The 142,809-nt window shown below is 44.2% G+C and overlaps 5 protein-coding genes across 8 annotated transcripts; 2 read left to right on the top strand and 3 right to left on the bottom strand.

Annotated features, from left to right (window-relative positions):
* Nucleotides 1–40,280: 40,280 nt before the first annotated feature.
* Nucleotides 40,281–71,303, bottom strand: TTLL6 (tubulin tyrosine ligase like 6). 2 transcript variants are annotated; one of them, XM_043503318.1, is made up of 16 exons: nucleotides 71,207–71,303; nucleotides 64,406–64,636; nucleotides 60,308–60,348; nucleotides 59,238–59,356; nucleotides 58,990–59,120; nucleotides 58,079–58,235; nucleotides 56,500–56,643; nucleotides 55,879–55,964; nucleotides 52,218–52,443; nucleotides 50,201–50,382; nucleotides 47,781–47,969; nucleotides 47,214–47,370; nucleotides 46,126–46,428; nucleotides 42,840–43,203; nucleotides 42,311–42,524; nucleotides 40,281–40,742 (listed from the first exon to the last, which is right to left on the bottom strand). In XM_043503318.1, the coding sequence occupies exons 4-16, from the start codon at nucleotides 59,256–59,258 to the stop codon at nucleotides 40,727–40,729; spliced, it is 2,190 nt and encodes a 729-aa protein (XP_043359253.1). In that variant the 5' UTR covers nucleotides 59,259–59,356; nucleotides 60,308–60,348; nucleotides 64,406–64,636; nucleotides 71,207–71,303; the 3' UTR covers nucleotides 40,281–40,726. The 2 variants fall into 2 exon arrangements, with proteins under 2 accessions (XP_043359253.1, XP_043359252.1); XM_043503317.1 differs by having other exon boundaries at nucleotides 60,308–60,345.
* Nucleotides 71,304–82,720: 11,417 nt separating this feature from the next.
* CALCOCO2 (calcium binding and coiled-coil domain 2) lies at nucleotides 82,721–104,679 on the bottom strand. 2 transcript variants are annotated; one of them, XM_043503319.1, is made up of 14 exons: nucleotides 104,544–104,627; nucleotides 96,963–97,151; nucleotides 96,187–96,289; nucleotides 95,451–95,584; nucleotides 92,734–92,859; nucleotides 92,493–92,651; nucleotides 91,356–91,483; nucleotides 90,738–90,828; nucleotides 89,433–89,555; nucleotides 88,527–88,571; nucleotides 86,948–87,043; nucleotides 85,573–85,714; nucleotides 84,855–84,883; nucleotides 82,721–84,363 (listed from the first exon to the last, which is right to left on the bottom strand). In XM_043503319.1, exons 2-14 carry the CDS (start codon nucleotides 97,140–97,142, stop codon nucleotides 84,193–84,195), a joined length of 1,527 nt encoding a protein of 508 aa, XP_043359254.1. In that variant the 5' UTR covers nucleotides 97,143–97,151; nucleotides 104,544–104,627; the 3' UTR covers nucleotides 82,721–84,192. The 2 variants fall into 2 exon arrangements, with proteins under 2 accessions (XP_043359254.1, XP_038241570.1); XM_038385642.1 differs by lacking the exon at nucleotides 88,527–88,571 and having other exon boundaries at nucleotides 104,544–104,679.
* Nucleotides 104,680–108,316: 3,637 nt separating this feature from the next.
* On the top strand, nucleotides 108,317–112,320 carry ATP5MC1 (ATP synthase membrane subunit c locus 1). The gene is made up of 5 exons (XM_038385582.2): nucleotides 108,317–108,561; nucleotides 109,718–109,766; nucleotides 110,596–110,673; nucleotides 111,085–111,260; nucleotides 112,094–112,320. Exons 1-5 carry the CDS (start codon nucleotides 108,332–108,334, stop codon nucleotides 112,206–112,208), a joined length of 648 nt encoding a protein of 215 aa, XP_038241510.2. The 5' UTR covers nucleotides 108,317–108,331; the 3' UTR covers nucleotides 112,209–112,320.
* A 4,604-nt stretch (nucleotides 112,321–116,924) lies between these two features.
* On the top strand, nucleotides 116,925–131,822 carry UBE2Z (ubiquitin conjugating enzyme E2 Z). Its single transcript, XM_038386024.2, has 7 exons — nucleotides 116,925–117,426; nucleotides 120,113–120,185; nucleotides 122,684–122,871; nucleotides 125,270–125,381; nucleotides 126,306–126,418; nucleotides 127,132–127,222; nucleotides 129,565–131,822. The coding sequence occupies exons 1-7, from the start codon at nucleotides 117,080–117,082 to the stop codon at nucleotides 129,733–129,735; spliced, it is 1,095 nt and encodes a 364-aa protein (XP_038241952.1). The 5' UTR covers nucleotides 116,925–117,079; the 3' UTR covers nucleotides 129,736–131,822.
* SNF8 (SNF8 subunit of ESCRT-II) lies at nucleotides 130,578–142,096 on the bottom strand. Of its 2 annotated transcripts, XM_038385526.2 has the most exons (8): nucleotides 141,951–142,096; nucleotides 141,107–141,157; nucleotides 136,751–136,889; nucleotides 135,813–135,917; nucleotides 134,620–134,692; nucleotides 133,369–133,510; nucleotides 133,012–133,086; nucleotides 130,578–132,313 (listed from the first exon to the last, which is right to left on the bottom strand). In XM_038385526.2, the coding sequence occupies exons 1-8, from the start codon at nucleotides 142,002–142,004 to the stop codon at nucleotides 132,185–132,187; spliced, it is 768 nt and encodes a 255-aa protein (XP_038241454.1). In that variant the 5' UTR covers nucleotides 142,005–142,096; the 3' UTR covers nucleotides 130,578–132,184. The 2 variants fall into 2 exon arrangements, with proteins under 2 accessions (XP_038241454.1, XP_043359279.1); XM_043503344.1 differs by lacking the exons at nucleotides 141,107–141,157; nucleotides 141,951–142,096 and adding an exon at nucleotides 140,857–140,907.
* Between the last annotated feature and the right edge of the window lie 713 nt (nucleotides 142,097–142,809).

Raw genomic sequence — 142,809 nt, 5'->3', positions numbered from 1 at the left:
AAGCCCTGGAACAGCAGGTGGAGTAAAGAAAGATTCAGTTTGTAAAGTATATAGAGAAATAGTCTAAAACTAGATCAGGGCATTCAATTCCCCCCCCCCCCAAGTCGCTGCTAATCTAATTTAAACTCATTTTAGGCATGAATGGAGGGGGGGTGTTGGTGGGGAGTGGGGGGGAGACGAACGAGCAAATTAATTAATTTACTCTAAAGTTTTTGCACTTCAGAAGACCTATTTATAGCGTGGTCTAATGATACAGCACTGAATAAATCGTTTCATTGATTTTTAAAAATCGCTTTCAAGAAGGGGAAGATTCACGCCACACCACAGGTGATTCCTATTGGATAATTCCCCAGCTACCAGTAGGAACTGATGAGCTCAAGGCAATAAGGAGACATGGCCCAATGCACTGATTTGAGGGCTCTATTTCCATTAGTCTCATGCAAAATGGCAGGTGCGTGGACCCTATTCGACATTTTATTTTTGCTGTTGAAAACATGCATCCGACATTCAAGGGGATTCATCTGAAGTCGGTGGGAGATTTGCATGCCAGGAGGTGGCGCATGGTGTATGTTTGGGGGCGCTACTAACAGCCCCGGGGTGGGAGGGCGGAAGACGGCTTTGGGTGAACTCTTGGCCCCCTTGAAGTCAGTGACTAACTCTCATTCACCTCACTACCCCAGGGTTTCAGTGCCTGGAGACTCCAGTTCCAGTCCCACTCTATAGCAGAGGATCAACTTGTCTCTCTGTCCCTTGGTTTTTTTCCATTGGTAGAATGAGGGTGGTGGTCCTTTCCTACTTCCCAGAGATGTTTTGAGGCTAAATCCCTTAATAAGTCAGCTTTTCAGGGCATGGGCTGTTCTTGTTCTGTGTTTGTACAGTGCTTAGGACAACGCCCTGGCCCTAGAGAGGACCAGAGTAATAATACATGATGGCGAGGTGCTGCGTAGTACTTGTGCTCGGACTGAGTAGATACCTATCCCTGTGTGAAAAGGCAGCTGGGATGGCACTTACTGCAAGGTACAGTAGGATCCATGCACAGATCCAACGTGCCCCTTCCTGAGCAGTCACCTCACAAGGGTTCTGGGGTGACAAAAAAGTCAAGTTTCAGCCCAACGGGCCAGCCAATTGTATATCCCTATTTGGAAGATAACATGCTATCTTGTGCGCTCCTGAATATAGCAATGCTTAGCTTTTCATCCACAGATCCCACAGCCCTGTACAAAGGAAGCACTATTAGCCTCACATTACCACTGGCAAAAATGAGGCAGAAAGCCTAAGTGGCTTCCCCAAGGTCACACAGTAGGTCAGTGGCAGAGCTAAGAATAAAGTCCAGCTCTTCCACCAAGGACCAAGTTGCCTCCCCATATGGTGCAGCCCCGAAGAGCCCCTTTTTGGAGCTCTCTTTCTGACAGGGACTTTGCACAATCCTGGATGGGGCGGGAGATGGACTGACAGAGGTTGTCTTGATCCTAGAGTCCTTGCACAATAGAGAAGCAAATGTGAGCAGGCGCTGTGTGGTACAGTCCTCCCCCGTGGAACAAAGTCTCAGATTCCTTCTTAGCCTGCAAGTGTGGCAGAGTATAACTGTGTCTGAGGAGACATAGCCCCAAGCAGGATTCTCAGGGGTAGACCCTGGTTCCTACTCTATTACTTCTCTGGTGGTTCAAAGGGGATGGAAAGTTGGCTGGCGATTCCTCTTACATGGGGGAATTCCCAGGTAGTATAAAGGTGTTGTAGCCAGTTCTATGTCCCCTATTCCTGCTCTCTCTCTCCCCCCTCCCCTCCCCAAGTCATACAAAACACTGTGGCCCTGTGGCCAGGGCACTTTGAGTTATGGTGATCCTGAGCTGGAGGAACAGCTCCTAGGGGGAATAACTTACAGCAGCCCTGAGGCAGCTCTAAGTTGCATAGTGGAGCCAAAGTGACTCCCCACTTGCCCACAGGATAGAGGGAGCAAAATGGTGGTGCGATGCCATCTGGATCCTACCCCTGGTCCTACACTGAGCAAAGAAACCTGAGGAGGATCTGACACTCAGCAGATAAGTGAGAGACTTTTCTATGCTCTCTCCTCTTTTGCCTTACTTCTGGTACTGAGAAGATGTAACTCAGTGGCCATGCGACAGCAGTGTCATTAGTACAGGACTGGGCTCACATGTGCTTATTGTTTACCTCACACTTAAAAGTGCTGCACTCCACACATATACTACACAGGGTCATGCCCATAATTGGTCTTTGCCTTTTCCATCTAACTTTTCTATGATTTTCAGTTAACACAGAGTTCCAAATGCAAGATCCATCATCTTAGCTTCTTGGAGAGATCTGTTCACAAAGATACTGTTCTCTCATGCAAACGAGACCTGTGGCAGATGTAACAGGGCAAATTATCTTCATTGAAGACCAGATTCTGCCATGCTTCCTTACACAGAGTCATGCCTTACTTCCAGAAAAGTCCCATTGGTATCAGTGTCCCTACTTGTGGAGTAAGTTATTACTCAATGTGATTAAAGGCATCTCTGGCCTAAAGTAAATGATCCCAGTACAGCTCCATTCTGCTCACAAACATTAGAAGCAATGAGCATGATCCTAGCAGAATTGGGTCCTTGTGGCTCAATCTTAGATTGCTGATGTCAATGGGAAGTTTGCCATTGATGTAAATGGCAGCAGGATGGAGCTAATCGTTTGTAGATCCTTTGGGGCAGAGGCCTGTCTTCTGACACATCTGCAAAACACCATAGACACGTATGGTACTATATACATAACCTCAAATGAAACAACTGTTCTCTATAGGTGTGTCACAGGGTGCACTCCCTGCTTAGCAGCACATCCTCCTGGCCATTTGGGGGATTAGGTCTGGCTCGGCATTGCACCATCCCCCCTGTGGGTGTCTCTCCCATCATCCTCTCACTGGCTGCCACTCAAGGAGCTCCCTCTTCATGACTTGGCCCTCCAGCCAGGTCAGCATATGTTTCTCCTTTTGAGGGCGGGGGTGGAACGTATCGAAGTCCCTCCCCACAAAATGGCAGTCTTCCCTTTACTGCTCCAGTTGTGCCACTCCTCCAGTGGCCAGGTCCACCTTCTACTCCAGGTCCTGGCTCAGGGGCCCTCTCATCTGCAGCCAAGGTCTGACCTACCCCATACTTTGCTGCTTTTCCCCTGAGCCTTGCCTGCCTCTCTGACTCTCCCTCATCTCTGGTTTCCCAAAGCCAAACTCCCACTCCTCCCAGGGCATAACCATAGGCTACATGCCTCTAACCCCAGACACACCTTCCTTCTCCCAGGGAGTAACTGCAGCTTATTTCCCTGCCTGCTGTTACCAGCTTTCCGGCTTAATTAAATCCCTGCTCCCTGTCTTCTCCAGGTGCAGCCCGGGCAGTTAATTGGCCATCTTAACCCCTCTAGGCCTTGAGTGGGGTAGACACCGCATTACAAGGTGTTTCAGATCTCCCAGCGCAGGAGTGGTGGAAGGACATGACTGAATGGAAATGACATACACAAAAAGAGAGATGGGCAGCAGCGCTCTGTTGGATGGTTTATTTCTCAATCAACCTAAAGGCATGTCACGCTCTCCATTCCTTAGCTGAGGCATGTACATGGCACATCACAGGTAAAAATTCAGGTTACGATATGCCTTTTACTTCCCTTCTGAAATGTGTCACAAAATCCTAGAACCCTAACAACAACAATATGGCAGTCTATAAAGGCCATCATATATGTAGAATTGTCTAGCTCTGTGCAGTTTATGGCTGTAGCAGGCATGGATTGGACATGAAAAGTGGGGTAAAACTGTATAACTGTTTTATGGGCAATTAGAACTCTGTGATTCCAGACAAATGTTGTTTATTTCTCACATATCGTTTCATAAGAGGATCTCATATCTAGTAAAGAAATGCCCAAGAAATCCATCCTGGATTGTACTAGCAGAATGTGCCAGATGGTTAGACCAATGATCCATGAGAAGAGACCCATGCATGGACATTAGTATAGGGTTGAACAATGACTGCCTTAGGCAGAGGCACAAATCCAAAACCCCCACCCACCTCCAGATCCAGCAATCAGGCAAAACAAATGGAGCCAAATATGATGCAAAGTGTGCTGCCCTGATGGCACACAGACATGCACATTTTCCCCAGTGATTTGCTGTTTTTTTCTTCTCACACACAGAGAAGAATCAAGCCTGAAGGATTTACCACATAATGAACTTTAAAATGATTAGTATAGAAAATATTGTTACAGTCATTGACCATTCTCTCTTGCAGAATCAGAGAAATGAGAGAGTGCAAAAGCTAGTGTGGAATCTATTTTGGCAATGTGCTGAGAAACAATGGTGGTGGCCATGGTATAAATGAGTAGATAGATATTATTGATATAACAGTAGCACTTTCAAGCACAATAGCTTACTCCCCCTCTATGTGCTTCTGGAGTTTAGATGTGGACAAGAAGGGGCCTATCGTACAACTACACACATGGACACATGTACAGTTGCTAGTGTGGACATAGCCAAAGGGTATGTCTACAAAGCAAAGAAAAACTCGCAGCTGGCAGGGTCCTTGAGCCCAGGCTCCAACCCACACCTGGAAGTCTACACAGCAATGAAACAGCCCAGCAGCCTGAGTCTCATGAGCCCGAATTGGCTGGCATGGGCCATCACTGGGTTTTTCATTGCTGTTAGACATACCCTTAGAAACCCTTAGAAACCTCAGCTGGTATTGGGGGACCTTTGTGCTAGGTATGCATAGTAGGAGACAGTCCTTGCCCCAAAGAGGTTAACATCTAAAGATGTGAAGTGAAAGAAAGGCAATGCCCTGGTCCTCAAAGGTATTTACGTCCCCTAAATCCTACTGATTTCAGTTCCTTTGAGGACCTGGGCTAAAGTGATTTGCTCAAGATCACAGAGCATGTTGGTGGCAGAGCAATAGCACAGCCTAGTTGAACCTAGGTAGGTAGGTAGGTAGCTTTGTTCCCAACAGTACATTTTATAGTTCCTCTCCCAGGATAGTTTTAAATGCCCTAACTGAGAGCATTTCCACCACTTCTCTTGGGAAATTATTCCACAGCCTAACTGACCTCACTATAATAATATTTTGCCCAATATCCAGTTTAAATCTTCTGCTTCTGAATAGCTTCCTTCTGTTACCCTAAATAATTCCTTACATTCCTTGTTGTTTCATCAGTCCATCCAATATTTGTAGATGTCTATTGCTGGTCTTTAATCACCCTGCTATGTATTCAGGGTTACCGTGTACCTTTAGGCATTACCCTGAGCAAGGCATGATGTCTGAGCTGCACTCTCTCAGGGGAAGCCCTGAGAGATGTTGTGACTCAAAGACACTGCTAGCATGCACAGTTCTCTCCTTGGTTTCCCCTTGCTCCAAGTGAGAGAGGGTGATCATTTACTGTTGGCCTAGAGCAGCAGCAAATTATGACATCCCCTCACCTCCTGAAGCCCCCTGAGCTATGCTGGCTGGCACACGGAAGGGACAGAGTCAAGCTGTGCCCATTCTCTGATGCTCCTTGCCCACCTGCTTCAAGAAGGGACTGAGCAGATGCACAGTGTGTCCAGACCTATGGAGCAGACAGGTAGCCCATGCAGGGGACTTCTTCCTTCACCTCGCAGGCATACAGTCCAAGTCTCCATCTAGCCCTCAATGTCATTAATATGTTTCTATGTCATTTTTCTCCAGCGGCCCGATTATTTCTGCTACTCTTTTCTCCACTCCCTCCACCCCACTAACTCTATAACTTTCTGGTAAGGAGATGCTCAGCACTGAATGCAATGTCCCTGGAGTAAGTACAGGTGTATAAAAAGGTAGTTTTACACCTGACTTCAACGAGAGCAGAGTTAAGTCAACGGTGAGCACTTCTGAAAATGTATCAAAATAGCTATTCCAAAATAATTACTCTGGAATAGTTATTTTAGTACAAACCTCCATGTTGTGGACATGCTTATTCCAGAATAATCATATAACAGCCATCTCTCCTTCATCATCAATCTTCATCAAATACAATATACAGGAATAGATCCTGACCTATGCTTTGATCCCTTTGGGCTGCAGAAACATGGCAAAGGGACCATAAAAAGCTACTCTAAATGTGGATCTTTAGATACCATAACAATGGTGTAGCAGCTCTAGGCAGCCATTCACAGCTCTTCTAGTGCAGGGGCATATCAGGAGATATACAATAAGAATATGGACTACCTTATCGCCTAAGTCAGTCACTTAATTTGGTTTCTGCTTCCTGACTGGATGATGGAAACTTTTTAAATAGGGGGAGAGCCAAAATAGAACACTGGGAATAACAAATTCTTTCCAGTTTGGATTCCATTCTTTTCATTTCCATTCTTTCCAGTTTGAATTTTCAGATTAATCTAATCGTTTATGTTATGTTATGTAATTTTCTAAATATTTTCAGGAGTAACTGGCAGTTGTCTAAATAGCCATTACCGCAAATAGGAGTAATGAATAATACAACCCCATGAGTTACAGTGAAAAATGTAGCAAAAACATGCATGAATCATTAGCTATTTTACTATTCAACCAGCTCTAATGTAATACTGTTTTCTAAATAAATACGTGAACCGTCAAGTAGTGTTATTACATTAGAAACACAAATCTTCAAATTCCAGATCCTTTTTTTTCCAGCAAGGCAATCCCAGTTGCCTGTTTCATTCCTTTGAGAAAGACATTGCAAAATTCCTTCCAACTAACAAGAAATTCTGGCACAAAGTCAACAGTCCTGAAACACATGTTGTAACTCAGCATCTGACATAGTACAGAAGCTTTTAGAGGAGGGGAAAATGTCCTTTGGAGACATGGTGAAAATAACATGAAAACACATGGCATCAAAACTGTGCACAGGGAGTGCCTAGTCAAAGCCAATTGAAATAGTGGGGAAAAGCCTGTTGATTTCAGTGGGCTTTGGATGAGGCCCATAGATCCCAATGCATATACCTTGCCATTAGACTTGACTTTGGAAACTGAATGGAGCAATGGAAGATAGTGATAACTCTGTTGATACAAAATCCATGATCCTACTATCAATTTCAGAAGACTCCCTCCCCCCCACTATGTAACAACTGCCTTTGCCACAAACAAATCACAATTTTCTCAGGAGTAAAATCCAGTGGCAGCTTTCATCAACCCACTGATAATGCAGAACCTCACTCAATTCACAACCGTACTGCTAACATGTGTGACTGCTGATTAGGCCTTGTCCAAACCTCACTGCAGTCAAAGGAAAGGCTCAATTTGACCTCAAGGAGTGTTGGATCAGGGTTTTGCAGTTCAGAGCCACAGCATACTCGTCTGATGGGCTACTTTTCAGCCATCTCCTGAAAGGAACTGAACTGCAACAACTGCTGTTAACTTTAACAAGGAGTTGAGGCTGCTCAGAAGCTGTCAGGATCCTGGCCGTATCTCCTAAAGGAAGGAAAGGAGCCACAAAACAAAACAAAAAAAGTGATACATTAACAAACAATAATAAATAATCCCAAATTGACTATTTGTATTGCATTAGCTTGAAAGTGTAAATTCACTGTCGCTGCCTGTATGCACAGTGCAATGTGTATTTTCCACCGAATGCATCCGATGAAGTGAGCTGTAGCTCACGAAAGCTTATGCTCTAATAAATTTGTTAGTCTCTAAGGTGCCACAAGTCCTCCTTTTCTTTTTTGCGAATACAGACTAACACGGCTGCTACTCTGAAACCTGTGCAATGTTTGTGGCGAATTCTCAGCAAAAGGGAATTTGCATTTAGGCTGTGTGTGTGTGTGTGTGTGTGTGTGTGTGTGTGTGTGTGTGTGTGTGTGTGTGTGTGTGTGTGTGTGTAAAAATATTACTGTGTTGTGACATAATTCAGCTTTATAGATGGTTGTACAAGCCTGGTATTTGTTCTGTCCTTCTGGCAATAAATGTCATGGTTTAAATATATAATAATTATTCCAAATCTGATTGATATTATTGGAGAATAGATAGACAGAAACACACTTCTCAAACAAAATTACTAGCATTATGAAATTGTATCCAAATCTTAATTATGTCAGATTATCAGTAATATTTTATACTCAATGTATTTTTTTAATTATGAGAATTTTATAATGTTAACTGGTTTTACCATGGGCAACCGTTGAAATAGAATTAGGGACCTTTAAATTGAAGGTCGTTTAAAGAAAATAAATAGCACATATTTCAACCTATGGAAGAAGAAACTGGATAGGTAGCGAAAGCTCGGTCTGTGTTGCTTTTTGGGAAGTGGCATCGTTCGGAGAGTTTGAAAAGTACTTTCCTGTTTAGTTTCCCCTCGTATGTGAAAGAAAATCATACGCCAGACTTTTTACAGACGCGTGGATTTTGATAGTGTTGCAATTAATAATAAAAGTGCCGAATAAATTGGACTATTTTCTCTCCATAAAGCGCTGCTTTAGGTATTTCCTTACTGTCGAAGGGTCAGGAATACCAGGCACGAGGAGGGTATTTTTGTCTTCAGCACTTTGTAATCTTTTCTGCTTTAACTTTTAAAAAAAAACAGCTCCGACTGGCCCCCTTGGTAAAACGCGAAAGGAGACTTCTGATGATCAATCTGAACCCAAACCAACCTCAGGAGACGCTGCAGCGCGAGTATCAAATCAGCACATTTCGGAGACCGCATAAGATGCTAAGAAAGAAAAGAATAATCTGGAGACGATCACTTGTTAACACATATTCTTAACTTGGCACTAACACAAACAGCCCGATTCTGGGACCTGTGCCCCTTGTGGGCTCGATCTGGACTCAGTGGGACCTTTCCCATGGATTTAAGATGGGAACAGATGTAGGCCTCTTAATGGACTGTTTCCCACGCTCTTGACTGGTTCTTACTCTTTTGACGCCAGCGGGAGTTTTTGCCCAGGATCGGACTCTCCAATTATTTAATTACAGACCAGAAACAGCGAGCAGCTCGTTCATCACCTGATGAGGGGACCCCGTTTCACTGCACACGGTCATGTTTCTTTATTCTTTTAATTACAAGAGGATGTCATTGAAATTAATGATGTGCCCGGATCGACTTGTTGTCAATTTCACTCCACCGCCGCCCCTGATGGAGTCTGCAGATGACAGAGGATCAAACACATATTTTAGGAACAGTGCACAGGATTGCTTAGCAAAGGCAAAGAAATCCATTTAATACAATTTTCTCCATCTCTTCTTTTTATCCTGTCTGTGTGCCGGCTGTAAAAAAGTTACGCCTGAACACGGTGTGCTGAAAAGCTTTGTGAGTATTACATGAAAGTAGAAATCTACCAGTCGCTCAAATTCAAACGAATGGGCTCATCTTGCTTTCATTGAATTCCAGTGACAAACCTTAACAGGAGTAGGATCTGCTCCGGTTACTTTAATGCCTTCCCCTTCTACCTCTTGCAAAACAGGAGACAGGTTTAATTTAATTCCAACTGAAACTCACTGTAAAAAGAATGTCGTCTTTTCACCTGCCCTTTGAGAGTTTATGTCCCAACATATCCTATGATGTCAATAATTAAGTAGTCAAAAAGTCCATCCTTTTCCGAAATGGCTAGAATGGCTTTGATCTATTGATTCTGTTATTTTATAATCAAAATCAACTGAAGACCAAAGTGGCTTGAAAGGAGAGATTTAAGAATCAAAAAAATTGGATCCAAAATTGATTGGTCAACTTTCTCTTATTAGTTTTCACCTATTACTTGCATCTGCTTTTTTCCTTCTGATCAGTGTTTTTTCATACTATGTAATGATCGAATGCAACTTTCCTTGACAGCTAATTTGGTGGTTTAACTTCATTCTAGTGTCAAACTTCTGCAGCTCCTCCTAACTTTGGCCTTTATCGTCAATACAATTTTGATCTTTGTACTGGATCGAAACTGAGTAGATTCCGTTTTTCTTGTCGCTCGTGTTTCATATCAGATCTGGAAAGGGTAGGATTTTTCCTCTTTTCATGCTGAACTCGGGGCTGAAATTAGAAAGGCGTGAAGCCAAATTTTTGTGTCTCGCTGTGCTAAAAGCAATCTGCACTGTGACACTCTGCGACGTGCATTGATTGGAATAATTCCAATCATATTTTCCTCTCTGTGCCACGAGAGGAGATCAGTACAAATCTCTCTGAGCCCCAGTAAAGTGTGGCTGGAGCTCTGGACTTCAACAGCTTTAGACTGAGCTGAAGAATTGCTGAACCCCACTATAGGGGACTCCATCTTTGAGATCTCTCATTAGTATCTTTTATCTGCCAAGCCTCACAGGGCCTGATCCAAAGTCTACTGAAAACAATAGGAGTCTTTCCATTGACTACAATGGCTCATGGAGAGACTAGAATTATTGAATGCACTGGATGTGTATCTTGCACATAACCTTCAAAGCAGAGAATTGAACAAAACCTGTAGGATTAGAATAAAGGTATTTACTTATAATTCAGATTTATTCGGGCATAAGCTTTCGTGGGTAAAAAACCCACTTCTTCAGATGCGTCTGAAGAAGTGGGTTTTTTACCCACGAAAGCTTATGCCCAAATAAATCTGTGAGTCTTGAAGGTGCCACCGGACTCCGTGTTGTTTTTGTGGGTACAGACTAACACGGCTACCCCTTGATACTTATAATTCATACACCATTGGTGGTGGGTACCGTTCTGAGGCACTTACAATATAAAATCGAATGGAGTTTCAATATAAACTCTGCTCAGATAAGAAACGCTGTTGTTTTTTTCTGCTACAAGTTAATACAGTTTGTTCATCTTTAATGCAAGCAAAATGAAATCAGTGCTGGTGTTGTTACAGTCGCTTTCCCCTTCCCCTTTAGCTGTATTTTACAAAGTAATTAAATGAATCTGCAAAGGGAGGAGGGAATTCTTATTCAAATGCCAAAATATTCACGCGTGGGAAAGACACTGTGATCGTGAATTTGGTTTTAGGCAGAGAATCCACTTTCTGGGTGTCTTCCAATCTGGAGGTCCATTATTTAGCATCCAAACTGATAGACAAACGTTTAGCTCAGTTATATTAGGCGCTTTGGGCGAGGATGGATCTGAATGAGACTTATGTCCCACAAATGCTCAAAAACTGGGTGTGTTTTTACCTTGCCGCCCTGCAAAGCTAGTATCAAGCGAGATCCATGAAACTCCAGAAGTCGACTCAGAAGAGTCAGAACCCATCATTCAACCCTTGCAATGGCGCGACCTACTGCAGGTTGAGCTAAAGATGGATTTCCTAGACGTGACTGGTGAGTTTAAATCAGACCCCATGAACATGACCCAAACCCATTGACGTCAATGGGTGTCTTTCCACTGCTTAAAGCAGCTTTTGATCAGCCCCTGTTAGCTCGAGGGTTTGTGCTTTATGTCTAAAGGGGGGAAATAAGCATGCACTAAATTCCAACTTGAAATAGTGACGAATAACAAGGAAAGAAACGGGTGTTTGTCGAAGCATTACTGATGAGTTGACTGGAAATGAGCCCCTTCCCAGTCTTTGACAATCTGGGCTTTGGGAAGTGAATTTGAAAACAAGCTGTTTAATTTGGCTTATTTCAGAGGGAAACACACCCAATTTTGGAGCCAACCTGTGCTGAATTACACAAATATTAAAATACAGTGCTCAGGGAAACAAATCTAATATCTCAGCTGGCTTGATTCTTTCATCTGCGAGCCAAATTCTGCTCTCAATTATTCCTAGTGCAAATTCGGAGTGGCTCCCTTTACATCTGTGTAACCAACAGCCCCCTCATTAATTTCAGGTGAAGATCAGTTTCAAAGGTAAAAATGACATTTTATGCAGGTGGAAGAACAGAGGGCCGCTTCATTGCACATGTTAAACTGAAATTCAAATATTTCACGATGCACGATCCTTTTCTGCAAATTCCAGCCAGCTCGTAACTTTATCCGCCACAATATATTACAGACGCCTGTAACGCACAATCTGCTTCGCACAGGCTTATTGGATTCTTTTTAATTGCGTTAAAACACTGGGATTGGAGTTTTTTCCTGGACTGTGTTCATTTTGGGCACTCTGTTGTCTAGTGTTTGGGGAGGGGGACGGGCTGAGAATCGGGACTGATGGGTTCAGTTCATAAATCCGCCATAGTTTTTCTCGGTGATTTTAGCCTGGTCACTTCCCCTCCCTTGTGCCTCAGTTTCCCCAGTTCTATACTGGAATCAAGTACCTTCCAGTGGTGCCTAGAGGCATTTTTTGTTCATGTCTGTTGCGAGGTATTTTTTTTTAAATTAAAATAAGAAAAGGTTTATTGCCTGGTACATTTTGAAGGAAATCCTTAGATACTGATAACGGGCTGGTGAACCAGAACATTCTGTGCTCAGACTCCAGGCATCTCTTCACCACAACTCTGTGACTTGAATAGCTTGTATCTCTTCCCCTCAACAGCACAGCCCGTGGAGGGGGAATATCTAATAAAAATCTAAATATTAAGGATCATATTTTTTTTCAAAAGCGCCTATCTCAGCGCAAGTCTCAGTGGAAGTCAATGGGATTTCTTTCTCTAAGACACTTCCAACCCGTGTGGATTTTTAATTCCCCCGAATTTATGGCAATGCATTTATTGATGCACAAACATCCCATGTGGATTTTACAGTCATCTTCGTGAGTTTGAATTTATGTGACGGCCTTCATGCAGAGCTCTAATGAATTTTATTTATTTCTATTAAGAGAAACAAGGGAATCTGCCCATACTCCTTATCCACTCAAATGTCGCCTCCCCCCGCCCCAACACCAGCCCGGCCTAGGAAGAGGGAGAATGATAAGCGTTGCAACTTTTGACATCTATATATGATATTTTTTTTCCAATAAAGAAATATGGAAACATGCATTCAGTTCGGTTAAGGCATATGAAACGTATGGGGATTCGCTTAGGCAGTGGGCAGACCAGCCTAAACTATATAGCAAGAATATATAGGTTGTGATTCAATACTGATTCTTGTATCAAGTTAGGAGGCGGCACGCAGGGAGATTTTTTGACACCCCCTTCCCACCCCCCGCCGGTAGTCTAGGAGACAAATTAGCCCTAGGGATCCATGAACTACCACTATCCCCCTTTAACTCCCTTGCACTTCAAGATAAACCCGAAGAATAATGTTTTAGAAGCACTTCCCCTTGGAAAATAAAAACGAAAAGCAAACTGTCGGGCTCAAAGGAGGTTTTAGTGTATTTACGGGTCCTTTTAAAATCGGCTTGTGCAAACATCGCAGGTATACAGCGATCCGGGGAAAGAATGTTTCAAAGGTCAAAGGTAGACTGCTGAACAGTCCTGAAAGTAACACACCCATCCTGTGTTTGCTGGGGAAGGGATGGCGATCAATTGCGCCTAAGGAATAAGACTGGGTGTCCGTCCCCCCTCTTTCTTTCCCCAGCGGTATCCCATTTCTTGGAGAATAAGGGCGCTACTTAGGTCTGAAATCCAGGAAGGGACCCGGGAGTCCAGTTTAAAGCCTGAAGGGTTAACCCTGCCTGGAGTGGTCCTTCGCTTCCATGCTGCAAAGGTGGAGTGGAATGGGCAAAACGGTCTTGAGAAGGGCCTGGTGGTTCGCGGAGCCCCATCCGAGCAAGCTGGGGAAGGCAGAGAGAAGTTCTCCCGGTGCAAAGCCAGCCCTTGGGGGGCAGGGGAGGGTCCTCAGGCCCAACAGAGCATAGACAAGAGAGGCCAGAAACGGGGGAAGGACATTTGTTATGAGATAGATTTCTGGCCTGGGTTGCAAACTCCTCTGCCTTTTGGTCCCCGACGGGCTTCATGCCATGGAGTCTGCGCCCCTATGTTGGTTGGCCGGGATTCAGAAATTAGCGAATTAGCGAATTCCTTCCTGTGGAGATTCCCCCACCCCTGCTACACACATTCTTAGGAGACCAGCCTAAAGAAACCCGGGGGGGGGGGGATTTTTGGCAAGCCGCACTGGGACACCCACAAAACTGCCCCCACCCACGTTACACGCACAATGCTTCCACAAAGCCTCGTCGTAAACAGCTTTTGTCCAGGACACAGGGCTTGGTTTTGCAACAAAACTCCAACTGAACAGCGGGGCGAGGGGGGAGGGAAGTTTTGCATCATGTAGAGACTGCAGGATCCGGCCCTTCTGAGCTCATCGTTTCCTCTTTCTTATGACAAGTCTATTGAGTTTATCGGGAGTTTTACCGGCAATGGGGACTTCAGGATCGGGCCCTGTCGTGCTTCTCAACCGAATCCAGATTTCGCTGTGCTGTGGTTGGTGAAAGCGACATTCTGACGTGTTTCCTGTTCCAAAATAGCCACGCATATGCTCGTTTTTGCTCCCCTTTTCTGTAACGCTGGTCCTTATGCAGGGCCGTGGATTTATCTAGCTTTAAAATCTCAAGCTACAAGATCTTTCGGACAGATCAGTTTTCTTTTCTCATGCCCTGAAGGGACCCAATGCTCATTTCATCCTTTACTTTTTTGTTAAGGCCAACTTTTTCCTGGGTTTGTGATTCTTAGAAAAGCTCGTCTCCCTCCGCTTTAAGGGATGCAATAAACATAAAAATGGTCCAGCCATCCCTAAGGAACTGAGCAGCCGGACAACATGCTTATACTGTATTTTATTCACACTCTAGGAGACTCGCCCTGTTTTCGCTTTGACTTTGTGTAGGGGAAAGATTCTGGAGAGTTTCAGCAGCGTCCATATTCTTCCAGCCTTTATTTCTCCCTTAATTATCGATCACAGGTAATTAACAAGACAACTACCAATCTCTTGACCATTTCAAATCTCTGACAAGAGCCTCCTTTTATTGAGGGAAATAGATCAGGAAATTATTCTTGCTCCTCTATAGACACAACAGCCTTAAGGAGAGAAGAAGTTGCATTTAACTGTTAATTGGAAACATAGCTTGAAAGTATTGTTTTTAATTAAAAAGTCAAAATACTTGCAATCTAAATGCGACACCGAGGGCTCTAATGATCTTATGAAGGTTCATTAACTCCTCACACAGCCCTAAAATACCCTCTTAAATTAATTACTTTAATTCTTCATCACGTTGAGCTTCCGAGGCGGCTAATTTCAGAATCTTGCGGTTTGTAGAGAGAGAAAACATATTAGTGCCCAGTGGATTAATATATCCAATATAGTATATTGTAACGTAGTTTTATGTGGTGTGGGATTCATGTAAGCTTTACATTGCAAATTGTGTCTTAATACCGAAGGGGAAGGTGTCTGCTAAATAAGGACTTGCTGCTCGCCTGGATTTCCAGGGGAGTTTTATTCAATGAAAGTAACATGTGTCCCAGTTTTGCATTTTGTTTAGCTAATGTTGGCTCAAAGCCGCGTAATTAACGGATACCGAATTTGCAAATAGAGCGGCGGTTTTAACCATGTGCTTACATCGCCGGTGGATTGCAGAATTCACCGTTTCTCAGTTCATTGTTTATCAAGAATGCTACAACTTTCAGTCCTCCCCGGACAGTAAGAGGCTTGCATGGAAGAAATCCTGGATGAATGGTCTTGAATGGCAAGAATCCCATTGATTTAAATAGGGCCAGGATTTCACTCCGGGATCCTGGTTCCATTAAAGTCTACGGGAGCTTTGCCATTAATTTCACTGGAAGTAGCGCGATCGGGCCATATCTGACCTCCAAAAGAAACTCGAGGGGAGCTCCCAGACTGCTTGACAGGGGATTTTGTTGACCCCAACTTTCAGAAACTACAAAAAAGGACAATCCTGAGAAATGGAACACCTGCGTCTTGTCCCTTGTTAGGCAGCATGGTGAGAGGGTTGTTGTGAGAGTCCATTGAGATTATCAGCTCGTTCTCGGCGCTTCACAGTTAATATATAAAATAAAATATTGACAACTCACTCAAATAAATATATTAATATTCATAACAAAACAAATAACACCATTAACAATCCAAACAACAATAACTGATAACAATAACAACACAAACAACACCAACCGCACCACAAACAACTGATAACATTGACAACATATACGGCAATGGCAACACAAACAACAGCAATCACAATACAAGCAACTGATAACACTGACAACATATACAGCAATAACAACACAAACAACATCAATCACAATACAAGCAACTGATAACACTGACAACATGTACAGCAATAACAACAGCAACCACAATACAAACAACTGATAACACCAACAGCATATACAATGGCAACACAAACAACAGCAACCACAACACAGACAACGGATAACCATGACAACAACACAAAGGCCAGTACTAGGATGGTCTGTATTCCCCAAAACACCTGTCCTATAAATAGAAGTTTTCTTTTTCTTGTGTTTTGGAAACCATTGTATATCATCATATGACATTCCTATGATTGTCCTGGGGGGCGAAATCCTCTACAGATTGTGGGGGTAACATTTCTGAACAAACTATTCCATCTCACCCATATATTACTCGCTTCAGCACTGGCTGCTCTTTCAACTTCATGAACCACTCCACCAGTCTGACTGAATACCTGGAGGTTTGGAAGGGGGGGAGATAGGTGACAGCTAAGAGTTCAGATCTGGAGGCTTCCTGACTTTATGAGCGGTCTCATGATATGGTCTAGGCCATAAATTGGAGCTGTGACTGGGGAACGCAGAAGATCTGGGCTCTCTTGCTGGGCCTGCTATGTGATCATGGGCTCCCCATGAGAACTCCCCAATCTGTTTGTATCCATCTGTTGCCTCTTTATCTTATACTTAGATTGTGAGTCTCTTGGGGTGAGGAGTTCTGGGTTTGTCCTGCACCTAGCAACATTGAGTCCAGGCCCATGACTGGAGCTCAGAGACTAGGGTAATAACAACAGAACGTGAGCTGTTGGAGCAGGGACTGTCAATGTGTATGTAAGAAGCATCTGGTTTGGGGCTTATAGGTGCTACCATAACAATAATCATTATTTTGGAAGACAATGTTTAAAACAAGAGACTGAATCAGCAGACCCCCAAATAGGCTAATGACTTGCTTGTTGTGTGGTGTCAGACAAGTCTGTCACTTCTCCCAGCCTTATTTTCCTCCTCTGTAAAATGAGGATGTTCATACCAACGCATCCTAGTAAATGGATTTGAGATCCTCCAATCAAATACCGCTATGTAAGGGCAAACTGCTGTATTTATTAATAATGAATTGTTATTCTTTCTTTTCTATCTGCATGGCACCCCAGAATAAGCTAATCAGGTCAGTACTTGGATGGGGAATGTCCGAAGAGATGGGAGGGGAAGGACTGAAGGCAATCCTACTGATGATAAAGGAGCTCTTTCCTTTTCACTACTGAACTCAGGGTCCAAGATGGAGGCAGGGCATGTTGTGCCATTGGAAGGTGGCATGTAAAATCCAGGTCTTGACATCTAGTACCTATTAAAGATCTCGTGCCACTTTTGGCATGAGCCTCAATGACCTGGACCTAGTTAAGTGCTAGTCTGGATAACTGCATTCTACCCTTCTACTTTCCCCTTCAGTGTTAGAGTGATATGGGATTATTATTCTTCACTTCCTGTCCTAATCCGTAGTGTTGCTGCAGGCACTTTAAGCAGTTGTTGCATTCCATCTCACTGCCATTCATTGGTGGTTAAAGTGATCTAGAGTTTATAAACACAGGTTTCAGAGTAGCAGCCGTGTTAGTCTGTATTCGCAAAAAGAAAAGGAGTACTTGTGGCACCTTAGAGACTAACAAATTTATTAGAGCATAAGCTTTCGTGAGCTACAGCTCACTTCATCGGATGCATCCGATGAAGTGAGCTGTAGCTCACGAAAGCTTATGCTCTAATAAATTTGTTAGTCTCTAAGGTGCCACAAGTACTCCTTTTCTTTTAGAGTTTATAAAAAGAACCTGGCATTAAACAACCAAAACCATGGGCATGATAAACAGCCTCCTTAGGCCTCGGATACCAAGGATACTGGAGTTAAGACTGAGGTGAATTGACAGAGCATACAGGTTCCAGGACTGCATTCACAGGGTGCTCTGGGTCTGGCTCAGATGGAGTAAACAGAGCTATGCAAGGTTGGAAGGAAAAGGGTAATGCTCTTCAAGGCTGGGTAGCACTGATGGAGTTGGATAAAGCTTGCAAGTGGGCTTCTGATCCGGAAATAGCCCAGGTCTATAGCAGAAGCAAGATCACAGACAAAATGTACCCCGGGGCAATTGACTCTAAAGGACTGCAGAGTGGTTTTAAAAAAAATCAGTGTGGAGGTCATAATACAAGAAGTCCAACACAGAGCCAAAATTCATAGTGACTACAATAGTCCAGGTCTAAATTGCAAAGGAGGAGATCATCCCCACTGGGCAGCCTATGTAAATTCAATAGAACTTTCCTTGGTGAAGGCTGGCAACAGACTTGTTTGCAGTATAGAAATTTTTTCTTGGTAACAACAGATTATTGATATTGCAGATCTTCTCCTTGAGCCTCTTCCTAATGGGACCCTGTGCTCCCTTACCTCACCTACATCCATGGAGAGGGGTTATCAGGGCTCTTTAGGGCTTCATGTGGGGAAGCTTTTGCTGTGGTTTGAGGTCTCTTTCCATGCCCATTCATCAGAAGAGTGGCTATTCTTCAACCAAAAAACTTCAAAAACAGACTCCAAAGAGAGACTGCTGAATTGGAATTAATTTGCAAACTGGATACAATTAACTTAGGCTTGAATAGAGACTGGGAGTGGATGGGTCATTACACAAAGTAAAACTATTTCCCCATGTTATTTCTTCCCCACCCCACCCCCCACTGTTCCTCAGACGTTCTTGTCAACTGCTGGAAATGGCCCACCTTGATTATCACCACAGAAGGTTTTCTTCCTCCCCCCCCCTTCCTGCTGTTAATAGCTCATCTTAAGTGATCACTCTCCTTACAGTGTGTATGATAAAACCCATTGTTTCATGTTCTCTGTGTGTGTATATAAATCTCCCCACTGTATTTTCTACCGAATGCATTGGGTGGAGTGAGCTGTAGGTCACGAAAGCTTATGCTCAAATAAATTTGTTAGTCTCTAAGGTGCCACAAGTCCTCCTTTTCTTTTTGCGAATACAGACTAACATGGCTGCTACTCTGAAACCATTCATCTCAGATCACCCATATAAGGATGTCAGTCTAGATGATCATAGTGGTTCCTTCTGGCCTTAACATCTATGAATCTCAGCCTTCAGAAGGGCAGTATGATTCCCTAGATTGGGTGTGGGGTGCTTGGTTCTGTTCCTAGCTCTGCCCTGCCATGTGACCTTATCACGTCATTTCCTTTGTACCTCCTCCCATACTTTGTCTATATTTATGTAGGTTGGAGCCTGATCTAGATTGGAGCTTCTAGGGGCCACTGTCCTCCCGAAAAACATAATAAAAATACTTATTTAAAATCATGTATTTTCCCAGAAGTCTTCACAATTTGAGTTAATCTCAGATCCAGCCTTTCCCCTTGTTTATGTTGTCCTGGTGTCTGATTTTACTATATTTTAAAAATCTATTGTTTATTATAATTGTGCTTTTATTTTTTCTGACATTCCCAAAGCAAGGAACTTTACAAATAAAGACAGGAAAAAAATTGTCAAATGTATATGCCTAAAGATAGACCTACAAATCCTAATCTATGCACTTAAATACTTGGCTTAATTTTCAGAAGTTTACCATTGACTTCAATGGGAGCTGCAAGCCTTTGCATCTTTGAACATCAGACCACTTATTTAGAGGACTAAATATAGATTTAGGAAGCAACTTTTTAATGGTATTTAGGGGCCTAAACATGCAGATACACACCTGAGCACAGACCCAGAATGGTATTTAGGCTCCTAACTTCCCTTGATTTCAACAGGAGTTAGGCACTACCTTTTGACAAAGTCAGTTTAAATTTTTGGCTACAATTGTTATACATGGTAATGGATTAATTCTGAAGGTATATTGGACAAGTGCTTTTCAGTTCTAGGAATAAAGTTGCTTATACCTGTACTGTGTTGTCATTAATCAATCACAAGTATTACTTCTCGAGCTGCTTGGTGCTGGATCAAGTAATACCAAGAAGGAATTTATTAATTCAATTAACTGGATACGTGTCCACAAGAAATACAGGTTTAGAGTGCATTAATTTGGTTTATTTAATTCATTGGATATTTGTGTAGGAGAAAACCTTTATGCTCTGACACTAATTATACGGGGTTTAAACACAATCTGTCCTGCTCATGTTAAGTCCGAGTTAACTTTAGCACGTCTCTTTTATTTATTTTTTCCCCAAAATCAATTTTGCTAGCACCGCTCCTGGTCTAGGGTACACGGGGCTGACGCCATAAATAGCAATCCTGCTCCCGTTTGACAGGGATTGGAATTTCCCGTCGACTGCGATGGTAGCTCGGTGATGAGCCAGAATTCCCTGCTGGAAAACGTGCAGACCGCTGCAGAAAGCCAGTGGTGGCAATCGAATTGAAAGTGCGATTCGTTTAGACAGCAGTGAAATCAAAAAGGTCCAGGGGCTGACTCGGAACAAGCCAGGTGAGTTGTGACATAATTGCAATTTAAAATAAACACAGAGATACTTTCCTTCCCCCAGCCCCCACCCCCCCATTCTATGCACATTGCAAGGAGCCCTCATTTGCTGAACTGGAATGATCTGTGAGTCAAGTAGGGTTTCTCTTATTTCGCTCCCTCTGAACAATGATCACGATGTACAAGAGTGGTGTTGTGTTATGAATTGTGAAATTCGATCCATTTGCCAGTAAAAGAACCTGACAGACTTCCAGTCCCCCCACTTCTCCTCTCCCCCATATGTACACACGGACTTTGAAGGCAACAGAAAGGAGAATGGGATTTTCATTCGATCTTATTCCTTTGCACGATATGTAGATGGCATGACTGGCAACACTGTATGGTATTTCAGCGGCATGATTGTATGTTAGCAGTGCAGTGACGTGGCCTCAAGGGCTTATTCTGAAGCCTTCACTTCGGTTCTGGTTTCATTGCCTATGAATTATTCTAGATTTTGGCTGCCCACAGTTCCCTTCCTTTATTGTGCGGATTTCAGCAGTCAGAGTCCTTGCTCCTCGGTGGATCATGCTTCTGGTTTAAATCCTTGGGCAGGGGGCAGATCCCTGACAATTTACACCCAGCGAAGGATCTGCCGCCTGTAATTGAGAATATGGTGTAAGATTATAGGCAAAACTCCCAGTCAAACGAATTGGCCGGTTGCCGAATGGAATCTCTAGTCAGTCTCATTTCAGTAGACAGACAAAGTGGGCGAGATAATATCTTTTATTGGACCAGCTTCTTTTGGCGAGAGAGACAAGCAACACTGTATGGTATCATTTCAATGTCCTTTTCAGAGCAAGCCTGCTTCCTACAAAGAAAAAAACTGATACCATTAAATAAGATTTAAAAAAAAAGAAGACCAAAACACTTGTAATGATTAAAGCAGATCATATCAAATTAATTCCCCAGAAATTCATTTGGGGGGAAAGACTCAGAGATTTCTGTCTCCTGTTTGTAACACTGCTAACTTTTCCTGACCACCGTCAACAAAATGAAACTATACTGTATCCCACCCAGTTAAAGGAATCTCAGCAAAATCCGATGAATAATTGGATCTCTACATTTTCATGTCCTAAAACGTGTCTCTTCTGGATTCTCTCTCCATGAATATTAGGTTTATCCTTAAGATTCGTTCTTTTATTTTGGTCTCTATGTAGTTCTGCAAGTTAATGCATTCTCTCTCTGGGCCTGCTCCAAAGCACATTTCAAGTCAAAGGGATACTTTTAAGGAAGTTTCGGAGCAATTCACTATCATCGGAAAATATTTGCTTCCCCTCGGATATTGAAAGTTAATATTTTTCAGAGCTGGGAATCTACAGAAAACTTTATAACTGGAAACGAGAGGAAAACAGAAAGGAAATATATATTTTAAAAGCATCTATTCTTGGTCACATTTCTGACGACACTGAGCAGTTTTGTATTTGTCTGGATTTACCGGTATTTTATTGATAACATAATTTTTTTTCTCTGTAATATGTGAGGAGAAGCTGACATTATTAACTCCATTTTTTACCAGTCTATGGAGGCATAATTATTCTCATGATAGGCTTTAAGTGGGTCATTACGTTTTCTGACCTAGAACTAGCTGTAGGTTTTCTGCAATCAGGATGTGATAGTTCTTATTCTGGACAATGAAGCCAGTTCGCTTTTTCATTGTGCAATCTGGCACATTATTGATTTTCAAGAAGTTGCAAATACGGGGAAAGCACAGAAGCTTTCCTACTGCAAAGTCGAACATCGTTTGGCTGTTTTAATTCGTGGTCACTGCAGCCGGTCAATGAATAGCGGATCCTGGCTATACTCTGCACTGAAAATATTCATACTTCCCTTTTTTACAACCGTATGAAAATGTCTCTCTTCTAATATTCAAATTGCAAGAAAGCATGAGACTGACCTCACCACGGCTTAGTTACGGCAGCAAAATGCAATAAACCCTACTGTAAAGGCTGAATAGCCTGTAAAAGCTACAAGGTGAAATCCAGAGCGTCAGGCTACAACGAACTCCCTAGTCGAGAACCAGGCAATTCTCCAAACAGGAGCAAGAAAATAGCTGCCTGATCTTAGCTGTTGCCTTGCCGGTCAGGGTGTCCAAATTTAGGGTTAGATCTATCATTTCGCAAAATTCCCTAATCATTTTAATGGAAAGTTCTCTTTACGAAATGATGGAACAATATGATCTAGTTCTTGGAATAGATAGATAGATAGATAGATATAGATATCGGGGTGTGTATGGAGATAGATAGATAGATAGATAGATAGATAGATATTGGGGTGTGTATGGGGATAGATAGATAGATAGATAGATAGATAGATATTGGGGTGTGTATGGGGATAGATAGATAGATAGATATTGTATAGAGATAGATTAGATTAGATATCGGGGTGTGTATGGGGAATAGATAGATAGATAGATAGATGATATCGGGGTGTGTATGGAGATAGATAGATAGATAGATGATATCGGGGTGTGTATGGGGATAGATAGATAGATAGATAGATAGATAGATAGATATTGGGGTGTGTATGGGGATAGATAGATAGATAGATAGATAGATAGATAGATAGATAGATAGATATTGGGGTGTGTATGGGGATAGATAAATTAGATATTGGGGTGCGTGTGAAGATCATTCAAATTATGAGTGCAAATGATATATAGTGACTAATGAGTGTCTGCGAGTATGTAAGGAAACAAAATAAAATGAAGCTCGGCGCTTGTCGGCGTGCTCGGGAGGGATGCAAGCGCCAAGAGGCGCGGCGGGAGCCAGGTCGCGGGCTGTCCGTTCTCTCGTTCGTTTGCTCTTTGAAAGCGGCGATTTTCTTCCCCGCAAGTTTTGTTTGTGAGGATTTTAAAGCCCCGCAGTAAATGCCTGGGCGCGTGTCAGGTTGGGATGAGGGGCGGAAGGGGTGAAACCCGCAGCAAAACCCTTCATCGAAAGAGGCAGCTGTTTTAAATTTGCCCTAAAGCCGGTAGCATCCCACTCCCGTCTCCGAACGACACAAGGGCACGCACGGGCTGGGGGAGAACCGGGGGAAAGGCCTTTCCTGCCTGAAAGCGCTACATAGCCGCTATATATGATCAAAATGATCATCATTTAAACTGAGCTCCACACGAGGAAGCCCCCCTCTGCTTTGGGATACTCCTGGCAGCTTTGGAGCTGGGTCCGATCATGCTTGCCCGACTCACTTGGAGGAAGTCCCAGGGGAAGTCAAAGGGACTTTCACTGTGAGTGAAGCAAGCAGGATCTGGAGGGTCTTTTCATTATTGATCCACTGACTCGATCCTGCTCCCCAAGGCAACACGTCGGAGTCCCCCAAAACACCCCCTTTAGGACCCGAATACCTTTCTCCGCCTGCTGCTCCCTTGAAAATCAGGGGCGATCTTTTCCCCTTCTTCGTGGAGAAAAGATAGAGCCCGGATGCTCAAATATGTCACCTTTATGCCCTGCAGGGAAAAGCGAGAGGGGACAGGATCAGCTATACAGAGCGCTAGGCGCTGTCCCTAAAATAACGACCGGTTAAGCAATGCCCACAGCATGTATTTAGTAGGGGAAACGAACAGTCCGATGCACCCAAAGCGAAGGCCGAGCTGAGGCGCACAAGGGGGCCATCGACACCAGGGGCGTATTTCTAATTCCCCTTCCTTTCCAAACCGGTTGTAAGACAAACTTGCCCGGGCCGCAGGTTGGGCGAACACCGGATTACGGAGTACCGGAGGGTCACCTCCCCCCCGATTTCTGTCAAAGCGAGTTTCCAGCTCAGCTGCTCTTAGCCTTCTCCCTTATCCCTTTCCCCAGAAGGGTTTCCTCTGTTCTTCAAATCCCAGCAGGTCACAGCCAGTGGACTGACCCCACAGAAGAGAAAACTCAACTCTTTCCCCAATGAATCATTCATCCCCCTTATGAAACCTTAATAGAAATGCAGTAACGCCTCTTGCTGGAATATTTCCTCGTTCCCAGTTTATGGTCCTTTAGTTCCGAACTTCAAGGAGATCGGGCGAGTTTCTCCTAAGATATGAAACAAAATCTTTTTCTTTTAAATTAAAAAAAAAAAACAGCCAGGGTGCAAAAACCAACTGGAGAAGACGTGGAAATACAGCGTGCTCTGTTTTTGGGGCAGCTGTATGCAGAGTGCTGGTGGTGGGGCTTTAATTTTATTTAGAATGTGTTACTTCTATAACGTAACCCATTCCCTCTCCTTTCTGGTGGGGCAATACAATGTCAGTTTGCTGAATCACAGACAATCGGGCGGTGTAATTATGCATGGTCATTTCTTACACAAGTGATCCTGTCTCCTCCTCATCCTTCTAGGTGCCTGTACATTGAGTGGAGTGAAAGAAAGAAAGAAAGAAAGAAAGAAAGAAAGAAAGAAAGAAAGAAAGAAAGAATATTGGTATCTAAAAGTGTTTGCAATTATGGCCCATTTCTCCCTTTTTCAATTTAGAATTCAAATATTGCCTCAACCACACTATTAGTGAAATAACATCCAATTTTTACCCTAAAATTCCCCACTGAATAATACTCACCATTATTTATATTTACTCTCTTATCATAAGGATTATTGAAAAATATATTTTTCACACTTTTATCACCTGGGTCTCTTTTGATTCATTGAATGACATTTAGTGAAATCTATATATTTAACACCAGCTTTAGCACTTTTTTTTAAATATATGATAGATTGTAAAATGCCTAAAAATCAATAGCATAAAAAAAATCAATATGCCTTAAAAATCTCATTAGAAGTGTCTGTTAATTTAGGGTCAGATTTTCAAAGTAGCTCCAATTCAGAGGCATGGCCCTGTTCTCAGAGGCAAAGCTCCCATTAGCTTTAATGGCTCCCAATCAGGTCAAAATGTTCAGCACCCACAAATGGGAGCTTATTTACAGAAGTGCTCAGCACCCAATCTGTAGGACTTTTGTACAATCTGACCCTGATTGTGGATGCAGAGATCTTTTGAAAATATGGCCCTAAATGCCTGATACAATGTCCATTATAATCCATGGAAAAAAGAAAAGGAGTACTTGTGGCACCTTAGAGACTAACAAATTTATTAGAGCATAAGCTTTCGTGAGCTACAGCTCACTTCATCGGATGCATCCGATGAAGTGAGCTGTAGCTCACGAAAGCTTATGCTCTAATAAATTTGTTAGTCTCTAAGGTGCCACAAGTACTCCTTTTCTTTTTGCTAATACAGACTAACACGGCTGCTACTCTGAAATCCATGGAAAGACTCCCATTGACTTTAAGAGGTTTTAGACCAGGCCTTTTCCAGCCAATGCTTGGCTAATACTAATAGCTACATGTACCCAAAAACAACATGTGCAGATTGTGTGACCTTCAGCCCATCTCTTTGTGTAGAGGCCTTTATTACACAGTCTTGTGTATGCACAGGATGGCACTATTGACTCAAAACCACAAGATGACCAAGGAATATCATCATCCCCATTTTACATATGGGGCAACCTTGGCTCAGAGATGTGCCACGGTCACTCAACAGGTCAGTGGCAGAGCTGAGACTAGAACCCAGCTGTCCTGAATCCCCAGCCCAGCCATCTCTCCAGGAGGGCACATTACTTTATTATGTTTTGTCTCCGGTTAACAAGGCTTTTGTTCATTAGTTTGATGGAGAGGGGGCATCTCCAAGTTGGCTGATTTATATATAGCCAATAAGAGTGCCTTGTTCCTCTTTAGTCTCTTCCCTCACTTGTTGGTCTCTGCTCTTGAACAAAGGCCCATTCCCTGAGGCAGCCCCCTGCCTCCTTCCCTTGCTATCCACCACATAAGCAGAGAACAGATTTGTAAATGAAGCAAACTCAACTGACAATAGCTTCAACTGCATTTTTCTGAATGAGCAATAGCACTGCATCCTCAGCATGGATCCTCTACCCCTGGCTGGTTCTGCTGTTCACCGAAGGCTGCAATGCATCGGTGGGTGGTAGTGCCTGACCAGAGGAAATGGCCTGGCAAATTTCCATCATCTCAAAACCTAATTTTCTTTCTCATCTTGGCACAGTCCTTGTTGCTGAGATATGCAATATTTCTGGTATATCTAGATGGCTAGTCTATCTTCCAATAACCTCCCCAATCTCCTGCCCCAACTGAAGCCGTGGTGTGGGCTGGCACCATCCTTTTAAAAAAAACTCCAGGGCATATGTGACTGGTGTCTCATTGCACATTGTGTACAGTTGATTTAGACCAGTTGTTCTCAACCCATGGCCCACAGGCTGCTTGCTGCCCAGTCAGCGCACAGCTGTGGCCCATGTGACATCCTCAGGGCCATACAGGTAGTATATATATTGTGTGGATGTGACTCACATAACACAAAGGGAGCTGCATATGTGGCCCATAATGGTAAATAGGTTGAGAACCACTGATGTAGACTCAGAGACTTTAAGACCAGAAGGGTCCATCATGATCATCTAATCTGACCTCCTGTATATTGCAGGCCACAGAACCTTACCCACCCGCTTCTGTAGTAGACCCATAACACCTCTGGCTGAGTTACTGAAGTCCTCAAACCACGATTTAAAGACTTCAAGTTACAGAGAATCCAACATTTACACTAGTTTAAACCTTCAAGTGACCCATTGTCCATGCTGCAGGGGAAGGCAAACACACACACACACTCACCCCTACACACACAGGGTCTCTACCAGCAGGACCCCGGAGAAAATTCCTTCTCGACCCCAAATATGGGGGAATGCTGAGTAGAGGTCTCTGCAGGTGCTGTCCCTGGATATTGTCATCCTTGTGTCTATGTCCCTGCAACAAGGGGAGTGTGTCCTGAGTACCTTCCCCTAACACCAAGAACTGTGATCTGCATCCCCTGGGCTCATAGGCAGATCGACAGTTACTTACCACAATGTGAGTGTGATGTTGAATGGACCCTGGATGCTGCCAGCATCACATGCGTTTTAAGGTGGTCATGGATTTTTATTTGAAATGTATCAATTTGTGGTGAAGGACCCTTAGCTGATGCATATTCCTTTTTCAGTAGTGTTTCTCTAGCACAGGTGTTTGCAAACTGTGGGTTGTGACCCCTCAAGGAGGTCGCAAGGTGGTTACATGGGGGTCATGAGCTGTCAGGTCCATGGGGCTGGCTGCCCTGAGCCCCCAGTAAATTAAATTCACACAGACACCATTTTTAATTTATATGGGGGGGGGTCACGCTCAGAGGCTTGCTGTGTGAAAGGGGTCACCGTACAAAGTTTGAAAACCATTGCTCTAGCAGTTCCTCTGGGTAGGAACAATGTGACTGATGTGATGAACTGGTCGTACTCATCCAAGCAGTGTGTGCATTTCTGACAGCTTGCATGTTTCCCAGGTCTGGGTATGTGCTTTGTGTGACCCAGCAATCACCCAAGAGGCCCTGGTTGGCCTTTTGTTGAGTGGTAGGGTCCAAGAGCATTGCAGGAAGATTTCTATATTTTGAAACAGGTAGGCACAGAAGTAGCTGGGTACAATAACCTAATGTGACAGCTGCCTTTGGAAAATCCCTGATGCTGAACACTCAGATAGTTTCAGAGTGTGGAAGCCACTGAGATGGACAGATAGCAGGACAAAAATATCCAGAACCCTTGACTTTCCATTATTGCTTTAAAAATTCCCCCAATTTTAAAAACATCCAAAACTGTGCTCAGTCTCAAGCTTTCCCACAATAGTACATTAGTTCCCACTGATCCATTCATAATAAAAAGCCCTACCCCTGCTTTTTGCAGGTGGGATGGGGGGCGGGGAGCACTGACTTCTTTTAAGTAATGGGAGAAGTTCAGATATTAGGGTGATGAGAGTCATTAGATAGACAGGTATTAGTACATGGTGAAGCTAGATAGCTAAATTAGGATGTTTGCACTATGGTAATAAATAGTAATAGTAATAAATACTTCACAATTCACAGGATTGAGTGAGGACACAACTGCATGGAAACTGTACAAAATGTGAGCAACATTTTGCAATGCAGCTTGCTTTTCAATGCAGCAAAAGGCATGTCGCCCCCTTTTTATTTTCCTGATTATTAGTATGGCATGTAACAGTTGGAGAACCAGCCAGCTTGCAATACGACTTTCACTTTCCTGAGGCAGAAGTTTTATTGAGTCCACTCTTTGGACTTGGGATAAATAATTGATAATAATGGAAGACACCTGCCCCATCAAAGGACAGACTCCAGCCCACATGTCATTTGGTTTCCAAAGGATACCAATAAAAATATTTACCAGTTCCTACACCACAACAATAACAGGATAATGGCTACAAATGTAGACCCCAGTCTTGCAAGCTGCTCCATGCCCATAGCTCCGTGCATCCACCAAAGCAGACTGCAAGGTCGGGGCTATATTTTTGCCTAAGGATGTATGATGACCATCAGTAAACACCAGATGTTCCCAAGTACCTTAGTAGCTGCCACAAAACCTAAGTCACGTTTCCAACCTTGGAGAATTTTCACGTTGAAGGCACATGGAGCAAGAGATTTGTATTTTATTATTCAAAAAAGAAATCTATCTGGCTAGTAATTTTCCCTCCATGTAACCATGAGCTATCTGTTCGGAGGCCCTTTTTGTTTTCGTAGGTATGTATGTGTCAATTGAATTGCACCATACGGAGATGCATGTGTAACACCGACAGACCCCGCTCGTCAGCGGATGGGATTGAATTTGGGACCTTTGGAGCTAAACGCATGGCCCTTAGCTAAAGCTGTAGAGCAGACTCATTAATCTCTCTCTATGTGGTCTCGGTGCCACTAGATGGGACAGAATACCACACCCAGGAGCTGTGTGGGTTATACAACCTGTAGTTTCACTGTTATGTATTTGTTTAATGTCCATCATGCGTCAGTCAGAAAATGGGCTAAGCACAGTTGGTAGGCAGATGGTACCTGATAAACAAAGCCCTTCCAATGTTACCATGGGGCACGTTTCATGTTGACCAGTCACTTATCACAAAAGGCCAAGCAAGAGCTGTCATCATTTATGAAACCCAGTACCAACAAATGCTGATTGCCGGTCCTAAGTGGGTGCTGAGTGATGCTGCTACCCAGATGCCTTCATTTGATCACACATTTCTGAGTCCCGCCTCCAAGCATTAAAAGGTCAGGTGCTCTATCGTCATTGGACCCATCAATGGCTCTGATCTTCCATTTATTACTAAACCATGATTTTATTACTTCTGAGATTGTTGCTTAGTGAAGAAGATTTAGAGTTGCTGGTAAATGCCTTTGTTTCCTCCTGACGGGGTTACTGTAATCCTTTATTCTCTGGAGCTCTCACTCATATTTTTTCTATAGAACACAGCATCTTCCAACTGCAGTGCAGTGGTTTTCACCCTCTGTTTCTGTTTGTCAAAAGCTGGGCATGGGGGAGGGGATGGATAACTTGATGATGACCTGTTCTCTTCATTCCTTCTGAAGCACCTGGCATTGAACACTGTGGGAAGATAGGAGACTAGGCTAGATGGACCATTGATCTGACCCAGTAGGGCCGTTCTTATCCTCCTTATAGGCAAATGTCTGAGCAGGATGGTGCCTCCTCTAACAGATCCAGTGCAATTTTGTAACGAGTTTAATGATCCTTTAAGGATGGGGGTGGGGGAAGGTTAAAGCATCAAAATCAGTTAGGCACCAAAGCCTCACAACAACCTGGCTTGAGCATTAGCTACAACTGGGTAAAAAAAAAAGTGCCTTCTGAGTGGTTCACAGTCAAGCTGAAAGGGCATAACAAGTGGGGTCCCGCAGGGATCAGTTTTAGGTCTGGTTCTGTTCAGTATCTTCATCAATGATTTAGATAATGGCATGGAAAGTACACTTATAAAGTTTGTGGATGATACCAAGCTGGGAGGGGTTGCAAGTGCTTTGGAGGATAGGATTAAAATTCAAAATGATCTGGACAAACTGGAGAAATGGTCTGAAGTCAATAGGATGAAATTCAATAAGGACAAATGGAAAGTACTCCACTTAGGAAGGAACAATCAGTTGCACACATACAAAATGGGAAATGACTGCCTAAGAAGGAGTACTGCAGAAAGGGATGGGGGGGAATAGTGGATCATAAGATAAATATGAGTCAAAACTGTTGCAAAAAAGGCAAACATCATTCTGGGATGTATTAGCAGGAGTGTTGTAAGCAAAACAAGAGAAGTAATTCTTCCACTCTACTCCACGCTGATTAGGCCTCAACTGAAAGGAAAGATGTGGACAAATTGGAGAAAGTCCAGAGAAGAGCAACAAAAATGATTTAAAGTCTAGAAAACATGACCTATGAGGGAAGATTGAAAAAATTGGGTTTGTTTAGTCTGGGAAAGAGAAGACTGAGAGGGGACATGATAGAAGTTCTTTCAATACATAAAAGGTTGTTACAAGGAGGAGGGAGAAAAATTGTACTTCTTAACCTCTGAGGACAGGACAAGAAGCAATGGGCTTAAACTGTAGCAAGGGCAGTTTAGGTTGGACATTAGGAAAAGCTTCCTAACTGTCAGGGTGGTGAAGCACTGGAATAAATTGCCTAGGGAGGTTGTGGAATCTCCATCATTGGAGATTTTTAAGAGCAGGTTAGACAAACACCTGTCGGGGATGGTCTAGATAATACTTAGTCCTGCCATGAGTGCAGGGGACTGGACTAGATGACCTCGTGAGGTCCCTTCGAGTCCTAAGATTCTGTGATTCCCTAGAAATGTACATCAAGTTAGTTATCTCAATGTAAAAATGCACCTATTTTGCAGTGAAGACTAGCCAGGGTCAACTGTGAACAGGTTTAAGTTAAGCCATAAGAAGCCATTCAACAGGGAAAAAAAGAAAACCTCATAGCAAAGATGTAATTTCATGTGAGTGCTCAACTCCAGGGGGTGAGCCAAGAGCTGACCCTTTTTTCCTAGTAAAGACAAGACTTTAAACTGGTTTAAGAGCATCCACACTGAAATTTAAACCAGGTTAACTATATTGATTTAAAAAATAGTTAAATTAAACCCATGTAGACAAGGCCTAAACATCATTTCCTACCAAGGCAGTGTGCTCACATTAATCATTTATATATAGTTACACCAGTGCAAACTTTCCCTAGTCTAGACAAGGCCTCAGAGTGTGTAACTGATAGCATATAAACATTGCTCATGATCTCTCTTATCTTGCCCAGCTCACTTATTGGTATAATTCATCAGCTAGAAGATATTGTAAGAACATGGCAGCTAATAAATGTCACTACAACACACACACACACACACACACACACACACACATACATATTGATGGAGTGAAAACAAAAAACAATAAAACTGCTCTGGTGAATGGCCAGAACCAGGCAATAGTCATACATGGCAAGACTTAAAAGCCTTTTGAGGCAGAGAAGTTTATAGGAATTGCTCCCAAAACACACACATCTAAGGGAGCGGCACAATGGAGGTTTGGTTTATCACCAGGGGAGCCACTTTATACAAGAGAAATCAAGGAGTTGGGGGCTGATTTCCAAGGCAATGGTGGGAGAACTGGGCCATTTTGGCCAATGCAGTTCGCAGCTCCTTAGCCCAGAACCCAAGCGGTGCAAGGGGATGGATGGAGATTGCCCTCTGGGCTTTAAAAGGGCAGGGGCAGGACCCCCCTCCCCTTGTTATAAATGCTTTTTCCTGGAAAATCCACTCTGCGGTGCCAGCTTGGCCAACCCTCCCACGACCCCAAACCGTACTGACTCGGACCTTGCAGGAGATTCAAACTGGAAGTGGCACCAGCTTCTCCTGGCACCAGTTTTAAGGGGAGATCACTTGAAAGGAAAGAAGCACGTTTATTCCATTCCGGATTCCATAGCTGGGAAACTGACCAGGACTGACTCCCATGTGTGTGAACAGGAAGATTCTAAACTCCCTTTTCTGTTGCAGCTGATTCCTCTGCTCGCCCTTAGCTGAAGGGCAGCCTCAAAACTTCATTTCCTTTTTGATTAACCTTCCGATCAAGTAATTTAAAGGGAAGGGATTCTGCCCAGTGACACTAATTTCACCCACATTCATTTCACAGTGTTGTAAAAAACAATTATGTCCCTCGTCCCCTTCAGAACATTAAACTTTGTTCAAAAACCATTAGGTCTAGTGAGATGAAACTGATGCAGCTTGTTAGAGCAGAAACTTATTGAAAATGTGCTCTGCAGCCAGACAACTGGATGGTACCTTTTCTTTTTCTTTTTTTTTTTTTTTCCAGTATGAACTTGGCTGATTCTCCTCAAGTTAAATAAAAGGGGCAGTTAACAGTCTCTCATCGTCAGGTTTTTAAAGAGACCAGTTCTCATTTTAAATGAAGCTAAATGAAGCTAATTCTAGCTAAATGAAGTAGCTTGATTTTCAGCAGTACTCAGAACCTGCCATAGGGATCTGTTTTAGTGATTCTCATCTAGCCAAACTTTCAATAGAGCTCAGGGCAGATTTTGAAGTGTTCAGCATCCCCACTGGAGGCAGATTAACAAGAATGCTCCATTTAGGTGCCTCAATAAAATCCAAGGTGCTTAGCTCCCAACACCTCCCCATCATGGCCTGATTTTCAGAAGATTTCAGCTCCCAGCCTATTGAATTCTCCTGAAAATCTGGCCCACTAGGCAGCTGGCAACAACAGGAGCTGCTGTTTGGTGGGCTTTTTAAACATCTAACCATTTTATTCAGGTGCCTAAATGGGAGGTGAGCACTTTTAAAGTCACTCTGATTTCTTATCAGTGATCCTGGACAACAAAGACCCAGACAGTGGTGCTGAACCAACTGAGAAAGGTTTGGCCCAGAAGCTGCCTCTCCCAGTTGCAGAGGCTGATCTGGTTCACAGAGACAGGACTGCTTTCAACCGGGAACAACTGGTGACACTGGAGCAGGAATATTCCAAGGACAACTACCGGGAGGTACAAAGTGCCTGGTGCTCTGAATCTGCCTGACTGCACCATCAAGGTAAACTGTTGTCCCTGGGATGCTCTGAGACAGGAATGGTCTGGCTAAGGCCCTAGAGAGGAAAAGATATGGGATCTCATGTCTTGTCCAGGAGCCAGTATGAGCTGATGTCACTTCTAAGGGACAACCTTGTTTGTTAATTGATTAAATCCCATGACATGGGCATTTCAGAGCAGGACCCAAATCAAAGTGGGAGCTGATCTAAGGGATTACCTAATACTAGAAGACTACAGAGATCCGGGTTCTATTCCTCACTCTGTTCATGACTGGTGTGATGTTGAGCAAGTCACTTAGGCCCAGATCCTCAAAGATATTATAGGTACCTAACTTCTATTGATTTTAGTGATAGTTAGGTGCCTAAATACCTTTGAGGATCTAGGCCCACCTCTCTATCCATCATAAGGTGCATTTTATTGAGGGTCCCTTCCCCCATGACAGCTATTTCCTGCTCCATGCTTCAGTTTCTCCACCTGTAAAATTTATAGCAATTCTTGTTTACCTCCTTAGTGGCATAGCAGGGGCTGAGTTATTTATGTTTACAAAGTGATTTGGATGGAAAGTGCTTCAGAAGTGCAAAGCCTGATCATTTTCTTCACACAGGTTTGGTTCCAGAACCGAAGGATAAAGGATAAAAGGAAGAGAGACTCCCTGCCTTGGCCTCCATTCTTGGGCCCTGTTTTATATAGGTACATGAGCCAGACCTCCTGTATTTCATACCCTCTACCGTCTCAGATGCTTGTTTCTGCTAAACCCAGCGTTGTGAGTTCAATCCCTGAGGGGGCCATTTAGGGAGCTGGGGCAAAAATTGGGGATTGTTCCTGCTTTGAGCAGGGGGTTGGACTAGGTGACCTCCTGAGGTCCCTTCCAACCCTGATAGTCTATGATCTTCCCAACATTTTTAAGGACCTTGGATAACCTCAGATCTTTTTCTCCACCATTCCTGAGGCCTGATGTCCACTCCAATTTCAGATATCCCCCTCTTTACCAGTCCCCAGGAGCTCACCCTACCATCTGTTTTTGCACTGAGAGTCAAGATATTGGAAAGGATGAAGAAAGCAACTCAGGGTTGCAATGACCCTCATCTCCACCTCTCTCTTCTTGCAATAGGATGACAAACTCCATGTATGGGGAAAAGAAGGGTGGGGAGGAAAGGCAGTTCCAGGCACAGGTATTCTATTCTACATTTTTTATACAGGAACTAGGAAAGACTCAGGGTAGCAAAATTACATTGAATCAGGCTGTATTAAAAAATTTAAAAAGGTTAATGTTTTCGGTGGGCTCTGTATTGGAGGTTTTTTTCCTTGACATTCATACCCTGTCATCTGTCTGACAACCAGCCTGAACAGCTGTAACTCCACCTGCTTTAACATTTGATTGATGGCATAGACCAGATTCATCCTTGGTGCAATGCTGCTGAGGTCAGTGGAATTACAGCAGCAGTGACACATTTATCTCAGTCTGATTTAACCATAGTAGACAATTATTTAATGTTTACAAAAAACACACCAAAAAAGTTTGTGTGTGGGTGGATTTCTTTGATTTTTCAGTGCCTAAAAGCTGTCCCCTCCTCATTGCATTGGAGACCGTATTGGCTCAGAATGGATCACAAGTTAAAATAGGAATTTTAGATCCAAGACAGAAAACTAGGAATGTCAAAGGACGCTTTCAAAGGCATAAATGTGAGGTGGGGGGGGGGTAAACCCAGATCCCCAATGGCATTTACATGCCTAAACTCCCAATCTGGGTTAATTCCTATTGATGTTCAATGCAGGCTTTGATCCTTTTAAAAACACTGTTTTTAGAGATGTATTGTTTTACATTGTAAAATCATATAGTGCAATATATTGGGGTGGACAGGTGAGGAGGGGCAATAAGAGGCTAGTGAACTTTTGTATAGCTATTATGTAGACAATGTAATTTTCCTGGTTTTCAGATATTAAATAAGCTATACATTTGAAATGCATGAGAATTCAGTCACTTGTGAACAAATCTGACATCAGTGAGTTTCTCTCCTGCATGTGATTTACCGATCGTAGAATGATAGAATAGTAGAATATCAGGGTTGGAAGTGACCTCAGGATGTCATCTAGTCCAACCCACTGCTCAAAGCAGGACCAACACCAACTAAATCATCCCAGCCAGGGCTTTGTCAAGCCTGATCTTAAAAACTTCAAAGGAAGGAGATTCCACCACCTCCCTAGGTAACGCATTCCAGTGCTTCACCACCCTCCTAGTGAAAAAGTTTTTCCTAATGTCCAACCTAAACCTCCCCCAGGGCAACCTGAGACCATTACTCCTTGTTTTGTCATCTGCTATCAATGAGAACAGTCTAGATCCATCCTCTTTGGAACCCCGACAGGTAGTTGAAATCAGCTATCAAATCCCCCCTCATTCTTCTCTTCCACAGACTAAACAATCCCAGTTCCCTCAGCCTCTCCTCATAAGTCATGTGTTCCAGTCCCCTAATCATTTTTGTTGCCCTCCGCCAGACGCTTTCCAATTTTTTCATATCCTTCTTATAGTGTGGGCCCAAAACTGGACACAGTACTCCAGATGAGGCCTCACCAATGTCGAATAGAGGGGAACGATCACATCCCTCGATCTGCTGGCAATGCTCCAAAAATGCCATTGGCCTTCTTGGCAACAAGGGCACACTGTTGACACATATCCAGCTTCTTGTCCACTGTAATCCCTAGGTCCTTTTCTGCAGAACTGCTGTCTAGCCATTTGGTCCCTAGTCTGTAGCAGTGCATGGGATTCTTCCATCCTAAGTGCAGGACTTTGCACTTGTCCTTGTTGAACCTCATCAGATTTCTTTTGGCCCAATCCTCTAAATTGTCTAGGTCCCTCTGGATCCTATCCCTACCCTCCAGGGTATCTACCTCTCCTCCCAGTTTAGTGTCATCTGCAAACTTGCTGAGAGTGCAGTCCACGCCATCCTCCAGATCATTAATGAATGATGTTGGAGAGTATAAGAGGAATTAATACTAAAGGCTGAGAACATCTTCATTTTGTGAAGACAGCTTCCCTACTTGAGCTGCTGAAGAGCATTCACAGTTGAAAAACTTCCCCATCCCTTGACTCAGACACTGATGAGCCTTTGCGTCTCAAGAGCAAAATCTTGAGGATCCCACGTTGCCTGCCTTGTCCTTATCTGGGGCCCTACAGACTGCTGTGCATTCTGGACCTAAGCCAGCAGAGTACTTCAGCACATGCTCAGATTCAACCTGTTCACTCATGTGTTTGGGGGCTTTGCTGATTTAAGAAGACCGCTCATCAGTTCAACAGATTATGCTCTTATCCCAAATCTTTCATGATAATGGTCATCAGGTTAACGCTCTTCTCTGAGAGCTATTTCTTTCCCTACATGCATGATAAAAAAAAAAGAGAGGCAATTCTTGCAATCTTGAAAGCATCTTAAAAGATAGTGGGGTGTGTGCATAGTTCAAGGAGTGGGGAATAAGATAGTTGTGCTTTTCATTAGGAACAGAACGGAAGGCAGACATGGGTAGGCAGACCAGTTAGTTAATTGGCCATATAGGCCTAAATAAGATTAATAAACTTGTCTCTAAACACAAAATAAGGGGTGGCATGTCATCACAAATCCATATATCAACAGTGAACCAGCAGATGAAGGAAAGAGACTTAGCAAGCCATCCTTTAATGAGTACAGATGGAAAAAAATGCCAAAAGCACTGCTGACCGAGCAGGTACCACCTACAAGCTTTCTCAGTATGACATGCAGTTACAGGCTTAAAATAAAAATGCTGCATTTTATACATTTTTTGCTGTGTAACCTTTGTCACCAAATGCATCTCCCTGAACTTGATTTTTCAACTGCAAATATTCCTTTCTCTGTCTCCATTGGCTAGTTAACAGAAGGACTGATGTATTTTTGTCATTTCCCAGGTTCATTTTAGTTAGGTAATGGCAATAAGTGTTTTTGAGAGGGTGTTTCAAGAGTATTTTAATGTCCAACAATTAAAGAAAGGTGCATTTATTACCTAAGCCAAGCATGACTTAGCTTTATGTCACTCCTAAAAGAATTTTTCCATTGTTCTCAAAAGCTAATCAAATCTAATTCATTGCAAAATAGTTAAAGATGTGGCAGCCCTAAATCTATGTTTCTAATATGCCCCTGTTAGTAGCTTTTAGAGCTGAACATCTATCTGTTGCTAATGATCAGAGTTGGTTAAATCATTGAGAAAAAATTCACACCATTTATCTGTTGACAAATGATGGGGAAAAGTCACAAATAATTATCTGATAAATATGATTCAACAGCTCTGTTTAAAATGGTTTCACAGCTTGGAACATATAGTCTTGGGGTTTTGTACTGATAATTTAATGGTGAATTAGAGGCTTTTGTAAAAACAAATTAAAAATTATTTCATATCCCAAATAAGAGAGGTAAATCCATGCTAAAATCATGACAATTGTCACAAAAAATCATATGTTTGCTGGATTGAGACCCTAAGTGCTGTTTGTAGGGGAAATCTGGAATCAAACTCATAACTTGCCAAGGAAATGTGATTTCCAAATATCTTGTTTTAAAATGTATTTAATTTGTCCATTTCAAGCCCACAGATAGTCTCTGGATGGTATGTGATGGTTAATTTTTTTTTCAAAACATTCAATTTCATCTTTAGCATTTAATTAAAGCCAGCTCTGCCCTGATGGTTATAATCATGTTGAAAGTCCATGCAACTTCAAGTCCCTACCAGAGGAAAGGGCCTCAATACATATCATTGATGCCTTTGAGGAAGAGATTGCTTTGAAGTGATGCTGTTTCTGAGCAACAGCCCAGTGAACCCTAATGTAGAAAACAGGTTTCTAATTCCAAAGACACTGCTTGTTGCAAAGATCATGGCCTAGGAGTTCCTTCTTGCTTTCCTTGTAGCCTCTTTTCCTACAACTCTCTCAATATGGATCAGACCATGAATGTGTGGGAAGGAAGGGTGGCAGTGTGGGAATTAGAAGTTAAAAAATTGATCCCCCTTTGGACCACCTCTGAACGTTCCCAATTGTAAGAACAAAAACACTTTCTCAGATAGTTAAATATTCTCCCTTGAAACATTCCCTTTAATACTGTAAAAGATCAAAGATCATTAAGAGACTATGTAGGCTTAAAATAACCTTCCATAATACCTCACTATAAAGGAGCCTATAATCTCTAATAATATTAACTACTAAAGAAAATAACCTCTTCCTCCTGTTAATAGAAATTCCATTACATGAGCCTAATTCAAGAAACTAAGTCTTGTTGCTGGAACTCTTGATCTTCCTCACCTCCACCCTCCCATACTATTAAATATACCCAGTTGTTCTGTCATGTCTAATATGATACTGTAAATTCTTTGAGCAGGGACCTCTCTCTTTCTACTTGTATTTGGATCTACCACATCTTTAGGCACTGTAAAATAATGAATAGTAATTATCATCTAGATCTCACTTGCTCAGGCTAGGTTCCTGCCTATTCTGGAGAAATCCTCTTGTTCCTTTTATCTATACTTCTGTTCCTATTGAGGAAAATGTGTGAAATAATTTGGAACTGGTTACTATGGAACCAATCCTGGAACATGGTGCAAAGAGATCTTAAAGCTGCACTAAGTATGCAGCTAAGGGATTCCCTTGGCCTGCGGGAATCCTCAGCTGCTATAAAGTTGATGGGGCTGGGAATTCCCTTGGTGTGAAGCAATCCTCAGATGGTCTAAAGCTAGAATAGCTGCTTCTATGCCAGGGCGTGCATGCCTCCCCATGTACGGGGCAAGACCTAAATGCCCTGTGCTCCAATTAATCTTACAGGTGTATAGGCCCCTTTGGGGCTATTACAAGCAGGTGCAATTTAGAGCAGCCCTTGGGTTTTATTAACTTGTGCTGGAGGTCACTGCAGGCTCCCTGGAGAGCACTGGAAGCTCTAAGGTGGCTTAGAGCAGAGGATTTAGCCCTGTGAGTTTAGGGCCTAAACCTGCATTCCTTACTTGGGTAAAACTCCCAGTGAAATCACTGCTTGAACTGTAAGCCCACTGGGAAGGACGAGAGCCTTCTTGCAGATCTGCAGAGTGTTGTTGGCACTACATAAGATGATTAATAATGAACTAGGGGATTTCTTCATTCACAACTGCAAATATTTAAAAGACTTTCCATTATGACAAGGTGATAGATCTTACCGCATCTCGACAAATGCATTTCATAACTAGCAGTACTTACATTGCCCATCCTTGTGTCCAATCAGCTATCCACCCTCTCTGTATTGTGGCTTTCAGCATGATCTGAGTAGCCATTGTTATTATGAATTTTATAATCAAACATGCATGTTCAGAAACATAACTTGAAAAAGAAGCAGCCTGTTCAATGAATTAACTTCTCTCAGTGATTTTAGAACCTCTCCCCAGATGGAGACTGGGCCAACAAAGGGCATTTTTATGAGGGTTGAGTACTCTCTGAGAGCGTTAAGTGAAAAATACTGGCTCTGAATGGAAGAATCTAAACTACAAACACTGCAGAATCTAAATACCTTCAGCATCATGTTTGGGGAAATATACACTTAAAAATTTAGATTGACCTAGCTACGTCGCTCAGGGTTATGAAAAGTTTTGTGCCTTGTGCGATGTAGTGAGGTCAACCAAACCTCCAATGTAGGCACAGCTAGGTCAATGGAAGAATACTTCTGTAGACCTAGCTACAACCCCTCAGAGAGGTGGAAAAACTCCTTCCATCAATGTAGAAGGCATCTATCCTACTCTACCACAGCATGTACCCATTGGACTTTTTGTTTCAGCTTTCTGCGGCTCTGAAAAGTAAAACCCCTTCTACACTACACTGCCCATTTTTATTTCCTTTGAACTCTTGTTAAAAGTCAGGACTGTAACGTCACTCTACATTAGCCAAAATGAATTTGTCATACAAATTTCAGGGTAAATTTTCAAATTATGCTGCAGAGATTCAGCTGTACAGTTCCAGCTGATATTATTTGGAGTTGTGCAGCTGAAATTCAATGCAGGGAATTTTCCCCTTAATGGCTGATGTTCAATGGAATAGAGAAGACATCACACAGGAATTCTTCTTACAAAAGAATTTTTCACTAAACAAAACAAGAGTTGGCAGTAAGCAGACACTGCCAAAGGGAGTAGATATACATAGAGTTCCGGTACAACAGTTTCACATCAAGACACCCATAAACTCTTGACTTTTTTGTTTTTTTGAAGGGAAATGTTACCGGTCACACATTGATATTTCATGCTCTGGAAGCAATCACCAATGAGTATATTTGAAAAGAAACAACAAAATGTTTCTGTCAGTTCCTGATGAACAAATTGTCTACAGGAGTGAGCATCTCCCAGACTTCAGGAGGCAAAACAGTGTCGTTATTCTGCTAAGGCCCTGTAAGGAAGGAAATACAACACCACGCACATTGAGTAGGTGGACTAAGATACATTCATCTTAGCACTTTTCATAGAAGTTCTAAAATTACATATGATAGGTGAAGTGTGAGTAGGCAGCAGCCTCATTGACAACGTTCTCCTTTCAGACTAGCTACAGTTCAGACCAAGAAAACAGATCAGCTTCGAATCAGATATCACACTGCATAATGCCAGTTAGGGATCGATTTTGCACCCCTCCCCCCCCCACCACTATACACTTCTCCAGCAGTGCATAGGGGCCAGAAAGAAGCCACAAGTGTTGGGAGAATTGCTTGGGTACAGGAGCTATATCAGGCTAATATCTGAGGCCCTATATACCCCTCTCATAGCCCTCAGTGATATAGAGGATTCTGTTGTGCAATCCATAGACAGCCCTGGGTAGGTTACTGTAAATTATGCTGTGGGCTGTACTCACTGCGATAGCAACCTCGAATCTGCCCTCTCTCTCTCCCTGGAATGCACCTTCTCTGTTGTGTCTCCCTGTCCCAGATCACTGCACGAGTTCATTGCTATTCCTATATGCAAATTTATGCCAGAAACTGACAATATTAGGAAATTACACCTATTTCATTCTGAAGGATCCCAAAGTGCTAAACATATAGTCATTAGTCACCCAATGAAATACAGCAAGCTTTCTACAGTAGCAACACTATCCAATAATCTTTAGGTAGGGAAGTGAAGAAGAATTTATCCAGTTGAAACTCAGCAGGAATCTAGAAAGGCAGAATGTAATGACCCAGCATGAAAGGAGTCTGGATTTAGCACCCCCTAGTGTTACAAAAAGTGTCATGGGATTTTAACTGAGCCCATGTGTTCCAGCTTTGGTGTTACATATTATCAAAAGATGCTGGGTACAATTTTCAGGAGTGCCTCACAGCCAGATTTTTAGAGGTATATAGTCATTTAAAGATAGGTGCCTAGCAGGATTTTCCTAAAGATCCTAGGTGTTTTTTAAAATCCTAGTAGGTCTACCTGCATAGTCAGGCATCTAAATTCCTTTAAAAATCTGTCCCTAAGTGAGTTAGGAGACTAATTCCTATTTTCAAAAGTGACTTTGGCACTTAAAATTCAGATCCTCAACTTTTTAAACACCTAGCTCCCACTGATTTTTAGATTGATTTCAGTGGGAGTTAGGTGCCTGTATACCTTTGAGGACCTGGGCCTTAGTCTTTCAATGAAATTTCAGCTCTCGAGTACTTAAGTCACCTTTGAAAATGGCACTTAGGCACTTTTGAAAATTTTATCCAATACCATTAACCACAGAACACTTGAGCATCAAGCTGAGAGACTGATACAATGATTATTCAGAGGAAAGAATATCACTGACTGAGTCATGTGACTAACACGATTTCCTGCAGTAACCTGATCTCACATCTGAAAACTGACCAGGTCCACTTAAACAGCATAATTTCACACTGCAATTTACCCCTCACCTATCAATGTCCATTAACTGCAAAGTATTCCCTGAAGCAGGGCAGAATGCTACTGGCTTCTACAATATTATAGCAGAGTGATTCTACCCATTACCTGCCCGTCGGAATATCCCCTGAAGTTAGGGTATTGCTTTTCCTAGGTCGCGGGTCCACTCGACGTGGGGTGGAGATCACCAAAAGGTCCTGAAGGCTGAACTGGGGACAATTTGTTTTTTGGAATACTGTTTGGGCACTCTGAAGTTTCGTTTGTCTCTTGTCTGTGGAGTTTCTGCTACTCAGATGGATTCTCCTGGAGTGGAAAGCACTTTCTGTGTAAACAAAAGTCAGATTTATATTCTGCAATCAATTTGCACCCCAGACCTCTTTTCCTAAAGTCCACGTCTATGTATCTGAATCTGAGATACAAAGGGAGAAGAGATAGAGGGATAGAGCGTAAGAATACTGTAGGGGCAGATCTACTGTATTCTTACACTTCGACTTGTGGGTATGCTAAGATTTCCTCTTGTGTTATAATAACCATGTACGTTTGAGGCACACTGGGACTATCACCCTGTGTTTCCCCAGAGATCCACTAGGCACTTCGATGATACAATACAAATGTGCTCCATGAAGATGACACTCACGTGTTCTATTGATGAGATGAGGGTGGTGGCGAAAAGGGAATATTATGGCCTTCTCTCCCGGTGTGAAACTGAGTTTGCTGAAGAATTCTGACAAGATAGGTTTCTTGTCTATTTCAGGCTCTAACAAGTTTTTGTGTGATCTATGGATTTTTGAGTATGAGGCCAAGTTCTCCCTGACATGGGGCTGGTGTTGCTCTCTCTGGCATCCACATGGCACCAAAATCTGAGTGACTGTGCTTTCACAATAAACCACATCAGTTGCTGTTGTGATTGCAGCCCGAGGCTGAGCCAATATTGGGAAAGGCTTTGAAGAAGAATGAATTGGATTATCAGATACCCTGGAACAATCCACTGGTGTTTGGAGCTGGAGGGGAAAATCAGAAAGATCAAGTTAGTGAGGGACAAGAGTCAGACTTAGCCCGATGGTACCTACGACCAAAACTTTTTTAGTGGCCCCAGCAGTTTCTACTGGATTTGAAATTTGGTTATTATTTAAAAAACTAAAGGCCTGATTCTCTTTTATGCTAATGTCCCCTTTACATTACTGTAGTGGAGTTTAGGAGCTACAAAGGGGGCAGAAACAACCTCAGAGAAATACCCCAGTTTATGGGGTTCCCAGGCCAGTGCAGAGCTGTCTCTATAGGAGAGAGGCAGTGAAGTGGGCACACTGGAGGAGGGAGGGGACAGTCTTAGCATATGGCTCTCCAGATATTATCACCTGTCACAGGGCCCATTTGGGGCTGCTGCAGCCAGAGCATAGGTTGGAAAATCCTTGAGGCTGCTATATTTATGCTGGAGGCTAGGTAGGCCAACAGCTGCTCCAAGATTTAACTGGGGAGTATACTACCTTAAAGTCATGTTTGCACCCACTTCCATTCCTTTGTGAAGCATAGGTTTGGAGAAACAGAGATTCAAGGTCTACATTTTTAGCCCTTATGACTGAGGAGATAACTTCCAGCTTATATAATGTAGCATTGTCTGAATGAGTCTTCAGAAAAACAGAAGAAAAATGAGTAAATTGTAAACTATCCCATTAACCTCAGTGGTGCTCCCTTGCTCATGAAGCTATATGCCGGACACCTTGATAGCACCAAAAATGATTCAACTACCACATCAGCCGGTACAGAATGACAGTTGAATATACTTTTGGAAGAAAAATTAGTAAACTGTAAAAACTATCCCATTAACCTCAATGGGGTGCTGACTTTGCACTCTAAGGATGATAATTTAAATGTCAACATTAATCATTTCACTGCTGCTGATTCTAGGAGCAACACGTAGCTATTCTGAGATTGTGGGAGGATCTGGCTTGGACACTACCACCACATTTTTTGTCCTGCTCTGACATCTGATTTATCTGATCTTTGCTGACAAGGACTGATTTTGTAGCTACTGTGTAATCAGAATGGGCAGTATATTGATCCTGTTGTTTAACATAATAAAGTAGTTTCCATTAGAATTATACCCTATGTAGAATAACAGAATTATAGAAATGTAGGGCTCGAAGGGACCTCAAGAGGTCATCAAGTTCAGCCCCTTGCACTGAGGCAAGACCAAGTAAATCTAAACCTCCTCAAACAGACGTTTGCCCAACCAGTTCTTTAAAACCTCCATTGATGGGCATTCTATAACCTCCCTTGGAAGCCTATTAAATAATTTAACTCTCTTTATAGTTAGAAAGTTTTTCCTAATATCTAATTTAAATCCACCTTGCTGCAGATTAAGCCCATTACTACTTGTCCTAGCGTCAGTAGACTTGGAAAATAGTTGATCACCATCCTCTTTATAACAGCCTCAACATATTTGAAGACTGTTATCAGATCCCTCTTCAGTCTTCTTTTCTCAAGGCTAAACAAGCCCAGGTTTTTTAACTTTTCCTCATAGGTCAGGCTTTCTAAACCTTTATAATTTTTGTTGCTCTCCTCAGGACTCTCTCCAATTTGTTCACATCTTTCTCAAAGTATGGTGCCCAGAATTGGACATAGTACTTCAGTTGAAGGCTCATCAATGCCAACTAGAGTGGAACAATTACCTCTCATGTCTTACATACCACACTCCAGTTAATACACCCCATAGTGGTATCAGCCTTTCTCAGCTGCATCATATTGTTGGTTCGTATTCAATTTGTGTTCCACTATAACCCCTACATCCTTTTCTGCAATACCACCACCTACCCAGTTATTCCCCATTTTGTAGTTGTGCATTTGATTTTTCATTTCTAAGTATAGTACTTTGCACTTTATTGAATTTCATCTTGTTGATTTCAGACACTTCTCCAATTTATCAAGGTCATTTTAAATTCTAATCCTGTCCTCTAAAGTGCTGGCAACCCCTCTCATCTTGTTATCATCCGCATACTCTTTACTCCATTATCCAAGCCATTAATGAAAATACTGAACAGTACTGGACCCAGGACGGACTCCTGCAGGGCCCCACTAGATAACGACCTCCCAGTTTGACAGCAAACATTGATATCTTCTCTTGGAGTACAGTCTTTCAACCAGTTGTGCACCCACTGTTTAGTAATTTAATCTGGACCATATTTCCCTAGTTTGCTTATGAGAATGTTGGATGTGATCATGTCAAAAGCCTTACTAAAATGAAGATATATCATGTCTATTGCTTCTCCCTTATCCACTATGCCAGTAACTCTGTCAAAGCAAATTAGGTTGGTTTGGCATGATTTGTTCTTGACAAATTCATGTTGACGCTATTCCTTATACCACTATTATCCTCTAGGTGCTTGCAAATTGAATGTTTAATAATTTGTTCCAGTATCATTCGGGTATCGAAGTTAGGCTGACTAGTCTATAATTCCCTGGGTCCTCTTTGTTCCCCTTTTTAAAGGTAGGTACTATGTTTGCCCTGCTCCAGTCCTCTGGGATCTCATCCATCCTCCGTGATTTCTCAAAGATAATTGCTAACGATTCTGATATTGCTTAAACTTGTTCCTTAAGTACCATATGATAACTTTCACCAGGATCTGCTGACTTGAATATAGCTAACTTACCTAAATATTCTTTAATCTGTTCTTTCCCTGTTTTGGCAGTCCTTCTCCCCTATTAATATTAATTGTGTTGAGCCTACAAACTGTCTATTGCCTACTTTGCTTCAGGCTCACTGAAGAGTTTAATGCGAGCAAAGTAGGCAATAGACAGTTTGTAGGCTGGTTCTGGGGCCTACATTAAGTGTCATTTCCAGTCTGAGATGGATGTTTGAATGGACTGGAGATAGAAATATAGGCAAACTACTACAAATATGTACTTACTAGTGTTCTGCTACTTACTATTAATCTGATGTTCATATCTGCTGCAGAGTGATGACCATGTACTGTGTGGTCCCTCAGGTCAGGGTTGGAGTTGTACTGGTCCGGGGCACTTGTTGAGTTCTGCACTATCAAGTTTGGCATGGAGCTGTAATGCCGTACTGCTTGTTTTTCAGGTGCATTTGAATACTTGTGAGTGTTGGGGTGCTCTTTTTGTGGGATGCTTGATTCCCCATTAACTATGTCTTTCTTTGTTTCTTTTTCACCTGAGAAACTCTGAAGCAGGAGAGGAGTGCCAGGTCCTGACTCTGAACAAAGATAATGCTGAGAATGGAAAAAAATAAATTAAATATCATATGAATAAAGAGCAACACTGTTGCCAGAAGAAGAGCTGGGGCCAGTTTCTCTGATGTAAATGGCACAAAAAGGCCATATTCTGGTTGTAAATGGCTAGTGGAGAATTTCCCTTGTGGAGGGGAACTCTCCATTTGTATAAATCTAGGGGAGGTATGTCCAGTGCCAGATGACCCCTCACCAACCTGGTATAGGGGGACTGCTGAGGGAAGGAGGAAACATTTTGGTGGTGTGGCACAGGAGAGCTCCACTGCACCAATCCTCTACTGGCATAATGCCCCGTAGAGATTTTATGCCAGAAATAAAGTTAGAGAAACACACAGGCTGCACTAATTGATGCTGTAACCGGATCCCTGGTGGACCACCTCAGTGTCGGGCTGACCTCAGACAGGGGAGAAATGAGCACCAGTTATCTTGTCTTCAGCAGTGTTTTTAGAAAACACTTCTGATGTCTGACAAAAGGTGACAACCAGATCTAGGTGACTATATTTGCTTATAGGATGCACATATTTGCCTACATGAAAAGTCTGTAGATGATTAGCCTGGGGTCCCTCACCTGCATGAGTGGAGAAAATTGAAAGTTTGTGAACACCAGTGGAGTCTTTTTATATATAATAGGCCCATCACCATTATTATCCCATCTCATTAGTTTTCTTGTGGATGTTCTATTTCTGATCTTCGAGCTTCTATTTCCCATGCCCCAAGAAGTAGGAGAATTAGTGAAAAATCAACTGAATCTTCTCCCTACATTATACCTGTCTTAATCCTTGTGCGGTAGCTGCCCTGCTCACTAACTTCTGTTTGAAAGTCTTTATCTTCTCAGATCCAGACTCCCCCAGCAGTTCTATCTTCTTCTCTCGCAAATGGGCTGTTTTCTGCTCATGCTTCATTCGCAGCTCCTGTAGCTGCAGCCTGTAGATAGAGATACAAATGGGTCCTAACAGGTCTAAAATAGTTCTGATGATACAAGTCCCACGGACTGGATCTTGTCTACAAATTCTGCTTTATATGGAACAAGTTTGGCCAGATCTAGAAGCAACATGATTCAGAGTACTGAGCTCTGCGCTGAACTCAGGAACTCTGGAATTCTAATCCTGGCTTTGACATGGATTTGTGAGCAAGTCACTTAACCTTTGTGTGTCCATTTCACCACCTGTCAGATTAGGATTGATAATACTCATTTACCTATCTGACAGGGCCATCTCAAAGAACCATCAGTTAATGTAAAGTGCCATGTAAGTGATGGCTACTATTATTTAACATGAATTCAGAATGCATCCTCCACCCTACCTAATGAAAACCGAGCTGGAAATGCTCCTTACCTAGCATGTTCTTCTCGTGCCCTGGAAGCTGCAGTCTCCTGAAAGAGTGAATTGTTGTGCTGGAAAAACTTATCATATTTGTCCAAATCAGATTTGGCGTAAATTCTGCGAAAACCACCTAGGTTTTTCTCCTCATATTTCTCAGCTTGTTTCAACCAAGTGGCTTGGCAGTTCCTATACTCCTCAGCCCTGAAAAAAAAAATTCAGGTATAACCATTAACAAATCATGTGGGATACAGGCTTGGTATTAGGAACTTATGTTGCTATAACTACATTGCTCACATCCCTGAGCAAAGCAGTTATACCGACCTGACTCCCAGTCATTGGGAGGGCTTCTGTCATTGACATAGCTACTACCTCTCCGGGAGGTGGAGTACTGGAGTCGACGGGAGAGTGCTCCGTGGTCAATTTTTCTTGTCTAGACTAGACACAATAAATCAACCCTATCATAAATATAAAGGGAAGGGTAAACACCTTTAAATCCCTCCTGGCCAGAGGAAAAACCCTTTCACCTGTAAAGGGTTAAGAAGCTAGGATAACCTCACTGGCACCTGACCAAAATGACCAATGAGGAGACAAGATACTTTCAAAGCTGGTGCGGGGAAGAAACAAAGGTTCTCTCGGTCTGTGTGTTGCTTTTGCTGAGACCAGAGCAGGAATGCAGATCAGAACTCCTGTAAAGAGCTAATAAGCAATCTAGTTAGATATGCATTAGATTCTGTTTTGTTTAAATGGCTGACAAAATAAGCTGTGCTGAATGGAATGTATATTCCTGTTTTTGTGTCTTTTTGTAACTTAAGGTTTTGCCTAGAGGGATTCTTTATGTTTTGAATCTGATTACCCTGTAAGGTATTTACCATCCTGATTTTACAGAGGTGATTCTTTTACTTTTTCTTCTATTAAAATTCTTCTTTTAAGAACCTGATTGTTTTTTCATTGTTCTTAAGATCCAAGGGTTTGGGTCTGTGTTCACCTATGCTATTGGTGAGGATTTTTATCAAGCCTTCCCCAGGAAAGGGGGTGTAGGGTTTGGGAGGATTTGGGGGGGAAAGACGTTTCCAAGCAGGCCCTTACCTTGTTATATATTTGTTAGAGGCTTGGTGGTGACAGCAATAAAGTCCAGGGGCAAAAGGAAAAACAGTTTGTACCTTGGGGAAGTTTTAACTTAAGCTGGTAAAAATAAGCTTAGGGGGGTTTTCATGCAGGTCCCCACATCTGTACCCTAGAGTTCAGAGTGGGGAAGGAACATTGACATGGTGGCAGAGTGGTGGGATTAACTTGAAATCATTTTGAGATCAATATACTTTCAAAGCTGGAGGGGGAGAGAACCTTTGTTTCTCCCCCCCTCCAGCTTTGAAAGTATCTTGTCTCCTCATTAGTCATTTTGGTCAGATGCCAGCGAGGTTATCCTAGCTTCTTAACCCTTTACAGGTGAAAGGGTTTTTCCTCTGGCCAGGAGGGATTTAAAGGTGTTTACCCTTCCCTTTATATTTATGACAGACCCCCACTGGATCAATCACTGTCCCTTGATCCAGCGGGTAATGTAGACAAGCCCATAGCTACCACCTCTCCAGGAGGTGGAGTACCTACGCCAACAAGAGAAGCCTTCCCTTCAGTATAGGTAGCATCTTCACTGAAGCACTATAGCGGCGCAGCTGCAGCATTTGAAGTGTAGCCAAACCCTTGGAGAAATCTCCAGAGCAGGAGTTATTTTCATTTCACACTGTAATTGCATCCCTAATCCTGTCTTCTTAGTTTTGGTGAAATGTAGAATGGTGCTCATTTATCTTCCTACATAATCTATAACATAAATTTAAAGATTATCTGCAAAGGAAAAAAAAATGAGCTCATCTTTCTGGTTTCCCTATGGTTGTAAACGAGGGCCTGAAATTTTATTTTATTTTTTGCTTGTTTTTTACATTAAAAATTCAGGAACTGTCTAAGCTGGAAGACTCTATGACGACTAAAGAACTAGTGAAATGATGCCATCACAACAACCAACAAAGTGAAAGATGAGCTATCAAGACGGGAAGGAATTTTTTGTCAGGTTATTTTTGTTACTTTAAACTAGTTGTTCAATGAAATGTTAATTAACATTTTGAATAAAGGAATACTTTGTTAAACATTCAGCACCCTCACTTTTTCAATTCAGTTGTGAAGAGCTTATAGTAAACAGCCCTTACACATCCTAGTGGTGTGCCAACAAACCAGGAAAGACCAGACTTTACATTCCTGGTATTTTGAAGATTAAAAAAACAGGAAAGAAAAAAACCTTTAAAAATATCTGTGCAGGCCATCTGTTTACATCATAAAGAAGCAAAAAAAAAGTCAAACTAATTAAAAAACATTCTTTGCAGGTCACTTTAAAATTATGGCTCACATAATCTGAGGAAATTAGATGAAGCTATATGAGAACACACCTGGTCTCTCGAGAACAACATTGCTTCAGGAGTCTCTCCTTTCCTCGCCGTTTCTCTTCTTCTAGGATTTTTCTCTTGTCACAGGCCCCTAAATTTATCAGAACCAAAGTGTCATATAGTAGCTGGTCCTTCACTTCTTTGTCTAACCAGGAGTCAGTGGTGAAGCTTGGAGAGTGATTCACCTGAAACAACAACAAGAATGTAATCTATTTGCTGCAGGTGAGATGCAATGGAAATTACAACTCGGGACATTAAATTAGTTTGAAATCTAGATTCCTGGGGATTCCAGTTAGAATCTAGAGATGGCAAGGATCCTTGCCAGACTTCAATGTATGATACAGGTGTATAGTAGGATTCCATGGGCCAAATTCAGAAGTGACATAATGGGTGGGATAGATTTGGGAGAAAACAGGTGCAAGTGGCAGAGTGATGTAGCTTGAACCAATTTAGTACTCAGATCAATAACATATTAATTTGATATGCTGTGAGAACCAAATTCAGGCTCTGGTATTAGCAGGTGCAGCTCCCATTGAGGTTAATGGATAACCCTGGAAGATTCCTTTGTGCAAAGAACTGGAGAGTAAGGCTGTCCCCATGAGCTAGACTCCCACATGCAGGAACAGATTTAAATTTCAAGGCTACAGATCAATGTGACTGTCTGTGGGAATGACTATTATTAGTTTATCTGCAGTCTAACCCCCTCTGCTGGTCATCCATCACCTTCAGCCCCCAACTAAAACCTCTCCAACGCATCATCAAGGATCAACAACCTATCCTGAAGGACGACCCATCACTCTCACAGATCTTGGGAGACAGGCCAGTCCTTGCCTACAGACAGCCCCCCAATCTGAAGCAAATACTCACCAGCAACCACACAACAGAACCACTAACCCAGGAACCTATCCTTGCAACAAAGCCCGTTGCCAACTCTGTCCACATATCTATTCAGAGGACACCTTCATAGGGCCTAATCACATCAGCCACACTATCAGAGGCTCGTTCACCTGCGCATCTACCAATGTGATATATGCCATCATGTGCCAGCAATGCCCCTCTGCCATGTACATTGGTCAAACTGGACAGTCTCTACGTAAAAGAATGAATGGACACAAATCAGACGTCAAGAATTATAACATTCAAAAACCAGTTGGAGAACACTTCAATCTCTCTGGTCACTCGATTACAGACCTAAGAGTGGCTATCCTTCAACAAAAAAGCTTCAAAAACAGACTCCAACGAGAGACTGCTGAATTGGAATTAATTTGCAAACTGGATACAATTAACTTAGGCTTGAATAGAGACTGGGAATGGATGAGTCATTACACAAAGTAAAACTATTTCCCCAAGTTATTTCTCCCCCCCACCCCACTGTTCCTCAGATATTCTTGTTAACTGCTGGAAATAGCCTACCTTGCTTGTCACCATGAAAGGTTTTCCTCCCTTCCCCCCCCCCCCTGCTGCTGGTGATGGCTTATCTTAAGTGATCACTCTCCTTACAGTAAAAAGAAAAGGAGTACTTGTGGCACCTTAGAGACTAACAAATTTATTAGAGCATAAGCTTTCGTGAGCTACAGCTCACTTCATCGGATCGGCATCCGATGAAGTGAGCTGTAGCTCACGAAAGCTTATGCTCTAATAAATTTGTTAGTCTCTAAGGTGCCACAAGTACTCCTTTTCTTTTTGCGAATACAGACTAACACGGCTGCTACTCTGAAACAGATCAATGTGACTGTCTGTGGGAATGACTATTATTAGTTTATCTGCAGTCTAACCCCCTCTGCTGGTCATCCATCAGCTTTCCAAGCTGATGGAATAATGTAGGAAATGCTACAGGATGGACTTTTGTTAGGAGACCTAGAGAAACAAAAAAGGCAAAAATCGGTGTTAAGGAAGAGGTTGGCGATAGCAACTCATTTGGCTGAATTTGGCCCCACAGGCAGGGAAGGGTGAAAAAAGGATACCAGTTCATGGTATGGATATGTTATGAGATCTAAGAGACTTTTGCTGTGGTTCTTACCTCAAGCAACCAGGGTTTGAGTTTGTGATCCAACAGAATATCAAATCCTAATATTTCAAAGCAAGCGCTACCCACAGTGTGGTTGGGGAAGCAAGTGAGATAGTTATGTTTGATAATAGGATGTGCTGATATCAGGGTTTTAATAATAACATCTTCTATATTCCACCACATCTGGTCAGTATCATAACCATGCTTCTGCATGTACTTATTAAAGGTGGAGAGCTTCCTGTGAAGAAAAAAAAGGAAGTTGGTAGCCCATATTAATGGCAAATCAGTTTACAGTAAGCATTTTTCTGTATGTTTCCATGCTGCTTAAGTTAAGCATAGAAATTTGGGCCTCATGGAGATCCACATACCCACAGAAACAAAATAAGGATTAACAGAACAAATTGTTAGTCAAACTCTTACATAGATCAATGTAAGAGCTTCTGAGACATTGAGGATGGGAGACACACTAATTCATAGGGTCTCAACCAAATATGCTATGAATGTCAGTGAAGTGTGTCCTGCCTGCCTTTACCATATTGCTAATAGGGAGAGGATCCCAGATATATGGGAAGGGATTCCCTGTATGAAAAAGAAGAACCACTGTTCTAATTAACCTCTTGCTCTTAGGACAGTCCTATGTTTGAAAATTGTATTAGTATAACTACATCAGTTGGGGGCGAGGTGATTTTTAATAATATAGTTATACTAGTATAAGCCCTAGCATGGACACAGTTATACTGGTATAAAGGTGCCTTATACTAGTATAATTATTCCTGTTCCTGTATGGGAATGGCTATACCAGCATAAAGCACGTTTATACCAATATAACTGCTTCCACACTAGGGGGCTGTACAGCTTTAACTTAGAGCAGTACAATTTTCATGTGTAGACCAGGCTTTAGGATAGGAAATGGAAAGAACCCATACATTATTGGACAGTGACCTAGGCCTTGTCTACACTACGAAATTAGGTCGATTTTATAGAAGTCGATTTTTAGAAACTGATTTTATAAAGTCGATTGCGTATGTCCATACTAAGCGCATTAAGTCGGCAGAATGCGTCCTCACTACCACGGTTAGCATCGACTTACAGAGCTGCCCATTGGAATTCTGGGTTAAGCTCCCAATGCCTGATGGGGCAAAACATCGTCACGGGTGGTTTTGGGTACATGTCGTCAGGCTCCCCTCCCTCCATGAAAGCAACGGCAGACAATCGTTTTGCGCCTTTTTTCCTGGGTTACCCATGCAGATGCCACACCATGGCAAGCATGGAGCCCACTCAGCTCACTGTCACCGTACGTCTCCTGGGTGCTGCTGGCAAGTGTGGTATTGCATTGCTACACAGCAGCAGCTCCTTGCCTTTGTGGCAGATGGTGCAGAAGGACTGATAACCATTGTACATCTCCTGGGTGCTCCTGGCAGACTTTGGGGAGGTCGATCAGGGGTGCCTGGACAGATGTGCTATCCTCCTCTTAGAGCACTGAATGGGAGCCAGAGACTCCAGGTCATTCTCTCCTTTAAGTTTCGTCTCATGGAGATTCAGTCTTGCCTGGAATATCATGCAAGCTGGAGGCTTCTGCCTCAGGCTGCTCTCCCAGCCAGCAGCACTGCGCAGTAACACCTACCCCAGCCTACCCCTTGCTCCCATAGCTCATGAAGCCTGGACAGTAGTAAGGAGTAGTTCAACTATAGGCTGAGCAAGTGAAGAATGGTGGTAGAATGTGCCTTTGGACATTTAAAAGCTTGCTGGCACTGTTTGCTGACTAGATCAGACCTCAGCGCAACCAACATTCCCATTTTTATTGCTGCTTGCTGTGTGCTTCATAATATCTGTGAGAGTAAGGGGGAAACATTTATGGCAGGGTGGGAGGTTGAGGCAAATTGCCTGGCATCCAATTTTGAGCAGCCAGGGTGATTAGAAGAGCACTGCAAGGCGCGCTATGCATCAGAGAGGCTTTGAAAACCAGTTTCATGACTGGCTAGGCTTCAGTGTGACAGTTGTGTGTGTTTCTCCTTGATGCAAACCCGCCCACTTTCTTGATTTTAATTCTCTGTAAGCCAACCACCCTCCCCCCTTTGAAATAAAGTAACTATTGTTTTGAAACCATGCATTCTTTCTTTATTAATTAAAAAAAATGAGATAATGGACAAGGTAGCCCGGGTGGGGTGGGGGAGGAGAGAAGGACAAGGCCACATTGCTTATTGTAGCTACACTAAAAATCAAACTGTTTGAATGACAGTCTTCTGTTGCTTTGACCATCCTCTGGAGTAGAGTAGCTGGGTGCCTGGAGCCTCCCACCCCCATGTTCTTGGGTGTCTGGGTGAAGAGGCTATGGAACATGAGGAGGAGGGTAGGCGGTTATACAGCAGAGGTCTGTGCTCTTGTTGACTTTCCTGCAGCTCCAACAGATGCTTCATCATGTCTGTTTGCTCCCCCATTAGCCTCAGCATCATGTCCTACCTCTGCTCTTCATGCTCACTTAATTTTTTCCTGGCCTCTGCCACTGAATGCCTCCATGCATTAAGTTGTGCCCTATCAGTGCAGGAGGACTGCATGAACTCAGAAACATGTTATTGCAAGTGCGTTTTTTTTCACTTTCTAATCTGTGATAACCTCAGAGACGGAGATGATAGGGGGAGCGTAGAAACATTCTACTCTCTACGATTCTGGGGGGACTGCATGGTCACCTGTGCTGCTGAGTTCGCCAAGCTGACCAAACAGGAAATGAAATTCAAAATTTCCCGGGGCTTTTCCTGTGTACCTGGCTAGTGTATCAGAGTTCAAAGTGCTGTCCAGAGCAGTCACAATGGAGCACTCTGGGATAGCTCCTGGAGGCCAATACCGTTTATTTGCGTCCGCACTACCCCAAATTCGACCCAGCATGGTCGATTTTAGCGCTACTCCCCTAGTTGGGGAGGAGTACAGAAGTCGATTTTAAGAGCCCTTTAGGTCGATGGAACAGGGTTCGTTGTGTGGACGCAGTCACTTTTAAATTGACCTAATGCGACTAAATTTAACCTAACCCCATAGCGTAGACCAGGCCCAAGGCATTGCTCCAAGACAATTCATACTAGTGGAGCCTTTCTGGCACCAACAGAGCACTACAAAAGAAACATTGGCCACCGCTGGAGTTCCTGCTGCTATTAGCTAAGAGCAATACTGCTAAGAAGAAATGGATACCACTGAAGTCCTAGTGGCAATGGACAGGGTACTATGTAGAAACAGCTAGAAATATGGTGAAAAGAAAAGAAAAGAAAAGAAAAGAAAAGAAAAGAAAAGAAAAGAAAAGGACTGGGAGAAGAATGTGGGCAAAAGGAAAAACCTGACTGATCATTATATATAGATTTATCTACATTAGACAGCCAAACATAACCACCAAGGACAATAAACAGAGTGATGTAATCCAGAAGCACCAGTTGCAACAAATGCATTGGTATTTCCAATTTGAAGGACAGTTCACTTTTTTCTCTCCTGCTTCTGGCCTCTCATTAATATTCATCTGAGCTTCTTTAAATTATTTATATAAAACTAATGACACAAAATACACTCTTCACTGGCTGCATGAAAAGAAATATTTCCTAAACATATATGAAAAAAGTGTGAAAATGCATATGAAGATTCATGAGAACAGACTAACATCCCCTGGCTGTGATTAATGTTCTCTCCCTCTTACCTCTTACTTCCAGAATCTTCATCTCGGACAAAATTAGAACTGTGCTTGTTAATGGAATAATTAGTCAGGTGCATGCAGACATCATCCTACAAATAAACAAATGGGTTATACGGTGAGAGAGACATCTGCCTTCTTCACTCTCCCTGTACATGAAGATACCTGGTCACACTATTAACGCAGAAAAAAAATCTAAGTACAAGACATTTAATAGCAATACTTATCTCATCACTCTCATGAACCCAACACAGACTTAAGATCATTTAAATGGGACCACTGCATGAGTAGTCATTGTGGTATGTAAGTGTTTGCAGGATCAGCCCCTAACTGCCCAGAAACTATTATGTAGTGTTATTGTGTGCTGTTAAACTCTAGCTATGTTCTACCACAGAGGTGGCTGCATTTCAGTGGTGGGTGAGATGATTCATCTATAACCTTACCCATGTCACTTTGATGAAGTGAGGCTTAATTATTATTGTTTGTGAAGGGCATGCAGATCCTCAGATTAGAGGTATTGTAGTGGTCCAAAGCATTATTGTTTCCCTGTGCCACTACATTTCAACAGATAGTTCCTGTTATGAATTTGAATGGTGTTAATTTATGTTAACAGGGTTCTTTACTCACCAAATTGCTGTGTGAGGGGTCAGAGTAGGCTGATGTAGCAAAGCGTGCAAGGCCCTCATTATAGACAAATATCCTCAGAGGGTCACATGATGTCACCAGCACATAAATCCTCAGATCAAACTTAAAACGATCAATAATAAAAGGCTGGGAAAGAGAAGATGAAACTGAGTTGCTTATAGTTTGTTTGAAGTACAAGAGAAACATCAGTAACTCATTAACTCAAGACTGAGGTGATGAAAATAGCTGTACAGTCCCACCTACAAGCTGAAAAAACAAAACCAAGACATGCAAACCTTATAACAATACTTAGCACATATACATCACCTTCCTTTTTCAAAGTGCTAGACAGATATTCAGTAATTAAGCCTTACAACATTCTTTGGGCGATAACAACACTTCCTTATCTATCGCCATTTTAGAAATTGGGAAACTGTCTGGGTTAAGACATTCCATCCAAATAAGGGTAATTGCAAACTTTATGCAGAGCATGATCATTTTAATAAGATCACATGATCAGAACTAGTCATGGACACTTAATAGATCTAGGTGTTCTTAATATGGTTATACAGCATCCAGTAGAATGGGCCCTAATTCTGTTTGTGGTCCTGAGTTCTACTATAATGCAAACAACAATTTACATGTACCCTAGTATCCTGTATATAATCAATTCTTGCTAGAGTACTTTTCTCTTATAAATGATGTTTCTTATAGTTATTCAAATATTGGGAAATTGGGGAATTTAAGAACAGTAATGTATTCTATCGTACTTGAGCACAGCAGCAACTCTATAATAGTAATTAAACTAATCCATCATTGAGTTCTTTACATGTTCTGAGCATTGAACAAACTCATTAATCGTCACATAGGGTCTATGAGGTAGATAGGTGTCCCCCCCCCATTTTAAAAGTGGGGGGAAACAGACATGGAACAGTTATTTGCTGAAAGCCACACAGTGAGTCAGTGCAAGAGAAGATATAAACTCTAGCAGTTCTGAATCCCAGCTCCCCAGACCATGCTTTATCTCTCTAAAAAAAATCAGTAATAAATAATAATAATGAAACATATTCAAAATGAAAGAACAAATCAGAGTAAAAACTTAGGTTCTGGTATTTACATTATAGGTGTCCCAAAGACATAGGAGATCCCGGAGGCTTGAATGTGGATGTTTGCTTAGGAAGAGAGGGTAATGCCAAGATGTCAGCCAAAAGATTCTTGAGTAAAATAGTTATAAACAGGTTTGTGGGACTGGGTACAAACAATCCCTTCACTCTCTCCTCCAGCTGGGCCTACGGAAATATTGTGTATCTTTGAAAGCTAACTCACTCTACAGCAGGAAGGAGATTTCCCTCATCAGGTTAGGTTTACCCAGCAAAGGTGAATTAGCTTATATGAAAAGTTTATTCAGAAATTACTTAGGAACCCAATGGCACACAATAGAGGGATTATTTCAATGGTCATGTATTCAAAGGCAATGAGTGCTGTTTATGATTGGATGATCACAGGCAAGCAAGGCTGAGCTGAATTAAACTCTGGTTTAATGACATAAAAGTAATCTTGGGACGTGGCATAGGGAGATTACCCTTGAGATGTAGAGCTGGCAGATCATATCCTCTCCAGGTTTTATGTCTTTCAAAGATCTGGTGATGAAGATGCCTCTCCCCTGACAGCCAGAGTCGGGCTTACAGATGTATGTCTTATGTTTCCTTGATCTGCTATAGGTCTGCAAATCCCCATAGCTGTAGGGAAAGATGATGCGGGCGGGAAAGAAAGAAAGAAAAGCAAGACAATCAGAATTACATGATTCTGAGGTTTGATGTCTCACAGCCTACCAATGCTAGAAACGTTTTGGCAGACAAATGCAAATGTCTACAGAACCAGTGATCACAAAGAAAAAAAAATCTGTCCCTCCAGAGCCAGGAATACAACCTGTTCTCTAGCTCTCAGTAAACCTTTATTTCCAGTAGAAGCAAGTTTGAAGTGAATCACACAGTCTTATGGGAATGATCTCTTTTTTGACTTTTAGAGAAAAGAGATTTTTAATATGATATAGAAATCATCTCCTCTTCCAACGAGGGAAGATACTTCATCCCATTGAGTAACACAGCAATGGACTTCATCCAGAAAAATAAAAGGAATTTTATTCCATTCACTGCCAAGGGGCTTGCATTACCAGCGAATACATTCCTGCTGCATTCAGCTCAAAGCAACATCATTCTACTATGAAAATGTTCCTCATCTTTTTCCATTACTCTGGGTAAAGAAAAGAGCAGAAAGATAATGGGTTTGATTCTCTTCTTACTTACTCAAGTTTTACTTTGGAGCATCTTCATGGAGCTCTAAGAAGATACTCTCAATTTACACTGGTGTAAGAGGAGACTCAGGCCCAAAGTAAGGAAGGCTGACATAAAGGATGAGAGGAAAAAATGATGATGATGAAGAGAAGCAAGACAAGAGGAAAATCAGTCAGTAAACATTGTAAGGAAGACTCACTCAGCAGGAAGAGACCAGGTCCTGGGAAAGAAGTTAAATTCTTTAGGAAAGAGCTTTAGCATCCTGCTCATGTTCCTGGCCAGCAGATCCTTCCTACAGATTTCACTCATCCCAGGGAAGTGGTTGATTTTCTGGAAAGAAGTCCAGAGAAAAGGCATAATAATAAGCATCTTCCTGGTCTCTTGGTCATTTGCACCGGGGAAAAAGGTAATAATTTAATATCCACTCCACCTCACAGAGATAAGTACCTGATAACTTTTCATTTCCATTACCCGATCCAGTGAGACTGAATAGTCTGTCCAATAGACGGTCCACTCATCATTCTCACCTGCTTCCCGTAAGCCATACTGCTTAGCAGCCCGACGCACTGCATCATAAGAAAAGAAACAGTTTCAATCATACTAAAAATTTAGACTTTAGAAAATTCTATTTGGACACAGAAGGAGATATAGAATCATGGTTCAGTTATACCACTCAGCTCAGATATCTATAGACCTCAACTCTACTCTGAGTGGCAGCTTCCAGTCCTCTAATCTCTATGGATATGCTGCCCAAAAACCATCCATTTTGTCTGACAAATTGGACAGTCACTGGTGACTACTGAACAAGGTGACCTCTCCAGTATGCTGCTAGAAACTTCACACTAGCTAGCAAAAATTGCAAGATGGAGTAAGCTTGCGTTGCTGTTGCATTGGTCTTTCTGAATAATGGTGAAAAGCAGAACTTCTTGAAATAAAAAAATTAAATGATTCATTTTATGTGGAATGGAGCCATTTGAACTGGTTCCCCATGTTCGAAATCCATGACAAGAATTCAAATCTTGAACTGGCAAAAGTTCATGGATATGAATTCTTGCCTAACTTCAGTCATGAGGAGGGAAACATATTTGGCTAGTGCCAAATCACAAGCTAGTGCCTTTAGACGATTTAGCATCATTAGCAGATTGTGCTTGGGGAGGGCAAGTAATAAAATACCAGGGGATGCTGTGGGTTAATAATGAGATATGCTAAGAGAGCTATGTGGTACCAAATGTGTGGAATAACAGGAATGCTGTAGGTCAGGAATGAGTTTCACTAGTAGGGGAATCTTGCACAGTGCTTGCCCAGACTGCATGAGGTTTCTAAATGATGCTTTCATTTGGTCATATTCATAAGCACTAAAATTCAGTTAACAAGTCACATGACAAAATAAATTCCATTTTAAATTGAGCTCTTTTTCATAAGAGCAAACGAAAATATACCCTTCTTTACATGAATCGACTGGGTCACAATTCTTTGGCTTACCTTCTACGTTTGGGAAAGATGAGAAAGATACTCACCACTATCATACTTGCAGTTGGTCAGACTTATCACAGGTCATCTGGAAAAAAAATAAAAAAAGCAGAAAGACAGACATACAGACAAGGACCAGTTTACGCTTTATGGGGAAGCCCTGGGAACTTCACAGTTGTACTTCCATAAATTTATGTAAAGCACTATCTAAATGATCATCTAATAGGCTATTCACCAGGATTGATCACTGTTTTTTTGCTCAGTGGTCACTTCGAAAGTTATTTGCTGGAGACAAACCAAATAATTATGCATCTAGTCTCTATAGAAAAGAAAGTCAGGTACTGTTAAGTAAACTTCTCTGAAGACAATGATACAACAAGCACAATTTTCAGAGTAGCAGCCGTGTTAGTCTGTATTCGCAAAAAGAAAAGGAGTACTTGTGGCACCTTAGAGACTAACAAATTTATTTGAGCATAAGCTTTCGTGAGCTACAGCTCACTTCAAATGCATCCGATGAAGTGAGCTGTAGCTCACGAAAGCTTATGCTCAAATAAATTTGTTAGTCTCTAAGGTGCCACAAGTACTCCTTTTCTTTTAACAAGCACAATGTGAATGTTATTCCCTGGTTACATGGTCTCCCTCCAGCACATATCATCAGAGAAACTGGGAAGAGCAGACTGCTGGAATGGAGACCTGAGAATTCCCCATGCCTCCAACCTCAGCAGCACCCTCAATAGTATGCTCCCCGATTGCACTGACTAAACTAACCCACTTCGCAGAACCCTCAAAAACCGGGGGCCCCTATGCTTTCAACTGCCATTTTTCACTCTGGGGCTTTGGCTGCAAGCTAGAATCCACAGCAAAAACTGTGGAATCTATATCAGCAAGCTCAGCCTTCATTTTGCAGTCAGGCTCAGGCTGAGAGGCCACTGAGGGTAAGTCTATGCAGCAACTAAACACCAAAGGCTGGCCCGAGTCAGCTGACTTGGGCTCCCAGTGCTTGGGCTGTAAAAATGCTGTGTAGACATTTGGGCTGGTCTGGAGCCCGAACTCTACTGGGATCCTGCAAGGGGGGGGGGAAGATCCCAGAGCCCGAGCTCCAGCCTGAGCCTGAATGTCTATATGGCAATTTTTAGCTCAGCAGCCAAGCCCCGCAATCCCAAGTCAGCTGCCCCAGGGCAGCTGCAGCAGTGCCATAGGTCTTTTATTCCAGTATAGATGTACCCTGAGTCAGGAGCCACAGAACCACCAAACAGCATCTCCCACATGTCATTAAGAGACACTGACTCCCCAGAACCCATTTCCCCACAGATATCTGGAGCCTGTTAGGATCCAGTCTCTGCCACAGCCACAACCACCCCACCCTGTGCTTTACTCACAGAAAACCACACATTCTCCGGCACAGGATCACCACACCAGTGGCAGCTTGCCACTTTCTCAGGGCACTGATTGACTAAACGTGTCCCCCAATGAAAACAGGCTGTCTTCAATGGCCACAAACAGTGTAGTCCAGGGGTCCCCAAACCGTGGGGTGCGCTCCCATAGGGGGACCCAGAGGAATGGTCAGGGGGGTGCGCAGCAGGGCTGGGCCAGCCCCCATGCGGGGTGGGGAGGGAGCACCACCCAGCTCAGCTCTGCTCTGCCCCCAGCCCAGCTCCAGCCACAGCCATGGCTCTGCTTTGCCCTCTGCTCCATTCCCAGCCCAGCTCTGCCCCCATTCCTGCTCCATCCTCAGGCCAGCTCCGCCTCTAGCCCCAGTTCCTCTCCCATTCCCAGTTCTGCCCCCGGCTACACCTTCAGCTCAAGCTCTTCTTCTGAGAAGGGGTCGGCACCACCATGTTGCGCAATAGATACTTGACAAGAATATCGTACTTAGTGATGGACATTGGGGGCATTATGTTTCAGAGTAGCAGCCGTGTTAGTCTGTATTCGCAAAAAGAAAAGGAGTACTTGTGGCACCTTAGAGACTAACAAATTTATTAGAGCATAAGCTTTCGTGAGCTACAGCTCACTTCATCGGATGCATCCGATGAAGTGAGCTGTAGCTCACGAAAGCTTATGCTCTAATAAATTTGTTAGTCTCTAAGGTGCCACAAGTACTCCTTTTCTTATTGGGGGCATTATGTCATTCAAGGTTTTTTGAACCACGAACCTCATACCATGGACCTCAAAATTTTTACCAGGGCACTTTTCCGTGTACAGACACGTTGCTGACCCCTGCTGCTGAATCAACTGTGCTGTAATGGGCGGGAGGGGGGTACGGACAGATTCCATTACTGGTAAGTGGGTGTGCAACAGGAAAAGTTTGGGCACCACTAGTGTAGTCACAGACCCCAGTTGTATGCTCCAGGGAAACTTTTAGAATCTTGGAAGCAGTGATTAATATAATAAAATCCTGCCTATGAAAGGACAGGAGATGGCAAACCTCTGAGGCTTTACAGCCCAAAGGAATCCTCTTAATAGAGTTAGTGCTCTCACCATAACTCACCAGGTCTCTGGCCAGCTGCTTATTTCCTAAACACGGAGGGGCATTAGAGAGAGAGTGACTTAAGAAGCAAGCATCAAGAAAGGCACAACAGGAACAAAAACAACCTGCACAACAACCCCTCAGCAACCACCAGTTCAACAAGGCTAAGTGTGGCAACAAACACTACAACAGCCTTGCTCATGTGGGAGGCATACCATACCCAATCACCTTTCCCACAGCTAGAACACACTCCTCCACAGAGGTAGAGTCTGGAGCCAAATCAACAACCCAATATCGCCAGGTTAAACCCTCAGAATCTGCAAGCAACTGCAGTCTTTGTCCCCCTGGGCTGACTGTGCCAGCAAAGAGGGCAGACAAAAACCTGCTAAGACAAAAAAAACCCTGAAACGAACGCCACAACAACCACAAAACTAAACAAATACAACAAAACCCAAACCCCATTTCCCCAAAATAGAAAAAGTGAACAGCAAAGCACACCCACTCTCAACCTCCCTCCCAAAAACTCCCACAATGGAGAGAGACACAGAGAGAGAGAGAGCACACAAAGTGGTGGAGTTCACTGGAATCACAATTTTCTGTAGATGTTTCATACACTCAAAAAGCTTCAAATGATTTTTAAGAAGAAGAAGAATTTGAAGGCATTCTAACCCACAGGACAATAGTATGCAAATGAAATAAGAAAGAGACGGATGGAGAGATGGTAAGAGGAAGAAGGGAAGGATAACGATTACGAATTTTACCTCTGATACTGCAGTCCCCTGGAGAAGGAAGAAAAGGGGACAGAGTAACCCTAATCAAGTCTATTGTGGTATGGATTACCAGCTCCAGTAGTAAGGCTACATCAGACATCCGATGATGATTTCAACAGAAAATATTATATTTTAACAACACAATAATATAGGAAAGAGTAAGCACATTTTACATAATAGATATAGAAAAAGAATACAGTGATGAACACTACAGAAATGCTTGTAAGGATAAGATAAAAAATAATACTAGAATACCAGAATACTAGAAAACCAGTAGTTATGAAACCAAAGGAAGAGCACTCTTTCTGTTACAGTGGGAGAAAAAGATATGGCAGTTACTCAACAAGATTAGTTATTTAGGAATCAACCTAAGAATGGGATTCCCCAAAGTCATGAGCCAAAGGCCAAGAGATCAAAGGGCGAATGGGCATCAACAGAAAATATTTATGCTCAGAGACTGTACATCTTCTTTTTCTCCTGGACTATTCTGCAACACTAGCATATCTATTTCACATCAGAATGAAAGCTCCCCTGCACTATGTTCTTTCCATGAATACTAGTGTATAACTATTATTACTATTATTTATTATGGTAGTAACTATTACATGTTAGGTTCTTTCTGTACATTCAAGAAACGGCAATCCCTACTCTGAGTAGCTGCCCACCTACAAAACTTAAAATCATCACTTTTTCTGAACACCTTCATTTCCCCTCCATTCCAACACATTTACCTATCCCTCTCACTACAAAAATTCTGTGTTCCTCCCCTTCCGCATAGCACCACTCTGAACACCCTGTTCTCCAACATCTCTTCCCCACATTACTCTCCTCTATTTTCAGTAGCTATACTATGAACATATTCTGCCCTCTTCAGGACTTTTACAGCCCTTTTAATAGTTATTTCTAACCTCTTTCTCTTTCTTTTCTTTTTCATGGATATGTTAGGATCTTGAATTCTTCTTTTCTTCTCTTCACACCCCATTGTATCCTGGTCTATGGTGTCCAAGGCATTATCTTTTCTTTCTAGTTCTCTTGGTAAAAAGTCTAGTTCAGTTACATCTTTCTCATCTGACTCTTCTGTCTCCTGCTCCACTCCTTCAAAGGATCCATATTTTTGCAGTATAGCTGATGACTTCATCCTGTGGAAACATCCACAACAGACCAGAAGAAAAGTGAACAGTGTACAGGGATGAGCAATAGTCCCATCAACCTTTTTGTGGATCCAGCTGCTTCCTCAAATACAGCTGATAAAACAGAATACTGTACAACTCCCTGCATATTCCCAAATTAGGAACAGATATGTTCATCCCCTCCTCACAAGTCCACCCTCCATCCTCTCTCCCCATTTCGTCAGGATAAGAAGGAATACATGTACCTATATGTATCTACCTTTATCAACAGTGATTCCCATCTGAATGGCATCTCTGCACAGGAAAATAGCTTTGTTTGACACTGACGAATATTTCTAAACTCCTGATATCTGTGATATTATGCTAATAGAACATCAGGAAGCTGTCTTGGCACAGGTCCTTAGTGTTATTACAAGAAACTACAGTGGAAGGATTAATAGCTTTTGTCTCACTAGAGTTAGTGCTCCCTTAACATCTTATTCTCTCTCTCTTCCTAAAGGTTCAGTCCTGCTCAGACTTGAGAATTCAATGCTAAAGCAAAAAAGAAAAGGAGTACTTGTGGCACCTTAGAGACTAACAAATTTACTTGAGCATAAGCTTTCGTGAGCTACAGCTCACTTCATCGGATGCATTTGGTGGAAAATACAGTGGGGAGATTTATATACATATAAATTAAATATAAATATAAATGTATATTTATATATATATATATATATATATATATACATACCTATAGGTCTGTATATAAATCTCCCCACTGTATTTTCCACCGAATGCATCCGATGAAGTGAGCTGTAGCTCACGAAAGCTTATGCTCAAATAAATTTGTTAGTCTCTAAGGTGCCACAAGTCCTCCTTTTCTTTTTTGCGAATACAGACTAACACGGCTGCTACTCTGAAAAATGCTAAAGCACTGACTGATATGCACCTAATCTGAACACCAGCTCAGTGCTAACACATGATCAGAGGAATCATAGAATATCAGGGTTGGAAGGGACCTCAGAGGTCATCTAGTCCAACCCCCTGCTCAAAACAGGACCAATCCCCAATTTTTGCCGCAGATCCCTAAATGGCCTCCCCTCAAGGATTGAGCTCACAGCCCTGGGTTTAGCAGGCCAATGCTCAAACCACTGAGCTATCCAAGAATGATGAGATGAATCAGCATCTATCAAATCTACAGATCAGGTTCTACTGCAAACAGAAATCTTTGGCAAAGTAAACAGAGATTAACAATCTTTATATAGAAGTTAATGTTTCTCATATATCTACAGATTTTACCCTGCCCTTCCAGAACGGGGTTGTATTTATAGAATGCTCCAGGAGGTAAGGATTTCTTTCTCTTAAAGTATAAATAGCAAGTATTTCAGAAAACAAACTCTATAAAACTTTATATTAACAAAAATATTTTCACTCTCTTTATTTAAAATATCATTTTTGTTTGCACTTACAAATTTCCTTGCAGTATTTACCACCTGAGTGGTAAACACTGTGCTAACTTTTGAGAACCAGAAAGTGAAACCAATCAGAAAGAAAAAGTGAAATTGACGAATCTATTCCATTATTACATACAAAAAACTGAATGAAGCAGGGGATCTGTGGAAAAAATAGAATATGACCATGTAATTAAAGACTTTATTGTAATGCATGCACACAAGGGAGGTGAATTAGGATTGCACAGCTTAACTTTGAGCACTTGACTTTGCAACTTTAATAATGTTATTTTAATGTAGTTTTATGTATGTGATTTTTGAGGTTTTTAAAAAAACAAACTCAAAAAACAATTTCCATCATGTGGCAGCACATTGACATCCATATGGGTTACCAGCATGGCTGCAACCATTAGCCCCACCACATGGATCTTTGCCATTTGAGCTAACAAGTAACTGCCATCCTCTATGCGGACCAATGATGGTATGATGGGATAATGGGATTTTGGTAAGTAATTGATCTTTAAATATTCAGGGTAAATAGGCCAAATCCCCTGAGATGGGATATTAGATGGATGGGATCTGAGTTACCCAGGAAAGAATTTTCTGTAGTATCTGGCTGGTGAATCTTGCCCATATGCTCAGGGTTTAGCTGATTGCCATATTTGGGGTCGGGAAGGAATTTTCCTCCAGGGCAGATTGGAGAGGCCCTGGAGGTTTTTCGCCTTCCTCTGTAGCATGGGGCATGGTTGACTTGAGGGAGGCTTCTCTGCTCCTTGAAGTCTTTGAACCATGATTTAAGGACTTCAATAGCTCAGACATGGGTGAGGTTTTTCATAGGAGTGGGTGGGTGAGATTCTGTGGCCTGCGCTGTGCAGGAGGTCGGACTAGATGATCAGAATGGTCCCTTCTGACCTTAGTATCTATGAATCAATGCTAAAGGGAAATGGAACACTTTGCTTGTGGGTTTCAAATACGTTTGAAAAGATTGCCAGGGTTTTTTAACCTGGGCAAAACAACATGTTTTTCATTAGCCTTGTTCTTGGAAATGCCTGTACAGCTTTGGCTGAAATTAAAAAAAAAAAAAAAAATTTAGCCTGAGGTTGATACCCAGCATGAAAAATTTCAGCCGAAATGGTTAAAGTTTGGCAAAGTTATAAGCAACTGAAAACAGAGTCTTATAATGGAAAATGTTGAGCAACCTTAATAATATGTTTTACTACCAGCCTGCCTATAATACAAGGGGATTAAGTGTAAACAGTAAACAAACAGCATATGAATGATTAAATGTATATGTATTTTTAAAGTGCTCAGGTTTAATCATCTAAATACTATTAGTAGCACAACCAAATCTATAGTAAAAAAACATGATTCACTTTTAATTTGACAGCATCTCTTTAAATGTTAACCTTAATCTCTTTACAAAATCTGACCTGGATTTCTAGCTCCTATGTCCTGCCCAGAATGAACATTGGGTTCTCCCCAGCTCTGGCCACAGCATGGAAAAGAAATCGCATGTTACAGTTTTTATCTAGTATGTGTCTCTGGGGTAAGGGAATCATAGACAGACAAAATAACAAAACACAAATCCCAATTGATTGATGAAAGAGTGAAATATGCCAATGTCTCACATATACATGGAGGGCCTGATTCTAAACTCACATTGATGTAAATCAGGAGTTACTCCACTGAAGTCAATGGAGCTACATTGGAGTAAAACTGATGGGGGCTGTCCACAAATTATGTAATACATATTTTGGTGGTTTTCAAAATCCACCTATCCCCTTGTAACACTGCAACAAACACTATGTCATGCAAAATTAAGGACCACCAACCCAATAATATATATATGTTATGTTATTTATGGGCACCCCCATGTAAGTGAGATCAGAATTAGGCCCATTATCTTCAAGAAGTTTGTGTGTTTCATTATAACTGTCTAAATCTGGCTTTCTGCTATAGATCATTATGGCTTCTGTCAAGTTAGAGAACCCTGAATATTGTTTTTTGTATTGTCTCACATTTTAAAAAATAGAGCTTTTCAAAGGAAAGTGTAAAATGTATCTTATTGATTCTAGATCAGTACAGTTTTTTCATTTTTTTTTAAGATAATATAAATGCAATAGCTTTTTGGCAAGACAAAGCATGATATAAGCCCCAATCCTGGAAGATTAACCACATGGACTGACCCACATGCAAAGCCAACAATTCAATTCAATTCAATTATTAGCAATCTTTCACAAAAGAGAAACTACAATTCAATCTTTCCCCAGAAAATTCCAATGGAAACAGGCTTTTAATATAAACATAACAAAAAATAAACAAATGTTCCCCTGCAAAGTTGCAACCCAAATATTGCAGCAATATACTACTGAACAAATAAACCAAAAGATGAAATTGACTGCAAAATAAATGCAAAAAGTAAACAAACAGTGAAGAATAAATTAGAGGTAAATATTTTTTTCATTTGTATAATCTAAAGTGTTGCCAGTAACACAGATGATGAATTTATATACAATTCCTGTGTTACTGGCAACACCTTAGATTAAAAACATTAAATCTGATATAAATTCTTTTCAATTGACATTGTCCCTGTAAGACACTGAGCCAAATTCATCCCTGCTGTAACTCCCTTGGGCCTTATCTACATCAGACTTTTCTGTCAAAAAATTCTCACTGGTGCTATATCTGGTTCAGCACCATTTCATAACAAATGGCCCTACTAGTGTAAACCAGATGCCAGGGGCCACTGGTATTTTTACTGTCATGTATTTAAGACTTGAACAGGGTCATAAGAGGGTCAAAAATGCCTATAGCCATAGAAGTCTTGTCTACTCTAGTTTTTTTACTATAGCTACCACTGGTGCAGCTAAACCAGTATTAACAACTGGCAAATTTTGGCAAAACCCCTAGTGCAGACAGCCTTAAAGTCCCTGCTATTACACCAGGGTTGAATTTGGTCCACCAGCTATAAGTTGTAAAGGAAGGATTTCTAAAACCATTACTAATCATACTGTTTTGAGGGCTTGTGATTACATCAATGTTTGCAGGACAAATGCACAACTTTGAACTCTTGGAAGGTAATTGAAGAGACTCACTGATTTTCCACGGCTTTGAATCTTGTGTAGTCATTCACATCTGTGCAAAGTGGATGAAATATGCTACCAACAGTGAGTGAATGATTTGGTAGAATTATATATTCACTTCACACTTTTTGAATAGGTGTAAATGATGACACAAAGTGTCAGGGACACTGAATTTAAAGTGTGTCAGAAAACGTTACTGTATTTGTAATATATAGTCTTTTTCTCTTATTTATATATAGTATAACTGATTGAATCAAACTATTTTAAAAACATCTTATATCCAGGCCTTTTTTACCCCAATCCAAAGACTATTGTAGTCAATTGGAGCCCTTCTATTTCTTTCAGTGGACTTTTGACAGAATCCGTATGCCACACTCATCTCTGCAGTATCTGAACATATACACATAATTCAGGATGATTGTTATTAGTACATATGTTCTCCTCGTATCCCAATTTTTTCATTTCTGCATTGCTCATGCAGAACAAGCACCTGCATGGTGGAAGGCAGATTAAACTGCAGCTACAGATTCTTCAAGCAGCAACTTGCAAACTTACTTTTAGAAATTTAATTATGAGTAATGTAATTTATAAAAGTCTTTTAGTTCACATCTGACTAATCAGACAGTGGGGGTGTTTCACCAACATCATAGGTAAGCTTGTATTATCTACACAGATTTCACTATCAGTCACTGCACAACTTGGATAAATTATTGTACAATATATGTCCTTGTTTACCCTCTGTCTAATATCTATATGCACATCTCCCCAGGAGGGGAGTGTGAAGAATGGGAAGGGGAAATATTGTTGGGTAAAGAAGGTGGGACTAGAGACAGAAAGCGTGAGTGAGTGACTGAATATAAACAACAGGCGGTGGGCTCAAGAAAAGAAAAGTGACACCCAGTAAGACTTTCACGAACAAAGACGCACAGGTGTTCAGAAATTGCAAAGGCACTCAGCAAGAGTGCCAGACAACAAATGGATAGAACAAGGGCAAAACGTAGTCAGATACTGTGCGGCATACACAGCCACCCTGTCTAGGGGAGACAAGGGGTTTTTAGTAAAATATTTATAGTGTCCCTACTGTCTGCAGCGCCCACCATATTACTACCTTTGCTAGGGAGCAGTGCTCTCCTTCCTCCATCCCTATCCTGACAACAACGCTGTCCACTAGAGGTCACCAGTCAGAGGAATTGGTAAGGGGACAATTCAAATCTTGCAGCAGTAGGGAAAGCAACAATAACGATTAGATACTATTCCCAAAAGAGGAGAAAAGAAGGAAAAGTAAGAGACTGCTTCCTGTTACTCCTCAGTCTTGCAGCAGGGTGGGCCTGTCGGGTCCCTCCAACTCTACTCCAGTACTGGGGGGCAATGGGAGAGCTCTGCATCAGGGTGGGCTCTGAACAGGGGAAAATATGCACAGGGGAAAATGGGGGGGGGAGCCCTGCACTAGGGATAGGGGGTGGAGGGACATGGGGATGTGTGCATTGGGGAGAATCAGGCGGTTCTGTACTAGGGATAGGGGCAGAGGGATGCTGAGGTGGGGGCAGTGCACTAGGGAGAATAGCAGGGCTCTGTACTAGAGAAAGGGGTAGAGGATGGCTGAGGTGGGGGCTGTGTGCACTGAGGAGAACAGGGGGACTCTGCACTGGGGATAGAGACAGAGGGACGCTGAGGTGGGGGGCTTTGCACAGGGGAAAATGGAGGGAGCCCTGCACTCGGGATAGGGGGTGGAGGGACGCTGAGGTGGGGGTTGTGCACTGGGGTGGACTCTGCCCAGGGGAAAATGTGGGGAGCCCTGCACTGGGGAGTCTGCAGGGACCTCTACACTGGGGAGAACGGGGCAGGGGGCTCTGCACTGGGAACAGGGGGTGAAGGGACGCTGAGGTGGGGGCTCTGCACTGGGGAGAACAGGGGGTGAAGGGACGCTGAGGTGGGGGCTCTGCACTGGGGAGAATAGGGGGCATAGGCACGCTGAGGTGGGGGCTCTGCACTGGGGCTAGGGGGCGGAAGGACGCTGAGGTGGGGGCTCTGCACTGGAGGATAATGGGGGGATTCCCCGCTCTTACCTGACCCCGCTCCCTTCCTCTACTTCCCGTTTTGTTCCCCAACTTTCCCCTCACCCCGTAACGCTCTCAACCAACCTGCACCCCTACTCCGCCTACCCTGATGGCTGCCTTCTTATTGGTTGAAATACATACCGACGGCCCGCCTCTTCACTCCCCCGGACCTTTAGAGCATTACCTACTTCAGTCCCATTGGTCCAAGCGCCAGCCAGGTTTCTGATTGGGTGAAAAGAGGGTTGTCACGGCGATGTTAGGACGCTCTGGCCTCGCGCTCCCGAGAGTGAGGGCTCGTGCCATCGTGCTCATGCGCAGTTGGCGACTCTCCTTTCCCTCCTTTGTCCCACTCCCTCCCCCTCAAAAAAGCTCGAGACAAACTGTCGCCACCAACCGCCCTACCTCGGGTGTGGAGGCAGGGGGCGGGGCCTCGGTTTGAACCTCCGGACCCCAGCCAATCAGAGCTGTGAGGGCGCTGGCTGATTTGAATATATGTAAGTCACTCTCCTCCTCCTAAGGAGATTTGGGGGCAGCAACTGAGGTTGGGCCTAGAGAGAAGGGGGTCCAGACACAGGGACGGAGACCCCTTCATGACTGGATCCGCTCCACCACCCATTTCAAAAACAATGGCTTAGCCTGACATGTCATCAGGGCACTAATCGTGTCACCATGACATCGACGGCACTAAACACGTCACGGTGACATCACCATGCCAAACACGTCACTGTGACATCACAGCGCTAAATGAGTCACCGTGACAACACTGCACGAAATGCGTCAGTGCACCAAACCTGTCACTGCGGTGGGGTTGCCAACTTCCGGACGCCCGTGGCCCCTTCCCTGAGGCCCCGCCCCCCACTCATTCTCCCCCCCTCCCTCTGTCGCTTGCGCTCCCCCACCCTCACTCACTTTCACCGGGCTGGGGCAGGGGTGCGGGCTCCAGGGTGGGGCCAGGGATGAGGGGTTTGGGGTGCAGGAGGAGGCTCAGGGCTGGAGCAAAGGGTTGAGGTGCAGAAGGGGGCGTGGGCTCTGGTTCGGGAGCTTGGGTGAGGGAGGGGGCTCAGGACTGGGGCAGGGGGTTGGGATGTGGGAAGGGGTGTGGGCTCTGGGGTAGGGCCGGGTATGAGAGATTTGAGGGGCAGGGGGCGGGCTCTGGAAGGGAGTTTGGGTCTGGGAGGGGGCTCAGGGCTGGGGCAGGGAGTTGGGGTGCGGGAGGGGGTTCGGGGTGCGGGCTCCGGCCAGGTGGCGCTTATATCAGGCAGCTCCTGGCCTGCGGCACACCAGCATGGAAGTGACCAGCATGTCCCTGGGCGGAGGGGCCAGGGGGTTCTGCGTGCTGCCTGTGCCTGCAGGCACTGCCCCCGCAACTCCCATTGGCTGCGGTTCCCCGCCAATGGGAGCTGTGGAGCCAGCACTCTGGGCAGGGGCAGTGTGTGGAGCCCCTTGGCCACCCCTGCTCCTAGGGGGCCACGGGGACATGCCACCACTTCCGGGAGCTGCCAGAGAAGGCAGGGAGCTTGCCTTAGCCCCGCTGCACTGCCGACTGGACTTTTTGTTGCTAGTTTAAATCTAGAGCATGGCTAATGTGAGCCACTCACTGCCACAATATGGCCAACCCCAAACGTTCAGAAATCGTGAGTTGGTCCCCCCCAAAATAATGAGATTGGCTTAAAAATCGTGGAGGTTTAAATAATAACTGAGGGTTTTTTATTTGCTGTCTGGTGTTAGGGTGCACCTGGGTCACATTTTCAAGTTTTTCTGTGCAACCATGAGATCTAAAAACTTACTGTTTGTTTAAAAAAATGAAAGCTGAGATTATCACAAAATTACATGACTCCGGAAGCGGGGGCTTTAAATTAACAACAATAAAATCACAAGAGTTGGCAAGACTGCTACCATATGATGGCTGTTTGATGGCCTATGTGAAATGAGTTGGGGGGGGGTCTCAGTCCAATTTCTAGTGGACAAGTATCCAGATTTCAAAAATCACCACAGCTGATTTCCTCCCCCTCTCCAACACACATACACATCACTTTTTTGCGGGGGAGAGAGGGGTTCAGGTCTCAATGGAGAGAGGCCAAAGATTGAATGGGTTGTAAAGTTTAACTATCTTCTCACCCCTAGCAGTGACTGTGACAGGGAAATTGCTTGAAATACCCTTGAAAAAAACTTACTGAATTAAGTTTACGTATCTTTGGAGTCCATGTATTAAATGCAAAGGTTAGGTATTATTGTGATCAAAGGACTATATTGACCAATGTGACACACTAGAACGATCTTTTGTGACGATATGTGTGAATTTGAATTCCTGGAAAATATCTACTGGGAGGTAAATGCAAAACCTAAATATTGGACCAAATTTGCCTTGATCCCTTTAAAAGAGGATTGTCAGTTCTAATGGGTCTGTTAGGATCAGTGAAGTTTGTTATATCCACTGCTGCTGAGTAATAAATCCCTGGATTAAAGATCCATATGACTTTCTAGACAATATCACTGCCCATGTGCAGCTGCTGCTTTTAAGAATACACTAACTGTTCTAAAACAAAAGAATTAAAGTAATCAGATAGTATTGCTCGCCAAATCCAATTTTATTTTTAAATTGAAGCAGTTGGACTTTTTTTTATAAAATGCCTTTAAACGCGTGTCCTTTCTGTCTTTTTCATCGTTATTGTTATTTATTTGTAATAGCATTTGGATGCCTTCTTCAGGGTGGAGGTCCCATTGAGATAAGCACTGTAAAAATACATTGAGTGGAAGAGCTTACAAAATGCAAGTTGTCAGTGGGAAATCTCTTGCAGTTTGATGGAGGGGGGTCATAGGCTATTTCTACATTAGCGATCTTACAGCGGCAAGCTGTACGGATACAGCTGTGCGCTGTAAGATCTACCATGTAGCCGCTCTATGCCTACAGAAGAGAGCTCTCCTGTCAACATAATTAAACTATCCTCAACAAGCGGTAGTAGCTATGTCCCGCAGACATCGCGCTGTCCACACCAGCACTTCCATCGCTGTAACTTATGTCATTTAGAGGGGTGTTTTTTTCAAACCCCTGATCAACATAAGTTATAGCAACAAAAGTACTAGTGCAAACACAGCCATAGTGTGAAAGCCCAAGTAGATTTTTCGGGACCACCAATAGGAAAGATAAACTCTCCCAGGAGACTGAGGCATCAATCCCTTTGTCCTTCACCCTAGCTCTCTCTTTTTGCTACCTGTTCCTACTCAGGATGAATGTTAGATCGGAAGACTTTTATTCCACAAACTTTCTATGCAACGTTGCTCAACTCCCTTCAGTTCTGTGCCTCTGTGGGGATAATATTCTATGTCAATGGGAGGAGGGAGGAAAGGCAGAATTGTGAGGCCTAATTCATCAATATTTGTAATGTGTTTTGAGATCCTGAGAGGGAAAGGGCAAAGAATGAGCTGTTTCACAGCAGGTTCTGCAGATTTGCGTCTGCATCGCTAAGGATTTCACTGTATTTTGGAGTCTCCACACCAGAGTGGCAATTGTGTGAAAATACGATCCCTAAAAGGCTAAATCCTGGTCATGCAGAAGCCCAGGGGAACTTTGTCACTGGGACCAGGATACGGTCCTACATTTCCACTGACGATAGCTGGGGTTGGCTGTGGGGGGATAACCTGGTCAAAGGATCCATCTTGAAAAGAAAAGCCTTCTCTTACTAACAGTGGGAGATAGGATGTGTAGTACAAATACAGTAACTCTGCCAAACCAACTCGGATCAGAAACTCCATTGCTAAGGAGAAGGCCCTGTGTTTGCCTAAGATTTACTGCTTCACAGACTGAGGGAGCCTAGTGTAAACTGCAGCACAGCTGTCTTTATTCCAGCAGCCTCCATGGTTACATTATCCCTGGTCTCCAATCCCCTGGATGAATTGCCCTTCCCCCACTATGGGAGCAGGTGACTCTATAACTGGCCACCCGGCAGATGCGTCTGCAATACCAACTGTTCTGAATCCCCCGCCCCTTCTCTCTCTCTTTTTTTCTCCTTCTTCCCCTGTGCCCTACCAATCTAGGCTGCCTGGCACATGCTGCAGGGCTGCAGTCCCACTGGAGTGATATTGTGATGGAAATGAGGGAGGGAATGCAGGCAAAACTGCACAAATTTACAGCACTCAGAGGGCTTCCATTAAAATCCTTGACAACCTGTGATTTACGACAGGGCCAACAGTGCTCCTAATGTCCCAGGCTTAGGCACCATTCTGCTTCAATTATGCTGTTTGGAACAAATGAGAAACCAGCTCGGTTAGTATAATGGAAGAGCCCAACAACTGGTTGGTGAAAACAACTGATTTCCTTTGAGACTCACTCCTGCTCCCATTGACCAAACTTTCAGGGCCTTATTCTGCCATGCCTGCACCTCATGTCATCGTTCATACCAATGCAAAGTGAGTGTACAATGCTGCCATTCTGATCTGGTGGCATTTACGCCAGCTTTGCATTGATATACATGACAACATAAGATGCAGGGTAACGGAGAAACAGGCTCTTGTTGACTTTAATTACAGCAAGTTCTCAGTGTCAGCTGGGACCTCCACAGTAATGCAAAGACATACAACAAAAACGGGATCTGTACTTAGAAAACAATATGAACTAAAAAAAAAAAAAAAAAAAGCTCTGCATTAGCAGTAAGAATCTCTGCATTTATTCATTTATTTTCCAAATTCTACATAGGCACATTAGGGTTTATTTTCTTCCTGTAACAATTTCTGAACCTTTAACAACCAATGCCAAGTGGCTTTTGGAACAGCAATACTCAACATTTTGCCGAATTGTGAAAAATGACAGGTAAAACATGGGTACATCTCTAACATAACTACCATGAATGAAATAGAAATGATCCCTGAAATAAGCACGCTAATGATCATATAGCTTTAAGCATGAGGATGTATATTATACTAAACTGTGTAAAGAAATGACCATCTCTCTTGCTGTGTCTCAAAATGGAACTGACAAGCGGAATGGCTAGCATAACCACTCAATCACTTGCTGGTATGTTGCTTTCCTTTCCCTCCCATTGTTTGCCTGCATTTTGTCTATTTACATTTCTTGGGGCAGGGGCATTTCTATGTTTAAAAAGTGACATGTAAATGTTTTTCACCATATGCAGAAGAATAATAGATAACTATACACACAGAGGGTAAAATTTTCAAAAGTGACTTAGGAGGCAAAGTCACAGGACATAGACTCCTAAGGAGCAGATTTACAAAGGTATTTAGGTGTCTAAATATGTAGATGAGTGCCTAGCAAGATTTTCAAAAGCAGCACCTAATCTGCTTAGGTGTATTTGAAAATCTCACTTCGTGTCTATCTGCATTTTTAGGCACGTAAATACCTTTACAAATCTGGCTCTAAGTCACTTTTGAAAATGGCTCTTAGGCTACTCAATAGAGCTGGGTGAAATATTTTGGCTGAAACTTTTTTCGATAAAAAAGGCAGATTCAAATCAATCCAAACATTTCACAAATTTATATGAATTTTCCTGAATTGTTTCAGTTGGAAAAAAACCTACACAAATTCTGAAAACATTTTGATTTTTTAATTCAAAACAACTTTTTGTTTTGAAATTTCCTTCCATTTGATTTTAAAATTAAAAAAAAAATTTAAAAGCACTCACTATTGAAATGAAACATTTTGGTTTGAGCTTAAAAAAAATATTTTCTTCCACTCAAAACATTTTTTCTTTTCTTTTTTAACTTTTCAATTTGCTAGACGTTCTGAAAAAAAATTGATTTGGGTTGACTCCAAACTAATTTCTTTCCGGAACTCCCAGCAAACCAAAAAATCAGTTTTTCATACAGCTTTCATCTTAGGTCTCTTGGGCCCTTCTGAAAATTTGACACGGAGAGTCTGATTTCCACCCTCCTACGTTTTACATAATAACCTACACTTGTGCAAATCAAGTGTAATAAAATGCTACCATTCTGATTTTGTAGTATTTAACATCCAATTTGCACAGGAATAACTAATGACTGAAAGTGCAAGTCAGTGGTGAATAAGAGTGTGTGTGCATGGTTTCCCCAACAGTGTAGGATGTCCACATGCAATGCTTTGACACAGGAAATAAATTATTAAATTCACGTATGTATAAGATGCTAAACAAGCAAACCAACTCATGTTCTCTGTGTGTGTGTATATAAATCTTTCCTCTGTTTTTTCCACCAAATGCATCCGATGAAGTGAGCTGTAGCTCACGAAAGCTTATGCTCTAATAAATTTGTTAGTCTCTAAGGTGCCACTCCTTTTCTTTTTTCCACATAAGTCATTAACTTTAGTTTACCAAACATAGGTTATACCTACACAAATTGCTCCATCAACCACGTTGGCCTTAACTGCTACCTTGATTCTTTTTAACACTTTCTGCTAGAATTGTTGAAATAGAAATTATGAAAAATGTATTGTGCTTCTAAAGAAACATGCTTGCTTTGTGACTGAGGTACAATAAGCACAAAATAGGTTTCCCTCTTTTAATGCAGATAATATAGTGTATTGCTTAATAAGAATTTTGGGCCAGACTCTCAGCCCCATTTCCATCCTGTCTACATGGCTTAAGCAACATAAAGGGGATGTAATGTGGCTGCAGCTGGCCATCTGAGAATTCTTCCAGCAGATGTGAATTCCCAATTTGCATAAAGCCTGCAGAGCTGGCTCCTAAATTTCTTCTTCTCCCCACTCCAACATAGGGGTATGTTGTGGCGGAGCACACAGTGCAGAGTTCTGCTCCTCTACAGCAATTCTTTGCTAGCATAGGGTAAGATCCCTTAGAGAACCTTAACCACAGCCATAAATCACAGCAGCCCTTAGGCTGCTCTAACTTATATCAGGACTAAGGTGGGTTTGAGAATCAGGGAGCTGCAACTGGCTTTCTGATGATCTCTCCTGCACCAAGAGTATCTTGACAAAGGAAAAACACTGGCCCCTCTTGAAAGAATTGAGATCACTGAGTGTGTGATGCTTTCTGTGATCACAGGGTTGGTAGCATGTTGCTGCTGTTAATGAAGTTTAGCATTTAATGCATATAAGGACTTAATTGTTTATTTCCTGGATTTTGAGTGTTTGTGACAATGATCACTGCACATCTGAACCCTTTACTTTTGAGCAAACTTTTTTTGTATGCAAATTGGGAAATGTTCCACCATGGAATGAGCTGTCTGAAAATACGACAGATAAATTTATTGTGTGTCTGAACAGGATAACAAAAGCCCCCAAGGCAGGAGAGGCGAACAGCCTAGGAAAGAGGAGAAAGTCAAAGAGTAGGGCAAAAAGAAATCAAACGATGGAGGGAACTCCCAGTGAAGCAGGGGAAAAGGGCCTTCCCAGGCTGAACAGACATGCCCAGAAGGGGACTGCAGGCCCTTGAGTAGGGCTATAAAGAAAAGTTTTGGCATACTGTCCCTGCCTGCATCACTACCTTACTCTCACAAACCACCCACATCCCTGTGTGCATCATTGCTTCCTCCATGAAGTGTCACTGACTGTTTCTTCCTAGCTACAGCCAGTGATTAGAGGAATGGGAAGACAGAAGAAAAGACAGAGAAACAAAACCTCCAGGGAGGGAAATGGGGGAAGTGGAAGCGTACGGATAAAAGAAGGTGAAAGGGGAGGAGTCAATAGGGAAGGGGATGTGACCAGTGGGACAGAAGCAGAGCTCAATCACTTATTCCTGATTTGACCACTGATTATTAATAATCAATTATTATAATTATTTAATAATTTATGGCCACCTCTACAACATGCGAGGTTCTTTCCACACATCCAGGAAGGGATGGTCCCTGCTCCAATAAGCTCACAGTTTAGCATATTTACAGTGTACTCATCAGTATTACATCGAGGCACATTTAATATGTGTTAAAACTGGATCTAATTGTATATTCAGATAGGAGGAACAAACTCAACCTGCAACTTTAAAAGAGCAAGAACGCGGGAGAGGGTGGGGGGGGGAACCTGGCCAGTTTGCTAATGCCCAGGATTTCAGAGCCCATTGGGAGCACGGACAAAAGGATGTCTTGTCATTTTTCCAAATGTGGTTGTGTTTCGGTTTTAAATGCCAAAAGCTGATTTTATTTTATTTTAGGGTTGTTTTGCTGTACTTTTTTTTTTTTTTTTTTGGTTTAACAATTTGTGGAGCGTGTGAATGGATAGAGGGATACTTTTATTTCATTCACAAGGCAAAGAGAGAGTGGTTTGGGGGCAGAAGAGAGATATGGTGGGGATACTGACACTAGATTCCTGTGACAGGTTTCAGAGTAGCAGCCGTGTTAGTCTGTATTCGCAAAAAGAAAAGGAATATTTGTGGCACCTTAGAGACTAACAAATTTATTTGAGCATAAGCTTTCGTGGTGATTGCTCCATTCATTTGGGTGGCTTGCTTGGTTTACAGGAGTTGCTACCCTGAACAGATCATTGGCCCCCCAGATCCTCAGCTGCAGTACATTGATGTAGCTTCATTGAGATGAATAGAGCTGACCAGACTTACACCCACTGTGGATTTAACCCGCAAACTCTAAGTCCTACCCTTTAGCCAAATTTCAAACAAACACCCTTCCCTTTCTAGGATATAACCAAAGTTGGACATGAAAGTATCCTGCTGAACTTTGCACAGGTACAGGAAAGAAACTATTATGGTAGTTTTCAGAGTAACAGCCATTTTAGTCTGTATTTGCAAAAAGGAAAGGAGTACTTGTGGCACCTTAGAGACTAACAAATTTATTTGAGCATAACTGCTAGCTAAACTCAGCTGGGATGAAGATTTGGGTTTTGTATACATTCCTTTAGGACTTTAGTAAGGGACTCTGTAAAGTAGTCTGGCCGAGGGCTAGTACACTTTTATGCCTGGAGCAGGCCTAAGGATGGTGGGGGAAACTGAGACAAATGTTTTCACAGCTCCACAGCGAGCTAGGAGGCCGTGTTGGGGTGGAAACTTTGCCACAGGCAGAAAACTCCTCCTCTGCCTTTTTGGGATTGCTCTCTGTAGGTTCTTACTCAACATCTATCCATGTAATAGGGAAGCACCTCTAAAATTAGAAAGTACCTATATGCCAGTGGAGTTACTCTTAATTTACACCAGTGTAACGAGAAGAGAATGAAGCGCTAGGATTCCTTGGGCCCCATTCACTGGTGATATAAATGGTGCTGTACATTACAGCTCAGCAAATGGATGTCCTAATCTGTGCTGGGGCCAAATTATCCCAGGAGGGAGAAGATGCATGCTGCACCTTACTGTGCTCTGTACAGGTGCAGGGCTGAATCTGTGCCACGACTGCAGAAAATTCCTACTAATCCATCATGAAACTTCCTGCTGTCTAATCCCCCCCCACCCCCCGCTGGGCATCCCCTGTCTCTGCATGTTACTGGAATGGCACAAGCGATGTCCTGTGATGAGACCTGCAGAAATGACAGGAGCATGCAAGAGGGAAGATGATGGAGACAGCAACCATTGTAAAAGGGAGGGAATGGTGAACTAGGAGAACAGTTCATGGCATCAACAGCATAAAGGGCATAAGACAGACTCCTGCCATGGATCTAACCTCAAATAATCATGGAGTGGGTTTGTGAACTCAGATTCTAAAGCAAGTGTTAACCACAGTGTAGGTGGGGAAAGAGGTGTGGTAATTGTGTCTAACAGGAGCACGTGCTGATATCAGGATTTTAATAACATCTATATCTGTCTGTATCATAGCCATGTGTCTGTAAAAACAGAGGATTTCCTAGGAAGCAAAAAAATAACTTGGTACTAGGGCTGGTGGGAAAAAATGGTTTCTCACTGGAAAAGGGAGATTCATTGATCTTTTCTGTGGGAAAAGAACAAGTCTGGTGACACTTTCTGTTCGGGACAATTGAAATGAAACATTTCATTTGGGGAATCTTGAGATTTAATTTTGATCATGTCAGAATGAAACACATTGACATTTCAAAATCAAACATTTCAGAACTTTTCATTGTGTGAGTCGTCTCCATATTGCAATTTTTATCCCAAGTGGGGATGAAAATAAAAGGTCAAAATATTGAGTTTCCCACAGGATAAAAATTCCTTTTTTCAATCTGCTCTGCTTGGAACCCATATTAAGGAGGCAGCTAACAACAGGAATCTTTCCTTTTTCCAAGATCTTCTGTGCCAATTAAGTTAAACACAGAGGGTCAGATCTTTAGCTAGTATAAATGGAGCTACAGATTTACATGAGCTGAGGATCTGGCCCAAACAGACCACATGGAAACCCATGGATGAAATAAAGGCCAACTTTGATAGTGAAACTCAGGCATCTGTCAGTGGATCAGGGTGCTAGACATCAGATACGCATAATTAAAAAAAGACAATCCCTGCCTAAAAGTATTTACAGTCTAAACATATGAGGAGAAGCAACAAGTGGAGAAAAACAGGGTAATGATGTAGCAAATCATGCAAAGCCCTAATTATAGACAAATGTCTTCAGAGGATTGCATGATGTCACCACCACAGAAACCCTCAAGTCAAACTTAAACCCAATGATAATAAAAGAATGGGGAATAGACGAGGAAACTGAATTGTTCCTCCTGTACTTCAAACAAACCTCTGAACATCAGTAACTCATTAACTCAAAGCTGAGGTGAGGAAAATAGCTCTATGGTCCCACCTACGGAGTAAATAAACCTGCAAACCTTATAATAATACTGAGCACAAATACAATGCTCTCCCGCTTCAACGCTGTGCAACATGGTTTTGGGTGATACGTTTGAAAGGGTCAGTATCCCCATGCTAGAGATGGGGAAACTGAGGCAGTGAGGTTAAGTGATTGTCCAAAGTGACATGATTGTGTCAGTCCTGATGCATCTTACTAAGTAAATGCCGAGGGTATGAAACCAATGCATGTTCCTCTTATGAGGAAATAATTATCCAATTCTGGGGATGGTGATTATTTATGCCAGCACGGAGGCAAACTGGGCAGCAAGGGATGAGTGTGAGGACCATGGAAGGTGACTGCACATGGGAAAACGTTGTGTGTTTGTACAGCACTAGCACAGTGGGGCCCCGGTCCACAACTAGGGCTTCTAGATACTACTGGAAAATAAATAATAACGATTCTGGATGGTGATAAGGGCTGTAGAATCAAGAGGATTCAGTAGCAATGCTGGGGGCAGAATGAAGAGGTTGGGAACGTAATTGGGGATGAGAAAAGTCCATGTGGGGGCACTTGCTTTGGAATAAAAGGGGCCTATAAGAGTGTCCATGCACAGATTTGTACTGAAATAGCACAAGGTGCGACTTACAACCCATTTAGTTATTTTGGTGCTAGTCTGTGTGAGGACAAGCCCCTTATTTTACGATAAGTGCAAGCAATCCAGTTGACTTCAGTGTGGAGGACTTCATGTGCTAAAAGTTAGGGATGTGCATAAATGGACTTGGGTCTTAGAAAGGAATTAAGGGCCTGCAAGACAGCTCCCTGAGGACATCTTTCACAGGGGATGGGATGGTAGAATCTTCACCTGTCTTATTTGTTATAAAAATAACCAGACACTTTCTTCTAGTGTAGTTTCTGTCGGCTATTGTTTATTCACCTTTTCCATTTCTCTGTTACATGGTTTTGTATAGTGCCTGCTAATAGTTAAAGAATAAAATAAAAGCCTTATTACATAATCGAAAAAAGAAATCCAACGTTTTAATCAAAGGTTGATCGATACAAGTTTATTTAAGCCTTTAGCATTGAAGATATTAAAGCAATGTCTTAAAGTATCCATTATTCTTAACTTCATCTGAACCAGGCTATTCTGAAAACCTATTAGGATTCCCTATAGATATTCATCACAAAATTAATGCACAGTATAACAATGTTGGATAATAAACGTTACCCTTGTGTTTGCATTGAGGAAAGAATGTTTATTGTAAATGGCAACAAAAAGAATTTAAACCTTGTGCAAAAGCAGTGCAATCACCCCAGGCATTTGACAGGTTTGAACACTGGCATTCTGCACTCGGAAGAGGCTCCTTTTGTCCTGGAATCAAGAAGCGTCAGACAGGCACATCAGAGAAACAATTCAGGCTCCCCCCCATCAGTTTCCTTAGAGGATGCACATAGATGGTTAAACTCATTCCTGAGACATGTAAAGCCTTCACTGGCTTGGGACAAAGGGTGAAGGAAGGACTCAGTTTTATTATTAAGCTAGATCTGCAGTCCGGTAACCGTGAACAAGACTGGGACTTTGAGCTCAAAGGCAGCATATTGTTTTTGGCCTTAGGGTTAGTGGTCTCAGCTCTGCTCTGAGGAATAAAACAATTGTAACAGAGAGGGTTCTGCAAAGCACAGGCAATTGGGAACTGCTGTTCTACAATATCAGTACTTGACTAGATCAGAACAACGGATCACAGTGACAGCTTTGTTCTGAAGTACTGGTATTGCATTCGATCTGAACAACTGGTTACAGGAACTGAGCTCTTTAACAGTGCCCATATTTAACTGAAGATAAAGGACACAGCTGACAAGGATGGATTATTTCAATAGTACTGGTTGGTATTTGACCCAGCTTGATGATGGGTCACATAACATGGAACAGATGGGTTAGCACAGTGGCCCCCAAACTTTCTGTGGGAATACCACATTCCTATTCCCAGAAGACTGCGGTGGGCGCCAGACACCCTGTCGCCGAAATGCTGCCAAGAAACGGCAGCGGAAAGAAGCGTTGCTGCCAAAATGCCACCAAGAAATGGCAACGCTTCTCGGCGGCATTTCAGCAGGCGGTTCTCCGGCGGCCACGCTCGGCAGCGGCATTTTGGCGGCGGTGTCCTGCAGGCACACACAACTGCCCCGGCAGGCGCCATTGCGCCCGCGGGCACCGCATTGGAGCCCCCTGGGTTAGCACTACAGTACTGGTGCCGAGTCCAGCCTTGCTGGGGTGATTTTACTAGAATCTATATTCCTACAGTATTGGTTATGATCAAGTCTGTGCTATCACACCTGAAAGAGGAGCTATACACCTGCTATACAGCACAAAGCAGAATGAAGAATTATTCCAGGCTGTGGCAGTACATATGATCATCATACACCTGCTTATCCCCAAAGGTTTCGTCACAAAACGGGCAATCCAGAATGTGGCTTCGCACATGGTCCTCGTACTGACGTGGCCCAATGTCATCAGAAAAGACCTCATGACACAGGGGGCATTTCTTCACAGAGGGCTGAAAGGTGAATACAAAACAATGACATATATATAACGGAGGAGGGGAGGTTAGAAATAATCAGTTAAAGGGCAGGCTGCTTTAGTTTCTAATGCTTCACAGGGTTTTAAATGTCTCCATGCCTCAGCAACTGGCTCTGAGAGCATAAGAGCGTCTCAGAACTGCTTTTGCTTTCTATCCTACCCAATATGTGTCCATTTCTCAATTATGAAATACAGCATCTGGCAGCTGAATTCTGCTCATTCTGGCTTCCATGCTGATGTTGCCCAGGGTTGCAATTGAGTTCTAGCGGAGTTCCCTCGCTCCTGCTTAACAAATCATTAATTCCCCCAGCTTATTCTGAAATATACAAGGCTCCATTCTTCTGGTCTTGGAAGGTAGAACCCACTACCTTGACCAGAACTAAAAGCTTATAGAGGAAACTGGCTATGGAGCTCAATTGACTTCTGCCTTCATATTACTCAGCAAAATCCACCAATCACTTTACTCACCACGTTCACAGCACTTGTTTCTAGGGAGTCTGCAAAAGAACAGAAAATGCAAGTCTTAATCATAGCCAAAAGTAAACCACTTGATGTGGTGTAGACCCGTTATTCTTGATTCTTCTTGAAGCACCAGATCTAGCTCTGAATCTGGAAGGAGCCTCCACATTTAAGACTCCAGAATGCTGAACTGAGGACATGGGACTGGCTGCATTGCGGCTGGGCAAACTGGTTTTCTTTCTTGGAAGAAAGAGAGCACAGTGCTAATCATTTAAGTCAACTCTCAGACCTGACAGAGTTTTGGAGCTGCCAGGGCATCTTCTGAACACATGGGAGGCAGCACAGACATGCTGTTGAGAGCTTTTTTTCTACAAGCCTCCATATCAAGAGGGATGACAAGCTGCTAAGACCCCCACCACCACATGGGGAGCGGGAGGTCCCTCCTGCCAAAAAAGAGTGAATGGACAGATTCCATCTTCTCAGGAGCTATGGGGAGGAAGTAGATTTTCACCTTCTGTCTCTCACTAGCCAAGAAGAGGTAGGAGGACTGAAGAAAGGATCTTCAGGGGGTGGGAGCTCCAAACTCTATTCATTCTTAATTCATCTTTGATTCTAGCCCAGTTCTTTGATTCGGGTTCTCCTGCTCGGGAGCAGTCAGGATGCAATTAGATAGGACCCATCCCGTTTGGTCCCTGGGAGCCTCTGCATAGCATACCAAGTAACTCACTATAGTACGGGTTCCCAAACAAAAGGTTTGCGCTTTCAGGAGGCCGAGTTGGAACTTGCGCCAGTGGGACAGCAACCCGGGCAGAATAATCTGAGCTCTCAGAGAGGCGCATCAGCAGCTCATTGTTCTCTTGCCTTAGTTTCTGCAAAGGGACAGAAGAGCAGAATGAAGTTCCAGGAGCTCAGGGGGCCATTTCAGAGAGAAGCCATTTATTATTAGCCATGACCGTTTGCGCTGATATAGTTCCTCTCGCCTGAGAATCTCAAAGCACTTCATAAATCCTTTTCAGTAGGTCAGGCTTATCCCCATTTTAGAGATGGGGGAAACAGGCAAAGAGAGGTGAAAACACCTATTTGATGGCCCATGTAACACAGAAGGTCAGACCTGATGATCATCGAATCATAGAAATTTTGGGCTGGAAGGGACCTTGAGAAGTCATCAAGTCCAGCCTCCTGAGCTGTGGCAGGACCAAGTAAACCTAGACTATCCCTGACTGGTTTCTGTCCAACATGTTCTTAAAAACCTGCAATGACAGGGATTCCACAACCTTGCTTGAAAACCTATTTCAGAGCCTAACTAGCATTATAATTAGAAAGTTTTTCCCCCAATATCTAACCTAAATCTCCCCTGCTACAGATTAAACCCTTAACTTGTTGTCCTACCGCCAGCGGACATGGAGAAAAATTGATAACTGTCCACTTTATAACTGTCCTTAACCTATCTGAAGACTTATCAGGTCTCCCCTTAGACTTCTTCTCTCAAGACTAAACATGACCAGGTGTTTTTTTTTTTTTTTAAACCTTTTCCTCATAGGTCAGGTTTACTCAACCTTTTATCCTTTTTGTTGCTCTCCTCTGGACTCTCTCCAATTTGTCCACATCTTTCTTACAGTGTGGTGCCCAGAACTGGACACGATGATCAAAGCAACCCCTTCTGCCCTTAAAATCTATGACCAGCCTAAGGTCATTCAGTTTGTGGCAAAGCTCTGAACAGAACCCAATTCTGTGAAAAGACTTCGTGTGGTTTGTTTGCAAATACTGGGTAGGACCACTGAATTCCATGGGAGCAGTTAGGCCAGTGCTGAGAGCATCTGAAAAAAACCGCACCGTGTCATCTGATTGCATTTTAGAAAAGCTTTCTTCCACAATTTCCTTGTCAGGCAGCTCTTTTTAACTATTTTCTCATGATTCTCTATTTCATAATAATGGTTCATTATTTATGAGCTCCTTAATAAGTCTCAGCAAAACCTCTTACAGATTTTTGTTCAACCACCTTGCCTAACTCTGAACTGTGTTCAGTACCAGTACCAGTGTTCAGTTACTAATGAAGACCTCTCTGCGCGGTGAGGTTGGTAGTGCGGGTGTGAGTTTCTCACCAGATTTTTCTCATCAATTTCATCCTTTTTCCGCTGAAGAATCTGAAACAAATGGTTCTTCTCCTCGAGTTCCTTTGCTAGATCACGGTTTTGATGCTGTGAAGCAAAAGCATTAGGTTTGTCAGTGATGGGGAATCACCAAAAGAAAAGCTGTGAGCACATCGGGGATTGCTCAGATATCATTTGTTTCTTATGCCTGCGTGTGTGTGTGTGTGTGTGTGTGTGTGTGTTTCACCAATAAATCAACCTTGACCTTCAACATGAGTCTGACCATGTCGTATCTAACCAACCTAAGTCACCATTGCTTCCAAAATAAACCACTCATGGTCTGTATTTCCCTCATTACATACCTGGTGATACTGTGAGTAGGGATGTAAAAGTTTATCGGATAAGCATCGGTCTTATCGGTTTTGGTTATCAATTAAACTCTGCAGCTGGTCTGCGCCCAGGACTCCACTGCCGCCATGGGGCTGGCAGCCGGGAGGGATGCCCTGGTGCGGTGGAGCCGGCCGCGGGGATCCCAGGTGCGGGGCAGCAGTGGAGCTTCGTGGGGGTGCAGCAGCACACACACACCCCGCACACCTAATTCGCTGGTTAAAAGTTTAACCCTGTAACCGATAAAATTTTAATCGGTTACACAGTTAGTTTTTTTAACCGCTATTTACATCCCTAACTGTGAGTAATGTTTTCTACCATCTCTGGTTGTCTAGAAACTTCCATCGTCTTGGCAAACAGTGACCTGGCCTTGGCTATTCATGCCTTTGTTACTGCTCAGGCTGGATTACCGCAATGCAGCAAACCTGGGCATGAAGCCTTCAGCACTTAGGAAACTTCAGCTGGTAGAGAACACCACAGCACATCTCCTCAGCAACACTGGCTACTGTGAACTAAGATTGCCAACCTTCCAGGATTGTCCTGGAGTCTCCAGGAATTAAAGATGAATCTTTAATTAAAGATTATGTCATGTGATGAAACCTCCAGGAATACGGCCAACCAAAACCGGCAACCCTACTGGGAACACATCAAACCTGCCCTCAGCTCCCTACACTGGCTTCCCATAGAATAGCAAATCAAGTCTCAGGTCTTGGTTCTCATCTTCAGGGTGCTCAATGACCTGAGCCATGAGTATCTAAAAGATTGCCTCAAGCTCCGAGCTCAAAAACTTTGCTCCTCAGGCACAATGGAACTTTCTACAACAAAAGTAACAGTTTGTGTGTGCAGGAACAAGAGCTTTCTCAGGGCTAGTCGGAGCTTGTGGAGCAAACTCCCCCAGGACTAAAGACAAACCTCGCCCCCTTTCTCTCTAACTGCAAGGCCTGTTTCTTTGACGTGACATCTCTAACCTGCCAGCTATAGTCCCTTCATGATAAAGAAGTGTTCCATTCTGCTGTATCCCCATTGACTTTACATTCCTTTCAGTGAAATATTGGCCCTCCCTGAATCCCACCAACACCTTGTCCTCTATACAACTATAGATTTCATCCCGTCACTTTTTCCTCTACTCTTTGGAGACCATCCACCCAAAGACAGACATGACACCTGCTTATGTTGCAGATGAAGAGCCATGCTGGCCTGTCACCTTCAGATCCTCCAGACACTGTTCCAGCTTCTCTTCCTGCTCCTTCTGCACAGGACCACAAATTTCAGCACCATATGCATCAGTGAGCGGAGCCACATATAAATAACAAAAATTACGCCAAACGCCAAAGAGAAGGGAGGTCGGAGAAGGCATGGGGTGCGCACACAGCCAATCAACTCATCCCCCACAGAAAATGGATGTTTCCCACTGTTTCTGGCTGTCTTCTGTAATTTAGACCCTCTCTGCTCCAAGTTCATCTGTTTGTTTCTATTAAATGGCTTTGCTAAACTAAGATACTATAGAGATGAGTAAAGGGACAACAGGAAGAGTTATAAGGGTGTTGTTGCCCCTCCATCAAGCAGTAGCAGATGTACAGGGCTTTGTAAACCAGCTTCTCACTGGAGCAGAAATCAGCGATGCAGAGTTTGGATATATTCCTAGTATACCTTGTTTTATTTACACATATACGCCAGTCCTAGGACACGGGCAGTCACAAACAGAACACAGACAATCCTCTCTTTTAGAAATCTCAGCCAAACACAAATCCCTGGCTCCCAGGGAGCAAATCTGACCAAAGAATTGACACTAGTTAGAGATTAAGGCAGGGAGCAAAATTCTCTTGCTGCTTGCAACAGCTTTTCCAAAGGAACTGAATCACAACAACCAACCATACAAGTGTTTTCCCCCCCAAGACTAAAAACTGGTTTGCACACTAAAAAAGAGCACCTGGAAGAGAAGACTATGTGTAATAGCACCACCTGCTACAACAGGGGCAATCCCTTCCCCTCCATCACCTAATTCCCCTGGAGCTTCCATAAAATCACCTCCATCTGCTCACCGCTATGGTTGCTCTATATCCCTCCACCCCAGCTCCCCAAGCCTCAGCGTTATGAGGGAAGGCTCTACCTGTTCAGTCAAAGTAATGCGTAACTGACGATTCTCCTCCTTCAAATGCTCCAGCTGCTCAGTCTTGTCATGGTCCATCCGAACCACGCTTTCCATTTCTTTCTCTTGATTCAACACCTGTGACTGAGGTGAAACAAGAGTGGATGAAAGTGATGGCTCAACAGTTTATACAGGACAGAAGGAAGCACAGGCAATTTATAATGCAGCAGGAATGTCCAGAATGAAAGTAGCTTGGCAAAGTCTTACCAAGCCATAGATCCTAATTCCAAACCCCACCCTATTTTCATGGCTTTGGGGCATGATTTGCATAACTGCACACTAAGGGTAAATACCCTGAAATGTTGACCTGATTCAGTTGTAGAATAAATGTCTGGAAACCAATTCCAGTGAAACATTTTTGGAACCCAATGAAACTTTTGGAAAAGCACCAATCTGGAGACAACAAAGATGATCCTTTGGCTGGGAGACAAGAGAGCTCGGGTCTATTTCTGGCTCTGCCAATGATTTTGTGCATGTCCTTAGTCAAGTCACTCAATCTCTGTTTTCCCATTTGTAAAATAGAGCTAGAAATGTTAGAGCAGGTAAAAAAAAAATTTTGATGCAACAGTTTTCCACCAAATGCCATTTTAGTGAAATTGGGATGTTTCAGAGGAATCATATTGGATTTGATAACATTTTTGTTGGAAAGGTCCATCGGGACCAAGATGGCATTTCTGGTCGGAAGGATGGGAAAGCTATTAGCCTGGTGGGTAGAAGCTCCATAATCCAGTAGTTCAGACACTGGCCTGGGTCTCCCATGTCCCCAGCCTAACTACCAGGATATAGAGAGTCAGTCTCTCCTTTTCCTTCTGTTGGAGAATAGCACATTTTTTGAAACCTCTCTCGGTTTCATGAAATGGAGTTGTTAGTTTCCAGCTAGCCTTACCACTTACCTACCTCATAGGGCTTTTGTGAGAATAAACCCTTCCACATTCATAAATCCTTTTCAGATCCTCAGATAGGAGGAGCTAGAGGAGTACAAAATCTTTATGATGAACCTAACATGGGTGCAGAGGGGAGGTGTTTTGGGGATGAGATGAAAAATCTGCAATGATTCGCTAAAACTTCCCAAATACAGCATTTGTTAGGAGCTTCCGGAGCTTAGGTTGTCATGTTGTAGGTTCACATTTTCCTAAGGAAACCATGGAATCACTAGGAACAACTCAGACACCATCCTAATTTGCTACAGGCAGCTCCATTCCCAGCCAGACACATGCCAAGTACTGCACAGATTGCAGAAGCAGAAACAGACCGCGCCTTGCTTACCTGCAGCTGGTCCATGTGATCCAGGGTAGTTTTCAATCTGTTTTCCAGATGTTCCTTCTCAGATGACACTTCTTGGTTGTGCTCTTTGAATCTGCTCAGAGCAAACCAAACTGTAACATTTTCAGCTGCATGTGCCCCCCCCATTGCCCCTCAGCACCAGCCCTTGGTAAACTGCACCCGCAGCCTTCATTTCTCAACCTAATCAAAAGCTTATCATGTCCTCAGGCAGGTTCAAATGGAGTAACCCTAGATACCAAAGCCCTGCTGTCTTGCTCAAACCTTTACATGAAGTTACCAGAGATCCCCTGAATCCGTTCCACAGCCCTGTGGGTTGCTTTCCCCTCAACTGACGCAGACAGCTGAGAGCCTATCATCCGTGGACGCATTCCAAGAGTCAGTTTTGTGCAGTCACCCTCACAATTCTGGTTGCCTGAGGGCCTGTGAATGCCATATCTAGATCAAAACCCCAAGGGGCTCCTTAGACTCTCACTTACAGGGTGCATTCTGTGCATACAGTCACTGGCTTTCATCAGCACGAAACAGAAGAAGAAACCCAACCCACTGTGCCTGGGAGCTTCCAGGAACTCCCATTTGCAGACGTATGGTGTAAACACTCACTGCTGCAACTCTCTCTCTCTGCAGCCATTCTGCTCCGTCAGCCGCTTGTTCTCCTCTTTCAAGAAATTTCCTTCCAGCTCCAACTTCTCACAGCTGCTCTTCAGAGACTCCAATCCTTTCTGCAGTTCCTAAGTGCAGGAAGGTAAATGGGAGTCAAACCATAGAAACAGCCATCATTTTTGCTCCCCACTGTATCTGCACATCCTTTTGAATGCAACAACCCCAGACAACCCTCCTGAAGGGAACAAGATTTTCTCTCTCCTTTCTCTTCTCTCTCATGTATTCAGCTCCAGTTTTGCTTAAATTGGGGCCTTGGACAAAAGAGGAGGAGGAGGGAGCAATAATAGGCAGGTCAGACTCAGAGCTGGCCTTTGGGGTTTTGGGACAGGCCTATGAAATCATTTTTGTGCACTCCCCTTTCCCAAACTTGACCAACTCCAGCCCATCATGACCACTCTGCTCTGCACTGGGTCAGCCTCAGGATTTGGAAGAGGGTTGGAGAGATCGTTTTTTGGAGATGCACACACAACTGACTCCTTGCACACAAAACGTGTGTCAGATCTCTCTCTCTAAATCTTTGGACCTCACCACGCTCCGGCTGCAGAAGTGAAGCCCAGCTGCTCGGTCCTTTCCACCCACATGATTGGTTTGTATTTTCAAGGCTTTTTGCCAGGAAAGGGCCTTGAAACACTTTTGTTTTGCTTTTTAGATGGACGTGGAGATTCTCTGTTGCATTGAGGGTTCCCCCCAAATTGGGAAGGCCCAGAGTTACCAACTTTGCAGGGCCCAGGAGCCCAGTTCCATTCAGAACCTGTCTCATTGCAGAAAGAAGCTCCCATCAATTCCATTCCCACACACAAGGTGCTGGGGCTGCAGCAAGATATTTCCGCAGAGATCAAAGGGGATGGGGCGAGGGAAAGAAATGAGGGGGAGATTTTCTCTTCTCTTTGCCCTTTGGGACTCACCCTGAGAAGCATTTACCAACTCCCTCATTGGTTACAATGGGAGATACAGTTGCTCACATTTCTCTGAGGCGAAGACCTTGAGTCTATCTTATTCTCCCCTCTCCACTTTCTCTGGTCTCCCCCTTTTCCCTTCTTCATGTCATCCCAGTTTCCAGCTCATCTGCACTTTTACCTTATTTTCCTTTCCAAGTTTTAGGTTCTGTTCCCTAACTGAAGCCAAATTCATCTGGGCAGAGCTCGTCTCTCCAACCTGTAGCTCCTGAGCTCTCCGCAGCTCCAAGTTCCCAGTCTGCAAGAAACAGACTTCTCCCTCTAGTTCCTTCATCTTCTCCTGGAAGCACATAATGGGCATGTATAAGCCTGAGTTGTCAGCCACAGGGCCACTGAATTCCTGTATTATCCCTTGTCTGTACCTGTGCCAGCCGGAGCTCCTCCTGCAGACCCAGGTTCTGCTTCTGGAGACACAGGCAGCTTTCCTTGAGTTCCTTGTTTTCTTTAAGTAAATCCTTGTTTTGTTGCTCAATCTCCTCCACTTCTCCCTTGTAAACAACACAGACTTGTTCAATAAGAATGCAGTGTAGTGATGAGCAAAGGAACATAAGCCCTGCAGAAAACCACAATATATTCTTCCCTACCCCTTCACTGACGCCAGGGAGACTGGACTTCCCTTTCAGTTTCTCCTGGTGCTGCCAAAGCTTGTACAACCAGAACTCAAAATCAAGTTCCAAAATACTACACACACCAGGCCTGAACCTCTAAGGCACTCAATGCCCTCAATTCCCCCAGAGGTCAGTGGGAGCAGAGGGTCTTCTGCCTCTTGTAGGATTAGGCCCATGAACTGACGGCCCTGCACAACCATTAATTTCAGGCGGCCAGCTGAGTCCTCGATACAAACAAGCACCTGCTGGCTACCCAAACGCACCCTTGATCATTTCCTGGCATAGTATTACCTGCTGCCACAGCTGCGCTTCCACCCCCACCCTGATAATACAGGAATGGTCCAATTTCTACTTTTGGGGTTGCAGGGAGCAACACTTACTGAGGCTTTTGGAGATTGAGGCTCTGGGAAACCTCTAAACCCCACTTCCCCCAGCCTAAGGGAAGGAGCCACTGGACCCAGGCATAAAGAGATTATGGGAGACAATAAATGAAAAAACAGACAGGAGTGAGGGTCACATGGTCAAAAGCAGGGATCCAGAGGGGGACACCGAGCAGAGAACCGCAGACAGCACCCACTGCCCCTCAAAGACGTCCAGGGAGCCAGTGGACACGGCCCAGAGGAACTCTGCACAGAGACAGGACTTAAAGGAGGATCAGAAATAGGCCCCCCAGTCACAGAACACCTCCCTGTCCAGCTTCCTCCTCCTGGTATAGTGGACGGCCACCTTGGTTAGTGCCAGGAGGAGGTTGACCAGAAGGTCTTGCGACTTTATGGGGCCACAGATGAGGTGTGCATAGGTCAAGAGATGCAGAGAAGTGCCGCCAGAACTTAAGGAGAAGGCTCTGGAGGAGCCGGAAAGGGGACTGCAACCTGGTGCATTTGATGTAGATGAGCGCCAGGGTCTCCCTCTCACTGCAGAAGGGGCAGGTGTCGGGGAATGTAGTGAACTGCACCAGAGACACACCCATACTCAAGGTTCCCTAAAGGAGCTGCAGGGAGCAGCAGCTGAAAGAGCCACAGATAGCTACAAGCCACATACAACACACCACCATGTAGCCCAGCTAAAAAAAACAAAACAAAAAACAACACTTTCCACTTATACAGCACCTTCATCGAGGGACTCAATGGGCTTTACAAAGTCTATTAGTCCTCAATTTACAAAGGGGTAAACTGAGGCATAAAGCGATAAAGGAATTTGTCCAAATAGCACAGTCTGTGGTTGACCTGGGGACATAACCCTGCAGTCCTGATTTCCAGTCCTCTACTCTATCTATACTACATTGCCTCTTTTAAGAAAAGTCTCCTTAAGTCCAGGGGAAAACTGAATCTGACGACAGTACTTCCACAGCACCTAGGAACCCCGATTATGGGCCACGACTCCGCTGTGCAAGGTGCTGTACAAACACAGAACAAAGCGACGGCCCGTGCCACAAAGAGCTGACAATCTAAGTTGGCTGTCTGGCCCTCCACCCAACACTGAACTTTTTAATTGACTCCAAGGCCAATTTCTGCAAAGAGCCCTAAACAGGATAATTTTGCTCAGCCTGACAGTGGGAGGGGTGGGAAAAAACTTGTTCTTCTGTTTCAGTTCCAGATCTCAGTCTGTAAAACAACAACAGTCCTCAAACTGTTACCCTGACAAGGAGATTCTGCTACTGGAGACAAATAAAATGCCAGTTTCTACCTCCTGCTTGCCAAGCAGGAAAGATTTGTCCTATACTGTCCACTCTACGTTCTATCAAGCTAGGGAGGAAGTGAGGTCTGGTCTTCTGAGCAAGAGACTGGGAATCAGGACTTTTGGGTTCTATTTCTATCTCTGTCAGTGAGTTGCTCCGAGTCTTCTGGCAAGTTCCTTTACTGCTTTGTGCCTCAGTTTACCCATCTAGAAAACGGGGATAATATTTGCTTACCTCAGAGAGAGGCTGCAAGGGCTAATGAATGAACATTTGCAAAGTGTGTGAGATTCTTGAGTAAAAGGTGCTATAGAGTGTACATTATTGATACAATATTTCATAGATTTCACAAGGGCCAGGAGGGATCCTGTAAATCACCTTCTGATCTCCCATATATCACTGGCCATTAAATTCACCCATGTGCTGAGCTCAATAACTTGGATTAGACCACAGTTGTTAAATGTATAGCCCACAGGCCATTTCATCCAGCCCTCAGGCTTTGACCCCAGAGTCCGCACTCCAGGAATGTGATGTGCAGACCACACCAGTGTGTTGTGCTCAGACTCCCCAATGTAGACCCTGCTAGCATGCATTGACGAGAAACGGACTACATCAATGTGCGCTACAGAAGATTTAGGGCACACCAGCCAGGATCGCATGGGGAAACTTAACGCGCAGCTCGACAAATGTGAGTCCCAGTTCAGTGCTGTAGTCACTGGACCAGGTTGTGTTAGGGAAAAGAGAGTTTGAACGAAAGATAAGGGAATGAGAAAGCAGGAAGAGAGAGGAATCATACCTGTGTAGTAACCACCAGGATATCATCCTCGGTCTCTGCCTGGAACTGGAAAGGTACACTGGCGCCACGGACCATCCCCTCCTCGTCAACGTAACAGAACTGGTAATATTCATCATCTTTCGGCAGGTAGTAGGCTTAAAACAAACAAAAATTCCCACCATAGGGTGTTTTTAATTACTCAGGCCTCTTGTCAACTGTACAGCACAGAAAGCCCAGATCGAACAGACCCAAGACGACAAATACAAAGCAACATACACATTATAGGGGCAGGTAATCACTGACCCGTTCCTTGTGCGATCATCTATAGCAGTGCAAAGTGAGCGTAAAACACTGACACTTTGCATTGATGTAAATGACTCCTCAAGGAGCAGGTCAGTGACTATCACCAAAAGAACACGAATCGTCAGACACAGCTGAACACAATACCTGCAAGGGGGATTCTCACCAGGGCTATTGCTGCACTGATAACAGCAGAAGAAGCAGCCACAGGATGGCACGTGCCGTATGGATGTGTCTCCATATTAGTAGGAGGGGACACTCTCTCCAGGCTGAACTGCACTGACAGTACATTCTTGAGGTAACCTTATAGCCACAGCTCCTCGACTGAAGTTTACCCAAGTACAGGACAATATTCGTATTCAGCAGTTGTACAGCTTCAGGTGGTAACACTTATTACTGGCATTTAGAGCAATTTGATACATGAGCACTGTGAACTGCCCATCCCTTCCCAACTGACCTCGAAACTGAATTTGCTGCTGTACGATAGAATCACCGCTGAGGTCAACCGGGAAAGGAGCCCACATGAAAGTGTAATATTCCCGGGTTGTTTTCCATCCCACCTGCAACAGCAAGATAATTATACGGTATCATACAGCTTACTGACGTTTATCCTGTGGCCATTCACAGAGGGACATATTGTAACTTGGGCTGTAGGCCCGCACTGAGCCGTAAGAACCCCCTTTACATGACTATACCAGCTACCCAGATCTTGGGTACATGCCCATAGAAGTAATCAGGGCTATTTGGCAGCTTACCCTTCCTTGGAGCAAGAGGGAGGGGAGAGGTGGAGAATGAGAGGCGCTCTGGAGAAGGAAGAGTGATGTGGGCACAATGCACTACACCACACCTATTCCTCACTGGCCCTAGGAAACAGGGCACAAGTCAGATTGGCCCTGAAACAACTCTAATTTCAGGCTGGCCCCTCAGCAGTCCCAGAATACAGGAAGTGCAAAGATGACTCAATGCTACGTTAACCTCCCCTACTCCATTCCAGCTCCCAAGTGCAAAAACGTCACAACAAAGAGTCAGGTCCCACGTCTCTTGATGCAGTACAGACACTACAACATACAAGTTAGCCACTGAAAAAGAGCTGCTACTCTGTTCTTCCCAAGTCTCAAACTTCCCCTTAGGGATCAAGCGTGAAATAACTGGAAATGTCCACACCAAGCCATTCCTTTCATGAGCGGCCACCTTACAATACATGGTGGCTAATGGTTTGGCGCACACGCTTACCCGGAAAATGCCCACCCAGTCCTTTCTGCGAGGAGTGATGTGCTGTGTGAGGGTATAATAGCAGGTTATGTCTCCTCCAGGGACGTAAAACTTCTCCACGTTATTAAAGATAACCTGGGAGAAGTGGCAGTTGTCCAAGAAGATGGCAGAAGTGGGAGGTTCATCTAAGGTCTGATCCATGATGGCGTTCTGTGAGAGGACAAGAACAAAAGCGAAGAGTAAGACAAAACCTTGCAGACTGTGGTGCTAGGACACAAGAGAATCCTGGGACCTCATCCAGAGCATTCTTAGCATCCGAGGCTGGTCAGCATGAGAAATGCAAGACGCACTCATGCCAATAAGAAGCAAATCCAACAGCCTTCCTATTTTTTCATTAGCAATTCACCGTAATGCTTTAGCATCCAAATCCAACACATTTTCTGTCATCCTCATCTTTGTGGCTCAAAAGGGAGACTGATACCTCACTGTTAGGCTTGGCAGAAATCATTATTTATTTATTTATTTATAAATTTAACAGATAATATGGATGTTTATTTTTAAGCCTTTTTTATTATCATCTCTCTACATTTTCACAGTCGCAGGAAGTTATGGGCAGGTCAGACAATAACTGTTTAAACAACAGGAGACATCGAGATTCAAAAAGTTAAAGCTTTATAACCATTAAAACACAAATCGTCAGCATCATATATCTAAACATACAAAACAAATATCCTTAAATCAAACTGCAAGAAGTTGTCAAGAATCATTTTTCCTGCTTTGCCTATTTGTAAATTTCAAATATCATTGATGGAAATATTTTGGTAGGTTTGTGTGTGTGTGTGTGTGTGTGTGTGTGTGTGCAGTGAAACTGACGTTTACCGACATTTACCAATAAAAATCTAATGGTTCCAAGCCTACTAATTGTGCACACCTCCCAAGCAACATGATTCTTGCTCCCTAGGTGGCAGTAGTTCGTTCTTAAGGGTCTAAACCAGGGATGGGCAAATTTTTTGGCCCGAGGGCCACATCGGGGTTGCAAAACTGTATGGAGGGCTGGGTAGGAAAGGCTGTACTGCCCCAAACAGCCTGGCCCCTGCCCCCTATCCACCCCCTCCCAATTCTCACCCCTCTCATAACCCCTGACCCATCCAAACCCCACCCTGCTCCTTGTCCCCTGACCGCCCTCTCCCAGAACTCCCTGCCCCCTGACAGGCCCCCCTGGGACTCCCACCCCCATCCAATCCCCCCGCTCCCTGACTGCCCCAACCCCTATCCACACCCCCACCCCCTGACAGGCCCCCCCGGACTCCCACGGTTATCCAACTCCCCCTGGAACCCCCTTATCAGACCCCCTGCCACTTATCCAACCCCCGGACCCTGGCCCCCTTACCATGCCAGTCAGAGCAGCATGTCTGGCAGCCGTGCCACGCAGCCGGAGCCAGACACGCTGCCCTGCAGGAGCATGCAGCTCCGCCGCCCAGAACACTGCCTGCTCAGCAGTGTAGTTGCAGGGGAGAGGGAACAGCAGGGGAGCAGCTGGGAGCTCAGGGGCTGGGCAGGATGATCCCGCGGGCCGGATGTGGCCCGCGGGCTATAGTTTGCCCATCTCTGGTATAAACCCTAAGGATGTAGCATTTGCTACTAGCATCCACTGTAGTAAAATTGCCACATGGTTCTCAGTATTAAAACACATATGTTGCATAGCAACAGCATCAATAAATAGTGTAAGAACTCTCACCTGTTTCTTTATTTAGGAACCTTTTAATTGTGCTGTTACGAGTTCAAAAAATAAATTACACGAGGTTACCTGCAAGAGAGTACAAAACTATTGACCCCGCAACTGTTAATAAAACAGTATCCAAACTACCAAGAACAGATGCAACATCTGAGACAGGAAACACTCAGAAAACTAAATATATGCCTTACCATCATGCCCTAGAGGCAGCCAGACTCAGGGTCTGACAGATTGCCAAGGGGAGGGATTCCCTGCCAAGAAAATCCTGCTGCAAGTCCAGGACAACCCAATTCCAGGAATAGAAAGTAGGCGCCTCCCAGCTGATCTTAACTGCAGCTATCGCATATCAGATAAAATCTCCAGAAGATCTGGGACTGTGTTATCACAGTCTGTGTCATCACCAGGAGTTCCATGGGGAAGTGACCTTAGATCAGAACGTTGGTCTTCTGTGATCACTTAGAAGGTGGCCAGCTGCATTCTGTGCCAGCCAATACTTCCCGGTGGCCTCCTGGGTCAGCTCTAGATGGAACATATGGCAGAGGTATAGCCTGAAGGTGGCAAGGGTGTAGGTGGCTGTTCTCAGGGCCGCATTCAGAAAAGAAAAGCTGTAATATCTCGGCCAGCCATAGAGAAAAAGGGGGACACTATTGGTCCTTAGTTTTACTCTGGTATTGTCAGAGCCAGGACATGGGCAGCCTGTGGGCACAGTGAGCTGCTCACTATCGGGGCTAAAGGTCAGAGATCAATCCACGTCCGGGCAAAACTGCAACATCAAAATCCATTACAAAACTGAGAGCGTGAGATGAGAATCAGTCAGGCCAGGCCAGGCCAGGGTCTTTCACTAGGGTCAAGAATGGTCTTAAGCCAGAGACAGTAAACCAGGGTCGGGAGCCAGGATCACAGCAAGCAAAGTTAGGGCAAAAGCGCACCAGAGTCTGCATTGCTCAGACAACTCCCAGACATGGCTTCCTAGCTTATATGGGGAGTTTCAGCCAATCAGGGAATCATGGAGGGCTGTCACTCATGTTGTCCCTTAGGGTGGGACTTACTGCAGGGCTTAGCCTCTCAGTTCCTCTTGGTGATAAGCCTAACCAGGCTCCTGGTGGCAGTGAGAAAGTAGTACCTACCTTGAACCCTGCAGCCCTGGTTCTAGGCCCATGGGTTCTCACAGGTCTCCTAGTACAGGGATGAATTCACTAGTACTCCAGCTGAGAATTTATTCAGTAAAAGGTGGTGCAGATATCACCTCTGCCCAGTCGCATCCACAGCATACAACAAAATGCTGTGGGTAGGTAAGAATTACTTTATCTCCATTGTTTCCCAGACTTCCTGATCAAGGTACACAGGCTGACAGCTACAGATTCCATGTTTAAATGACATTAATCAACCCAGCCCCCAAATAAGCACTACATTTCACAATGTTTTTTTTTAGAGTGGGATCTTCTTGTATCTAGCATCTTTCATGTTCAATATGCCTCAAGGGACATTACAAAGCAATGACTCAGACGTTAAGAGAGCAAGGACTATGTGGACAAACATAGCAGCTGTTCTGCACACAGCACTAGATCAAAACCACTTGAACCTTGGAACATGTATTCTTGGGATAGGGAGGAGTTAGCCAGGCTGGGGGTCAGGGATCCTGGCTCTTTCTGGGCTATGCTATGGGACCCTTAACAGCCACTGTGCTATGTCAGAATTGGGTCCGAGACCAAGATGGTGCAAAGGTTACATGTTACCAGTGTCTGGCTGCAGCCAAATAATGAATTCATCAGCAAAAATGCTAAATTCAGCAGCTGCCCAATAGCAGAATCCATAGGGCCCTGAGTGAGATGGCTGGGCCACTCTCAAACCCAATTATTTTAGACTTTTTGCAGATTCAGGCATTGCTTTACATTTGATTCATGTTTTAGACGTTGTTATAGCCGTTACAGATCAAACTTAATTTTAAAAAAAAGGAAAGCTGAGGTTCTGGAGTACATTCTGAAGCTATGGGTGAATTCCATGGCAAATTCAACAATCACAAAACACACAGGGCTCTGCGTTCATTTTATAATTAGCAATACTTTGCCTGTCTCTTGTGTCTTCCAATAAAGTGCCATGCAAACTTCACAACCCTTCTACGAGAGGAGTGTTATTATCCCCATTTTACAAATGGGGAAACTGAGGCACAGAGCGTTTAAGTGACTTGCCCAAGATCAAACAGCAAGTCAGTGACAGAATTTGGAAGAGTCCTGTATCCCAGTTTCCCCCGTTCTAACTTCTAAGCCTGCCAGCTGCCTGCATGCATTGTCCCATTGCTTCACTGATGCAACGCTGTTTGTCGGCTCATTTCAATCAATGGAACAATAATGAATTAAGGACAACAAAGAGGGGGAGGAGGAAAAGAGACATGGGGGAGGAGGAAATTATAAGGGCATGAAAGAAAGGAAAAAAGGATGAGGTGACAATGTAATGATGTCCAAATCCTGCCACTCATTCCTTGAACTGTTCATAAGCCATCAGCAGAGGAAGAAAAGGGAAGAAAAAACGAGCAATCTGCGACTGCTCCTTACAAAAGGGCCAGTGACAGCCACACCTTATAGCATGCTAATGAGTAACTCACTGCTGCACAGACTGTGCAATGAACTAATGAGATATTAGTACACCATGCACCCAGCGGGGGAGGAATAAATACCCAGTTAAAGATTTCCCTTTTTTACAGTCCATCTCTGAGGGCCTGTTGTTGTTTTTTTCTTTAAGAAGAGACCATTTTCAATTTTATCATATAAGCACCGGAAATCCTAAGATAGGCTTGTGTATGAACACTGTTTCCTAGAGCTATATGAAACCCTGAATTCTCCTGACTAAGCAAGATGAGGTCATTTAATTGCCATGATTAGAAAGGTTAGACCTGCACTCGCACCTCACAGGTGTTCATCAACTAAAGTTATTTGAGAAGAGTTTGAGTCTCTCTCTTCATATAGCCCTCAGGTACCAGCTAGATAATAAATAACCAGATTCCAGAAAAAGAGGGGGGCAGGTTGGTCTTGTGGCTAAGACAAGATCCTCAGGAGATTAGCAAAAAAGAAAAGGAGTACTTGTGGCACCTTAGAGACTAACAAATTTTAGTTAAAAATCCCAGGAGATTGGGATTCAGTTCCTGATTCTGCCATAGACTTCTTGTGAGACTTTGGGCAAGTCACTTAATCCCTCTGTGGCTCAGTTCCCTGCTGCAAGAAGAAATCAATACAAACTTATAAAGGGGGATTACAAGTATCTAGACAGCGGCAGATAGACTGTTTCCACAAGGACCAGAACTGAACCCTTCAAGAAACCCCTATACCTATCATGGGTGATTCCTGAACAAGTTAAACCAATTGGTCCATGGTGTCACTAATGAATAAATATGCCAGGGCCTCAATCAGGGAGTCCAGATCCAGGAGAAAAGAAAACAGCAAGAATCACCCAGTCCACAAATTCAGCACCCAGTGCAACCCTCTCATCCCCTCTGATGATCAAATGCTTTGTAAAGCTCTTTTTGAGATCACTGAATGAAAGAAGCTGAGCAAGTACAATCATGATGGCCTTCATGTGAGCAGGAACTCCAACTCTATTCTCTCGCTCCAACAACATCATTCAGATACATCAGCCCCTTTCTTCCTCCCCTCTTCTCTGACAGATGATCCGCCACTTATTTTCAAGGATTACTGTAGTCCTAAAGGAGCCTAGTTAGATGAATCATGGGATTGAGAGAAGCAGTAAGCTCAAGCACAAAAAACCCTTTGCCAGAAAGCTAGCAGCAACTCTTGTCACTCTGGAGCAGGGGTAGTCAATAAGTGCACCATAGGCCAAAGCCGAACTGCCAGATGCTTCTGAATGGACCCCAAAATCTTTTTATTTCTTTATCGTTTTTTTAAATAATTTTCTCTGGAGTGTGGACCTTGACCAAGAAATTTATACCTTGACAAAAAATAATTGACTACCCCTGCAAATCTGGAGTATAAGCTTTACCACTACAAAGGAGGGACAGTTTCTGTGTTTTATTTCCTTGACTGCTGTTCTTACGATGTCATCCCCTTTTCTTCCACTTAATCTCTACTCTGGCTTGCCGTTTCCTTCAGCATCATGCTCAACCCCCTCACTCTCACCATGAAAGCTATTCATAGTTCTATCTCTCGTATATTTCACCCTCACACCTTTTACTATTCCCCTGCTCAGGCAGCCAAATACATGCCAATGCAAGGACAGAGGGGGGCAGAATGTGTCTCCTCTATTCAACGGCACCCCCTATAGCTATTGCCCTTATGGGTACTGCAGCAACAGAGAGAGAATGGTTAGGTTTGGCCCAGCTCAGCCCCAATGAGCCATCTGTATATTAAGGGAGAGACACTGTATAGAAATGAGTAACTGGGCCCAGTGAACTCTCTCTCCACTGTGCCAACACAACATGCATTGACACACCTCTAGTCTCCTTTTCCCATAAGCAGCTCCATGTCTTTTCCACATCAACCTATGAGTGGAACATCCTCCCCGATCCTGGGCGCCATGCAACTTCCCAAGACCCACTTCTTTCTGCCAGGTTTCCAACGCTGACCTCCCTCTTCATCACTCATAGAAATTGCCATATCCGAGCAGACCAACAGGTCCATCTAGCTTCACACAAACGATCACAAACACTGCTTAGGGCAGTTATGAAATCAACTGCCATTTGGGAAGTTTCTCCCTACTAAAGCAAAGGAATTATATCCCTTACGCTTTTTTCCCTACCCAGTGTTAGAGTGGATGTTCTCATTATTCATTTATATGGATAATCATCTTGTGAAGTCTGCTGAGCTCTTGACCTCAGGCATATATTGGGGCAGTGAGTTCCACAGGCTGATTATGTGTGTGTTATAAAACCTTATTTCCTTTTATCAGTGTTAAAGCTTATTTCCTTAATAGTTTACAATCACCAATAAAGGTAACAGACTGCTTCCACGTTACCTTATCTATATAGCCCTTTATTTCATATATCCCTTTCACGTGGCGCTCTTGTTCCCCAATACTATAAACATAGCTCCCTTCCACCCAAACTCCTCGTTTCCAGTCACGTGGGGCACATGCAGAGTTACCGCCTTACCAACTCAGGCATCACGACCCCACGTGGACCCAGCAACTATTGACACGTCGTCCCTTTGCCGCCGTGCACTATCACGTTGCGTCATGTGGCACAGGTTGCAACATTTCAAATGGGGCCCCTTAAGAGATTATCGGGGAGGGGGAGAGAACAGCCCCAGAAAATCTCAGGGTAGGGGCAGGCCATTCAAAAAGGTTGGCACTATTGGCCCATGGAGGATGTTGTGGCCAAAGTCCAGGGCCCAAAGGATCCTTGGGGAGGGAGAGACATCTGACCCATAGAAAGCATAAAGACCTGCCTCTTTCCACTTTTGGTATGGGGGGAAGGCGTGGGGGATTGTGCCACCCACCTGCCCTTGCTGGCCACATACAGAGGGGCCTTGGGGGATGGGAGTAAGTAGGGGCAAGGAGTGCAGGGGGAGGAAGGCGGACGGGATTTGGGGGGCAAACCCCACCATGGTGACCCAAGGTGACACTTCGTGGCGATTCTATGCCGGGGGGGGGTCATCTCCAGGGCCAGGCCTTGTGGGGCATGCCCCCCCTCCACCATCAGGTGGAGGGGAGAAGTTGCCCGCCCCTTCCAGACCTTGGGGGATGCCCCCAAGTGGGGCCCCCCAGCCCCACTTGCTCTGCGCGCACGGAAACGAAAGTGAAAGCAGGGCAGCTGCTACGCAGGCAGAGGACAACCAGCTCCCCGGTGCCCCCCAGTATTCCCCGGGGGGGGGGCTCACACCCCCCACCCTGGGGAGGGGAAGAACCACCGGCTCGCTCACCGCTGGACAACGTCTCTCTCTCGACGCCTCTCGGACCCTGCTGCGACGGAGGAAGAGGAGGTGGAGCCGCCGGGAAAGGGCGGAACCGACTGCTCCCGCCCCTCGGCCCCGCCCGGAATTTTTTCAGCGCGGCACCGCCCCTCGAAGAGGATGCTGGGACTTGTAGTTCCGCTGCTGCTGGAGCGAGGGCTCTGCCGGAGGGGACCCCCGCCCCTGGGTTTAGGGGACGTAATGGGGGGGCGGAGGGGGATATTGTTTATGCGTCTTATTCACTGGGGGAGAGAGGGTCTTTTAAAAGGGTAGCAGGTCCTATAAGGAGCGATGCTGGGGATTAGGAGCAGGCCATTCAAAAAGGTTGGAGCTATTGGCCCAAGGAGGATGCTGTGGCCAAAGTCCAGGGCCCAAAGGATCCTTGGGGTGGGGACGGAGAGACATCTGACCCATCTAAAGCAAGGAGAGGGGACTGCTGGGCAGGGGTGCTCACTTTACAAATAAAAGTTTCTAGCCTGCATGGTTATGGAGAAAGCTTGAAAATGTGAATCTTAGAGATTCAAAAACCCGGTTACAAACTAAAAGACTCCAAAATATAGTCATTCAAAAAAAATCTTCATAAATTTAAAGCCTGTTTTATGGTTTTATGGGAGGACTTACTCATGATTTTTTAATGCTTCAAATAGGCAATACTGAGGTCGTTCCAGGTATGGGGAATGTCATGTACAAAGGCACAAAGTTAAGAGAGGATGAAGATGGACAGAATACATTAAAGGGTAAAGAACAAGACAGGGAGGATGCTGATTGATGTCCTGGCGTATTTATTAGTAGATGAAGCCAGGGACCAGTTGGTTTAACCTGTTCATGAAAACAAAGGCGGAGATGCAGATGGAGACTGGAGCTGTTCAGAGCTTTGAAGGCAGGGAGCTTAACAAAGAAGAAGAAAGAAATGGGTTTGATGATAGTTGATGTGGTAAGAGCCAGAGGTAGGATGGGACACCATTTGAAATAAGTGTGAATCTCCCAAGCCCAGGGGCTCACCCACCCTGCCCTCCTGCAATAGCACATCATGGTGGCATTCCTTGCCTTGGGATATGGCTTTGGAGGTTGCAGTGCGAGGAGACTTTGTGGGTCCTTCATGTTTGGAGGAAAGAATGACAAGATAGGATCCTCTTAATCATTTAACTGAGTACTGGAAAGGGTGGAACACACCCTATTGCTCAGGTAGATGGCTCCACCCGCTGGCTAGTTTGTGGATTGACAGACAGCTATCCTATAAAATGGACAAGAAACCTGATTGAGAGAGAAAGTGGGGTTTGTTTTTTTATTATTATTATTCAGTGTCTAAAACCTCTACCCTTTTTGTTTATCAGCATCTGTTTAACTCAAGACAAGATAAAGTATTGAACAGGGAGAAAAATTCTTCAGTGGTTGAGGTTTTTCCCTAGGATGAACCCAAAGCCTAACTCACCGTGTCTCTTTCTTTACTCTGCTAGAATGGTTGAGCAGCACCTCACTCTACTTTTCTCCTGTGGCTGCCCTGTTTCCCTCCTGCAGTCTGTACTGATGTGGGGAAAGGTCAAGGTCACTGAGACATGTTAGAGTATGCGAGAGGTCTTTAAAAATCAGACCATTTACTTCTTAATATAGGCATGAATTACATAACTCTGACTTAATTGAAAATTTTATATGTGTGTAACATCTGTTTGTTTTTTGCCTCAGAAATATCTGGAACGTTGAGCTTATCTTCCCTAGAGGTCTCCTGGAAGGATGCAGAAATAGCTGAGGACTTAATTATAGGACCTGGGATGCTGAATTAAACAACAGCTTTTCTTCCAACTGTTTGCTCAGGTGTTTGAGATACAAATGTTAACAAAACAAAGGAAAACCAAGGTGTTTTAAAAACACAATTAGAAGCAACCTACAAAAGGGAAAAAATGGGCTTCTGACATTTTTGCTTCTTCTGGAGGTGTAAAGAAAATATGAATTAAAAATATTCTGAAGCACTGGATAATAGAATTATGAACCTGTCTGTCTGTATCCATCTGTTGTCTCTGTCTTATAAATTAAATTATAAGGTTTCTGGGATGGGGACAGTTTTTTTGCTCTGTATTTGTACAGCACCTAGCACAATGGGATCCTGATCCATAATTAGGGCTCCAAGGTAATACAAACAAAAATTATTAATAGTGTCATCACAGATAACATGGAAAATAAACCCAATTAAGTGAGACGGGAATAATTTTATTATTATTATTTGGTGTTTAAAACCTCTCAAATTTTATTTGATTTTGTCAGAACCTGTTTAACTCAAACACACAGGAGAAAACCCCTCTTTGTTGAGTACAGATCACATATATACATCCTTTAACTAAAGGCTGAGAAAGCCCCAAGCCTGCATTTCCAAATGACCCACAGGCTATATTTATGCTGCAGTGTAAACCCAGGGTTTGAACTCAGGATCAAACCTAACTCTCCTGCTGTCTACAAATCGCACTAACCCAAGGCTTGGACCTAAGTTTCCTGGACAGGGGTGGAAGGTCTGACCCTGAGTCAAGATGGGACCAAGGGTAGCCCTATTGCTTTGCAAACGGTTGGAAGAAAAGCTGTTGTTTAATTCAGCATCCCAGGTCCTATAATTAAGTCCTCAGCTATTTCTGCCTCCTTCCAGGAGATCTCCAGGGAAGATAAGCTCAACGTTCCACATGCAGCCCCACTGGACTCGTGCTCTGGGAGTCCACCAAAAGTATCTAGCAGTTCTATGGGCTGAATTTCTTTGTCATTTGGACAGTCAAGTTTTACCACACTACCACAAACCAAGGTCTAGAGCGGACACATTTTGGAAAGGTGCTAGAAAGTCTGGGATATCGGTGATTGGTCTTGGGCCCGGATAACGCTGTGTAGACACTGAAGCCCCAGGTTAGGATCCAGGGTTCAACAATTGGTAATCTGATGGCACAAACAAGTGTAGATGCTCAAGCTGTAGGTTAATGAACCCAGGGTGTGCTCATTTGTATTCTATTAACCATGGGCTTACATTGCAGTGTAGATATATCCACAGAGACCTCTGACAAAAGGGAAACATAACTTTGCTAAGGAAAAAAAGTAGAAAATAAAATAATTATAAACATTTCCAACCTTTGTTATGCATCATAAAGAAGTATAAAAAGACAGATCATGTTTAAACATAAAATAGCGAAGGGTTCAAATGCAGATTGAACTTGAACCCATGACCTCAGGGGCCTCCAGTTCAAAACCAGGCTTAGAGTTGTGGAAGGAAAACTGTTCCTATATACAACCACTCATGGGCCCGTGGTTTGAAGCCAGCCCATACTAGCCACTGGAGACCTTGGGTTCAACTGGGAGGCAGCTGCTGGGAGGTGAAGGGGCAAGTTCAAATCCAGCCCAAAATAAGTTGCGGTGGGACTTGGGTTCCAATCCAGCCCAAAATGGCGGATGAGGATCCCAGATTCAAATCCAGCCCCGGACAACTCCTTGGGGTCCCCTGTGCGTGAGGTAGGTTTGGGGCCCCCAAGGAGCTGTCCGGGGCTAGATTCGAACCCTCCGCAGGTACAGCCTCATCACGTGACCCCCAAGATAGCTTCAGCTCCCATGTTGCAATAATCTCCAGGTCTGAAGGGGGAAGGAGTCAAAGTAACTGGGATTCTCTAGCCTCCCCCTTGCGCAACTCTATGGTCCTTTGGCCGGCTATCAGGCCGCCAACCAATCAGAAGTCTCAAAGGAGCCAATCAGAACCTGGGGCTGTGAGCACGTCGTCGCCGTTTCACGCAGGCCGAATGTCCCGGATTTTGGTAGGCGGGGACTCATCCAGGAGAGCCAATAGGGAGATCACGTTCTGTCCCGTCCCCCCACCCCCAGCCAACAGGGCAGCGCACGTTGCGTGGCGGCGGCCAATGGGAGTGGAGGACGCTGAGGTACGGGGCAAGGTGAGCGGCGAGGCGGGGCGGGGCTCTCCTGTCTCAAAGGGCTGCAGCTCGGGGGCTCGCGCGGGGGTGACCGTCCGCAGGTGAGGTGCCCGAGCTGGCTGCTGCTGGGCCTCGGCTCTGGCTGCAGCCCGAGCTTGGCTCGCTAGGGCGGCCGCCTTCTCCTCGGACCTTCCTGGCTTGGGCCGTTGAGGGGGGGAGGCAGGAAGGGGGGCAGTTGAGGGGGGAGGGGCAGGAAGGGGGGCAGTTGAGGGGGGAGGGGCAGGAAGGGGGGCAGTTGAGGGGGGAGGGGCAGTTGAGGGGGGAGGGGCAGGAAGGGGGGCAGTTGAGGGGGGAGGGGCAGGAAGGGGGGCAGTTGAGGGGGGAGGGGCAGTTGAGGGGGAGGGGCAGGAAGGGGGGCAGTTGAGGGGGCAGTTGAGGGGGGAGGGGCAGTTGAGGGGGGAGGGGCAGGAAGGGGGGCAGTTGAGGGGGGAGGGGCAGGAAGGGGGGCAGTTGAGGGGGGAGGGGCAGTTGAGGGGGGAGGGGGCCTTTTACTGATTTGCTGCACCCTCCCCTTTATTAGTGTGGGTCTTAATTATGACAATAGGTGTATTTTTAAAATGTAGCGGCTAACAATAACGGTGTGTTTTAAAACTGGCATGGACAGGGAAAGCTGTACTGTAACTTATTCTCTGGTCAAAGGTGAAACTTCAGGCTCCACCCCCACCAGAATTCGCCTCTACCTGCTAACAACTTGTCCTGTACCGAATAAATCTTTTAAATATGCTAGCTTTAAAACTTTATTCTAATCTGGGCAATACCTTAGTTTATTCTTCCCATCTTGGCCCTCATGGTGACTTTCCACAATTGGAGGTCACTGTCTTGCTCATTCTACTCCATCTGTGTGGTTCTCTCTTGTTTCTGAGGGACTGACTCGACCCTTCTGTCAGCATCCATTTAAAGCCAGCCTTTTCTTTTAGTTTAGTTTTATTATTGAAACTCGGCAATATTTGTGAGCCTGTGTCTGAAGGACTCCAAGTAAAACTACAACAAACTTTGGCAGAGAGCGAGACTTAGTTGTAATTGAAGGGAGAATCAGGGGAAGGAAGCAGGACAAGGATAAGGCACAGTAGCTAACTTTTGTTTATAGTTCTCCTGAGGAGCGTATGTTGATCTGATGTGCATTCTGCTGTAAAGAGTAACATGGGATTTGGGTATGTGGTGTTCCCTTTCAATGTGTTTTTGCTTTCTTCTCACTAGATCAGTCAAAATGCAGACTCCAGTGGCTCTCCTTGCTTCTCCAGCAATGGTAAGCAGCTTTTTGTTTGCAGAGGAGTAATGCCAGGAGGTGGGGATGCAGGTAGCATGGCAAATGAAGGCATTTCTGTTTAGAGCTGTGTTCAAAATGCTGTCCCAGACACCCTTCTACTTGAGATGCATTATGGTGGATAACTTTCAGTCCAGACTCCTTGACTGGGGGAATCAAGGTCATCTGTGGTGTTGGTGAAGGGAGGGTGGATATCTTCTCAGTCTCAGTTGGGTTGTATTGTTATGCAAATCCAGAGGCTGAGAAGATATGCTAACCTATTGTGGAAAGAGAAAAGGAGTACTTGTGGCACCTTAGAGACTAACAAATTTATTAGAGCATAAGCTTTCGTGAGCTACAGCTCACTTCAAAGTGAGCTGTAGCTCATGAAAGCTTATGCTCTAATAATTTGTTAGTCTCTAAGGTGCCACAAGTACTCCTTTTCTTTTTGCGAATACAGACTAACACGGCTGCTACTCTGAAACCTAACCTATTGTGGCTAAGGGTACTGCCACCTCCACTTTTGATAGGATTCCTTCCTAGTTATAAGTCCCTCAAAGTGTACAACACTGGCTCAAAACTCAAATATAGTGTCACTAATTATGCTTCAGTAGTGTCTTGTCCTTAGATTATAGGTTATTTGTTAGTCAACTAGCTTGAGTCCCTGAGACATTTGCTTTCAAATTTTATCAGTGGAGTTGATGGTGACTCTTAATTTCTTGTTCCTGACAAAAGCTGTTCAAAGACCCCAATAGATGACTGTAAACTGCCTTCAAATCTAAGGAATGTGGAGTTGTCCCATTATGGGTTGCATGTCTTTCTTTCACTTTAGTTCCGCTGCTGTTCCAGGGCTCTGGCAAGGCCAGTTTCCATATCTGTACTGAGCAGGCCTGAGACTCAGACTGTACAGGTAAGACTAAAGAAAATTGCCCCTAGCTGTTGTAATTGTGTTTCTAATTCTAACATCTTGGGATAAAATGCCTCCTTGTCGTGGTTAGCCCTGTCATTAATCACTAGCCAGATGTATGTGGGTTTGGACAATGGAGATACTGTTTGTCTTCAGTGCCTGGCTCAGGTTACCAGCTCGAATTGCTGGTGACTCTGTACAGAGAAGAAGGATAAGAAGCCTGTACTTTAAGAAATGGCTAGAGGTTGTACTATGGGTTGGAGTATTGCCCTACCAAGATGCTAGAGTTGCCTTTTAGCTGGGCAAAGTTTGGATGCCCTTGCTGGACCTAGAATAGAGGATAAAATGTAGACAGACACTTAATAAATGTATTCAATTAAAATAATGTTGCTATTTGGCGGCTTCTCCCCACAGCTCTCTGGTGTTTCCCATCTACAGCTGGCTCACCGGGAGTTCCAAACGAGCACTACCTCTAGGGATATTGATACTGCTGCTAAGTTCATTGGTGCAGGTGCTGCCACAGTTGGGGTGGCTGGTTCAGGAGCAGGTATTGGAACAGTGTTTGGCAGCTTGATCATCGGCTATGCCAGGTAAGCAAGCCAGTGGCTTCAACTTTACTTCCCTGTTCAAACAGTCAGTTTTGTAGGCCCTTTTTGTAAACAGCCAGTCTTAGCTGTTACTTATTTTGTAGGAAAAGGACATTGAGACTGACCATAGCAAACAAAAATGTGGGAGAGGAATAAGAAGGTGAATTTAGAACTGTAGTGTTCCAAACCCCAAGGAACCATTTATAATGAGGATCTTGCATTTTCATAGCATCTTTTATCCACACATCTTACAGGTTTTACAAATTTAATTCCCAATTAATATATACTAAGGAATCACTTTGCCCATCAGTGAAATGAAGGCACCTCTGGGGTAGAAAGTGACTTATTTACACTGCTAAACAGCTACACTACATAGTTTAAGACAGGATGTAAAGAATATCAATCACTTCCTCACTCTTTCGACATGTTTACAACAACTCAGTAGAACTTCACAGCTGCTGCCATCACACAGAGGGTGTAATCCCATTAATGCTTGGTAAGGGATTGCTGCCTGATAAAATAATTCTGTGGAGACCAGCCTTTGGGGGTTTAGGGGATTGCACACAGACATGCTAAGAAGCCAGAGAAATGCCTTGAACAACTTTGGCTTTCTCTCACATTTTTCTCTGCTCCAACTTAATGCATGTGCATGTTCTGTGTCTCCCACTGTCATGTCCACATTCATCCGTATCCACTATTCTGTGGGATCCTGTCTTCAGGATGCATAACCTTACCACCAGTGGCTTGTGAGAGACCATCCTTAGCTCCTTGTGGAATAGATTGTGTTTTTTTTTTTTCTCACTTAGGAATCTGTTTTTTTGATGTGTCCCTTACAGGAATCCCTCTCTCAAGCAGCAGCTCTTCTCCTACGCCATCCTGGGCTTTGCCCTGTCTGAGGCCATGGGACTCTTCTGTTTGATGGTGGCATTCCTCATCCTGTTTGCTATGTGACAGCCTCTGGGCCAACCCATGGCTTCCATCACTCTGTGTCCTCTCCGGTTTGAGTCTGCCTTCTTCACCAGAGCGTTCCAGATTTATAATTAAACAAAAGATTTTCTCCTAATAAACTGGTTTCAGACTCCTCCTTTCTCACACTCAATATGGCCCAGTGGTGAGGCCTGGGATGTCCTTAGAGATTCATCTTCCATGGTATAATGATAAAAGAAAGTAATCTTCTAGGATTTTTAAAGATGACCCAGAAGGGTAAGAATGGGGAGCTGGGGGAGAAGGTAGCTACTGTAAATAAGGTAGCAAGATGAGTAAAGTTGGCTGGTTGCTACTAAGTGACTTGAGTCTGCAGCTTTATAGTACCATAATAGCTTGAGGGAAGGGCCACTGATGCTGATCGTATTCACAAATACAATGGTCTTGCACAAATCTCTTAAGATCTCAAAAGACAGCAGATGTTGCCATATTACAGCAGATAACTGTACTTAAGCTGATATGAGACGGCACCATTTTCTCGTATCAATATCTTAACTAATGCCTTTCTTATGCAACATCTAAAATTGGGTATCTTGAGAGTCTCAGAAGGAGAATTTGAGCATATCTGGTAGTAGTAATTGAATGTGGGTAAGATATCTTCCATCATAGGAGAAGCTCCAACAACACATGCCTTATGCATCTAACTTCCCTGTTGTGTTAGAGAAATGGGATGGTCCAAAGGTCAGGGTTTAAAACAGCTGTCCTCGACCAACCTTCCCTGGGTTCTTTGCATCAGCTTCTGGTAAGCAATATGTAAAGTGATACCCAATGAAGGTTATTTTTCCACTTGAAAATTCTGATGATCTGTCACTGATATTCAGACATGAATACATGGATTTTACTTCCTCAGCAGCTGTGCATGACTGACAGTGTTATAACAGAGATTGGAACATACCATAGAGAAAAGCACCAAGACTCTAACATGTTCTAAATCACTCAATTAAACTTTCTCTGGCATCTTAGTGCAAAGAAAATTATGTGATATTTGAATTTTTTATTAAGCACAATACTGTTGAAATCTTACCTAGTTCTCTGCTTCAGATAAATTAATTCTAAAACAATTTTTGGTGAATTAAAGCCCTTGTTGAAGTTCTAGTCCTGACCTTTCCTGACTCTGTGAATTTTAAAATGGATTGTACTAATAATGAGGGTGCTTTCTCATTACTTAGCTATCAGAGTAGCCTTATGAGGCAAACAGTAACAAGGAGTCAAAAGAAATCCCAAAACTCCCCTGTAGGAGTAAGGAAGTACCCTCAGGAGGCAGGGATTGTGTTGAAGAAAATGGCTTACTTTAATCTCAGAGGAATCCATGTTGAAAGTTTAGAGACTAAATTTGTTAGTCTCTAAGGTGCCACAAGTACTCCTTTTCTTTTTTGCGAATACAGACTAACACGGCTGCTACTCTGAAACATGTTGAAAGTTGTTGGCTAAATACAGACAAATGACTGTGAAAGGACTATGCTATTTTAAGTATGGTGACTTCTGTGTTCTAGTGTTTAGCCAGTTAAGGACATTCCCCTTGCATGGCTGGAACTGTTTAGTGTACATGGTCATATGGTCCTATAGCTAAGGCTCTACAGTTTTGTTTCCTAGGCAACTGCTTTATTAAGTGAGCTAAAACTCACTTAATACAATGAACCTTGTCCTGTTTTTCCTATCTTACACAAGCCCAGTATCTACCTTTTTCTGAGGAAAGTGATTATGTGGGGAGCAAGTATCTGTGTGGAGAGAGGAGGAATCTGGGCCAAATAACATTGTGTGAAATCCCAATAAAGAGGAAAGCAGGGGAAAAGGATTTGGAATGAATGTAACTTGTCCTGAGATAGGTAGCTGTTATGGACTGCTCTAAGGATGTACATAGTCCTGCTGGAGGGGATCACTGTACACAGAGCAGGATCAACTACTTTTTAAATGAAAAGACTCTTGAGACTTAGATCCTCTAAGGTATTTAGACACCTAACTCTTATTTCAATGGAGGTAAGGTGCATCAGTACCTCTGAGGATCTGGGCCTGACTGGTTTGTTTATAGGTGTGGCCTCTTAACATGCTTGACTTACCCTCACTCAAGGTTGGCCTTAAGCATAAATAAAGGAAGCAGCTATGTAGGACTCTAAAATCATCCCACATGAGCCTGGCAACTCCCTCTTTTCCTCTCTGGCAGTAGGAAAGATGGGAGTGGCAATAACACATCACTGGTGCCTTTATCTTTTTCCATAGGGCCACATAGGCCCTCATGTGGAGGAAGGACTTGTATTAGGAGTCTCCTACATCCTAGTTGAGTACCATATCCAGTGGGCTAAAGGTTATAAGGGAGCATCTCCTCCTGGCTGTTTTGTTTTGGGTTCCACATGTGACTTAGTGGGCCAAATACCTATCTTCCCCAGGTTCGAGGCTTAGTAGCAGGGTATGCAGCTATCTCTATGAGAGGGGTGGGGGTTTAGCACATGCTCCTTTCAGCTTCTTCCTGTGGCTAGCTTAGGCGGTTCTCTCTTCCCATTCATTGTATAGGGAGCTTAGGCACCTAACTCAGGCTCTGTGGATTGCAGTGCTGTTCCTATGATTTTCTGGATGCCTAAAAGTTAGGCATTGTGATGCTGAGCATTGTGGCTCATACGTTCCTCATGTGGATCCCATCCCCTTGAGCCCATCTAAGGGTGATGCTTGCATTTATTGCAGTGTAGTTGTAGCTGTGTCGGTCCCAGGATATTTGAGAGACAAGGTGGATGAGGTAATAAATTTGATTGGACCGACTTCTGTTGGTGAGAGAGGCAAGCTTTTGGTTTATGATAGACTTATACCTTCTCAATGATACCTGCTTCACAGGGTCTGCCTGCCTGGTGAGTGTAGACTCTACGTATCAGGATGCATGCAATATGCCTACTCTGAAGTGAGTTAGCTAGTTTAATGAAAAGCTCTATATACATCAGGATCTTAGAAAGCCCAAAAACCTGTCCAGCTTAAGTACCCAGTTACAATGAAACAATCTGGAGTCAGATATTGTTGCTTGTTTTATCGGGCCTCTTCCAGTGTAGAATTGTATCCATGAGGAGAAAAGTGATTAGTCAGTCAGCCATGAGTCAAGTGATGAGACAGAAGCACAGAATAGAATCCCCATCAGCTGATTAGACGCTTTGATATTTTCCCATTTGTGATCTAAATTTCAAGGCTACCCTTAGCACTAGGTGTCAGGAATAGCTGTGGAATAACTGGATTTTACAAGGGGATAACCTAGAACAGGGCTGCTGTGGCAAATTGTCCCCTAAATGAGCCTTAAAGCTATGTACAACATACATAAAAACACAGCAAAGGTACTTTCATCTTAGGATAAACTGTTGGGGGTCACCCCAGAGCAGGGAGTGCACAATGACCCCCTAATCTACACCAGCAGAGACCCAAGGACAAGTGAGTCTGCCTAATCCAGGGGTTCTCAAACTTTTGTACTGGTGACCCCTTTCACATAGCAAGCCTCTGACCCCCCCCCTTATAAATTAAAAACATTTTTTAATTTATTTAACACCATTATAAATGTTGGAGGCAAAGCGGGGTGTGCAGTGGAGGCCGACAGCTCGCGACCCCCCATGTAAAATCCTTGCAACCCCCTGAGGGGTCCTGACCCCCAGTCTGAGAACCCCTGGCCTAATCCCATCTTCCAAATTGTGAATCACAACTGATTGGGAGTCTTTTTCTATGGTGAGGGTGTATTGTGGGGGTGGGGGAATTGAGCTCCCCTCCCCTCCACAAGAGATATTTATACAGATGTTTCTAAACCTGTTTGTTTTCTACGCACTTCTTTTATTTAAGGTGCCAAGTCGCCCTCCCCTCCTCCCCACCCCTCCCTGTTGGTCTAATTGTAAATAAAAGGCCACACATTGCTTACGGGTACATTAAAGCATGGATTGCTGGGAGCTGTACTCTCTCTGGGTTAACAAATTTATTAGAGCATAAGCTTTCGTGAGCTACAGCTCACTTCATCGGATGCATTTGGTGGAAAAAACAGAGGGCAAACGCATCCGATGAAGTGAGCTGTAGCTCACGAAAGCTTATGCTCTAATAAATTTGTTAGTCTCTAAGGTGCCACAAGTCCTCCTTTTCTTTTTGCGGATACAGACCAACACGGCTGCTACTCGGAAATCTCTCTGGGTTGCTCCTTTCTAGCCGAGAAATGAGTCACTGCAGACTGCACTTTGGCCTTCCCTGGCCTTTGTGACTCACTAACTGAATTTGAAATTACTTATTACATTTGACTTTCCCTGGCATTGGTCTCTTTTGCACTCTCTAATATCCTGGGCCCCACCCGGTTCTACCTGCACTGCGTGCATTCAGGCTGTGATGCAATGCGATGACATCATGAATGCCGTCATACGGGCACATCATCACACCAAAAGCAAGGCTGTCATGACACCCGGGCACCCGCCTAGCTGCACAGAGCCCTGGCACTGCACAGTCCTCCACCACCAGGCCACGCCCATCGCCTCCCGGGAATGAAAAGCAGGGCACGCCTCCTCCTCCTCCTCCTCGCTGCCGGGCGTCTCGTTGATTGGATTGACGCTCTACTCCCGGGGAAGACTCTATGGCCGGCAACTCGTTGGTGGAGGGTGGGGGACGCTCTAGTGAAAGTCGTCTCCTTGGTGGGCCGCTCGGGAGCGACACTCTGCAGCTCGGAGGCGACTCCATGGTGCTGAGCGCCGCGCTCGCGGCGGCGGCAGGGCGGGGCGGGTGGACGCTCTGGCCCGGCTTCGGCGGTGGAGGAGCAGGGTGAGGGCCGCTCTGGCCGGCGGACTCGCTGGTGTGGAGTCCCGGAAGCTGCGCTCTCCCAGGCTGGGCACGGGCCGCGGAGAATGGCGGAGAGTCCGGCAGCGGAGGAGGCGGCCGCGGCGGCGGTGCTGGCGGCCGCCGCCGCCGCGAGCGGCGGGGTCCCGGCGGGGCCCGGGGGCGGCGGAGCGGGCAGCCCCGGCGTGTTCATCCCGGCCGAGCTGTGGGCGGCGGCCGGGTTCGGGGCGCCCCCCGCGGGGGCCGGAGCCCCCCCCGGCAGCGGCGGGGCCCCCCTGGCCGGGCTGCCCGCGGCCGCCGCCGCCGCCGCCGCCGGGGCCGCGCTGCTCACTCACTCCGCCTTCTGGGACCCCACGGCGAGCGGCGACTGGGACAGCGAGAGGCCGAGCCCGGCCTGCCTGCTGCGGATCAAACGGTGAGCGAGTCGGCCTGGCCCGGCCGGCCTGCTGCGGGTCGAGCCGGGGGAATCTGTAACTACAGCCCCCGCCTCCCGCGCGCCCCTCCCCCGGGGTAGCGCCCCCCAAACCCGGGGCCCCCCGTTCTGCCTGATCCGGGCCAGCCGGTGCTGGGGGATCCCCCGTGGGCTCCAGCGTCTTTCCCTGGGAGCTCCGGGCCCAGCCGGGACCCCGCCTGCCTGCTGGGGACCCGGTGCCGCAGTCGTTTCTCTTCCTGCCGCCCCGCGCTGCTGGGGTAGCCAGGGACTTCCCCGGCGAAATCACCGCCGAGTAAATGCCCTGTCATGGCGATGGCTCGTTGCTCTGTTCTGGATGTCTCTCCCGGCCCCTCCCCGAAAAGAGCCGGTGGTCTGTGCTCGGGGCTTTTCCCCCTTCCCTCTAAAAGGGGGTACAAATCTTTTCCTGTCCCATCTTGATCTCTCCCAGCTTCTTGCGCTTTGAGCCTAGGGTTTTGGAACAGGCATTGCCAGCGCCCACTGACCCATCTGCCTGTGGATGTGGAGTGGGCCATAACCATTTGGATAGCCTATCCCACATGGATGTCATCAGTATTTGCGCTAGGGACAGGACGAACTCTTCCATGTTGCGCTCTGTGGCCTGGGGCCACCTATTGAGGCACCTATATATCCTAGGGTACTGGATGCATTTCTTTATGCACTGGCACTTACAGCTTTCCACAGTGGGATGTGAGGCTACCACACACACGGGGCAGGGGAGGGATAGCTCAGTGGTTTGAGCATTGCTAAACCCAGGGTTGTGAGTTCAATCCTGGCGGGGGGCATTTAGGGATGGGGGGGGGATTGGGGATTGGCCCTGCTTCGAGCAGCGGGTTGGACTAGATGATCACCTGAGGTCCCTTCTAACCCTGAGGTTCTATGATTCACTCATCACCCCTTTGGTCTTGTCCCCAGAGGTATCTGCAGCTCTCTAGGTTTTAGTAGGCTTCCCCAGTGTTAGGAGAACGTTCTGTGCATCAAAATGCTTTAGATTCCCTCTGGCTTTGTTGACACAATCTAGTTTCAGCTCGCTGCTGCTCGAGACCCAGCGTGCTAATGCCACATTGTATTTGTAAAGCACTTTTCATCCAGAAGGATCCCAAAGTGATTTGCAGGCTGTATAAATGTAAGATCATGTATCCACGTCTCGGGTGGAAGGTGATCGTTGTTCTCCACGTGCAGCAATGCGGTACAGCACAGGAGATGAAGCATCCCATGTCCACATTAAACTTCCAGGGAAATGTACTAGACAGAATCAATTATCCACCACTGAAATTTGGCAATTCATATGGGTCAGCAACTTCTTGCTAAAACTGCCATGGTCTATTTCGGTGATCACATTTATCATTTTAAAGGGGGGATTAACAGAAACTTCCTCCCTCTGTCCCCACCTGGTTAAACCATTCTTGCTGCTACCAGTGGCTAAGAAAATGTATGCTCTGTTGAGTTGTATGAAGTCATATTTTGCCCCTTCCATGCAAGGATCTCAAAGCCCATACATTGAATTCAGCCTCACAACTGCATTTTTATGGGTGCATACAAGAGAGGCAAAGTGACTTCCCAGAGGTTAACAATGAAGCTGTGTCAGAGACAAGAGTAGCGTTCTGATCTCCTGATTCTATCCTGTGCATTCAATATAAGATGATGGCTCACCTGACCAAAACTGCCTCTACTTAATCTTAAAATTTAATCCATTGTGCTGGCTGTCTGCCAATGAGTGATCTGAAACCAAGTGTCTCTGTCCATCTGCAAATTAGGAGTTTTGTATTAGATCAGTAGGGGAATAGGTTTCTTTTTTGTGTTCCTAGATTGAATTTTATAAAGTGTTACTGGCCCACCCATAACCCTATTCTTTCATTTGCCTGAGTGGTGCTAACTGAACAATTCAGCTATTCCCTGTCTAACTGCAGTATTAGAGGCTGCCTGTAAAAGGATTGCTCACATTAGGTCTGGCATGTTGATAAACTTTAAAACAATATGTTGTTGTATTGTTATAAATATTGGCCTTATGTCAATAGATTCTTCCTTTTCCCTCTTCACAAACATTACTGCTTGCCAAATGATTGCATATCCTTGTTCTACTGCCAGTTACAAAACTCCTAGAACTTCACCATAAGATGGTACAAACTAGTGCTTTCATCCATTTGGACTGGAAGCATAATTTGGTAAGAAGATGAGGTTCTCCTGTCACTTCAGAAGTTTCATCTGCTTAGTCACACTGCTGAAACTTTAGCTCAGCTCAGTTTTCTTTACAAACAGGAGGACTTTTTTAAAATCCTTTTGTGGCTGTGTGCAACTCAGGTCAACACTGGGAGGAGCGCTCTCGCTGTTAGAGGTAGAGTGCTGCTGTATGTCCCCCAATTCGCAATGAGTCACATATGATGCCATATCTCTTGTTATATATTTTGTGTGTGTGCACTCCTTCTCTCCTACAGTTCTTCTTCTGGATAAGCAGGAACAGCTTAGCCAGAAAACAATGAAGCAGCAACAAAATAAAAAAAAAAATGCTTTCAGTAACAAGTTTACTTCTTAGAATACAACAGGGTGTATTCTGTCTCTCTCACACACTCACTTTCGTACTCTGTTCTGTTCCTTGGATTGGTCTGGATCCCAAGGGAGATAATGGCTAATTCCTGTTTTCTTTGTTCAGGGATATCATGTCCATTTATAAGGAACCACCCCCTGGAATGTTTGTTGTGCCTGATCCCCATGATATGACTAAGGTAAGTGAATATCCAGAACTGATCCAACTTTCTCTTTCTGTGTATCTTGTTTTGCTGGCTACTTTGAGTTAATCCATATAAGGCTTGTCCATACCATTTTGGGGAAAGGGGTAGGGAAGAGTCCCTTAGAGCATCCTCAAAGGTTGTAAAAGAATAAAGCAGCTTAAATTTTCCTGGGGACAGTGAGACGGGGCTGTGTTTTAAAACTGGAGGGGGGCTTTCAAGGATGCTGGCTTTGTGAAGTGATAAACCGTGGCTCTGCAGATCAATCCAGTAGAGCCTCCATGGCCATATGACTTAGTAAAGCACCGATCCTGCTGGTTTCATGCTGCCAGTGCTTGAAAACAATCAATGGAAATGTTGAGGAACAGCTGACTCCGCTGTGAGCACCATTGGGCTATGGGAAGCTTCCATCAGAGACTGGGGATGATAAATGTGGTAGTCAGGAGGCATCTGTGCATTGGGTGCAGAAACTTCAGATTAGTGACGCTATTGGCCATGATTCATACCCAAGCTTATGTAGAGAAGTGTAACTTGCACTCCCTGTGCTAGCCTGCATCCTTGTGCCCCAGTGGAGGTGTTCTTGGGAGATGCCTGTCCATGTAGTTTCTGCTAAGTGTCACACTGCAGTCAGGATACCCTAGTAAGCTTGCAGACATTGGCTGCTGAAAGGATGCATTTGATGCAGTGCATCTCCCAGCCTCCATGCCATATCCACTCTTTGGGCTGCACTTGTTTCCTGTGAGGCTAGTGGTGGAGGAGAAGTTGCTTCCTCTTTTCCTGTTGCTGCAAGCTTTTCCCACCTCTCCAACAAACTTTCCACTTCCAGGTACCACCAGCACTAACCCCTGGCTGAAGTGAGGCCTTTGGGTTTTAAGATATTGCAAGGGAATAGTTCTTGAAGAGAATTCCTATATACAAGAATACTCAGTATTTTAAGTTTCAGAAAAAAGAAAAGGAGTACTTGTGGCACCTTAGAGACTAACAAATTTATTAGAGCATAAGCTTTCGTGAGCTACAGCTCACTTCATCGGATGCATTCAGTGGAAAATACAGTAGGGAGATTTATATACATAGAGAACATGAAACAATGGGTATTACCATACACACTGTAAGGAGAGTGGGGGGGGGGGGGGAGGAGGAAAACCTTTCATGGTGACAAGCAAGGTAGGCTAATTCCAGCAGTTAACAAGAATATCAGAGGAACAGTGGGGGGTGGGGTGGGATTACATTACACAAAGTAAAACTATTTCCCCATGGTATTTCTCCCTCCCACCCCACCCCCCACTGTTCCTCTGATATTCTTAGTGTGAGCTGTAGCTCACGAAAGAAAGCTTATGCTCTAATAAATTTGTTAGTCTCTAAGGTGCCACAAGTACTCCTTTCTTTCTGATATTCTTGTTAACTGCTGGAATTAGCCTACCTTGCTTGTCACCATGAAAGGTTTTCCTCCTTTCCCCCCCCTGCTGCTGGTGATGGCTTATCTTAAGTGATCACTCTCCTTACAGTGTGTATGATAAACCCATTGTTTCATGTTCTCTGTGTGTGTATATAAATCTCCCCACTGTATTTTCTACCGAATGCATTGGGTGGAGTGAGCTGTAGGTCACGAAAGCTTATGCTCTAATAAATTTGTTAGTCTCTAAGGTGCCACCGGTACTCCTTTTCTTTTTTCAGTATTTTAATTATAACTTTGGTTCAGCTTGATGCTGGAAGCTGAAAATACACACACGTTTTCCAACAATGCATTAGATCATTGACCATGTACTAAAGCATCTTAGTCTTGGCATCTTCTTGCAAATCACAAGGAGTTAAGAAGCATTTAAAATTGATCAAGTGAGCACATTTGAAATAGCACAGAAGGAAATAATTTTGCTCAGCTAGTAGCCTGAGGGGAGTAATTTCATCTGCATGTGATCAGGATCTTCAGAGGTAATTTTACCCCGTGAGGAGAGAATGCTCCTAACCATAGATCCTGGCTGAGGAAAGTTAGTGATCCGTTTAAGTACAAATCAGCGCAGTATCTTCAAACCAAGAAAAATCCTCTTGCTGGTGGAAATTCAGAAGTTGGAAAATAAAGGTTGGGGATGGAAATAGGCGGTGAATATTATTTTTTCTTGTTAATTGTGTTTTTTGTTTTTTTTGTTTTTAAATCTTCTAACTTTTGAAATGTCGAGCTCTTCCGATGAAGTACTGTTTACTCTGCGTTTGGCTGCGCAGACATGGAGTGGATGTATGTGCAAGTGTGTGAGGCGTGTAAATGTGGCTACAGGGGCATGCATCGCGCACAGGTGTGGCAGAGAAATGTGTGGTGGTGGCTCTGGGTATAAGTGAGTCTGGCAGGGAGGGGAAAGAGTGGACTGTGTATGACATGCTTGTGGGAGAGGCCTGGTCGTGAGCTCTGTATCGGGATTTCTTGCACTTGTTTGGTTTTGTTGAAAATTTCACAGTGCTGCGCAATTTTGAAGTGGTGCGCAAGATGGGCTTTTGTTTTGCAGATTCATGCATTGATCACAGGCCCATTTGACACGCCTTATGAAGGGGGTTTCTTCTTGTTCCTGTTTCGCTGTCCTCCAGATTATCCCATCCACCCACCAAGGGTCAAACTGATGACAACAGGGAATAACACAGTGAGGTTTAACCCCAACTTCTACCGCAATGGGAAAGTCTGCCTGAGTATTCTAGGGTAAGAGGAGACTTCAGCTGTTTCAGGGGGAAGCCAGGAGTTTGCTGTAGGCAGTTCTCTGCAGTATATGACTCTCTTTGCATATTTAGGTCCCGATCCTGCAGTGACCTCTGCCTGCACAGACCCTGTATGAAGTTGCTTGCACGATAGAGGCCTTAAAGCTGCCAACATTTAGCAAAAATGCGAGTCTGACTTTCTTTGAACCTACAAAAGCCAGGACTGAAATTCTGTTCTCTCACTCCATTGTGCCGAAGTAGCACAGCACTCCTCCCTGGTCGGCCGGCCTATATTCCACTTTAATCCCAAGGCCCACCGGGGATATCAGTTGGCGGCTCCTTCATGGGGCCATGAACACAGGCGTGTACTTGGCACGGTTCACCCCAATCCTGCCCCTTTTGCGGCGTTAGGGAAACCCTGACGCACATCTACCTGGAGTGCACCAGGCTGCAGCCCCTATTCCAGCTCCTCACGAATATTTTAAGATTTTGGTTGCACTTTTTCCCCTCGCCTCCTTATCTATACGTTCCCTGTCCAAGGCCCCACTAAGTCACGGGACCTCCTGGTCAATCTCCTCCTGGCCCTGACTAAAGTGGCCATTTATAAAACCAGAGTGAGGAGGATGGCCGATGGAGTCTTCTGTGACTGTGGGGCCTATTTCCAATCCTCCATCCGTTCACGTCTCCAGACAGAGTTCCTCTGGGCGGCGTCCACTGACTCCCTTGACGCCTTCAAGGAGCAGTGGGCGCTGTCCGGTTCCCTTCGTTTGACCCTTTGACCGCAATCCTGTCCCTGTTGTTCATTAGTTGTCCCCCGTAATTATTTGGTTTTTCAGGTCCTGTGAACCCCCCTCTTAGGCTGGGGGGGATCCTTCGCCCGCCCACTTCCTGGATCCCAATAAGACAGCACTCCTCCCATCTCCCACCATAGAGTTTTGGCCTGAACTTTGCATTTCTTCTGCTTTTGCGGTTTGAAGACCCATCCTGATTGTTGTTTGAATGTAGATTTTTTTTTTTTGTGGTTTTAATTTCCCGTGTGTGTAGTTTTTAAAAAAGAAATGGGGGGGGGGGGGGGAGCCACTGAGAACTCCCTGGAAAGCTGTTTAACTGCTTCTCTGCTTCTGCCTGTGCTTGGCGCAAAACCATGAGTAGGAAATTATTTTAAGTCCCCACCAGAGCACTGCTGATTCAAACAGCGGTTTTACAAACTTCAGCTCCAATTCTGCAGATGCTTAATTTTAAGCATGGGAGCAGTCCCATTAGCTTCAATTGGACTACCTTGCCTAAAGAACATGCATGGATGGCCCCAATCCTGCAAACACCTCATCCCTTCCCTGACATGTTAGCACTGCCAGGGCAGGATCTTGAGTGCCACTGGGCACAGTGCAGCTCAGCGTGAAGCCAGTGCAAGTGGCAGAGGCTTGTCGTCTCTCAGGGTTGGGTCCTAAATTAGAGCAAACGCAGAACAACATCTTAAGAAAGGAAGACTATTGATGTGAAGGGGGCGGGGGGTTGAAATGGGAGGCACTTGGTTGGGCAGACCACCTCAAGCTCTAGGGACGTGCATCAAACTGAAAGGCGTGGGGGAGGTGGAGGGAAAAAGAGCAGTAAAATGAAAGGGTTTAGAATGCATCTCATGTGCCAGGAGCATCTCTCTTGAAATGCTGCCATTCCAGGGGGGGAAAGGATCTGTAGCAAAGGGCGGCCAATGCAGAGGAGTTGTTGTTTCTAGCAATGTCCCTCTGCATAAAGGTGTGCGCACCCCTGCATGTGGCATAGGGACCAGTAGATCTTTGCTACTAAAGGAGGCAGTGTTGCCTAATGCATAAGACGACTGCACTAGGATTCAGACCTGAATTCTAATCCTGCTTCTGCCACTGATCTCCCGGATGACCTTGGGCAAGTCACTGCACCTCAGTTTTCCCCATCTATAAAATGAGGATAATGATACTGACCTTTGCTGTAAAGTGCTTTCAGATGGAAAGTGCTATATAAGAATTAGGTATTATTATTCAAGCAGAACATTTTTCCGTCTTTAACCCTGATGTTGGGCAGTTTCCATGGGCGTGCTACTCTTTTCCGTCTGCCAGGCACTTCAATGCTGGCAGTAAAGTGAAATTTACAAAAATCTTACTTATCCAGATTAGTATTCACAACTGGGTGAAAAGAAACACACTAACTTCACCCATAAAAGCTTCTGAACGCTGCAGATCATTGGGGGCTCCCTGTTTTTCTTGTCCACTTCCCCTTCTGGGTAGTCCCCTCTTAGCTTTTTCTGATTTCTTAAACTGGGGTTTGTTTGTTTGTTTGAGAATGGTAACGGTGAAAGGGGAGGTCACTGAGTCCTGAGTCCTATTCTAGGTCTTGTGTTTAAATACATTCCTGTGTTTATGATGTTTCAGCACTTGGACTGGTCCTGCTTGGAGCCCAGCACAGAGTATCTCTTCAGTCCTCATCTCCATACAGTCTCTGATGACTGAGAACCCCTATCACAACGAACCTGGCTTTGAGCAGGTAATAGTTCTTCTGAGCATGGTTTACTCCAGTTCTGAAATGACTTGACTCCTGTGTCGTCGATCCACACACTTCCCCCCCCCCACCCCCACCCCCCAACTGTGTCTCTCTGCTAAAGGGAATTCAATCAGTCATCCTGAGGCTATTCAAGTCTTTGGTGTTCATCTCTCCAGACACCAGCGATGGGTGTCCTGCAAACACCTCTGGAAAGGAGAGCTATTTTTAGCTAAAGGGAGTGTTGTCTAGTAGTTAGAGAACTGGGAGATTCCTGCTTTCTGTTTCATTCTTTGTTGCTGAGTTGCTGTGACCCTGAGTAAATCTGTTAACTGCACCAAGCCCCAATTTACCCCACATGATACTACCTGACTTGCAGAAGAGCTCAAATGCTTGTAATTCCTTCTGAGACTTTTATGGTGGAATATCCTGTCAGTACTAATGGTCACCTGGCTTATACAGACAGCATGGGTTTAAAAAGTGTTTAGCGCTCCTGCCACGGATCCCGTTTTAATGTACATTATAAGTAAGGTAGTGGAATTAACTGGAAACAGACAGGAAACTGATTATATCTGCAGGGGCTTTTTCTTGTTCTGCCAATCTGTGCTGAAAGTAAATGGCTTCCCTGGGATGCATTATGTCCTACGTGACCCAAACTGCTCAGGTTATCCTGGCCTACGGTCCCTAAGAGAGAAGGAGAGAGAAACTGTTGTGCTGGCTTGAGTCAATCCATCTCCTCAGCTACCCAAATCTTGTGCTCTGGGAACATGTGGAATCTCTTACCAGCTTTTCAGTATAAACTAGATCATTGTACTTTGAGCAGGCAGATCTGAGGAGAGTTCACTGCGGAGTGTGAAATCCTAATGGCCCGAAGAGAAGGGATAATACCCATTTACCACACGGACTCAGTGGAGCAATTTACATTTACAGGAGAGGCACCCTGGGGATAGTAAGAACTATAACGAGTGCATTCGGCATGAGACTATCCGAGTAGCCGTGTGCGACATGCTGGAAGGAAAGTGTCCCTGTCCTGAGCCTTTACGGTAGGTAATGGGGATGAGGAGTGAATGCACTAACGTGGCCCCATCTCGCTCTGAACAGTCAGGGTCCGCTTTAACTGGGCGCTTCTGTATGCTTCATGTTCGCTTGCTAAGTCACTGTCAGGGGCTGGATCTCTGTCGAAGGGGCAGCGTCATATGTTGAACTGGGTGCCAGGAACTCTTATCTTGGTGTTTCCGAACTCCTGAGTTCTAGTCCTAGCTGTGTCACCATGGGCACTGCTAAACCCTCTGTTCCCATTCCCATATTGTAAAGGGGGATGACATGTCCCTGTCTTGCTTGCACGGGTGGATGGCTAATTGTAACTGAGTAGAATATTTATACAGCACCTGTACTTGTTCCCTGCCCTGCTTTGTCTCACGATACATTCAATTGCTATATGACGACCACCTCCTCCTGCATACTCTTGTTCCTGGTGTGGTGTAATTCAATCAGGGTAGTGATGCAAGTTAATGCAAACCCCACATGTCTGAGGTTCTGCTGAGCAGCGGAATGATTGCCTCAGTTGCCAGGGCAGATTTTTTGAATGCTTGGATTGTCCTTGTACATTTTTAAGGCATACACAGAGTGTTGTGGATTAGATGAATGACAGGTTTGCTTAACTGAATGGAGTCTCACGTGGCCACGAGGTGCTGAGACCATTGCTTAAATGTTCGCTCAGCCTGCATTGACCATGTGCTCTTTTGTGGCATTTCAGGGGTGTTATGGAGAAGTCTTTCATGGAATACTTTGACTTCTATGAGGGTGCATGCAAAGAGAGGCTTCACCTCCAAGGACAGACAATGCAGGTAAGCTGCTGGCAACCCTCCTTTTCATGCTACGACTTAATTAGAAGGATGCAGTTTAATGACCTGTTAGCTGGCACATCAACACTTTCATTTCTTACAACCTATGTGGTGAAAAGTGATGTCTGCTTACTGAGATGGGGCCACAGCTCTTTTTATCTTGGCTACCTCCTTCAGCCACGGTAGCCATCAACTTGCCTCTTGACGTGGCTAATTTAGGAGGGAGGAAAATGGGAGTTCCTTGTCTGGAGAGAATTTAAGAGATTCTACCCTTCATTTGCTTTGATTTCACATCAGCCATGAAATAAGGCTGAGACATTCCTATTGTTATGCCGTTTTTCCTCTAACACAAAGTGTCTGCTTAATTCTCTGTCTGTTGGTGCCAATTGAACTTCATTTGAAAGTTTCCTCTGAAAGCCAGAATTTGGCAGGGGGGGATACACCAGCTTAAATGTGGTTTTGTTTTTTTTTTGTATTTCCTCTTCATGTGGATTAGGGCCATACAGGTAGTATTGGATGCGGCCCACATAACATATTGTGGGCTACATATGTGGCCCACAATGCTAAATAGGTTGAGGACCATGGGTCTATCTTCTGTCTCATGCTAAGAGAATAGGAAACTACCACCGCTTGGACAATAGTGTGATTCCAGTAGGGCAGTTCCTATGTCCCAGGCAACGGTTTAGCTAGCTGGTGTTTTTCTGCTGGCTCTGGCTATGCTGGGTGTGTTAGCAGCATCGCTGGAGTTTTAGGATTTCCTCTAGTCTCTTTTTAAGGGCCCCATCGCTATGTTACTTTGTTAGTCATTATGCAATACAATCCTGAGAAGTGGGGGTGAGGTTTCCTCCCACTCTCGAATCCTGAGAACCAGCTGGTAGCTCTTGTAATTTTTATCTGTGCTAGCCTAAGTGTGGAATCAAAGGTGTTTTGCTGAGGCCCGGTCCCTTGAGGTGCCGAGTGCCTTCAATTTCCATTGATTTCACGGACTCAGTACAAGCCACTGAGCTTTTCCTAGCACTGCTCCTGAGCCACTCAGGGGAAAAAGCAGGGTTTTTTCTGATACTGCTGATTGCCAAGATATTTCAGTATGAATAGAAGCTGCTTCTGCTCTAATCACCCATGTCCCATCTGTCCCATTAAAAGATATCATCATTGATGAAAGAGAGAGGTGATTAATTTTACAACCGAATATTTACCCATGCCCTTCATTGTCAACAAACAGCCCTGTAATCCATAAAATGAGAGCACCTGCAACACATGACAAAAGCAGACCGCTTGTGTTTGGACTGAATAGTGCCACAGGCAACACTGTCTGACTCGCATCAGCTGGAATCTTTAGTACAGTGACTAGAGGGGGTTATTCGGGAATGGCACTGATCACATTCTACGGTCATAACTGCTGCAGCTGCAAGGAGCCGTAGTCCTGGACCAGAATCCCATTGTGCTAGGCACTGTACAAACACAGTGCTAGTCTTACTGCTGTGTTCCTGTCCCCAACCGTTGTAAATTGTAGCATAGACCCACTTCATTAGATGAACCATAGATAAAAGAATGAACGGTGTGAAAACAAAGCCATTCCAAAATGTTGAGGTCAGTGTCGTCATCAGCGGCTTTCCCACGTGAGTGTAGTGTTTGGGAAAGAAGCTGGCTTTTTGGTTTTTGGAGTCTAAAGTCCTCCTATTTATCCCAGAGCAGGTACAGCATGGGCAGAAAAACTTCCTCCAAATTGCTCTGCCAGTGTGGTCCCATCAGGGTGTGAGGGTAGAAGCTAAATCTCTCTTGCCTGTTTGCCACTGCCCAACTGTGCGTGACTGTAGGCAAGTCTGGTCACTTATGTGCCCCAGTTACACTATCTGTAAAATGGGGATGATACTTGCCTTTCTTTATAAAGCCTCTATAGCACTATACGAGGTGTTAGTAACTAAGTCCGTAGACTTTCCTACTGAGACTGTCCCTCTCTCCTGCCCGAGACCAATCCATCAGTTCTTTGAAACTGGTTCAAATCCAGCCAGTGTCCACTCAAACCTTCATCTGGCTGCGGAAGATGTACTGAGTTCCCTCCAGTTTATTTTGGTTGGGTTTTTTCAGATGAGAGCATTTAAAAGAGCCAAGGTCCCATATGCTCTGCATTGACTCTGACGAACCCCTAACATGCTTGGCAAAAAGAGGTTTAACCAGTGTCTTTGGCCAAAATGTGTCTCCTTGCCCTGCAGTTATCTTCTCAGTTGCTGTTGCCTGCCCTTGTGGTGGATGTGTTTCATAGATGCTGCATAGAGTGTGATGTACTTTAGCACCATACAAGTGTGTGTCTAAATCTTGTGTTCCTTCCTCCTCCCCACCCCCAGGATCCTTTTGGTGAGAAACGAGGCCACTTTGACTATCAGTCCCTACTAATCCGTTTGCAAGGAATTCGGCTGAAGGTGCAAGAGAAACACCAGCAGGAGAATGTAGAAATAGACTCTGACAGCAGCTCCTCGGAGACGGAGACAGACACTCAAGGGAGCTCCAAGGCTTAGAGGTCTCTCTCTACGTGAGAAACCCAATCGTGGGGATGGTTCTGTCTTTGAACTCTAGAATTACCCCTGACAGACTTGAGAACCAAGCCAATCCCAGAGTGGCTAGAGCTGGAAGAGGTCTTCTGTCTCCTTTAATGCTCTGGTGGATACTGAACAAGAGGACTTCATGGTAGGCAAAGCCAAGCTTGTGACAGGCTACTCTAAAAGGTACTTCCTATGCTAGAAAGCTGGAGCATGTGGCATCAGGTTATTTTGGAAACACCTACACGGGGTGGTTTTTTTTTTTTCTTTATTGGATTAAACCAATGAGATGTAGAATGCAAGTCTGTTTTACAGCTTTTCTGTTCTTTAATGCCCAGTATGTGCCCTTCCCTCTGGCCATACTGAACTCCAAAGGACCAGAGCTGTAGGAGCACTTGGGTGGAGTCCATGATACTAAGGGGCCCACTTGCTGCTTGCCCAGGGTTAACTTCTGTCTGGGGAGAGGTGGGGCACAGGTGCTCTGCATAAGCCCATCTACCTGCTGATATCTCTTCTAGACAGACCAAAGATAAACAGGGTGGACTCTAGCTTTCAGAAAGAAAGCTAATCCAGTCCCTGGGTTGCTTTTGCTGACTGGACTTTAGGTGGAAGAGGGAAAAGAGGGGGTGGGAGGGGAGAAATGGATGCAAGCTGTAAAAGCTTATAAATCAAGAGCAGATGCTTTTACCCTGGAAACAATGGAGAGAAAATCACTGGGTTTCTTAAAAAAAAAAAAAAAAAAATTGGGGAGGGAGTGTGTTTTTTTTTGTTTTTTTTTGTTAAATCTTTGGCTCTTCTAAATGGAAGTGCTGTTTCCTTGACTGCTGTTGTTTTGATCCAGGACAAATAAAATGCTAGGATAAGGGACATTTATAAGCAGGAAGCCATCTTCATGGAGCGAATGTCAATAGCAGCAGAACATTCCCTTGCCAAACTTGACCAGTGGTAAAACTAGTTCTTAAAGCTTTAATAGTTCTAACAGCAGTGTCTCATTGTGAGCAATTCATACCTCTTGGGCAGGTGTCTGCTGGCTGTGCGTGCCATTACATCAAGGATGTATTTAAAGTAAGGGGCATAGAGGTGAAACACACCCAGGTCAAGCAGGCAGATAAATAGGCCTGATTGATTTTACCACCACCGAACTGGGTGGTAAAGTGTTCCCCAGATGAAGGGCTTAATCTTGTTTTACAAGAGCACTGATTAAAAGTTGAGCACATACTATGGTGCACCAACCTCCCCCACACTCCCCTCCCCCCCAAAAAAAAATTCTCATTGTGGCATGGAAAGAAGCTCCAGGTCAGGTAACTGTTCTAAAGAGTCTTTTTTTGTAGATCAAACTGCAGTTTTCAATGTCCCACGTGTTGGTGAATTATTTTCAATACAGATTGTTTCTGTAGAATATCAACTATTGTAAATGCTTAAGTAGCTTTGAGAAGTTGAAAGATTCCAGAATTCAAGTTGCCATTTAACAACTCAATCTTTTCTTTTGAAAACAATCACCTTGGGTCTGCCATTGGTATGGTTTAGAATGGAACCCTATCTTCTCTGAAGGGAAACTGATGTAGGCCACACCAGATGGAAGTAAATAAAGCAGTTTACGTGATATAAGGTTTCATGGAGGCATATTGGTATGAGAAGTCTGAGCTGTGCTACTGTTTAATCCCCTTGTAAATTTCACAGTTTTCATAAATCAGTAGTATCTCCACTCTAAAATGGGTTAGAGCTGGGCCTCTAATACCTTCATAAGGCAGATCTGGTTCAGAAATATGTATGTGGTGCATGTGGCATTACCATCCACACACACACAGCCTTACTGTGGACACCATTCACCTAAGCATGTGGCTGTAAATGTATTAGTTTTATAGCACTGTTACCTGTCCTGCTGTTTCTGAATGTTTCCATTTCAAAGTGACAATCCTCAATAACTGCTCTAGGCAGACATGTTTTAGTGACAATTTTAGACCTAATGATTTGAAAATATATGCACAAGAGTCACTATAAAACACCTTGTTTATATACAATTGTACATAAGATTTTTTTGTGCAATAAAGTTTGTTTTGGCAGAATCTAGACTTGTATTTTTCATAGGGAAGTGACTTGAGTTTACAGTAGTTTTCTAAAACACTTCAACAGAGCAGGGATGCTGCTGGGGCCAGTCTCCACAGCTGATAAAAGCTTAAAGGGTAAATTTCCACTTTAAGGAGGCAGAATCACTTTTGCATCTCTCCCATGTTCTAGTTTAGAACAGTAGACCTCTACATCACACTGGTGGTAAAAAGTTTAAGCATGTATAATTTTGATCAATTAAATGGGTAACCTAGGGACTTTTTTAAAACAACTTTAAAGTTAAGTGTCCTACTTTAGGTAATACAACAGCAAAGGGGGAATATGTACAGGTGCACGCAGCTCAGGGTTTTCCTCTTAACAGTCAAGGGATTGCTTCCTCTGGAGTGATTTCCTGAGAGTAAAGTTCTGTAAAGAGAGCAGGCAGCCAGTACTGAGATTCCCCTGGAGCTTGTGTGTCAAGCCAGGCCATGCCTTCCTTCAGCAGGTGTTCCTGTCAAAACAGACCAAGGGCTCAAAAGCTGGATGGAGAAAACAAGGATCTGCCAAAAAAAGTGAACAAGGGCAGGGGCCATACAAGTACACAAGAACCACTTCTGCATTCTAGCTCTGCTACAGGCAGGAGAAGGAAAAGTCCCATGACTCAAGTTAGCACTAGACAGGGCTTCCTTCACCCCACTCTAGCAGGTAGTTTAAGACATCTGTGTGACCACCACTTCCATTACTGGAAGTGTTCTCACCCACTACAAATATTTAAAGGGCAAGTAACTACACTGACTTCACTATAGCTACCTCCATTCTGTCCCTGCAGTAAGTGAAGTTTTTATGGTCAAAAAGTGTATTCTAGAACCATGGATGCAAAGCCATAGCTGATGAGTAAATTTTACAGAATTAAGGAAGGTGCAGCCCAGATCCCAAGGCAAGGAATGAACTATGTACATAGCAGCACCAATGAAAGGTATGGACCTGCCCTTAAGAGGATTCTGCCTCAGATCCTGTCTACATTAAGTCTTACAGGGGTGAAGAACTCATTTACTTTCTCCCTCGTTTGGTCTTGCAGACTAGACAGGATTAAACTGTTTTTACTGTGTCCTACCATTACAATAGAGCTGCTAGTGTAAATGCAACCATAATCCTACTACAACGGCATTTAATCCAAACAAGCATACCACACAAGGTCTACATACATACCAGCACATGCTTGGCACGTTCCATCTCCCACTTTAAACTGGACTTTATCTCGCTGACAGTTACATACCCCTTTTTCTGAAATAAGGGAAGGAAAAAGTGTTTTGGTAGGACAATGATTTCAGTGCACAGTTAAAGCTCCTTACTATCTGCTAGTGAGCTGGACTTAATATCAGAGTCCATGTTTTGGAAAGTCTACTTGCCTACATGTTCATATCTTTACAAGCTGAGACCCTAGGTTCTTGCTCATATTAGAATTTAAAGTCTTCATACCATCTATTCCTTATCTATGGAGCCTGCCCAAGTGAATCAAGGACCCCTTAGGGATAGCTTATACTAAAGAATCTCTTGCCACAGTACCTCAGCCAGCTGCAAAACCACTGTGTGATCCATGTTCAGTTCAGCTGGTACAGACTGGATCAGATATGTCCCTCCAACAGGAATAATCTCAAAGCCACTGCCCAGAACTTTCAGCTTCTTGATAGCTCGGATGAGATCGTCCCTGAAGAGGCGGTGGGAGTGACAAGACTTTAAAAGAAAAAGCTTTTGCTCTTCGCTTGTGATGTAAATAAGGGACAACAGCTGTACAAGTGGCAAAGTTAAGGTCGGAAAGGCAGAGGCTAACCATGCATGTTAAGTGGCTACAGTTATTTCTTCTCATGCTAAGCACCTCTGAAAAGTTGTTTAATTTTTCATTCATGCTTACAATAGCAACTGAAAAAATTGCCTGCCTTCCTTCCATTTAAGGTGGGTTCTGATTCCAACAGGATCATGAGATGGTCACTTAAACTGTTTGAGTGAACTCATTCTACAAGTCCTGTGAACTCCAACTCTAAGTTGCCAAAATGAAATATTCAAAAGACAATGTCAGGCCAATTCAGGCCCAAAATTCAGATCCTGCAAGACAGCCTTTTGCAAACCCTATCAACAGAAAGGTCTCCAAGCAGAAGAAAGTTGAAATCATGAAAGTTTAGTAGAAACTGTTATTTGTTCAAGTAACTCTCTCTAGCAGGTGGACTGGTACATAGTAACACCTTGCTAATGCAGGAGAAGAAAGTGAAACTCAGTCTACTTTCACTGTTCAAGTGAATCTGTGGCAAAAGTATGAATTTAATTTTCATAAGACATTACACTTAACATACTAAATACAGATTTCCCTATCATAGCAGTCCTTTTAAGTAATTCTCAATGCAAAGTCAAAAATAAGGTTTTTTTAAAAATTAGTCTGTCAACTCTCCTCTATGCAAGTAGATTGCAATACAGATTGAGTTGTTTCACTTGCAAGACTTTAGTGTAATTTGTCTTAATATATGATTTGCAACTGTTACCACATATTCTGATTATTAACTGAGCATCTAAGCTATCATAGCAATATTTTGTATACTGTAATCTTGAGAAGAGCTGCTCCAGCAGGCATATAAATTTATAATAGGGCATTGCTTGCAACCTTAATTATGGACTCACTACTGATAGCTTCATAATTATAAGTCTATCTGGAATCATATTAGCAGCAGAACCACCTTCAGGTGCCTGCCTAGATTAACTGTCACTTTTTATTCATGCTGTTTTCAGGCTCCCCTTGATTACAACACAGCTCAAGCAGATACTCACTGGCTGACATCCTGGGCAAACTTCCCTCTTCCCTTTAGCACTTGCTGATGAAGTTCCTCCAGGGTTATGAGACCTAGAGAGAACAAATGAGGGAGGTGATGTTAATACAGAGCAAAGGTTCCTTTTCACATTTGCCCTTATCTTACATGTTCCTTTCATTTACATAGTCATTTTAATCTGTTTTTCACTGTATTCGATTTCACAGCTTTAGGTAGGATATTAAACATCTAAATATTTCTATTCCCAAATTGAGAGTATCGTGGAGTTAGTTGCCGTTTTCTCCCATTAATGGATCAGGCACATTTAATTAAAAATGGATTGTAAGGTCCTTGGGGGCAGGGACTGTCTTTTTGTTCTGTGTTTGTCCAACACCTACCACCATGGAGTTCTGGTCCAAAACTGGGGCTGCTAGCCGCTATTGCAATACAAACTAAAAGCAGATGTCAAACACATGACATTACCTTACAATAAATGCTTGCATAATAAGTTGCTTACTCTAGATGTCAGAAGTATTTCTAAATCAGGCCCTTACTTATTACTTTTACTTTGCAGGATATCAAGCCAGTTCTTTAAGAGTTTTGTCAAGTTCTTTCTTTAGAATAGTGGGCCAGAAATTCATTTTTCATTTCTCTCTGTATAGTTGGAAAAAAATCAAATCAATTACTAATCCCCCAATCCTTGCTATGAACCTGACGTACCACTACAGGGTCACCAAGCATATTCTATGGCAGTGTTAAGCGACATCTTTGCTGCTAAAAAAAGGTGTGGGAAGTTTACACTGTAATGACACGTTTGTTATTTCACTATAAAATCCTATTCGTGACTGCACATAGGTAGCTTTTACTGCATTGTAGCTAGGCAACATCAACGCTATCTCCTCTCACCCACAATTCAGCTCACCTAGCTACAGCGAGGTGAAAAAGCCACAGAGCCTTGCCTCCAATGGATTTTCTAAGAAAAAACAAAAGCCGCATGCGTTAGCTACCTCGCTGTAAAAACCAAACCAACCTTTTTTATTGGAGTGGAGCCAAAGCCAAAACCGTTTTCTCAGCACTTTCTGAAACCCTAAAGTACGCCACGCACTGAGCATCTTACCAAGCGTGGCTCGGTTTCCAGAAGCACCTTGTAACACACAGCCGGCAGAAGGCAGTATTTGCTCCTGTGCTCAAGAGGCAAATGTGTACAGTCCTCACCTCCATTTCTGTGTTTCAGAGCCAGACAAACTTCAATAATCTGAACTCCCAGCTCATAGTAGAAATCTCCAACTCCCAGCATCTCTGACCAGAATCCTTTACCAGCTGCAAAGGAAGCGGAAAAAAAATCAGATTAAGCATCACTGCTATTCTTCTTCTTAACAGCCTAATCTTGCAAGCACTTTGGCCCAGATCCTCCACGGTATTTAGGCTCCTAAATACCTTGGCATCTCTGAGCCTTACTGATGGCAGTAGGGCTACTCTCAGTCACAAGCACTGTCCCCTGTAGGGTTTGCAGGATTGGGCCCTGCGATAAGGTGATGCAGCAGCCCAGAAGGGGTAAAGGGAGCTCTGCCTCTCACAGACTAGGCAAGATGTACAAGGATTGTCCTCTTTTCCTCTGGCTGACAGACTGGAGACTGTCACACTTGTCAGCTGAGTTGCTTTATTTTGGGTTGTTCATGTCTTTTTTGTTCAAACAATAAAACACGTCCTAAAGCAGTGGTTCTCAAACTTTTGTACTGGTGACCTCTTTCACATAGCAAGCCTTTGAGTGCAACCCCCCCCTTAAATATATTAAAAAGGGTTTTTTAATTTATACACCATTATAAATTCTGGAGGCAAAGCAGGGTTTGGGGTAGAGGCCGATAGCTCACAACCCCCCATGTCATAATCTTGTGACCCCCAGCGGGGTCCTGACCCCAATTTGAGAACCCCTGTCCTAAAGGAAAGGCCTTATGCCTGGGGCTTGCCTTCCTTCCCAGGCTGGCAAAACAGCCCATCGGTTTTCAGACCCTAAGAACCAAATCCCATCATCTTTACTCAACACAGCTCCCATCAACTTCAATGAGAGATTTTACTGAGCAAAGACAATACAAATTGTCTCCAAACTCAGTCACGACATTCAGCCTTAAACCTCTCCAGCATGTATTCCTTACATGCCAATGGATCCACTCCGATGGTTGCACACATGTCCTGGAACTGGACCCGAAACTGGGGATTTTTACGAATCTCTTGCTTGTGTTTGCTGGCAAATTCTTCTAAGTTGGTCTTAAACATGTCCAGTTGCTTAGACATCTGTAAGTGACGAGTAAAGAGAGGAAAGCATCTATGACTGAATGCTTGCTTTATAACATTATATAAATCAGCAAGGCTTTAGAAAAGCATGGCATGGCACTGAAGTACAAAACATGACAAGGTCCCTGGCTAACCTACACAGACAAGAACAGCCAGACTGGGTCAGACCAATGGTCCATTTAGCCCAGTATCCTGTCTTCCAACAAAGGCCAGTGCCAGATGCTTCAGAGGGAATGAACAGAACGGGAGTAATCAAGTGACCCATCTCCTTTCATCCACTCCCAGCTTCTGGCAGTCAGAGATTTAGGAACACCCAGAGCATAGAGTCTTAATTCTTTTTTGAATCCAGTTTATATTTTTGACCTTCACAACATCCCCCAGTTCCACAGGCTGACAGTGCATTGTGTGAAGTGCTTCCTTATGTTTGTTTTAAACCATCTGCCTATTAATTTAATTGGGAGACTCCTGGTTCTTGTGTTATGTGAAGGGATAACTAACACTTCCCTATTCCCTTTCTCCAGCCCAGTCATGATTTTATAGACCGCTTTTGTATTCCCCGTTAGTCATCTCTTTTATAAGATGAGCAGCCCCAACGTTTTTAATGTCTCCTTGGTACGGAAGCTGTTCCATACCCCGTATCATTTCTGTTGCCTCTCTCTATACTTTTTCCAATTCTATCATATCTTTTTTGAGATGGGATAACCAGAACTGCCTGCTGTTTTCAAGGTGTTGATGTACCATGGATTTATATATAGTGGCATTTGATATTTTCTGCCTTATCTGTCCCTTTCCTAACACTTAACTCTTTTTTGACTGTAACTGCACATTTGAGCAAATATCTTCAGAGAACAATCCACAAGGTCTCCAAGATCTCTTTCTTGAGCGGTAACAGCTAATTTAGACCAACATTTTGTATGTATAGTTGGGATTATGTTTTCCAATGTGCATTCCTTTGCATTTATCAATATTGAATTTCATCTGTCATTTTGTTGCCCAGTCAGACAGTTTTGTGAGATCCCTTTGTAACTCTTTGCAAAAAGAAAAGGAGTACCCGTGGCACCTTAGAGACTAACAAATTTATTAGAGCACAAGCTTTCATGAGCTACAGCTGTAGCTCACGAAAGCTTATGCTCTAATAAATTTGTTAGTCTCTAAGGTGCCACGGGTACTCCTTTTCTTTTTGCAAATACAGACTAACACGGCTGCTACTCTGATAACTCTTTGCAGTCAGCTTTGGATATAACTATTTGAGTAATTTAGTATTGCCTGCAAATTTTGCTATCTCACTGTTTACCCCTTTTTCCAGATCACTTATGAATACGTTGAACAGCCTTGGTCCAAGTACAGATCCTTAGGGGACTCCCACTATTTACCGCTCCACTGTGAAAACTTGTCATTTATTCCTACCCTTTGTTTCCTATGTTTTAACCAGTTACTGATCCATGAGAGGACCTTCCCTCTTATCCCAGGACTCCTTACTTCGCTTAAGAGCCTTTGGTGAAAAACTTCAAAGGCTTTGTAAAAGTCCAAGTACACTATATCCACTGGAATATCCTTGTCCACAGACTTGACAATACCTTCAAAGAATTATAACAGATTGGTGAGGCATGATTGCAAAAGCCACATTGATTCTTCCCTAACTTTGTGTTCATCTATACGTCTGTTAGGTTTACCGGTCTGTAATCTCCAGGATTGCCTCTGGAGCCATTTAAAAAACAACAACACAATTGACCATAGGGATCTTAGATGGACTATATAACAACAGGAGACACATAATGAGAAGTCAGAATCCTTTTGTTTGTTTAAATATATATTTAAACAATCAGGCATAAATAATGGAGTAGACTACACTAGGGCAGGGATGGCCTGGCATTTACTAGAGGCAGTTTTCATAGGTAAAATAATTTTTTTTTTTTTTTTTTTTTTTTTTTTTTTTTACTGTCCCCAAAAAACTAGTTAGTCCCAGTTTAAGGCATTTTCTATTTTAGAAACCTTTTCATTAGCGTAGGCCATATTACACTTACATTTCATTACATATTCAAATTGTGGTTATACAAGACAGTAGAGGCGTTGATTAATTTAAGGTTGCACAAATAAGAAGTTAACTGCAGTGGATGTAATAATAATATAGGTAATTGAAATACTGATCATCAGAATATCCGTATACATTTTGGTTCAGTGTTTTCCTCAACGAAGCTATATATGTAATGACTCATTTCAGTATTACTGAAACAAAAGTCAAAGACAATCGATTATATAAAAATGCCAACACTGCAGAGTTCTAGGCTTGAGGCATTAAGCAATGTCACAAAGTTCCTCCTCTACCTTGGTGGGTTTTGCGCTTATTGGCAGATTTGCTCGCCTTGGAGCTTCACAGCAACCCTCAGTTTGGCCATTTTCGTGAACCCACAGTCCAGGTCAACTCCTCCTGTGTCTGACCAGGAGTTGGGAGGTTTGGGGGGGGGAACCCGAGCCCACCTTCTACTCCGGGTTCCAGCCCAGGGCCCTGTGGATTGCAGTTGTCTAGAGCACCTCCTGGAACAGCTGTGCGACAGCTACAACTCCCTGGGCTACTTCCCCAAGGCCTCCTCCCAACCCCTTCATCCTCACCATAGGACCTTCCTCCTAGTGTCCGATAATGCTTGTACTCCTTAGTCCTCCAGCAGTCCGCGTTCTCACTCTCAGCTCCTAGCGCCTCTTGCTCCCAGCTCATTACATGAACTGAAGTGAGCTTCTTTTTAAACCCAGGTGCCCTGATTAGCCTGCCTTAATTGATTCAAGCAGCTTCTTGATTGGCTGCAGGTGTTCTAATCAGCCTGTCTGTCTTAATTGTCTTCAGAAGATTCCCAATTGTTCTGGAACCTCCCCTGTTAACCTTACCCAGGGAAAAGGGACCTACTTAACCTGGGGCTAATATATCTGCCTTCTATTACTCTCCTGTTTGGCGGCTCCTTCACGGAGCCGTAAGCACGGGTGTGTTCTTGGCGCGGTTCACTTCAATCCCAGACACCTGCCCCTTTTGCGGCGTGAGGGATACCTTGGCACATGTATACTTGGAGTGTGCCAGGATGCAGCCCCTATTCCGGCTCCTCACCAATATTTTATTATGTTTTTGGTTGCACTTCTCCCCTCACCTTCTCATTTATGCACTCCCTATCCGTGGCCCCACAAAGTCACGGGATCTCCTGGTCAACCTCCTCCTGGCCCTAGCTAAAATGGCCATCTATAAAACCAGAGTGAGGAGGTTGGCCGATAGAGTCTCCTGTGACTGTGGGGCCTATTTCCGATCCTCGGTCTGTTCACGCATCCGGGCAGAGTTCCTCTGGGCAGCGTCCTCTGACTCCCTTGACGCCTTTGAGGATCACTGGGCACTGTCCGGGATTCTCTGCTCGGTGTCCCCATCCGGTTCCCTTCGTTTGACTCTTTGACCGCACTCCTGTCCCTGTTATTTCATTAGTTGTCCCCCAGAATTTTTTGGGTATCTAGGTCCTGTGGATCCCCCTTTTAGGCTGGGGGGGGATCCTTTAGCAGCGGACAGGCTTCGCCCACCCACTTCCCGGATCCCAATAAGATTACTCTCCTGTAGGCATCCGGCCCGAGCCTTTCACAGCAAGCAGAAGCATGCAGATTTGCTGCCTACTAGTTCAGGTCCATTTGGTCATGCAGTGTTTTGTAATGGACCAACTCTGATGTAGCGGATCAACTGAGCATTTGAATGGATGTATCCAAAGTTTGAAAAGGTTCATTCTGGGCTTGGTGAACTTGCTGGACACTGAGACAATTATTTTTCCTCACTTCCCAGTTTAAAGTGGGATTAAGCTGGTATTTACTTGCATCCTGCCCTAAACTAGTTTTCCCCAGGAAATTACCAACCTTGCACAGGAGGCAAGATAAGGGGTGGAAAGCCAGGTGAAGAGACTGTTGGCGGGTGCTTTTTGGGGTGGAGGAAGAGATCTGGAAGGCCCACCTGGTGTACACAGAAGAGGAAGGCTGTTCTAAGCATAGTTCTTGCTGTGAAGAAGGGCCCCAAAACGTAAGTGGGAGGAGGCTTCACAGTCACCCATGACTTCCAGATTTCCAGCCTAAAAGCAGGTAAAACTAACAGGTGCAATACCAGTTCCTGAGCATGTTGCAAAACCTCACATTCCCTCCAACTTTCAAGTCCACCGCATACCAGCAATGGTCCCTACACACTCAACTTGGAGCCAGCATCTCACCTGAGCCAGTTGGTCTTCAGCCAGCACTGTCCCTCGCTCCTTGTATTTGGCCTAGGAGATAAAAAAAAAATCCCCCTAATCATTTTATTTAAGTTTTTCGGAGGTCACACACGGGCTGAGACCACTTCTCCTCTGCAGGGTCCCCCACCAGTGCCACCACCATTTCTGCAATGTCTGCATTTTAAACTAGAAGACCCATCCCAGACTCGCCCCCCCCCCACCCACCAACCCTTTATCCTCAAGAGAGAGGATCAGCTACTTCTGGTTTGGGGGACAGAGGTGTCCTACAGCCAGTTGCTTTGGAGAAAAGAAGCAGTTGTTTCGAAGTTGCTGGGGGAAGAGGGAGCACTTTAAGTTGTCAAAAGGGGTACTCAGACCCGGTTGAATTTAGGGCAGGGGGGTACAGACTCTCAGCACCCCGAGGAGATGGAGAATTCAGACCCCACTTACTCGAGGGAAAAAGGGCTCAGCCTCTCCAGGATGGAGCGGGAGGAACGACGCTCAGCGCCCCCTTTGACGAGGGAAAGGGGGGGACACGACGCTCAGCGCCTCCAAGGTCCGGGGCAAGGCAGCTGGGGAGGATCTGGGTGCAGGGGCAGACTTGGCCCCCCTCTCTCTGGAGCAGCGGGTGGATCGCAGCCTCTGCAGGACGGCGGAGGAAGGGGACTCAGCCCCCGCCGGGCCCGGGATACGAGAGGGCGCGCCCCCCCCCGGATTTGGGGCGCGCCCCCCCCCCGGATTTGGGGCGCGCCCCCCCCCCCGGATTTGGGGCGCGCCCCCCCCCCCGGATTTGGGGGGAGTCTCGGCCCCCCAGGGTCTGGGGGGGAGGGGCCCCGGCTCTCACCTCCGCCAGCTTCCTCTTGGCGATGGCGCCCGCTCCCACCCCGCGCCGGTGCATCCCGGCGGCGGGGAACCGCCCGGCTCCCGGGTCCCGCTCGAGCTTCCTCCGAACCGGAAATGCCTGGCGGTGACGTCATCGCTCTGCGACAGGAAGTGCCTTCTTCCCTCCCGCCCCTCCCCCGTCCTAAGGGGGTGGGGCTTACTCCCACTCCCCGCCCTCCCTGCCAATGCGCCTGCGCCTTCTCGCAGTGGGGGTTGATTCCCCTCCCCCCCCGAGATTCTAGGGGTGGGGCTTATTCCCCTGCTACCAAAAATCCCGGGGGGGGCTAATACCCCCTTGTATCCCCAAATCCTGGGGGGGCTCATACCAATGTGTACCCCCAAATCCTGGGGGAGAGGCTCATACCACCCCAAATCCTGGGGGAGAGGCTCATACCAATGTGTACCCCCAAATCCTGTGGGAGGGGCTCATGCCACCCCAAATCCTGGGGGAGGGGCTCATACCAATGTGTACCCCCAAATCCTGGGGGAGAGGCTCATACCACCCCAAATCCTGGGGGAGAGGCTCATACCAATGTGTACCCCCAAATCCTGTGGGAGGGGCTCATGCCACCCCAAATCCTGTGGGAGGGGCTCATACCAATGCGTACCCCCCACAAATGTTGGGGGTAAACCTCATACCAAAATCTTGGGTGTTGGAGTCTAATCTCCCCGTTTACCAAAATCCTGAGGGCGGGGGGGGGGGCAGGAAGGGATTCATAGATTCATAGATAGTAAGGTCAGAAGGGACCATTCTGATCATCTAGTCCGACCTCCTGCACAGCGCAGGCCACAGAATCTCACCCACCCGCTCCTACGAAAAA

The sequence above is a fragment of the Dermochelys coriacea genome, chromosome 27 (genome assembly GCF_009764565.3).
Source record: "Dermochelys coriacea isolate rDerCor1 chromosome 27, rDerCor1.pri.v4, whole genome shotgun sequence".
Taxonomy (NCBI): domain Eukaryota; kingdom Metazoa; phylum Chordata; order Testudines; family Dermochelyidae; genus Dermochelys; species Dermochelys coriacea.
The sequence above is the reverse complement of the archived record's forward strand: the minus strand, read 5'-3'. Positions and strand labels throughout refer to the sequence as shown.

What these genes read in the sequence shown, in the direction of transcription:
- TTLL6 (XM_043503317.1), bottom strand. Translation starts at nt 64,635, where the DNA reads ATGAAGTCATCAGCTATACTGCAAAAATATGGATCCTTTGAAGGAGTG. An exon ending in AAGAAAAGAAAGAGAAAGAG is followed by an intron (nt 60,346 to 64,405) that starts GTTAGAAATAAC and finishes TTTTTCCAGATG; the next exon opens with ACCTGTGATAAGTCTGACCA. An exon ending in TCAAACCCTGGTTGCTTGAG is followed by an intron (nt 50,383 to 52,217) that starts GTAAGAACCACA and finishes TTGTTGTTTCAG; the next exon opens with GTGAATCACTCTCCAAGCTT.
- CALCOCO2 (XM_043503319.1), bottom strand. Translation starts at nt 97,142, where the DNA reads ATGGATCAGACCTTAGATGAACCTCCCACTTCTGCCATCTTCTTGGAC. An exon ending in AACTTGGAAAGGAAAATAAG is followed by an intron (nt 91,484 to 92,492) that starts GTAAAAGTGCAG and finishes TCCTGCACTTAG; the next exon opens with GAACTGCAGAAAGGATTGGA. An exon ending in GCATTACTTTGACTGAACAG is followed by an intron (nt 88,572 to 89,432) that starts GTAGAGCCTTCC and finishes GGTCCTGTGCAG; the next exon opens with AAGGAGCAGGAAGAGAAGCT.
- ATP5MC1 (XM_038385582.2), top strand. Translation starts at nt 108,332, where the DNA reads ATGTCCCGGATTTTGGTAGGCGGGGACTCATCCAGGAGAGCCAATAGG. An exon ending in GCGGGGGTGACCGTCCGCAG is followed by an intron (nt 108,562 to 109,717) that starts GTGAGGTGCCCG and finishes TCTTCTCACTAG; the next exon opens with ATCAGTCAAAATGCAGACTC. An exon ending in TTGATCATCGGCTATGCCAG is followed by an intron (nt 111,261 to 112,093) that starts GTAAGCAAGCCA and finishes TGTCCCTTACAG; the next exon opens with GAATCCCTCTCTCAAGCAGC.
- UBE2Z (XM_038386024.2), top strand. Translation starts at nt 117,080, where the DNA reads ATGGCGGAGAGTCCGGCAGCGGAGGAGGCGGCCGCGGCGGCGGTGCTG. An exon ending in TGCCTGCTGCGGATCAAACG is followed by an intron (nt 117,427 to 120,112) that starts GTGAGCGAGTCG and finishes TTCTTTGTTCAG; the next exon opens with GGATATCATGTCCATTTATA. An exon ending in ACGAACCTGGCTTTGAGCAG is followed by an intron (nt 125,382 to 126,305) that starts GTAATAGTTCTT and finishes TTACATTTACAG; the next exon opens with GAGAGGCACCCTGGGGATAG.
- SNF8 (XM_038385526.2), bottom strand. Translation starts at nt 142,004, where the DNA reads ATGCACCGGCGCGGGGTGGGAGCGGGCGCCATCGCCAAGAGGAAGCTG. An exon ending in CGGAGTGGATCCATTGGCAT is followed by an intron (nt 135,918 to 136,750) that starts GTAAGGAATACA and finishes CTTCCTTTGCAG; the next exon opens with CTGGTAAAGGATTCTGGTCA. An exon ending in TTTGCCCAGGATGTCAGCCA is followed by an intron (nt 133,511 to 134,619) that starts GTGAGTATCTGC and finishes CCGCCTCTTCAG; the next exon opens with GGACGATCTCATCCGAGCTA.